The 144,179-nt window shown below is 34.8% G+C and overlaps 4 protein-coding genes across 7 annotated transcripts; all 4 read right to left on the bottom strand.

Annotated features, from left to right (window-relative positions):
- Nucleotides 1-41,901: 41,901 nt before the first annotated feature.
- Nucleotides 41,902-86,057, bottom strand: LOC127801021 (protein DMR6-LIKE OXYGENASE 2-like). 3 transcript variants are annotated; one of them, XM_052335790.1, is made up of 4 exons: nt 85,520-86,055; nt 84,984-85,311; nt 84,704-84,898; nt 41,902-42,624 (listed from the first exon to the last, which is right to left on the bottom strand). In XM_052335790.1, exons 1-4 carry the CDS (start codon nt 85,978-85,980, stop codon nt 42,544-42,546), a joined length of 1,065 nt encoding a protein of 354 aa, XP_052191750.1. In that variant the 5' UTR covers nt 85,981-86,055; the 3' UTR covers nt 41,902-42,543. The 3 variants fall into 3 exon arrangements, with proteins under 3 accessions (XP_052191750.1, XP_052191751.1, XP_052191752.1); XM_052335791.1 differs by lacking the exons at nt 84,704-84,898; nt 84,984-85,311; nt 85,520-86,055 and adding exons at nt 42,904-43,231; nt 43,437-43,963 and having other exon boundaries at nt 41,902-42,819; XM_052335792.1 differs by lacking the exons at nt 41,902-42,624; nt 84,704-84,898 and adding an exon at nt 42,682-42,903 and having other exon boundaries at nt 85,520-86,057.
- On the bottom strand, nt 70,645-72,182 carry LOC127801025 (protein DMR6-LIKE OXYGENASE 2-like). Its single transcript, XM_052335800.1, has 3 exons — nt 71,635-72,182; nt 70,819-71,530; nt 70,645-70,776 (listed from the first exon to the last, which is right to left on the bottom strand). The coding sequence occupies exons 1-2, from the start codon at nt 72,084-72,086 to the stop codon at nt 70,942-70,944; spliced, it is 1,041 nt and encodes a 346-aa protein (XP_052191760.1). The 5' UTR covers nt 72,087-72,182; the 3' UTR covers nt 70,645-70,776; nt 70,819-70,941.
- A 13,124-nt stretch (nt 86,058-99,181) lies between the features above and the next one.
- On the bottom strand, nt 99,182-101,749 carry LOC127801026 (methyl jasmonate esterase 1-like). The gene is made up of 3 exons (XM_052335801.1): nt 101,215-101,749; nt 99,798-99,929; nt 99,182-99,695 (listed from the first exon to the last, which is right to left on the bottom strand). The coding sequence occupies exons 1-3, from the start codon at nt 101,659-101,661 to the stop codon at nt 99,408-99,410; spliced, it is 867 nt and encodes a 288-aa protein (XP_052191761.1). The 5' UTR covers nt 101,662-101,749; the 3' UTR covers nt 99,182-99,407.
- A 3,620-nt stretch (nt 101,750-105,369) lies between these two features.
- On the bottom strand, nt 105,370-141,624 carry LOC127801024 (protein DMR6-LIKE OXYGENASE 2-like). 2 transcript variants are annotated; one of them, XM_052335799.1, is made up of 3 exons: nt 141,060-141,624; nt 140,568-140,960; nt 105,370-105,776 (listed from the first exon to the last, which is right to left on the bottom strand). In XM_052335799.1, exons 1-3 carry the CDS (start codon nt 141,509-141,511, stop codon nt 105,572-105,574), a joined length of 1,050 nt encoding a protein of 349 aa, XP_052191759.1. In that variant the 5' UTR covers nt 141,512-141,624; the 3' UTR covers nt 105,370-105,571. The 2 variants fall into 2 exon arrangements, with proteins under 2 accessions (XP_052191759.1, XP_052191757.1); XM_052335797.1 differs by lacking the exons at nt 140,568-140,960; nt 141,060-141,624 and adding an exon at nt 106,269-106,839 and having other exon boundaries at nt 105,370-106,169.
- Between the last annotated feature and the right edge of the window lie 2,555 nt (nt 141,625-144,179).

Below are 144,179 nucleotides of genomic sequence, written 5' to 3'. Positions count from 1 at the left end.
TATCGGTCATAAAGTCAAAGGTAACAGTAATTAGCTGATTAGTACATTGTATGATCCCTTAACAGAAGTGGAGACTATTACCCAAGTAAGTGTTTGAGCCTAATAACCGTTAATTCTGAGTGAAATAACACTTACTCTAAATATGCTCTCTTGTTTATCTTATCTTTTCAATGGCTTCAAAATATCAATTCGCTTTGAATGTCTAGTATGATAGCGGATGAATTTGACTGGTTTCAAACTATAAATTAGATGACTGAGAAGCATGATAGGGGGATCAATTTCTTTCATTTTGAGCCTATTTTTTTTCTTTAAATCAACCTCTTGTTAGCCCATTTGAGCCATTTGTAGTACAACTTCTTTCGTTACCCTTGTTTAACACATAACCATATGAATTTTATCCAACCTGGTGTGATTTTGGGAATTAGTCTGTTTATCTATTTTCATATTTAAAAAGAAAAAAAAAAGAAAAAAAAAAGAGAAAAAAAAAGAAAAAAAAAAGTGAAAAAAGGGGCAAATTCTCTTAGTTATTCAGCATAACTGTTTTAAAATAAATGCTAAAAAAAAAAAAAAATCCCGACACACCCTTTGCACACTCTACCTTTTCTTTGACAACCCGTATTAACCTTATAGCCCCATTACAACCCAGTCTGGTCTTTTTTTATGCTATAAATCATGTGATCTCAGAATTCGAGTTTGGAGTAGGGAATCGTGTTTAAATTCAGAAGTTACTCGTCTAGAGCATTATTCCAATCATGAAGCTATGTCAATTTCCCTATTCTTTCATGAAAATACGTTCTTTGTATTTGGGATGGCACCGAGTTTTGAACTTGTTCTGCATTTACTCTTATAACGGTGCACCCCCTTGTGTGTACACTTGAGGAATCCTTTTTATTGGAGAGAAAATCCATAGTAAGATTTGAAGTCAAAACTTCGAGGGAGTAAGTCTGTGTGTTGGTTATCCTAATTTCCATTCCTGAGATTGTATGACCTTTAACCAAAAATCTGATTTAGAATGTTAAATTATTTATTTAATTTTATGCATTTCGGTTTCGAATTTGAAATTTTTACATTCATACAGTTATTGTGAATAAAGTTTGGCAGGTGTATAATCTGATTGCTAAGAGACTAGCAATGTTTAAGTTGGGGGGTATGATTAGTGGTTAATTTTATAAAAATTTTGTTATAATTATACCCTTCTTTTGATCTTAAAAATAGTTTAAATTAGATATTAATATATATTTTATGGTTATATGCAAGTTTAAATTGAAAAATGAATGAAATGAAATTTTAAAGTAAAATTTAATAATAATAATAATAATATATAAAATTATATATAATACATATACATCATTATATGCATGCATGTAATATATATATATATATGTGCCATGTGTAATACATATATATAATATATAATTTATTAATAACATTAAATTATTTTTATTTTTTTTTAGGCATGAAGAATTCAAGTCCATGAAGAAATCAAGCCCATGAAGAATTCAAGTCCATGAAGAAATCAAGCCCATGAAAAATTAAAGTCCATGAAGAATTCAAGCCCATGAAGAATTAAGGCTCAATTTGAGCAACCCATGGAAGATATTATTTGGAGAAGGCCCAAGGATTATTTTTAATCCTAATGAAGATTAAAAACCAATTTATAGAAATCTATTTTTATTTTTTATGTGAGAGCTTTATTAGGTGTGTTTTTTAGCTAAAATCCATTTAACTATTAGGTGGATATTATAGCTAAAATCCATTTAACTTTATGAATGCTTTATTAGGTATGTATTTTAGCTAAAATCCATTTAATATTAGGTGTGTATTATAGCTAAAATCCATTTAACTTTAAGTGTGTGAGTGCCCATTAGATATAATTATGACTAGTTGAATAATTGAAATTGTGTGGTTTGTATTGCATCTTGTGGTCTATAAATAGATCACTTGATTGCATTTGTAAGTGTGATTATTATTCTTGAATCAAAGTTTAGTTGTTTCCTTATAATTCTCTCTTTGAGAATTGTTTTTGTTCTTTCCCCTTTTCTTTAGTATTCTCTCTTGTGATCTTACTTCCTTCCTTTCTTCTTTTAAATTCTTATGTCATTTATTATTACTTTATTATTCACCGCCTAAATGGCCGGTTAATTTGTGCCTTTAAATTTCTGCAATTTTAATTCTTGTCATTTAATTATTCACCGCCTAAATGGACGGTTAGTTTATGCTTTTAAATTTCTGCAATTTTAATTCTTGTTATTTAATTATCCACTGCCTAAATGGCCGGTTAGTTTATGCCTTTAAAATTTCTTGTCATTTAAATTCTGTTATTTAAATTACGTCGTTTAAATTCATGTCAATTAACTTTTAAATGGAAATGAGTAGCTAAATCTAATCTTGGGTTAAGGCAAGGACAGTGTCCAACGCCAATGATTCCCAAAGAAAGCTGCGCTTTAAATAAGTAACATTAATTTAAATTTCAGTATGAGTGTATCTTAATTATTGAGAAATCACTAGATTTGGATTGGAGCGTAAGCCTAACTTAGAGCTTTCATGCCATGTATGAGAGTTACTAGAACTGGAAACGCTATCATACCCAAACCCGGATGATTAATTTAGTTGTTTTGTGTATTAATTGCAATTGAATTTATGGTGGTTGCTTAAATTAGAATCCCGCATATCATGTATGGAGATTGCTTAACCTAGAACTATCATCACCTCTAATTGCATTTAATAACAAACCCTCATATCTGAAATTAAATTAATGTTGCTAATCTTTTATGCTAAAATTTGGGAATCAACGGGTTGGCACTGAAATTGTCTTAACTCAAGTACTATCCAATTTTATATTCTCACTTAAAGTATTTATTTCAATTACTGCCTTAATTTATTTCCTAGTATCTGTTGTTTAAAAAACCATAAAAAAACCTTGTTGCCAATTTATCCAAATGCGTGTGTGCTTGTGTGACATTCTTTTTATTTTGCCATAAATAAATCTCTCAGTGGACGACCTGGACTCATTCAGAAAATATAAATTTAAATTTAGACTACAACTGCACTCGTACACTGACGAGTATAAACCTCTCACCTAAACAAAGAAAAAAATATAAAATTTTTATTGTGTTTTGTTTTGTATTTTAATTGCAGGGTGGGAGTGCAGTCACCCATGTATTTAAGTTCTGCTACTTTGAATTCTGAACGTTTTAGGGAATGATGATTTTATGATGAATGTTAAGATATCTGGTTTCGATCATTGCTTCCGCATTCGATGTGTATAAAGATTTTCTTTCGAGAAAAATGAATGGGAATTCTGGGACAGATTCGAGGAATGATTTGATTTAGCTTAGTGTTTGAAAGAAAAAAAAAATTAGTGTCCCAGAATTGTCCCAATTTATAACGCGCCCGGGAAAGCAGGGCGTTTTACATATTACCTTTACTGAGTCTCAAGACTTACTCCTTCATTCTCATTAATCACACAAATGGCTTAGGGTCCGATAAGGGAAAGACAGTGTGTGTTGACGGTCAGCCATATGGGGGTGCGAGTCAAGTGGCTTGTAATTATTTCATTTAATAGTTGTGTCGAATGTCGTATGTACTTGTTAGTTGGACTTTTTCTATATATAATAATGGACACTTTGCGTATGTACTTGATGTATACGTCGTATGTATTTGTTGGCGGTGAAGGTTGGACCCCACCCAAGACGCTCACATTATTTTATTCCTCTATTATTAGGGCATAGTCGGCCCCCAAAATAGGACATCTTGATGTAACCTTGGGTTACAGTGACACTCAGTAGTGGGGCCCGGGCGTTACACTACTATAGCATGGTCGACTTGCCGCCACACATGGAGCCCAAATCTGGCGATGGGATGGCCGGATCTTGCCAGGGTATGACCGGCATGGTCCTAGGAAGATTGAGGAGCAAACAAGGCCTCTGATTAGCCAATGAGTTAGTTGGAATCAATTATAAATAGCTGAGAAATCGACCAAGGCTTTCATGGGATTTTGAGAGTTTAATCCAAGCCTTTAAAGCAAAATCAAGGGAGCTAGATAAGGGGGTTTTGTTGCTTGTGTCAAAAGCATTAATTCTGGAGATTTTGGGCTGATTTGGTGTTGTTTTGAGTGGTATTTGATAGGTTGCCAGAAAATCAAAGCTCGCCAAAGCCGCAAGTTTAATCAGCCAAATAAGAGGTTTTGGCTTGATTTTTCATCAAGAAAGGATGGAGAAATCGAAGAAAAGAAGAAAAACCAGTCGCCGACAGTGAGAAGATACGCTAGAGAAGACGGTCGAAAATTGGCACGTGAGGAACATGCGGACAGGTTCACGTGCAGGCGCATGAGGGCTCATGGGACGAGGTAATTTCTTAAAATTAATTTTAGAATTTTGAGAAAATTATTTTATGAATTATGGTGGAGAAAAATTTAGAAAAAACCTTGAGAAACTATTTATTTTGGTATTATCGCGAGAAAAATAGGAAGAAAATAAGAGAAAATTGTGTGAAAATTATGAAAAAATAGATGTTGATATCCTTTTGAATAAATATGATGTTCAGGAATCGTTGAGCCTCGAGGTTGAGTAATAGTACAATTATTTTAGGCCTGGCACAAAAATAGAGGTTAGCACAAGAATAGATGTGTTCTGAATTATAGTTAAGGTGAGTGTTCCGCCCTATAACTTAGTTTATTGTAAGAGTTTCTACTTCAAACTTGGTTTATTGTGGGTGGTTCGACCCTATACTTGATTTTGTTTCATGCAATAGTTTTGACATGTGAACAGTTGATATCATGTGAATGGTTTATCCAAAATGTTTATTTACGTGTGCATTTAAATATGTATATTGAAATGTTATTTTATGTAATGCATCATTACATGTTGTGATTATAGCATTGGCATGTGTGTTGGAAATGGGTAGTGCTTTTGTGATGCTTTTAAGTGAGAACGTAATCTCTGACGTGATTGTGGTGTGTCGGTTTCCTGCGTTGATATTGACCCTCTTGTAGCGGGAGTGGTAACGATTGTTCTTGAGATGTCGGAGAGATGCGTTGATGTTACTTCTCTTAAGATAAGATTGTGTTATGCCAATGCGTTGATGTGATTATGTTGCCTTTAGAGAAATTGCTCTTTTCCCGTGGTATGGGTTAAGCACTGTATGTTATTCTCTTGGGCGGGGACAAGTCGAGATATGTTAGTTTGTTAATGGTCTTGCATTTATTCTTGAAACTATTTTGTACTCTCACTTAGACGATTCAACATCTAATTTGGATTATGTCCCTAGAATATTCAAATGTTCCAGGTGAAAGTAGCGGCGCCAAGGGGAAAGAGGTTATTGAGATGTAGCCATTATGTATATATTAGATCTTAGTAGGTCTTTTGATAAGGTGCGAGATATTTAGTTGTCATGTATTTTGTTTTGAAGACGTGATGTAAACGATGATATAGTTTCTATGTTATAAATGAAGCGTTATAGTTATGTATCATTTGAGGTTTCGATATTGATTCCGCATTTATTGTAAGCACCCCGGCTCGGATATCCCCAACCCCCAGGAATACCTATATTTATTGACAGGACCCCGAGTATTCGCGGCAAATTGTGGGAGTAAGTACTGCCGAGAAAATGTTGTGTATCTGGTTAAGAATCAGTTGAAAAAAGTCAGACTAAAGGATATTGCTGCTGAATCCTTGATTGAGGATGTGGTATCGTCTCCGTGTCCCTATGTGTTGTAAGTACGTGAAAGGTTTAGGTCACGTTATCGAATATTAGCTTCTCGAGGGTGGCCCCACTCCTATCGTTACCGAATGCACTTAAAGTTAGTTGCAGTTGCATTAAGGTTTGTGTTGCAAATTAGTTAATCATTGAGATTTGATATCTCTGACTTTTGAGTTTGCCTTTAGGTTGATATGTGAGATAGCTTTGGGGAACGGTTGAGTTATGATGTGGTAATAGGAGAACATTGTGGTTGTATGTAATATATGATTGATGACATTCCTTAAGCTAGATAAGGTATTAGCGATTATATCGTGGCCCTAGTGAGGTGATGGATCGGGGAGATGTGCTAGTGTATTAAGTCTAGTAGTAGACTCAGACTTATGAGAATATTGGAAAATGATGATATGGAATGTCCTGAAGGTGATGTTGGGTAATATCACGAGCGGTGTAAGCGTATCCTAAGGACATGGGCTGAACGCGAATTTTGAGGACAAAATTCTATTAAGGAGGGGAGAATTGTAATATCCTCAAATTTTGAAAATAAAAATAATAAAATAAACTAAATTAATTTAAATTAATGGAAATGAGAGGCGGTGCGCGTGTGCTAAGCCAAAAAAAAAAAATGGATATTTTAGCCTTTCATGGAAGCTTCTGGCTATGAAGCAAAGGAGAGAAAGGGAGAGGGCTCGAGAGTGAGCAGAGAGTGAGAGATAGGGTAAGAGAGGGAGATGGAGAGAGAGCTTAATTGAGAGAGAGAGAGAGAGAGAGAGCTCGGAGGCCAGTCGGCCATGGTCGACGAGGAGCAGCAGCGGCTTGAAGAAGCCACCGCCATGGATGACGCGGTGGCGGCGGTAACGCAAGGCGGTAGCAGCGGCGGCGTGCGGCCGTGGGGGGCGGCGCTGGAGGGCGACGGTGGCCGCTGGTTCGGACGAGGAAGAAGACGCAGGGGAGAAGAGGGAAGCAGCGACCGCTGGAAGAAAAGAAGGAGAAAGGAAAAAGAAGAGAAGAAGAAGAAGAAGAAAGAGAAGAAGAAAGGAAAGAAGAAGAGAAGAAGAAGAAGAAGAAGAAGAAGAAGAAAGAGAAGGTGCGCTGGAGCAGTGGGCGCAGAGGAGAAGAAGAAGAAGAAGAAGAAAATAAAAGAAGAGGAAAAAAAATATGAAAAATAAAGGGATTTTGAGATTTTTTGGCAAAGGAAGTGATCGGATACGTGGGTAAAAATTAGTCGAAGCATGTCATGTTTAAATTATAAATTTTACGCGATTAAAATTAATTAATTTGAGTCTCGATTGTATTATTTACTAGGAAATGATTTAATTTGTCTCAGGAGCTTGAGAGAGGTCGGAATCAGCTAGTTTCAGGCAAGTTCCTAATTCTTTCCTCGTATTCTTTAATTCCCGTGAGAAACCCTGTAATTTCTCATATTTTATACCCTCCCTTCGTCTGTTTCGATTCGTTTATTAATTATGGAAATTTGAGTCGTTTGATTTAAATTTAATTTATTAAGCTGGCTTCGAGGATTTTATTAGCGTGATTTAATTTAAAATAAATATGAGACTTGTTGAGATTTTAATTGTGGTGCGCTTACGTGGGATTTTAAACGGCTAAATTAATTATATTACACGGTAGATTTATTTAATTAAAGCCGCGATTTTATTTATTGTCAGCAAACGTTTTACTTCGCAGCGGGTGCGCAAGAAAAGCAAGGAACGGCCGTGTAAAGGCAAGCTCTTAACCTTCTCTTCCTAATCTTTAATTCCCGTGAAAAACCCCGTGACTTCCTGTATTTTATCATCTCCCTTACTCTAATTCAGCACCTAACCTTATTTGTTAAATTATTATTTATTTGTTTTAATTTAAATTGAATCCGAAGCTTCTAGAGTTTTATTTGTTGTGTGCCTACGGGGGTTTGTACTGCCCCCACTCCTTTCGGGAATGATGCTGAACTAGTTTGGGGACTAGGTTCCTAGACGTGAGGGTTTATTTACGATTTTATTGGGTTTACTTACAGTTTTTCTCAGATTTATTTATGGTTCGGTTAGAGCTATCGAGCAGTGCGGCAGGGGTCGGTTGTTGGTGACATTGGGGTAGACTATTGTACGGCCCTAATGTGGACCGTCGGGTGGATACCCCTAGTCATTGGCCATTGACCGGTGCCGGGCATTGCTGACTATCTCTGCCGGTATGTGATTTACTGCATGATTAGATACATTGTATTACTGTTCATGATTTGATATGCACATGGGTACGAGATGCATATTGGGATATCCATTTATTGAGTATGCTTGGACACGAACATTATAGCTTGGTTAGGTTGCATCCAGCGCGGCATATGCATGGTGTGTGGTTTACTATGTGGGCGGAGCATGGCCTGATGCCTGGATGTATGGGCGCCTTGTATCACGTTGATGCTCACTACGCCATTGCATTTCTATGTGCATTGCATGGATACTGGTAGTATTTAGTTCTCGGACGGGAGTACCGTTCCGAGGGAGCCTATGGCTCGGTTGTCGGGAGTACTGACGGATACGGGTGACGGGAGTACCGACCCGGGATTGCGCGCGCAGGTTTGTTGCAGATATTTGTTGCCTTTCAGGGCAGCGGCAGGTTGGTATGGGACTTGGGTGCCATGTGTCTTGTGTGGGCCCCAAGAACCGGTATGTGCTTTTATTATGCTCTACTATTGTATTGTAGCGTCTCATGACTTGTGTGTACCTGGGGGTTTATTTTGGGAAGAGTTTTCTGGTTATGTTCAGCCTACAGCCTTTCTTTCCTTATGCTTGCTGAGTCTCTCGACTCACCTTGCTTTTCATCATTCCAGGTAGTAGTGGCGTGGGCCATGGCAAGGGAGTCAGCGTCTAGCGGTCGAGTCTGTGTGGTGTACAGGCAGTCTTGTCAATCTCTGTCAACTCTGATGGTTGTGTAGGGTCTATTCTTCTATTGTTTGTACTGTGCCAGGTCATTTCTCGAGTCTCGTGTGTGTCGGCACAGGAGTTTGTATTCTTTTACTTATCTTGTGACCGTTGTGTTAGCGGGGTTACCCATAGTGCATGCATGTATTTAACTTCGCTTCCGTTGCTCTCATTTTTAAGTATGCATGCCAGGGTGGTCTTTGTCTCGTGTTTCATTATTTTTCCTTTCCGTAGGCACTCCCGTTCGGGTAGTCCTGGGGGTTGGGGATATCCGGGCGGGGGTGTTTACATTTATGATGATGTTACCTATCTTAATTTAATGATTATTAAGTTTGATATGCTAAGGAGGTAGAACGTGATTGTAGAGAATGATTTATGTAGAGTGTATATTGAAACAAAAAAAAAAAAATATCGAAATCCCTGGTTAACGCACACTTGGGAAAAACAGGGTGTTACATCCTTTTATCCTTTGCAACCCTTTACAACCCATCTCCAAGAAACCCTTGTTGTCGGCCACCATCTCTATCACAATTTCTTCCTTTTGTGGTTGGCGACGATTGGGATGCAAATGATGAAGAAGAAAATTGGTTAAGGCAAAAAGGGTTTCTATGTAGGGGGTGAGGGATTGGTGGAGATGGTCGCTGGCAACGAGGCTGGGTGGGTGGTTGATGTAGAGCAAATCGAGGAAGGTATCCCATGCCAGCTGGACAAACAGAAAAACATGCATTATGCTTGAGCATTAACAGTAGCGGTCGAAATCCCTCAATAGGCGATTGATAGCCAGTGGTTAAGACATATTAGCAGTCGACAAACCACCTATAGTCGGTCGACAACTAGTGCACTTAAGCACAACCGATCGACAAATGGCTTCCAAGACAGTTGAAAAATGAGTGTCTTGTGTCGTCAATCTGCAAATACCATACTACCGATTGAGAGATGGTTTCCCAATGGTTGATCGACAGTAAGGTTGGACAACTAGAGGGGTCTAACTTTAATAATTTTCTTAATTAGTTGTTTCAATATTTCCTTGTTTAAAGCTAATTAAGGTTATTTTCGTGATTTTAAATGCTTGTTTTAGTGATTTAGGGTTTGCCTATAAAAGGGCTGTAAACCACATGAACTTAATTAATTGTTCAGTTGTTTCTTCGATATTCAATACAAGTTTCACATTCTCTTTTGTTCATTGGTGGATTTCAATCACTATAAGAAAAATAAGTTTTAGTTTTAGTGACGGAATTATTCCGTCACTAATTAACGACGGATTAGCGACAGAATAGTCATCTCTAAATTTAGCGACAGGAAACCCGTAACTAAATTTAGCAACCAAATTAGTGACGGAAATTATGTCGCTAAAAATAGAAAAAAAAATTTAAAATTTAAATTTTAGCGACGAGCTAACCCGTTGCTAAAAGAAAAAAAGAAAATTTAAATTTTAAATTTTAGCGACGGGCCGGACTTGTCGCTAAAAAGAAAAAAAAATTAAATTTAAAATTTAAATTTTAGTGAAACAAACCCGTGGCTAAAAAAAAAAAAATTTAAAATAAAAATTTTAGTGATGGGCTATCTCGTCGCTAAAAGAAAAAAAAATTTAAATTTAAAATTTTAGTGATGGGCAAACCCATTGCTAAAAGAAAAAAAATAAAATTTAAATTTTAAATTTTAACGACGGGTAGACGAAGAAGAAAAATAAATTTTAAATTTTAAATTTTAGCGATAAGCAAACCTATCACTAAAAGAAAAAAAAATTTAAATTTTAAATTTTTGTGACAGGACGAACCCATCCCTAAAAGAAAAAAATAAATAAAATTTAAATTTAAAATTTTAGTGACGGGTAACCTGTCACTAAAAAAAAAGAAAATTTAAAATTTAAATTTTAGTGACGGGCTGACCCGTTGCTAAAAAGAAAAAAATAAAATATAAATTTTAAATTTTAGAGACGGACCAACTTGTCGCTAAAAAGAAAAAAAAATACTTAAATTAAAAAAAATCCATAATTTATATTTAATGTGAAATTCATATTTTAATTTCACATTTTAGCAACTAAATTTATATTTTTGACTCAATTTAATCAAATATACTTTATTTTTTTTTTGTAACAATTTTCTTTTTATTATTTTGATTATATCTATGTACTTGTATTTATCTTTAATTTTAATTTTTTTATTACATTTATCTTTGATTACAACAAAGTAAAGGGGTTAAATTGATTAAAAAATAAAGATATAAAAATTTAATTAACTTAAAAATACAAATAAAGAAGTGTAATTTAATAACAAAAAATTTAAGTGACTTCACAAAAAAAGCGTAAAAGTACATAATTGAATAATATGTTCTCTTTTAGTAGATACTCATCTTTTTAATTTATCTCTTCTTTTTATTTTAAATTTATGAATTAACTCATTTAATTTAATTTAATTCAAATAATTTTTTTAATTAATTAATTTAATTCAATTAATTAGTTTAAAAAAATTTAAATTATGAGCTTCCCCACATAGTTTTCATAGTTAAATGTAAAATTTATAAAAATTCCAATTAACTTCAAAATAAGCACAAAATTTTTGGTTGCTAATATAATAATTTATAAACTTCTATTTGAATTAATAATGAACTAAAATTAATAAATATTAAATTTATATTCATTAAATAAGTTTAGATAATTTTGGAGTAAAAATGTAATATTGAAAATTTTAGAAGAAAGTACTATAAATATTTTTTATGCAAATTAATAATTAATCAGGCTTTTAGATCAATTGGTTCACGGGCATTACTTCCTCCTAGGAGGTTGGGGGTTCGATTCAAGGGGCAGATAGCTTAAGGATTATTGCTGGGAAAATAATACCAGCGCGACCACATGGCGAGCAGAGGCGTGACCATGTGGTGAGTAGAGGGAAATCGCCGGCAAAATTCTTACTTTACCGGCGGTTTTAAAATCGTCGGCAAAATATATTTATTTTATTTTCCTTTGCCGGCGGTTTTAAAACCGCTGGCAAAATATATTTATTTTATTCTTCCTTTGCCGGCGATTTTAAAACCGCCGACAAAGGAATGCAACCAAAACAAATAATCAAATACATCAACATCCAACTTTTACTTGCACGTAACCAAAACAAATAATCATAAACAAGAAGAAGAAGAAGAACAAAAAAAGAGTTTGGTACGTAAGTGATTGATTTATTGTGTACAAAACAAATAAAGCCACCTCTCACTTCATTGGTAAGGTACGTAGAGGGTGTCTTGAGATGAATCCATCTCTCACTCATTTCATTCCAATATTGATCCAGGCAAACACAACCTCCTCTTCTCTTTGATTGCCCGCAATGCCCATGGGAATATTGGATATCGACCACTCCCATCCCATCCAACTTAATCAGGAGTTGTGGACCATGCATGCATGCATCATTACTATATCCAAATAGCCCAACTATATATATATCCTGTCATTTCCTTCTCTATTGAAAGGAACTTGACAGTTATAAATCCAAAGGCATACAAAGCTCATGAGGATGAACTCTCCTAAATTTTTCATTTGTGATGTTTTATCCAAGTGAATAATAAATGGCAATCAGGGCGGAATTACTACATATCTTTGAGGGTGGGCAATTGCCTCCTCTCTCCAACTTTTAAAATTATCCTTAATCCTTTGATATTATAAATATAAATTATTATGCCTTCTAACATTTGTCCTCTTAAAATAAAAAAATAGAGGACAATTAAATAGTGTAAAAAAAAAATTAATATACAAAGTTGAGAGTTTTGTCTCCTGACTCAAGATCATAATTAACCCGATCACTAATGACAATAGCACTTAAATTTCAACAAGAACCTAGTAAATTTAGTTAGTCTCTCGTAATGAATGATGACAAATATTGATAGAAGCCTAAATTAATTAGTTGGACAACTATCTTATCTAATCTAGCCAAGCAAAAGATAAGTCCAATGTGGGGAAAATTTATGTTCAACTTAGTTCTAAAGAATATTATCAAAGACTAAAGAATATATCCAAGACTAAAGATAAGTCCAAGGTTGAGAAGAGCAATGAAGAAGATTATCAAAGACTAAAGAATATATCAAAGCATTTTGTAGGGTAAAAAAAGAACAAGAGTGGGAGAGCAAGCGAAAAGGAGCAAAGGTGGAGTCATTGATGAGGTATGCTCAATGTTAGAAAACTGTCAACTAACCAATGACATTAGTTGTACAAAGTGGCTAGTTCCTTAAATTCATATTCAGCACCCCAGTTGTTACTGTTCTACCAAGAAAACTGACTGTGCATGGATTTGCATTGCTGCCTTTTTTTTTTTTTTTTTCCTTCTTTTTTTATGTAGACCCAAAGACAAAACAGAAAATTCCCTGAGCCTAGTGGATTGATCTCCTGCTCTACGTCTTCACATTAGTTCTTACACTTGGGTGATAAATGACAAGAATTTAGCAATGAGCAGCCAATTATTTAATAAATAATGTTTTATACTATACATTTTAAAATGGAATAAAAAAAGAGGAGCATGCTAGAAATAGGAATGGCTTCACCTGTCACGTTTCTATTTCCAACCAACTTGACATCATTATCTTCATTGTTCTATGTAAGAAAACAATTCATTGCTTGTTCTACTCCACTTAAGATGCAGTTCTATTAACATTATCTAATAAATAACAATCATAATTTTAGAGTAACTCTTGAAATATAAACCCAAAGATTGGCAACAACCTGCCAACTGAAGAGTGGTAAAGCACTAATCGATTTATTCCATCCCTTGTCTTCAGAACATCTTTACAAACCTCCAACTTATTTGAAATATCATTTTGCAACAGTATCTCAGCACTTCCTCTCTTTCCCTAACCTTCAACCTATGCTAACAGCTGTAGAGTCAATTAAACTTCATGCAAACAATAAACTTAAAGTGATTAAGAATTCGCTAAAAGAACTCTACCAAATACCTCTATCTTCAAATTTATGTTCCTCGAGTGCATCAGAATCACGCTCGATCACGACCTACAAGAAAACGATCGCGTGCTTCGTAATTCGCTTCTGTTAAGTCAATCGTGTTACCACGGAGAAAAAAGAAATTTCAATCAATGACTTCCAGTTACGCGCGTTAAAACTGAAATTAATTCCTGATCAGTAGCTATTCTCCACTTGTTTGTACAATGGGAAAGCAAAATTAATTCCTGATCAGTAGCTATTCTCAACAAATGGAATATGTTGAGATCATACAATTAAATTAATACTTTTTGATGTTCCTACTTGTAGGGTAAGAAAACCTGTTCCTATATAAATCCTAAAACTCAAACTTAAACTCAATTCACTTTAAATTGATATATAAATCCTATCCTTTATCATATCATGTATTGAAAATTTCAAATATTAATTTACTGGAAGCATCATGAACATCACGAGAACATAATCAATCCCATTGAAATCACTATAACTATCATATCTGCTCAAATTGGCACAATTCCAATATCAAACGGAAATCAGATCTCAGAAAACAAAGATTAAAACGGAAGAGCGTTAATCCAGCACAAATAGCAAATACATTATACAGGATCTATAACCAAATTTATATGGATTTGGATTTACGAACAGATTCAGGGGCTCTGTTCGTCAATCCAAATCAAAGCAGAAGCTTGAGGCTAACCTTTTTTGAGGGCGAAGGCGAGAGCGATTGAGGGCGAGCGAGACCGAGACGAAGAAGGCAGCGGCGAGAGCGAGGTCGAGTGAGCAGGCGAGAGCGACACAGCGAGGCTCGAGCGAGAGTGATTGAGGGCGAGCGAGAGCAAGGCCGAGAAAGACAAAGACGAAGAGGGCGAGAGTGAGCAACGAGGGCGAGGGAGGTAGCAGCGAGAGCGAGGTCGAGTGAGCGAGCAAGAGAGGGTTCTAGGGTTTGCAGGGGGGTTTTGGAAGAGAAGGCTAGGGGATGAGAGGCAGATTTGGGCGGGGGCGCGAGAATGAGGGGGTAATTTTGGCTGTGCCTATTAAATAATATCCCCGGCGGTTTTTAAACCGCCGAGTATGGGCCAACATCACCGGTGGTTCCTAAAACCGCCGGGGATGGGTATGTGTTGTTGCCAAAATACAACAATTAAAATTTGTGATGCGTGGGGTCCACTCGAGCTTGATGTCGGGTGAAGTTAGGTTGCCGTTAGAGATGCTGTCAGGAGGGAGTTTGCTGTTAGGATGCTCGCCACAAGGATTTGTCTCGAGTCTTGCCACTAGCCTTTGCCACTAGCCCTTGCCACAAGCCTTTGCCACAAGCTCTTACCACTAGCCATTGCCACAAGCTCTTACCACTAGCCTTTGCCACAAGCCATTGCCACAAGCTCTTGCCACTAGCCTTTGCCACAAGCTCTTGCCACTAGCCTTTGCCACAAGCCCTTGCCGCAAGCCTTTGTCACAAGCTCTTGCCACAAGCCTTTACCACAAGCCTTTGCCGCTAGCCTTTGCCACAAGCTCTTACAGCTAGCCCTTGCCACAAGCTCTTACCGCAAGCCCTTGCCACAAGCTCTTGCCGCAAGCCCTTGCCACAAGCCTTTGCCGCTAGCCCTTGCCACAAGCCTTTGCCACAAGCCCTTGCCACAAGCCTTTGCCACAAGCCCTGTTAGCACTGAAAGAATAGGTTAGAAGGCTCGCGGGAATCTTCCCCGCGAAGACCCTCCGATGCCAAAGTCAGTCCCCAATGCCAATGACTATTCACCAGAAGCAGTAAATGTGCAATCAAAGTGTAAAGTTTTTCCAGAATCGGGAGTCCTCATTAATGTCCTGTAGCTGGGTATTTATAGGGCACGGATCTCAAGGGTGTCTGGTACCGACACGTGGCGTTTTCTCAGTGGGTTAAAGCCAAAGAAAATAGGAGGGTTGCTACGATGTAGCTGCGGGCAGCTGAGCCTTGCGGCAAGGGCTGCCGCGAGGCAGCTGGGCCTCGCGGCAAGGGCTGCTGCGAGGCAGCTTGTGCCTCGCAGCACATTTGCCGCAAGGCAATTGTGCCTCGCGGTAGAGTGTCGCGAGGTAATTGGGCCTTGCGGCTTCATGCTGCGAGCCTCTCTCTCGCGGCTGCATGCCGCGAGGCCGCTTCTCGCAGGCCACGCGGCCGCGAGCCTCGCGGCTAGCAGCCAATCGGCTGCGCCTCGCGGCATGGTGCCGCGAGGTGGGCCCTTGTGGCTAGACTCGCGGTTCTCTTGCCACGAGTCTTTCACTGGGGGGGGCTGGCCGCAAGCCATTATATATATATATAATATACATTATATTATATATATAATATATATTTTATTATTTTCATTTTTATTTTTCCCTCAAAATTGATGGCACAACAGTATGGAATACCCAGTGGTTGTCACAACCGCCGGGGATTGTGTTAAATCCCCGGCGGTTTATTAAACCGCTGGGAATTTTGGTGTATTCCCGACAATTCTTTAAACCGTCAGGAAAACTTCGCCGGCAATACTCATTTTTCTTGTAGTGAATTCGGACAATTCCGAGACAATAATTTTTTTTTCTTTTAAACACTAAAGCTAAACCACATCATTCCTCGAATCCGTCCCAGAATTCTCATACATTAATCTTGAAAGAGAATCATTATACACATCAAATGCGGAAGCAAAGATTGAAACCTGATATCTTAACATTAATCATAAATAAATTCAACATTCCTCAAAGCGTTCAGAATTCAAAGTAGCAAAACTTAAATACATGGGCTGCACAACATACATTTCACTCTTCATACACTCTCTCTGCTAAGTGCCGTTTCATGCCTCATTTATCCTCGAATCTGCTACAATCTCCACCTGGAACGTTTGAATATTCCATGGAAAAAACCCAAGTTAGATGATGAATCATCTAAGGGTACATAATGTTATATCATGTGTGTATGCAATGTCTTACCTCGTAGGTGTCAACTGCACCCCTCATGCTACCTACCATTTTTGCGGCCCCTTTCTTTCGAAGCCGAGGTGTATGGGTGCACCATTGGTAAAGTAGTGGTTCCAGTTCGTACTCCCTATGGCCTCAAATGCGAGTGATCAATGATATCAAGGTGTATTTATGCATTTCATAGTCATGTCATGTATGCAGTCTACGTGATGGATACATATCAGGGCATGTCAATATGATGAAAACATTTTCGAGGAACATAAATCACTTACAACTCAATCATTTTTCATAAAACTAAATTTAATTGGGGAGTACCACTTACATTCTCAAACTTATCGGGCTATCTCGATATCCGTGCCTTGCCTCGATTTGCGTGCCAATATCAAAATTTACACGAATCTCTTCAACTTCAAGCTCAAAGTATCCTAATCACCATAATTATTTAAATAAACATTAAAACCTATTTTTCTATAATTTCTGGCATTTTCTTTAATTTTCTCTCTATTTCTTCCTATTTTTCCTCAATAAATCCAGATTAAATATTTCTAAAATATTTACTTGAATATTTCACTACGAAAATTCATAAAATAATATTCTGGAATTTCTAGAATTTTCTAGAAAATTTTACTTACATTGACTTAGCATCTTTGACTTCCTCAGTATGCGTGCCCTATCCTTGAAACGTGTGCCCGAGCCGTTTTTCTCGCCAAAATCTCCGAGATATTATCGAAATATAATTTCCTATTTTCTAGAATTTTTTTCCATCATTCCCCCCCCCCCCCCATTTTTTTTTTCTTTTTCTTTCTCTTCTTCCTCCCTTCTTCTTCTTCTTCCCTCACACGCCTGCAACTCCTCTGCCTCATCTCCTTCTTCTCTTTTCTTCTTTTCCTTTTTCTTTTCTTTCTTCTTTCTTTTCTTTCTCTTCTTCTTCTTCTTCTTCTTCTTCTTCCCCACCTTCTTCTTCCCATGCTCTTTCTTCCAGCGGCCGAATCAGCACCGCTCGCGCGCCGCCGCAACTGCCAACGCCTCCGTGCGCTTCCACCACCGGTCGCCTCGGCCTCCCAGACCGCCGCACTAGCTTACCCACCGCCTTGCTCCACTCCGCCGCTGCGAGCCGCCATCGCGACATCTTCCTCGCCTAGCTGCTGCGAGCTCGCAGCCATGGCTGCCGCCACGAGCTTGCGGCCACTCTGGCCGCTTTCAGCCTTGCCGACTGGTCTTGTCCGCGCCACTTGCCTCGCCTTCCGTTGCAGCTGCTTGCTGCGTGTCGGCCATGGTTGCCGAACAGCAGCTTTGCTGCTGCTGCCATGGTCGATTTCGGCCCTCCCTCTCACTCTCTCTCTCTTGCTTTGATGCTTCTCAATGGCCAAACTCCCTGCCTATTTATAGGCAACGTCCACCCTCAACTCCTCTGGCCACTTCTCTTAGCACGAAAATCATGCCGTTTGTAGAAGATTTGCAGAGGCATGGCCATGAAGATTTTGCAAGCTGGCCATCACGCACATCATTTAATATGAAAATCTCCACAAATCCTGCTGCGATATCCTTAAATCCCGCTGCCACAATCTCCCAATTTTCAGCCAAAAATCTCGGCCATTCACAGAAGCTGCCTCTGCCATTCACGCCCATATGCACGTGTATATATATATATATAACTATTTATTATACTTTAAATTAAAAGAAATTATATATTAAACCCCAATTTTATGATAATATCACTTAGGTAATTTTCATATTGCAACCATGCCCTCAAACACTGATTAAACTTGCATTTTAATACCGAAAATCTACAATTAATAACTTAAATTTTACTCAATATAGATGATTTTTGCCCCAATAACCTTACCGGGCTGCCGATTCATCCCAAAACCACTGAAGGGTTGTTTGTTACACAAAATCGAAGCCCCCCTAGGGTTCCATTGATTTTTCGGAAGCCTCCTACAACGATTCGGTTTTACAACCTAAATAGCAGCTGTATTTTAGCTATACCGAAAACTGTTCCCAATTCAATTACTTTCGATACCATAAATCCTATCTCGATACGCTCATCGAGTCCATATAATCTTCCTTAGATAATTTCGCTCTGAGGCATTTCCTGCAGTCAATTCGGTACTAATAACTACTATCAAACCAATTTTTTGATATTCTAAACTTATTAAAATTATGTGGCATCCTCATACGAACATGGGGTATTACATGGCGCGAGTGTGAGGGATGGCTATTTTGCGGCTAAGGCTAAATTCAATGACAGAAATCAATTCCGTCGTTGATTGGCGATGGGCAGCCCCCGTCGCTAAATTTGTCACAAAACTATTTAGCGATGGATTTTTAAAGTTTAGTGATAGAATTTTCTGCATGATTTTTTGTAGTGAATTTTCCATCACTAAATGCAGGATTTTAGGGATCGATTTTTTTGTAGGATTTTTTAAGGTTTAGTGACGGACAATTCTACTTTTGTTCTTATTTTCATTATGCATCAGTGGTGTGGCAGGACAAAAAGAAGTCAATGATGAGGCAATAGAGATGGCCAATGACAAGTACAGACGATGGGGAGAAGTTGTTCAAGTCGCCAGAGAGATAATGAGAGCTAAGGAGACGTCAGAAAGAGAAATGAGACGCAACCAAAGAGAGAAGGGGATATGTCGATAAGAGAAAGTGAGCTGGGGAGATGCCACTGGAAAGAGAAAAAGAGCTAAGAAGACGCTATTGGAAAGAGAGAAAGGGAGAGAGAATTGAGGAGATGCCAGAGAGGAGAAGTCAGAGGAGACATAGCTGAAGAGGTAGAAAGAGTTAAGGAGATACTAAAGAAAAAAATGAAACTGAGGAGACATTGTCAGAGAGAGAAAGAAGAAGGCGAAGAGATAGGAGATGCCAGAGAGAAAATTTTCTTTTAAATTTTTATAGCCTTCTGCCACATGTGATGTGGTGCTCTCTCATTGGCCTAGCAACCAGGTTTTTATGCATGTCACTCTCCCACAAGTACATGTTACTTACGCATCGGATGCCACACTGGCAAAATGTGCAATTAACTAAAAAATGCATAGTTTAGAAGTGAAATCAAAATAACAAAAGGTTCAATTAATCACAAAAAAAAAAAAAAAAAAAGAAGAAGTAAAAGTATAAGGTAAAAAATGTGGGTTTAGCCTATTACAACACCTCTCAATTGCTATACTCACATCTCACACGTCTATTTATAAAGTTATGTTTTATAAATAATTTAATAAAATTATAAATATTATTGATTATTATTTTTTTAAAAAGTGTGAAATATAAATAAGGAGTTATTGTCTCTTAGAAAAAACTAAAGAGTTATGGCGCCAACAATAACCTTATTATATATGCATCTGCTAAAATTTTTATTTTCATTTTTAAACTTGGAGAACTATTTTATCTTTCTATGTTTTTTTGCATTATTTTATTTTTTAAAATTTTTGTTGTGATATAAATAAGAAATATAAAAAAATATATAAATTACATTTTAATTCCATGTGATTTAAGATTTTGTGCGAGACCCCTTGTTAAAAATATTCCAAAGTGTGATTTCGTTTTTGTGGTTAATGACTCTTTCGTTATAAAAAAGCCTCTTAGCAATCTTATTATTAGTAAAGAGATCTTATGTTGTTTGAAAATATCCTTTTAACTTTTTTAATAGGTAACTCAAAAGATACTTTTTAGATTATATAAAATTTCTTTACAAACAACTCAAATAATTGATTTTTTTTTCTGTAAATAAGACTTATATTGAAAGAAACCAGCTCCAAAAGCGTCTAGATCAAAAAAATTAAGGCATATTCCCAACACACAACAATGCCTAGAAACTAACACTAAGCTCAAAAACTGAAAATAGATAACCTATCCAATAATACAAAATACAAAATATAAACCACAAAGATAACCTATCCAATAATACAAAATATAAACCACAAAGATAACCTATCCAATAATAACTTCTCAAGAAGAGCAATGAGCTAATTAATCCTTCAGCATGAGATATAGTGCATAGCCCAAAAAGAGCATCAAGAAAATCTTCAAATCATATCCAGCCATAGCATAATGCTAGATTGGCCACTTGAGGATTGAATAATGTACACAAGTAATAGCTAGGACCGGAGGAATTTACTAGCTTTGGTCACCAAAGTTCACTTTGGTACAGTCAACCCCGTGATACTCACTAACATAAACGCTCAAAGCTAACTCCATAAATTCATATCATCTCCCTTAGATATAATTAGGAATAAAAGCATGAGGAGTTAATGGAGCAACAAACTATAAATCACCAGCTACCTACATCCCCAGTCATAGCTAAGAGTGCGTAACATACTTAGTAGTCTTTTATCGTTTTACTATGAAGATGTACAGGGGTGCCCACTCCAAATTACTAAATAGAATGACTCACCTGAGCAAGGTGATGGTCAACGGGAAATAACTAGAAATGTCAGAAAGCGCGAAGCTGGAGAGATAGGAGAAAATGAATGGTGATCAACTGCTCACATAGCACACTGTACCTGATATGCCAACTGATTTGTCGACTGCTTTGCTCCACGCCAACACCTATTATTCTGCTTACACCACATGAAATACACCATCACTTACAAAACCAAATGGTTAGCAAATTACCATGGACCCTTGCTTGTCCACCAAGCTGCGACCCATAAGACTCTTGTTTCCTATTGTTAACACTCGCTTAGAATAGGAATAGTCAAAGAACAAATAACTATGTCACTTTTAATTCGCTCTGCAAAGAAAACATCTATTTGGAAAAGGAAAATATAGGTTAATATGATCAAGAGTATATAACCGCTCTCTAACGGCTAATCCCAAAATAAAGGAATAAGCAGAAATCCCATACCCCTACCATAGCAAACAATGTCAAGGGGACACGATCTCATTGCCCTAACAGCCCATGCAAAGAAGACCAAACAAAAAATACTCCATCTAAAGCCGGAAGTCTTCTCAACTCATCTCGACACGCAACCCTAGGAGGACAAGACATTTGAAGTTGAATTAAATCCAAGCTAGGTGAAGAAGCTAACACCATCAATAATGATTTCAAAAACACGAGGAGTAGAAATAAGAATGCCCAATTGCAGAGGTAATTGGCAAGAAAATCGATCGATCAAAACCCAAGCAGATGCCATTGATTATACCACAAAAAAACTTGATTTCTATCACAAACCCTCCACCCAAACCTATCTTGCATGACCTGACGGATGGATAACAATTTTCTCCAGAACCAAGGGCATGAATGAGGCATTGACAGAATCCAAAAACATTTATCCCTAATCCTATAATTGAAATTTAAGGTGTAATTTATGAGAAATTATTATATGTACCTAATCTACTATGGACTCACACTACAAGAAATTCAGGATTTAGCGACGGAAATATTCCATCGCTAAATCCAAAAATCTGTCGCTGCAGTCATTGTCGCTATTTTTTTTTGCAAAGGGTCCGTTGCCAATTTAGTGATAGAAAATTTCTATTGCTAAATGTATTTTTTTTAAATTTAGCGATGGAAATTTTCGTCGCTATTTTTTAAAATTTTTTTATAAAAAAATAAAAATTTATTTTAGCAATGGAATATTCCGTCGCTATTTTTTTAATGTAAAATAAAAAAATTAAAATTAAAAAATATTTAGAGACGAAATTGTAATAATTAAAAATTAAAAAAATATTTTCACTTAGTTAGAAAATAAACACTACAATCCTAACAAACATAAAATTATTAAAAAAGAAGATAATTAATTAATATTAAAAATTAATACTTAAATATTTATACTTTAAATATAACTAAAAATATAATAAAATTACAATTCTAACAAACATTTCTAATAATTTACTGAAAACAAATAAAATATTTTAACAAATAAAATAACACAAAATAAAAAGAAACATAAAAAATATATGAACAGCAAACAACACAATAAATAAATTTTTAATAAAATAAAATTAAAAAAAAATATAAAAGAAATAAAAGAATATTTTTAATAATTCACTAAAAAAACACAGTAGAAAACGCTACAAATTTACAAAATTTAACATGAGCAGCAAAAAAGAAAGAAAGAAAAATAAAAAAAAATTAAACAAAAAAAATGAACTAATACTGAAAACACCAAAAATTTACAAAATTTAACATAAGCAGCAAACAAATTTTAAAAATAAAATGTAAAATAAATATTCAAAAAATTAAAAATAAAAAAATAATTTAACCACATAGAACCTTGGTGAGGGCAAGGGGCTGCAAGTGAGAGACACTTGCTAGGCAGCGAGCGAGGGCGAGTCGCGAGCGAGGGCGACAGAGCGAGCAAGTGAGAGATGAGGGCGAGCCGCGAGTGAGAGACGAGGGCGAGCAACTGAGAGGCGAGGGCGAGCCGTGAGCGAGGGCGAGGGCGAGGGCGAGGTAGTGAGAGTGAGAGCGAGGGTATAATACCCCATTTTCGTATGAGGATGCCACGTAATTTCGATGAGTTTAGAATAACGAAAAAATTTACTTGATAGTAGTTATAAGTACCGAATCGACTGCAGGGAATGCCTCAGAGTGAAATTGTCTAAAGAAAATTATATGGTCTCGACGAGCGTTTCCAGATAGGATTTATGGTATCGAAAGAAATCGAATCGGGAATAGTTTTCGGTACAGCTAAACTACAGCTGCTAATTAGGCTGTAAAACCGAATTGTCGTAGGGGACTCCCGAAAAATCAACAGAACCCTAGGGGGGCTCCGATTTTGCTTAATGAGCAACCCTTCAGTGATTTCAGGATGAAACAACTGCCCAATAAGGACACTGGGGCGAAATCGTCCAAATCAAGTAACTTTAAAGTTATTAATTTTGTATTTTCGGTATCGTAATGCTAATTAATTCAGTGTTTGTGGATATTATTACAATTAGAGAATTATTCTAATAAATTTAGGATTAAAAATGAGATTTAAATATATAATTTTTTAATTTATATAATACAATATATAACTATATATATGTATGCAGACGTGCTGTGTGTGCACGTGAGTGATGGCAGCCAGCCATCTCCATACTTCATGCCATTTCTTGCAAATGTTAAAAGGATTTACACGCAATGGTCGCCTTTGGAAATTTTGGAAACCATTGCACGCAATTAGCCACGCCTTGCAATGAGCCACGTCTCTGCAATATTTGGTTAGATTTGCACGCTAAGAGAAATGGGCAGAGGTTGGCGTTGGCTATAAATAGATGAGAGTTTGAGAGGCTTGAGCAGATCAAGCAACAAAGAGTAGCATGAGAGAGTGGAGAATGAAGAGTGAAGAAGAAAAGGCCGAATTCGACCATGGCCGCAAGCTGGCCAAGAGTTCGTGAAACAAAGGCTGAGCTTGAGAGAGATCGAGATCGCGAGAGAGCTGGGATCGTGATGGCTGGCCGGAGAGCATCAAGCGGCTGCCATAGCCGCAAGTCCAAGCTTCCAGCAACCTCGGCCATGGCAGCTGCGGTCGTTGCAGCTGGGTGGCTGCGTGCAGGCCGCCAACGGAGGCGCGGGTAAGCGGCAGCGAGTTCGGCGAGGTGTGGGCAGTGGCCGACGAGGCTGGAGGAGGCTGCAATGGCGGTTGGCAGCGACGGAGGCAGGCAGAGCGACTGCTGGGTGTGTGCCCATGGCAGCAGTCGCGCGCAGGAAGGAGAAGAAAAAATGGAAGAAGAAGAAGAAGAAAAAGAAGAAGAAGAGAAGGAAGAAGAAAGAAAGAAAAGAAGGAAGAAGAAAAGAAGAAGTTGCAGGCGCAGGTAACAGGGGAGGCGGGAGGAAGAAGATGAAGTGGAGGGAAAAGAAAAAAAAAGAAAAAGAAAAAGGAAAGAAAAAGGAAAGAAAAGGAAGAAAAAGAAGAAAAATAGGAAAAAATTAGAAAAAAATCTCAGGAAAATATCAAAAAATAGGATTTGGATATTTATTTATATTTCAGAGATTTTGGGTGAGAAAATAGTTCGGACACGCGTTTCAGGAATATGGCACGCATACCGAGGAAGCCGGAGAAGCTAAGTCAAGGAAAGTAAAATTCTCTAGAAAATTTCAAAATTCAAGAATATTATTTTATGAATTTTCGTAGTGAAATATTTGAGAAAATACTTTAGAAATATTTAATCTGGATTTATTGAGGAAAAATAGGAAGAAATAGAGAACAAATTATAGAAAATGCCAGAAATTATGGAAAAATAGAATTTAATATTTATTTAAATAATTGTGGTGATTAGGATGTTTTGAGGAATAAGTTGAAGTGACTTGTCAAATTTTGAGGTTGACACGCAAATCGAGGAGATGCACGAGGTAAGACACGGATATTGAGGTAGCATGATAAGCTCTAGAAGGTAAGTGATACTCCCCAATTAAATTTAGTTTTATGGAAAATGCTTGGTTGGTAAGTGGTTTATGTTCCTCGAAAATGTTTTCATCATATTGACATGACTTGATATGAATTCATCACGTAGACTGCATACATAACATGACTATGAAATGCATAAATACACGTCAATATCATTGATCACTCGCATTTGAGGCCGTATGGAGTACGAACTGGCACCGCTGCTTTACCAAGGGTGCACCCATACACCTCGGCTTCGACAGAGAGGGCCGCAAAAATGGTAGGTAGTATGAGGGGTGCAGTTGACACCTACGATGAAAGACATTGCATTCATGCACGAAATATGTTTTCTGTACCCTTACTTAGATGATTCATCATCTAATTTGGGTTTTGCCCCCTGAAATATTCAAACGTTCCAGGTGGAGATTATAGCAGATACGAGGATAAATGAGGCATGAAATGACACTTAGCAAAGTGCATGAGAAATGAAATGTATGTAACGTAGGCCCTGTATTTAAGTTTTGTTACTTTAGATTTTGAACGTTTTGAGGAATGTTAAAGATGTAAGAATTTATTTATGATTAATGTTAAGATATCAGGTTTCGATCTTTGCTTCCGCATTTGATGTGTATAATGATTCTCTTTCGAGATTAATAGTTGGGAATTCCGGGACGGATTCGAGGAATGATGTGGTTTAGCTTTAGTGTTTGAAAGAAAAAAATTTATTGTCCCGAAATTGTCCCAATTTATAACGCACCCGGAAAAGCGGGGCGTTACAGTTGGTATCAGAGTTTAAGATTATTGGAAGCCCTAAGTGACTCGGATGTAGTTGATATCGGAGTTAAATCCTATTTGAAGATTAGGGAATAACAATTTGGAGACTTAAGGGTATCCGGTATTGATGGAACCAGTTAGTAGGAACCCCAAGTGGAGGCTTAGGGAAAAGACACAAGGGTTTGTAAGACGAAATCCCTATTTAGGAGATTCAGGGATTGTTGGTTGAAGGCTTAGAGGTTACTGGATTTCAGTGTTGAGTAGTGGAAGTGCATATCTAGGCAAGTTCTGGCTAAGAAAAGACTTGGTATTTAAATGTGTCCACTTGTGACCCGCCTCTCTTTCCTGGGAACTTACCTGGTGTACTATTCACATATAGACACTATTCCAGTATACGATTACTATTCTTGGTGAATAGTAAAAGCCTAATGGAAGCTAGTACAATGACTTAGCTATTAAAGTTAGGATCAGATGATAGGATTCAGGTGTAAGGTTGACTCGATAACCATGATTAGAGATCCGAGAGATTCAGAGACTGTTGATTTGAGGTCATTAGTCGAAATTATTGCGATGAATGATAGGATAGCCGGTAGTTATCAAAAATGATTAAGTCATGGATGATCAGTCTGATATGACATAGCGTAGTTGTTAGGTTAGGATCGAATGATAAGTATTTTGAGAACCATTTAGTGTCTCAGAAGTAAGATGTGTAAGATCAGGGATCCAACGGATTGAGTTAAGCGAGAGACCGAAGGTGGTCAAGTGATGACAGGTGAGTTGCGTCAATTGATGAGGCGGCAGTGGTGTAACCAATGGAACTCACAGAGACGGGACAAAGAACCCTAAGAGTGTCTAGGGTCCAAGTCCCAATGGTCTATGATGCAAGGTGTGACACTAGCTGTGATTGATTGAGGCCGGAGAATTAAACCGAAATGAAATAGATTGAGTATGGACTGAGTGTCCTGTTTAAAGAATTGTACTAGGGTTCGCGGTCATCTTGGGAGTTGGTGACACGACGAACAGTACGAAGCTCAAGGAATAGAATACCGTGATATTTAGTATGACAATGGGATCATGAGATGGTAACCTCGGTTCAAAGTAGAGTTCGGGTACCCAAAAAAAAAAAAAAAGTTGCTTAATAGGTCGTATCAACCCTAAATGAATGATGAGAGACCTAGTCAATAGAGGTTGTGACTACGATTCAGTGTGCTAAGTGGGCTTCAGGATTTGAAAGTTTGTGAGAAGGGACATGTGAATGGGTTGTGACCTGAATCATTATTTGAGGTTTAAGGTATCCTTAGGTAAAGAGTCCCGAGAAGTTTTTGAGGCTTGGTTCTTTGTAAGAAATGATTGGAGCCAATTAACGTGATCTGATCCAGGATCTTCAAAGATGAATCGATTTGTGATTTTCGAGGAATTTCCTCTAAGGGATGAGAATCTAAGGATTTGTGATGAGACTTTAAAGTTTTTCAAAAAAAGATTTGGAAGGTCCTTAGGTAATCTCGTTAAGGAAATAGAGATTGATTTTCTTAAGCTGTGAAAGTCATGATGTAAGGGCCCACTCTCGAATATTCCCGCTAGCATAGGATATTCGAAAGGAGGTCATCACAGAGATGATATAGAAAAACCACAATTAAACAAACAACTCATTTCATTCATTAGCAGCGGAAACCATGCTTAAGTTCAATGACACTTCCAATAGCTCAAGAGTCGGGCTCAACGGCCATACAAAATAGATAAGAGACTCTAATGTTAACTAACAAAATAAGACTCATTTCATCTCAAGTCTCACCAAAATACTAACAGGATCTTCAAGTTAGGACGCGTCCCCGTACACCTCTATCCTCAGGCCTTAGTCCCACTGTACTCACCCCCAATAATAGCTTTCCCTTTACCTGGAATGGCAAAGAAGATCAAGTGAGCCACAAGGCTCAGCAAGTTCTAGGGTAATAAACAATGATCATGAACCAAGAATAAGGTGACACCAAAGAGAGTACTCCAGAACATCACTGATGTATACAAATATCACATTTTAAGACTTGATCAATTCTAAGTTAAATGTATCATGCCACCATGTACTATTATGCAAATGTGCATATAAATGTAATATCAAAATCAAGTCTCATAGGCTCGCGAGCCATAAATCAACACATGCCAAAGTGTATCACATAGACAAAACCTCACAATAAATATGGAGCCAACTTGCCGGGCTATGGCCATCTCGTCCCATGCCAAGTGCTCTAGGGTACCCTTTCTCCCTCCACGCAAAATAATAGGTGCGCAAAACATATATATATGGAACCTGTACATGTATGCATCATGTATGCATTTGCCAACCACATGTATTTAAATTCCTGATTTTGCGATATTCGTGCTGTTAACATCACTTACCCATACTGGGTATTTTCCCCATCATCAGATAAATTCAACATATCTTACTTCATAATGTTTACCACATTCAAGATGTAATTTATGGCACAAAAATGCTTAATGTAATTTACAACACAAGAATACTTCTTTGAGAGATGCTATTTAATATTAAATCTCGATTCACCAGTTGAGGTGTATTATAAATTTAATAACTATTATTACCATCATATGATTGTTGTGATTTCATTTAACCAGTGATAGTATGCATTTACTTGCATTCATGCTCATAGCTCAAATTCATTATTCGACCCCATGCAATCAAATGACCACACCACGTGAAATTGCTGACCAAACATAATCCTGAAATTTTTCTAAGGTAATGGACCAAATAGAACATTTTTTGAAAATGTCTTCATCTTGAAAAACTAACTCCCGGTAATTTGATTACTAGCATTTATTGTTGTAAAAATGATTTTTAATGAATTTTTCAAGAAACGGAAACTATGTATTTCGATGGTGGTAAAATTACAAATTCATGGATTTGTACTAAAACCAAAATTCTAACCTTTTATTTTTATGGATTTTGATTTTTTTGATTTTTTTATTGAATCCAAATGGGGGGGTACTTTCTTATTTACATTTATGTATTAAAGTAAAGGAAAGTAAAATATAAATTAAGGAAAATGCAAACATTTACTTAAGTTAAGGAAAGGTAAATAAATATGGTGAGAGCTGATAGCTCCCATTCAAGGCATATGGGACGAGCTCGGGAACAGCTCGAGGTCTTGAGGTCGCAGCTTACAGAGAGAGCTCAAGAGACCTCGCGGGAAGGACAAGCGAACGAGCTCAGGGTCATGAGGTGAACGAGCTCGCGGTCAAGGGGTTGAGCAAGAGCTCGCTAGACGAGCTTGAGGTCAGGCGCGCGGCAAGAGCTCGCGGCTAAGAGCTGGAATGAGCTTGAGGTCAGGCGCGCGGCAAGAGCTCGCGGCCAAGAGCTTGACAGATGAGCTCGCGATTAAGCGGCCAGGGAGCTTATAGGTGTGAGCTCGCGGCAAAGAGCTGGAACGAGCTCGCGGAAAGAATTGGAACGAGCTCGCTAGAACATCAATGAAGTTGAACGTGTATATATATATAACTGGGTTTGCCGAACAGAACAGAACAGGGGCATTCGAATGACTGTTTAAGCATAATATATTGTGGATTAGCTAGGCAGGGCATGCTTTAATAAGCTTTTCAAATCTCTGGGGGGGGGTATCAGCTCGTTTCGCATATTGAATATAAGTATTCACAAGTGGGTCTCATATATATAGGCGAACAGTTTATATATATTTTCAGTTGAGGCTTTTGCTGTTTGCTCCAAATACCTTAATGAAATCATTTAATGGTGGCTTAGCACTCTACATTCAGCTATGGGTGAGAGCTTCCAAAAGTGATGCAACATGTACATATATAAATGCCTGAACAGGGAGCAACGAGCTAAACAAAAACCCAGCTGTAAGTAAGAAGGAAAGCCATTCACTGAACAAATATTAGGGTGAATCAAACCCCGCTTGAGACATCAAATGGACTTCACAGCAACTAGGAACTTTATAAACAAAATAGACACAGTGGAAAACACTAACAGCGAGGTGACACAATAAGCAACAGTTTGCAAATCAAGGAAACTTGCATTTCAATATAGAATATATCTAAGAGGGAGCTCGCACTGAAAGATAACGTGGTTGCATTGGAATAAAAATGGGTAAGAGAACTTGCCTGTTGAGAATGAAATCAGAGAGAGTTCCACCCGCGCACATGAAGCAAACAGCAGCAGCAAACAGAAGTGATGGAATAGGATGGAAAGGGTGAAGAAGAAGAAGAGCACGGAGATGGACTTAAATAAGCAATGGAACAGTGCATTCAAAAAGAAGGGATACACCTTGCACTGAAATAAGATATTTGTGCACAGAGGCTGCTGGGAAAAAGGAGCGCGCACAGGTCTGCACGCCAGCTCCAGAATTTACTGAAATAACCCTCTTTTCATATTACAAACAAAAAATATCCAGGGGCTTGAGTGACAAATGCTACTTAATTTATTTTCTTTTCCCCATTTTCTTATTACACCATCAAGCCCATTATTTCCAAATAATTTCTCACCATGGGCCTAAGCCCAAATCACATATATCCCATATACATATATTCCAAGCCCACCAGGCTTAATTCTCTACTTGGGTTAGACATCTCATTAACTATTTAATTGAGGCCCTTTCACTTAAATTTCTGATTCCATGCACTATAGAATAAAATTATGTAATCTAAATTATTTCTGTGCCACCAAGGAAATTAACATTAAGCATTAATAAAAATATTTAATCCAACATTCTAATTGCGAAACACTGACGTCAAGTATTAAAACACCTAGACCCACTTTAGGGTCGTTACACATGAATCAGTAAGAATCAGGGTACCATAGGAGACGTAATGTAACACCCGAGATTTTGTTTATTTCCTTTCTCGGTTCAAATATGTAATATCTAAGAATTTTAAATTGTGATATATTTACCAGGGATCTTTAACTTCAGGTATATGATGAAATGAGGCATTTTCAAGGGATTGTGAAATTCATGATTGTGGATTTCAAATAAAACTCCAATATAGCTTTGGATCATTTTGCGTACAAACCTTATTTAAAATAAAGTCTTAAGTCTTCTAAGTCTTTGTTAAGTCTTCCCCAAGTCTTTGATAAGTCTTCTCCAAAGTAAGTCTTCTCCAAGTCTTTGTTAAAGTAAGTCTTCTCCAAGTCTTTGCTAAGTCTTCTCTAAGTCTTTGCTAAGTCTTTTACAAGTATTTTCTAAAGTCTTCTCCAAGTCTTTTTGCTTAGGCTCCAAGATTACTTAACCTCCAAGTTTGGGACACTTGTCACCATTTGGTTGGTAACACATGGAAGTAATGAAGAATCCCAAATAATTAAGGTGACACATGACATGCTATGATTTGATGGAAAATTCTATAAATAGGCTTGAAATCTAACTTCCCAAGCCATCTCAAAATTGTGTGAGCCAAATCCAAGTTACTTTTAGAGCAATTTCAAAGAGAAATAAGATATTGAGTGTGAGGAGGAAGTTCTGTAAAAGAAAGAGAGAAAGTTGGTGAAAAACGAGGGAGAAAACGAAGGAGAGGCAAAGGCTTGACGAAAAGCGAACAGCCGCAAAGATCTGCTGTAGCAGTCATCCAATCGGAAAAGTAAGTCTTATTTCTTTACATAATCATGTAAAGGACTGAAATAAGAGTTCGTAGGTTCAAACGGAAGTCAATTCGGAGTTAAAATGAGAGAGATACGGCAAAAATATGAAGGGATGTCGAATCTGCCCCCAAGGCGTGAAAATAGGTGCCACCTCTTCTTGGGGTGCGTGAGGACGCGTGGAAGCCCCTTTTTCCATGAGATTTCACATATCAACCCCTTAGTTAATTATCTACAATCCCATGTAAGATTCTATGAAGTTTAGTTTACAAAAATACATGTTTTGTTTGCAGAAAAACAAACCCGTTAAGACCGGAAGGCCTTAAAATCTTAATCAACCAAGTTGAGGTAAGTACATTATGAACTATTTATGATGTTTAAGCATGCCCATGAATTATGTTATGTGGTCCCTCATGTTATGTTATGTTCACGCAAGTTTCGGGACTGGAGCTTGGTAGCACTACGCACGAGGGTTCTTACCCCTGCAAGTTGGTGGAACCTCTCGTGCCTCCATATGATATGTTATGTTATGTCATGATTTGTTTAAACACATATGATGGTTCTCTTGTACTTATTGAGACTCGCATGAATCTCACCCCATATTTCCCCTCCCCAGGTGATAACGAATAAGGAGATTGGAGGACGGACGTGGAACGTGGTGGCTCCTTTAAGAAAGAGTTTTATGTAAATCTAAAAGTAGTTTTTCTTTCCTTTATCGAAACAAGTTTCCAAAGTTAAAAACTAGATGTTATGAGAAAGCTTGTTTGAAAGACTATTTTGTGGTTTATGTTATGTTTTATGTCTTGTCAAATATTGATATCTGTATCGCTTCTTTATAAATGAAAACCCCCGTTTCCTTTTATACTAAACTTTAATTTTGTAACCAATTGAAGCCATGAGACGATAAGGGTGTTTCTCTTGGAATTTTCATCTAATATTCTCAAGCAAAATTTTAAACTTCTTATATTCCTGATATTTGAAATATATATATATATGTACCTATACTTCTTATTCTTCAAAAGTATAAGAGTTATTTTTATCACATAAATATGTATATGTGGATACATATCATATTTAAAAAAAAAATGTATTAAGAAATATAACCGCCTGCCCTACGCTTTTATGTTCAGCAAGTTAAGGGTGTCACACGTAAGTACCTACCCACTCCAGTTAATGGGATGGTTACAGATTGATGTCTTTGAAAATCTTTGGCGTGTTTGAGAGAGACAAGTAATTAGTAATAGATCGAAATCTAGTGGAGATCTAGAATTTTTGATTTTGGGAGAATGGAACTCCTGTTGGGCTAAACGGTTAGTCTAGATAACCCTGACGGGCAAATCGGGAGATGTGTAGCTAGATGATCACTAAAGTGATGTAAGCAAGTTATGAAAATAAGGAGTTTGTCAATATGTGGTACGGGCACTTGTGGTCAATAAAAAGCCGTGAGAAAGTTGAGGAAGTGAGAGAAATATCAGAATGTGCTCTCGGAAGATTTATCGGGATTATTTCTTATTTGCCAATAATAGCTTGAGGTTATTAGATGCTTAGCTATAAGTGGCTTGATTGAGGACGTAAATTATCAAATATGTGATAATTAAGAGTTGATATCTTTATCTTAAATTTGATGAATTATAAAACAGCTGCAAAAGGCTATGGTATTTTCTATGATTGATGCACAATCGAGGAGTAAAGTAAACCCTTGCAATATTAAGGTTACTTGTGACACTTTTCATTGTGACGCTTGAGGGTAAATGGTTCCGAGATTTTGATTGGTTGATAATGATGTCACAGATTGATAAACAATAGAGTCGATGAGCAAGTTTAGTGATTGCAAGTTGGTAAGTGAACCTGTGCTACAATTGACTGGAAGTAAAAAAAAATCAATAGTCAAATGCTAGGAAAGAAATTAGGATCGAGCAGGACTAGAGTTAGTTGATGTGAAATGTTATTACTCGAGGATTAGTTCAAGCAAATTTGAGGATCAAATGATTAATCTGATGATATAAAATGTTATCTGAGGATCACTTTGAAAAGTGCGATGAGTTATTTAAGTTATGGGTATATGGATGAATAGGTATTAGTTGGTGACTAAGTAACAAATGAGCAAGCAATGCAAGGATATTAATATTGCTAGATTTGGAAGACATTGTTTGATGTCGGTTGATATTAAAAGTTAAGTTACAGAAAGAAGTTTTGGAGACAAATAGAATCTATTAATAAAATTTCTTGAGAAAATAATTATATGATTAGAAGATGATTGTGGACAATTGATAGAAACTTGAAATTATATCAAGAGATGAATACTTACAAGAATTAGGAAACAATAGAAATCTCGAATAGATTAGCACAAGTAAGGATTAAGCAATGACTAAGTTTGAGATGACCTAAGGTAGGGCATAGCTAGTTTCAGGGATATGTGATGGCGTATGTTTGTGACGTTTTTGGATCCAAGGGTACGTGAAATAGTTTGATATTTCTTTGAGGATCAATTTGATAAAAGTCAAGATCAAGGACTTTTGTGCTAAGGTTGGAAGATTATCAAAGCATGATTAATTAGTTCAAGATAAATGACATCATTGGAAATCAGAATTAGAGGAGTGTCGTGATTAAGGATATCGATTCGATGACTTAGTGAAAAGAAAATTAAAAATTGATGATGTGGATATGAGAGTTGTAGGTTCACTATGATGATGTGAGTATCGACTTAGATAGGAGCTCAAGCGGAGACTTATGGCCCAAGGACTGAGTTATGTGATTAGTGGCTTTGAAAGAGAAATCCGAAAGGAATGTGTGGTTGACAAGTGAATTGTCTAGGGATTGATAAGTGTGGTCAATTCAAGAGTTCTAACTTTGAGGTTTAGAATATGTGGCAAATTTCGAGGACGAAATTTTTGTAAGGAGGGGAGAATATAATACCCCATTTTCGTATGAGGATGTCACGTAATTTCGATGAGTTTAGAATACTGAAAAAATTTGCTTGATAGCAGTTATAAGTATTGAATCGACTGCAGGGAATGCCTCGGAGTGAAATTGTCTAAATAAAATTATATAGTCTCGACGAGCGTTTCGAGATAGAATTTATGGTATCGAAAGAAATCGAATCGGGAACAGTTTTCGATACAACTAAAATACAGCTGCTAATTAGGCTGTAAAATCGAATTGTCGTAGGGGACTCCCGAAAAATCAACGGAACCCTAGGAGGGCTCTGGTTTTGTTTAATGAGCAACCCTTCAGGGATTTCAGGATGAAACAACTGCCTAGCAAGGACACTAGGGCGAAATCGTCTAAATCAAGTAACTTTAAAGTTATTAATTTTATATTTTCGGTATCGTAATGCCAATTAATTCAGTGTTTGTGGATATTATTACAATTAGAGAATTATTCTAATAAATTTAGGATTAAAAATGAGATTTAAATATATAATTTTTTAATTTATATAATACAATATATAATTATATATATATGTATGCAGGCGTGCTGTGTGTGCACGTGAGTGATGGTAGCCAGCGATTTCCATACTTCATGCCATTTCCTGCAAATGTTAGAAGGATTTACACGCAATGACCGCCTCTGGAAATTTTGGAAACCATTGCACGCAATCAGCCATGCCCTGCAATGGGCCACGTCTCTGCAATATTTGGTTAGATTTGCAAGCTAAGAGAAATGGGCAGAGGTTGGCGTTGGCTATAAATAGATGAGAGTTTGAGAGGTTTGAGCAGATCAAGCAACAAAGAGTAGCATGAGAGAGTGGAGAGTGAAGAGTGAAGGAGAAAAGGCCGAATTCGGCCATGGCCGCAAGCTGGCCAAGAGTTCTTGAAATAGAGGCTGAGCTTGAGAGAGATCGAGATCGCAAGAGAGCTGGGATTGTGATGGCTGGCCGGAGAGCATCAAGCGGCTTCCATAGCCGCAAGTCCAAGCTTCCAGCAAGCTTGGCCATGGCAGCCATGGCCGTTGCAGCTGGGTGGTTGCGCGCAGGCCGCCAACGGAGGCACGGGTAAGCGGCAGCGAGTCCGGCGAGGTGTGGGCAGCGGCCGACGAGGCTGGAGGAGGCTGCAATGGCAGCTGGCGGTGACGGAGGCAGGCGGAGCGACTGCTGGGTGTGTGGCCATGGCAGCAGCCGCGCGCAGGAAGGAGAAGAAAAAGGGGAAGAAAAAGAAGAAGAAGAAGAAGAAGAGAAGGAAGAAGAAAAAAAGAAGAAGAAAGAAAGAAAATAAGGAAGAAGAAAAGAAGAAGTTGCAGGCGCAGGTAACAGGGGAGGCAGGAGGAAGAAGATGAAGTGGAGGGAAAAGAAAAAAGAAAAAGAAAAAAAGAAAAAAGGAAAGAAAAAGAAGAAAAATAGGAAAAAATTAGAAAAAATCTCAGGAAAATCTCAAAAAATAGGATTTGGATATTTATTAATATTTCAGAGATTTTGGGTGAGAAAATAGTTCGGACACGCGTTTCAGGAATATGACACGCATACCGAGGAAGCTAGAGAAGCTAAGTCAAGGTAAGTAAAATTCTCTAGAAAATTTTAGAAATTCAAGAATATTATTTTATGAATTTTCGTAGTGAAATATTTGAGAAAATACTTTAGAAATATTTAATCTGGATTTATTGAGGAAAAATAGGAAGAAATAGAGAAAAAATTATAGAAAATGCCAGAAATTATGGAAAAATAGAATTTAATATTTATTTAAATAATTATGGTTATTAGGATGCTTTGAGGAATAAGTTGAAGTGACTTATCAAATTTTGAGGTTGACACGCAAATCGAGGCGATGCACGAGGCAAGACACGGATATCGAGGTAGCCTGATAAGCTCTAGAAGGTAAGTGATACTCCCCAATTAAAGTTAGTTTTATGGAAAATGCTTGGTTAGTAAGTGGTTTATGTTTCTCGAAAATGTTTTCATCATTTTGACATGCCTTGATATGAATTCATCATGTAGACTGCATACTTGACATGACTATGAAATGCATAAACATACGTCGATATCATTGATCACTCGCATTTGAGGCCGTATGGAGTACGAACTGGCACTGCTGCTTTACCAAGGGTGCACCCATACACCTCGGCTTCGAAAGAGAGGGCCGCAAAAATAGTAGGTAGCATAAGGGGTGCAGTTGACACCTACGATGAAAGATATTGCATTCATGCACGAAATATGTTTTCTGTACCCTTACTTAGATAATTCATCATATAACTTGGGCTTTGCCCTTGGAATATTCAAACGTTCTAGGTGGAGATTGTAGCAGATATGAGGATAAATGAGGCATGAAATGGCATTTAGCAGAGTGCATGAGAAATGAAATGTATGTAACGTAGGCCCTGTATTTAAGTTCTGCTACTTTAGATTTTGAACGTTTTGAGGAATGTTGAAGATGTAAGAATTTATTTATGATTAATGTTAAGATATCAGGTTTCGATCTTTGCTTTCGCATTTGATGTGTATAATGATTCTTTTTCGAGATTAATAGTTGAGAATTCCAAGACGGATTCGAGGAATGATGTGGTTTAGCCTTAGTGTTTGAAAGAAAAAAATTTATTGTGTCCCGGAATTGTCCTAATTTATAACGTGCCCGGAATAGCGGGGCATTACAGAGGGAAGGCGAGGCAACAAGCGAGATGAGAGAGTGAGAGCGGGGGAGGATGAGGCAGTAAGCGAGATGAGAGAGCGAGGGCGAGAGATGAGGGTGAGAAAGCTAGGGAGCCAAAGAGGGTTAGAGATTGGGGGAGGGGGAGTTAGGGATTTTTTGGAGAAAGGGGGGATTTAGGAAGAAAGAGGCGAGGAGATTCCCGCCTCTTGAATTTATTTATTTTTTTAATATTTAATAATTACATAAAAATAATATAATTTATAAAAATAATATTAATAATTATTTAAAATATAAAAATAATGTAATTTAAATAAAATTTTATTATTAAATAATTTAAATGAAATCTTATTGTAATTATCTAAAATGTGGTAATAAAATAATTTAAATTATTGTATTTAAAATTAATATTTATTTAAAAATTTAATTATATTATAAATCTAATAATTATAATAAATTAATTTGATATATTGAATTATTTATTAATAGTTTGTTATCTTAAAAAATTAATTTTTTCTATAAATAAAATTTATATTAAACGAAATCTACATAACATCTATAAATTACTAGGGTAAATTTTGAGTTTCATAAAAGAAATTTTAAAAATAAAAATCCAAAACATCTACCGCACTTAGGATTCTCAATTACAGAGTAGAATAATATTAATGGCAGAATCCATCTGATCAACACAATGAGTTTCAGATTATTGAATTTCATCTATAATTCAGAGACAAAATTAGAGAGGACAAATGATAAAGAGATATATTTATTTTTTCTTGATGAACATTAATGTTTTATACATAACACTTATATTAGATAGTGACATATGATACTGTTATCAAGTATAAGACACAATGTCAGCCATATATTATGGTTTTTAAACTTTTTAGCTTAGTGAAAAATTCTCCTATTTATAAAGAGAAAGAGATTGACAAGATACCTTCTAGACTCTTTTTTATATAATGTAATCCTTCAATATTATTTCATTTTTATGATTTCTAAAATTTAAAATAAAGAAAATTTCAATAATATTATGGTTTTTAAACTTTTTATTTATTTTTCAAATATAGTGTTTGTTTACATTTTGTACACATTTAAAAACTATTGCAAATAATTAATTATTATACATTTAATATATTTTTTATTTTATGCACATAAAATATATTAATTGATATAGTTAGAATTTAGCAATATTATGATTTTTAATATTAATATATTTATTTAAATTTTATAAATTAATTTTTTTATATTCATCTCATGGTTAAATGTATATTTAATTTTTTATAAAATTTAAATATTTATATATTTAAATATTCATTCCAAATTTAAATATTTATAAATTAATTGAATAAAAAATAAAAATTAAAAAATTAACTATAGCGATGGATTGAATATTCTATCGCTAAATCAACAACGGATTTGGATAATCCGTCGCTCATTTTTATTTTTTAATTTAAAATAATTTTAAATATAAATTTTTTATTTTAAAGTTAGCGACGAAAATATCTTTCTGTCGTTAAATTTTAATAATAAAAAATTTAAAATTAAGATTTTATTTTAATTATTTAAACTAATATTAAAATTAATTTTTTATTTTAAAATTTTGAGACGGAATTTTTTTTGTGTGACTAAATTTAGTGACAAAAATAAATTTCGTCGTTATATAAAAATCTAATTTTTATTTTTTATTATTATTTAAATTTAGTGATGGAAAATTATTTCCGTCCCTAATTTTAGCAATAGATTATTGTTTTTGTCACTAAAAAATTAATTTTTTATTTTTTGGCGATGGAATTTTTTCCGTCGCTAAAATTCATTACTAATTCTCACAATTTTTTTTTTTTGTAATCCGTCGCAATTCCATCACTTTTCCGTCGCAAAATAGTGAAGGAAATGTTTGTCGCTGAAAATCCGTCACTAAATCTCGGATTTCTTATAGTGTCATGAATGACCCACCCAAATCATGAGTTAACTCAATTTTTATTCTCCTCTTGGAAAATGCCATATGTCCTAATTTTATTCATGATCACCACATGTCTTATTTTATTCATGAGTCTATAGTCTTATGTGGTAAAATAAGTCCATACAAGAATTTCCTGTAATTTACTGTACCAAATTACATGTCTTTGCGTGGTTACAAACTGATTAGTGCATTGAATTCCTTTTTAATATATAACATCCTCTCATTTCATTTATTAGAGTTTTGCTTATATATGATGTTGTTGAGAAGTGAGATTTGAGTTTTCACATATATACCTTAATTTAGGATGGCACGAGCATGATTTTTATTAACTAATTTCATGTGAAATGATGACTGGGGAGGTCTTGGTATTTGACACATACTTCTTGACCTATTGAAGCCCATATCTTCCCTAACCACAGAGAAAAGTGTGATGACACATGACTATTTAATAGTAAGGTTGCAATTGAACTAAGGCAAGTCAGTTTCTAGGCTCAAGCTCAAGCCTTAAAGCTTAGGTCAAGCTCAAGCCTATTTTGTCAAAAGGTTGATTAGCCAAGCTTAACCCCTTGCTAGCGAGCTTGAGCTCAGACTTGTTAGAGAGGGAATGGTGCATGGCAACGGTAAGTAACGGTAGAGAGGAAGGTGTGCAATAGCGGGCGACAGTAATAGACTATGCTTAATAGAGGCAGCAATGAGCGACGATAAGTGAAGATAAGAGATGTACAGTCGCAGTAGATGATGTTTCAGAGGGGGGTGTGTGGCGATGGCAAGCAGTTGTAGAAAGGAAAAGGTGTGTGTGGCGACAAAAGGGCATGGGGGCTGTGTGGGGATAGCAGGCAACGATAGGGTAGCGACTAGCTGTAGAGAAGGTGTGCAACGATAACGGACAATAATAGCTAGCAACAATTCGACTAGAAATAAAGGCTTACAACGGTGGCATCAGTAGGTGGTGAGTATGGGCGTGTTCTCTTCTTCATTTCCTTCCTCTTTAATCATCAATTCACAAATCATAGTTCACAACTTTTTTAGTTTTAGGGTTGTTAATCTCTAAGTCAACTAACTAAATCTAATTTGGTATTTTGTTTTGTTATATATGTATATATTATATTATGTTAAATGATTAAATTAATATATATAACAATTTTAAAGATATTAAGTTTATTAATATTATTATAATAATTTAAAGTTTAATAATTTTATGTTAAATAATATATTTATAAAATTATAAATAAATTTATTAATGTAATCATATATAAACCCGTTTATTCATGAACTATTTTTGAACTTCTAATTGAATATGTTCACGAATCTCTAATTGAACATGTTTACGAGTATTTAATAGATATGTTTGCGAGATTTAACGAGTTGAGTTTTATCGAGAACAAATTCTAACTTGATTGTTTATCTTAACAAATAAATTCGAATGAGTTTTTATGGAGTTGAATATTGAATCGTCGACAAACGAATGATGGATCAATTACTATTTAATAGAAAAAAACACGTGTCACTGACCCACACCTCGCTTTTGCATATGGTAGGGGTATTAATGCCCATCAATATATATAGTTTTAGTCCATTCAAATTGACGAGAAGCATCAGAAAACTTGAATAATGCTATAGGTATGCCGTGGGCTACACCCACGGCTACCGAAACAATTTAAAATAAATTGTCAAATTTCTTTTTTCGTCCTTTCCTTTTGCAAGGCCCTATCCGCCCAAAATCCATCCGCCCAAATCTATCTTCTCTCTCTTTCCTGCTACCCGCCCAAACCCATCTTCTCCATCTTCCTTCTCAATCTTCTTTGTTGCTCTCGCTCTCTCTTTGAAAAACCTCTCTCACGACCAAGCCCATCTTCTCTCTCTCTTGCTCCATCTCTGTTGCCCTCCCTTACTTCCGATCACCATTACCCCAAACCCATCTTTGTCATTGTTGTTTGGTTTTGTGGTTCAATGCCTGAGGGTGATGCACCAACCATGCAACCCACTATTCGTGTCCAACCACCATTGATTGGAAAATCTCCCAGTGTTTGTGTTCTAATTTTAATATCTACATAAAAACTTGTTCATACAAACACATTAATATCTACATAAAAACTTGAGTAGATATTAAGTTGTTCTAAATTTAATATCTACATAAAAACTGTTCATACAAACACATTAATATCTACATAAAACCTTGAGTAGATATTAAGTTGTTCTAACTTTAATATCTACATAAAAACTGTTCATACAATTTTATATAAACACATAAAAACTCAAACACATCACATTTTTATCACTGTTCTCAAACGTCAACCACAAACACATATCTAATAGTTCACTGTAATTACAAAATTCACACTTAATACAAAGACATGTCAACCTCATTCACTGTTCATACAAACACATTAATATCTACATAAAAACTTGTTCTAATTTTATCAGATCGAAGATGAGTTTGGGGCAATGGTGATCGGAAATAGAGGAGAGCAACAGAGATGGAGCGAGAGAGAGAAGATGGGCTTGGCCGTGAGAGAGGTTTTTTAGAGAGAGAGCAAAAGCAATAGAGAAGATGGAGAAGATGGGTTTGGGCGGATAGTAGGAAAGAGAGAGAAGATGGATTTGGGCAGATGGGTTTTGGGAGGGTGGGGCCTTGCAAAAGGAAAGGACGAAAAAAGAAATTTAACAATTTATTTTAAATTGTTTCTGTAGCCGTGGGTGTAGCCCACGGCGTACCTATAGCATTACGCCAGAAAACTTCATGTCATGCACTGTTGTAAATAATTAGAGTCATGCTATTTGTACAGAAGCTTCTTTACAAAAATTTTACAGGTGCGGGAAATTAACCATTTTGCTCCTGTATGAAATTAACTATTTACCCCTGTATAAAGTCTCTCTCTTCCCCCAAACATCTGTAGAACGCCTAACCTCCATCTCTCACAATATCTCTCTTTCCTTCTTTCACTCTCTCATGAATAAACAGCAGTCTGGTTTAAAATCAGTCAAACACAGTTGGATTTCTGGTTTGTTGAGTTTGAGCACAAACAGCAACTCCCCAATGGGTATTGAAGGAAACAAATGTTGTTGGAACAATTGATTTATGATTTTTATATAGCAGTCTTCTCTCTCAGCTGACATTTCTTTTCATATAAATCAACTAATAGTCTCTTAATCTTAGATATATAAAAATCAACTGCAATTTTATTTACAGGAAAAAAACCCATTGAGCAGTAATAAAATTGATTCTTGTATATAGATGATCAATAATTGCTTTTTTAAATGTAGGTTAATAAAAGATGAAGTTAGTGGCAAATGGAGATTGGAGGCAGATTATAGTTTTTGCAAAACAGTAAATTATTTAACTTTCAGTGGTCAGATCATTGGATCTTCACAAGAAACGCTGACGTTTTTCTCTAGGAACGACGATAGACTCTGTCAAGGTGAGGGGTGATAGCACTGATGCAACGGCGAGTCCGCTTTTGGTTTAAATTCGGAGCACAGTAGTTGGTGCCTTCGCCAGTGGAGAACGATGGAGAAAAACTCACATACTTCTTTTACTCTTGCAAATTTCAGGTGGCGCTAACTCTCGCTGTCGGTGAAGGGGTTGTGGAGAAAGCAGCTTGAATGGTGGCTCGGTTGAGAGATGAGGGGTTTGGAAAGAGGGAAGGGTTTCCCTCTTTTCATTTAACCTAATTTATCATCAATATATCGTGATTTTGTTGCTTCAATTTATCATCAATATATCACGATATATCTCATTCTGTAAAACTTCTGTACAAACAGCATTACTCAAATAATTAAGCTCACACACACACACACATAATAATGCACGTACGGATGGATGGTGGATGTCACGATCGATGATGAAATGATTTAGTGAAGATCATTCAAGGCGGATAGGCTGAAATGATAGATCTGGAGGTTATCGACATGGAGCTTCTTGTAATTGCTGAGGTTTCTGGCAGCGATGAACTTTCCCCAGTTGAAATCCCTGTACTTGGAAGGCCTATGCTCATCAACCAACTCTTCCAGGGGCTCAACCACGGTAGTGTGTGCTGGGTTGAAGAAGAAGGGAATCGAGAACCTATCCCTCTCTGAGTTCACCGTCACCCGGTGCTCCACACTCTCGTACCTATCATTGCTCCACACCTGCTCCGATACTTTATTTTATAACACACACCCACACATATATATATAACTTAATTTGAAGTGGATGCAAATTTATTAATTTACCTGAATAAGATCGCCAACGTTGATGATATAAGCATTGGGGGTAGGTTTAACTCGGACCCATTCCCCGTCGGACTTTCGCCGTACTTCAAGGCCTCCGACATCATCCTGAGCAAGAACAGTCAGGCCGTCGGCGTCCTTGTGCCCGCCCACGCCGAGGGCCAGGTCGGGAACGGGGCAGCGCGGATAGTAGTTGAGTCTTAGAAAGCTGGTCTGATCGTCGAAGAAGTTCTTGAGGCGGTTTCCCGGCAGGCCTAAGCTCAGGGAGATCAGTTCCAACAGCTTATAAGCAAGTTTTTCGATTTCTACGACGTACTCTTCCCACACTTCCCTGGTGAAAGAGGGTTCAGGATTTAGGGTTAATGATGTGATTAATTAATAATTAAGTTAAGAAACTTAATTATATATAAATTAGATCTCTTATGCTAATCTCATTCACGGGTCGCAATTAAATTGAATTTTGTATTTTATTTGATACAATTTGATCAGTTACCCATTCGAAAATGCACTGTAGATGGAATTAATTTGAACCTAACCTGAAGTTAGGAGGGTAATTGGGCCATTGATTATGGAGCAACACCACTTCCCTGTCATCAGGCTCGGGAGAGGCCGGAATGATGGTTGGAACTTTCCGGACAAAATCGTAGACCTCCTTCCAGTCCCGGACGTTCTTGGTGTGCTCGCCGTCATGGTATCCCACCGGATTCTTCTCGTCTCTCCTCACCTTGAGCTTCTCGTCCAAGGACTGCGCAAAGAACTTTCTCGACGCCGACTCCATCTTCTCCCGACAGGCCAACGGTACTCCGTGGTTGATGACCTGGAAGAAGCCCCAGGTCTCGCAGGCACGGCCGATCTCGGCGGCAAGGGCGGCGACTGCGGCAGAGTCGGAGGAGTTGATGGCGGAGAGATCGATGAGAGGGATGCCCTCGGCTTCGACGACGGCGGGCTTCGGCCGGTGCTCAAGGGCTTGGATGAATGCAGCATCAACCTCTACCATGGCGGTGAAGGAATCTGGGCAAAGGTAAATGGCGATGCGAAAACTGAAGACGCGCTGACGCTTGTCCCCCAATATAGAAAATTATGGAAGGGTTTAGGTTACGTTGAACCTGTACGATTTTCTAGAAGTCAACAAGTGGTTGAGCTGCCGCCAATATTTTCTTCTCTGTAAATTACACGTGGCAATCTTGCAATAAGAAAATAATAAATTATATTAAAGTAATTGACTACTTTATATTTGTACTTAAAATCTTTGAGTTTAGGCAAAAAGCAAAAGACCCTTAACAATTAAGAAATGATAATAATCTTTTATGAGTTTGCGACTTTAATTAGATTATTTTTTCTCGTTACTAAAATTATTAATATGATAAAATATCTTCATTGCTCTACTTTTATTCTCCACTTCTACCTAACAAACTAATCAAAATTTGACAGTTTGTCAATTTTTTTCTCTTTCTCTAGTCTAACAATAACTAAACCATTATCAAACTAGTAAGAGAAGCCAACAAACAAACTAAAAGAAAAAGTAAGGGAGAGAAAATGTGATAATATTTTTATTATATTAAATTTTTTAACATCTATTAGATAACAGTAGATGAGAAAATGTAGACAGAGTTGTAAAGTGATGAAAATATTTGTCATGTCTCAAATGTCAGGTATCGATATCTTTTTATCAAATCCTAGGGATGCTAAGTTTAGAATAATTCACCTCTCATCTACGCTCTTTCTTTCTTCTTTGATAATGACATTTGGCATCCACTACGTACGTACAGGGGTGTACAAAGTGTCGGTTCGATTACTGAATTTACCAAAATTCACTAATCGATTAAACCAAATCAAGAAATAAAACCAAATTGAACCAACCGATTAATTTGAAAAAAATGAAATCAAATCGTATAAACCGAACTAAGCTGAGCCAATTAAATCGAAGAAATAAAAAAAAATTGAAGAAAATCGAAATAACTGATATATTTGTTATGTGCATATTGTTTGCATTTTTCATATATGTATTGGGTTTCTCATATTGTTGTCATTTAAATGAATTTTAAATCTGTATATATATATCATCTGTGGTTATATTGTATGGGCCAAGATTCATTGGGTCGAGATATGTTATGGGCCAAGCCCAAACCCGTGTGATCCATGCGTGTTATGCCTCGGCCAACTCAGCCCAGCTCAGTTCCCATTGCTGCTACTATATAAGGGCTCTTATGTTGCCATAATTGTCAGGTTGTTTTCATTCACATTCTTGAAACCCTATTTCGGTGCTTGAAGCGAGACATCTTCTCATGAATCCTTTTCTTGATTGATTGATTCTTTGGTTCTATGGTAAGATCATTCGGTAAGGTAAATGTATTGTGTAATTTCTGTTGTTGTTTAATCGCCTGAGGTGTGAAAGATTGGGAAAACTGATAGAACAGATACTCGACTTGATATTGAGATTGGTCGGACAGAACTTGCACTTGCACCTGTTCTTGTATTTTGTATTCTGTTTTCAATTCTGTATTTGCAATATGATTTATTTTTGTTGTGATCTTGCAATTCAATTGTAATCTTGAGATATTAGTGGATTGACTAAAGGCATAGCCTCTACCATGAGTAGGACCTGCTTTTAGGTTTGAGCACGTAACTCATTGTGTTGATATTCTGTGTGTGTGAGCTATGATTGTGGGGTTTCAATTTCTGTTTCTATTTTACTGCACTTACATCTTCGTTAGATTGGTCGATTAAGAGGGTTGCAATAAACCAACAAGTGGTATCAGAGCCCGAGGGATTCAAGATCTGGGCATAATCATTTTCGATTCAAAAGGTAAATACGAATATCGTTTTAGATTTTTATTTGGTAAGAAATTTTGCGTTTGCCCTAAGTTAGCGACCTTAACTGGTTTTGCCCTAATTTTTATTTAATATCTGTCTGTCAGCCCTAACTTTCTCAGATTTGCTATTTGCCCTAATTTTTCTTAAGTTCTTGATCATGATTTAGATCTGAGTGTATTAAATTCATACTTTCATCTCTATACTGCTTTGAGTTCCTGTTTTGTTTGAAAACCTAATTAGGGTTGATTAATTTTTTAGACTCAAATGTCTGTTTTGCCTCGTTTATAAGAATTTAAAATAAGTTTTGCATCTTAATTGATTCTTTCATTCACTATTCCTATTCTGTTATTTGAAATCTTTGTCACGCATTAGTTAGAGTAAATCTCATTATCATCTCACTACAAAAAAATTGATTTTTTGCGACGATTTTTTTGTGGTTGTTCTAAAAATCGCCGCAAAACATGGTATTTTGCGGCGGTTTTGAAATCGTCGCAAAACATGATTTTGGCGACGGTTTTATAAAACCGTCGCAAAATTCAGTAAAACATGTTTTTTTGCGGCGATTTTCAAAAAACCGTCGCTAAATTTAAAAAATAATTAAATAATAAAAAAATTAAATTCTGTTTCGCAGCGGTTTTGAAAATCGCCTCTAAATTACTTAGCTGCGGTTAAAAACTACTGTTAAATGTAAAAAAAATCGCCGCTAAATGCTAATTTTTTTGTAGTGTCTGTGAATTATATTCTATTTTAAGGTTCATAATAAAATGGCCCCAACTAAATATGAACTAGAAAAATTTGATGGTAGTGGTGACTTCTCTCTATGACAAAAGAAAATGAGAGCTATTTTGATTCAAAATCGATGCTTTAAGGTACTAGATAAACTATCTAAAACTAAGAAGGATAAAGTCAAATCCTCACTTGCCCCGAAAAGGCATGGGATTAACGAATTGGCTTATAGCCTTATTATTTTAAATCTATCTGATAAAGTTCTTAGACAAGTAAATAGGGAGAATACTACTTTAAAGGTCTGGACCAAGCTAGAATCCCTTTACATGACAAGATCTTTGACAAGTAAAATTTATTTAAAAGAAAAACTATTTGGTTTTAAAATGAATACCTCTAAATCTCTAGAAGAGAACTTAGATGACTTTAATGTTATCGTAATAAGCCTAGAAAATATTGATGAGAGTATTTCAGAAGAAAACTAAATAGTAATTCTTTTAAATGCTTTGCCTGAATCCTATAGAGATCTAAGGACAGCTATACAACATGGCAGAACCTCTTTATCATTAAAGGATGTAGTGTCAACCCTGAAAAGATTAAGAGATCTTGAGGAGGATAAGAAATATAAGAAAATAAATAATGAAGAAGGCTTAAGTGTAAAGGAAAAGTGGGAACAAAAACCAAAGCCTAAAGGCAAAGATTATTCTAGGGGAAGAAGTAAAATGAGGTTGAATTCTAAATCTAGAGGAACAAGTAGGGGATCCTAAAAAACAAGAGCTTGCTGGTATTGTAAGAAAGAGGGGCACTTAAGAAAAAATTGCTTTAAAAGAAAGAAAGATATGAAAAATGACAATAATAATCAAGAAGTAGCAAATCTATTAGATGTGTATGATAGTGCAGAGGGTTTAATACTCTCTGAACATGCGTCAAGGGATGAGTAAATATTAGATTTAGATTGTAAATTTCACATGATACCTAGGAAAGTTTGGTTGCTTAATTTCCAGAATATTGAGGGTGGAAAAGTCCTTATGGGTAATAACCAATCCTGCAACATAATTGGAATAGGGTCAGTTAAATTTAAGATGTGGGATAAAATGTTTAGGACTTTAGATAATGTGAGATTTGTACCAAACCTTAGGAGAAAATTTATTTCCCTAGGCATGTTAGATTCAAACGGAGGGTCTTATAAGTCTGAAAATAGTATCCTTTGGGGTATGAAATGATCCATGGTAGTTCTTAAATGAATCCTTAAGCAAGAGCTATATGTTTTGCAAGCAGAAACTATCTTTGGGAGCGTTGCAATTTCATCTACAAAAAATGATGACACTACATTATGGCCACTACAAGAAAATCAGTGTTTAGCGATGGAATTTAGTGACGGAACTATTCCGTCGCTAATTTTTTTAAATTTGTTTTTAATTTAGCGACAGAATTTGCGACGGAAAGTCCGTCACTAAATTTAGTGACGGAATCAGCAACTGACAAACCGTCGCTAAAAAAAATAAAAGAAATTAAAAAAAAATTAAATTTAGCGACGGGTGATATACCCGTCGCCCAAAAATAAAAAAAATAAAAAAAATTAAAAAAATTTAAATTTAGCGACGAGTGATATGCCCGTCACTAAAAAGTAAAAGAAAAATTAAAAAAAATTAAATTTAACGATGGGGAGAAACCCGTCGCTAACAAATAAAAGAGAAAAAAATCAAATTAAAATTAAAATTTAGCGACAGGGGTAAACCCATCACTAAAAAATAAAGAAAAATTAAATTTAGCGATAGGTATACCCCGTCGCTAAAATATAATTAAAAAATAAAAAAAAATAAATTTAGCGATGGGGTTAAACCCGTCGCTAAAAAGAAAAGAAAATAAAAAAATAAAAAATAAATAAATTTAGCGCGCTAAAAAATAAAAGAAAATAAAAAAATTAAATTTAGCGACGGGGTATACCCGTCGCTAAAAATAATTACAAAATAAAAAAAACAAATTTAGCAACGGGGTTGAGCCCGTCGCTAAAAAGTAATTAAAAAAATAAAAAAACAAATTTAGCGACGAGGCTGAACCCAACGCTAAAAATAAAAGAAAATAAAAAAAAACAAATTTAGAGTGCTAAAAAATAAAAAAAAATTAAATTTAGCGACGGGGTATACCATCGCTAAAAATAAAAAAATAAAAAAATAAAAAAAACAAATTTAGCGACGGGACTGAGCCTGTCTCTAAAAAGTAATTAAAAAAATAAAAAAAAAATTTAGCGACAGGGCTATACCCGTCGCTAAAAAGAAAAGAAAATAAAATAATAAAAAAAATAAAAAAAACAAATTTAGCATGCTATAAAATAAAAGTAAATAAAAATAAATAAATTTAGCAACGGGGATATACCCGTCGCTAAAAAATAATTAAAAAAATAAAAAAAATTCAAATTTAGTGACGGGGCTGAAATCGTCGGTAAAAATAAAATAAAATAAATTAAAATTAAAATTTAGCGATGGGCCAAACCCGTGGCAAAAAATAAAAAAAATCAAATTAAAATTAAAATTTAGCGACTGGTTAACCCCATAGCTAAAAAATAAAAAAAGTTAAAAATTTAATTAAAAACTTTACATTTAAACATAACATAATTCTTTAATACTAATATAATAATTAATAAAGTTTCCCTTTACTAACATTAATATTAAAAATAATATCATTAAATAAGTTTGAGAAATTTTGTTCTATAAATATAATTTTGAAAATATATGAAAGAGAATACTATATATATATATATTTTATATACATCAATAAACAAGAAGACTTCTAGATTGATATCTTGTGTGGGAAACTTGATCATGAGAGGGTTGGGGGTTCAAATCCAGTAAAGAGTCTGAGATAATAGCTGGGAGTAATATTCTAGCGCTGCCATGTGGCGAGCAAATCTGTTAAAAAGAATCAAAAATATAAATTTAAAATTAAAAAATAGCTACAAGAATGCATCCGTCGCAAAAAAAGAAAAATAATATAAATTTAAAATACAAAACTTTTGCGATGGGAATGCATCTGTCGCAAAACTTTGGTAGTTCGATTCGAAGGTGCAACACTTTTAATTATTACTAAGATTAATATTCCAACGCTGCCACGTATGCGACGCGCTCATGAGGGGAGGGTAGGACTTGGCACGCGTTCAATTTTGGGGCATCTACTGAATTTAGCGAAAGAATTCGTCGCTAAAAAAACAACAAACTTTAGCAATAGAATAGATATGTCGCAAGAAAAAAAGAAAAATAAAATAAAATAACTTGTAATTTCAAAACATAATTTTTACACTTTACAAAATGTGTAAAATTTGAAATTTTTTTATAAAATATGAAATTCAAACTTTAATTTCACATTTTAGTAATTAAATTTATATTGTTGACGCAATAGTACATAAATTTATGTGTACAAAAAAAAATGTAATAGTACATAAATTAAAATTTAAATGTACCCTATATACACATACATTTTTTAAAGATATTTATCTTCATTATTGAGTAATATGTTATCCTTTAGTGAATACCCATTTTTTTAAATGAATAATATGCAAATAAAATAAAAATAATAACCACGATATTTAGATGATACGTACGTTTCACTTGTTTTAAATTTTATCATTGACTATATGATATCATGCTATATAATTCAGCAATTTAGTAATGTTGTTGAAATTAATGTTTAACAAAATATTAGTAAAAATTTAATGTGAAATTTATAAAATATTTAAATTAAATTTAAAATTTATTTTGAAAATACAATATTTCTCAATTGAGATAATTAATATGAGAATTAAACTTCTCGGTGACAATATTTCTCAATTGATTGAACGCTTATAAAATAAATATATAATAATGAATGCAACAATAGTAATCGAAAAATTGTCTCAATTTAAAGCATTAGAGATAAAATATAGGAACTCGTAAGTTAGAACACTTGAACACTTGTAATGAATATTCTCTAACCCCATAATTAATTCATGTTGCAGTATATCTAAGTATTTATAGTTAACAGTTGAACTACTGAAGACAGTTGAACTATATTAAATGTATTTGGAATTAATAATTACTCTTTAGTATTTTATTTCTATTATTTTTTCCTTAATTCTTTATCTTTTATACTTATTTTTTTAATTAATGTGAAGTTGTAAAATCAAATATCTATAAAAGAACTATATTAATTTTATTAGTTAAAAAAATAAATTAATTTTTAAAATTTTATTTTCCACCGACTAACAATCACTCGGCACTAATTCTCCATCTGCGATAGGTGACTGTCCGTCGCAGATGATTGTTGATTTTAGTTTCCTCTCAAAATACTTATCATTTTTAGGTTACAAAATATATGTAATTTTTAATTTAAATTAATTAGTAAAATTATATTTATTTATAACATAAATATTATTAATCATTTAAAAAATAAAAAATACATTTTTATCTCTTCTTCTACAATTAATAATAAATTTACAAATTCTTAAAAAATATTGTATTTATTTTTGGTCATTATTCTTTAAATAATTGTAATTGATTTATTTTTATTAATTTTTCTTCTATCTTGATTGTAAAATATTTTTTTCTTGATTAGTTTAATGTTGTAAAATTAAATAACTATAAATTAATTATATTTTAAAGTATTTTAAAAATATATGTTTATTCTTAAATATATATTAATTTAAAATAATATATAATATATAATAAATATTTTTTAATATATATTTAACATTTAGGCACAGTACACTGCCTGCCAAGTGACCCCCCGACCCCTCCCATTCCCTTCCCTGTCACGTGCCTCCCCTCCCTGCCTGCCAGGTGCCCCCTCTTTCCCTCTCCCTTTAAAGCTCCCTCCTCCCCCTTCCTCTCCGATCCTCACATTTCTTCTCGCACTTTACTCCTAATTTATTTTTCTTTTCTTTTATCTTTTCTCCATTCTTCACTGTCTCACTCTCACTAATAGTGATTTTATTTTAGTGTGATTTATATTCGAAGCTGATCAACATTTGAAGGTATTTTTTATTTTTAGTTGTTAATTATTTAAAATTTAAATTATAATATTAAATGTTTGTTACATAATAGATACTATTTGATTAATTGTTAAGTTATAAATAGTTGTTAATGTTAATATTTCTGTTAATGTTATTAATATTAATATTTCTATTAACTTTTTACATAATATGCATTATTTGATTAATTGTTAAGTTGTAAATAGTTGTTAATGTTATTATTTCTGTTAATGTTGTTAAGGTTAATATTTATTATAATATTAATTAATTGTTATTTATTAATGTTAATATTATTTATAACAAAAATAATACTAACAGATTTATATTTATAACTGAAATAATATTCTATTTACAACAAAAATAATAACAAATCTGTTAGTATTATTTTTGTTATTATTTATAAATTATTATTATGTATTATGTGATTTAATTAAATAAATTAAATTTAAAATAGTATATAATTAAAAATTGAGTGACTGTTGGGGGGAGAGTTTATTATATATTTTGTATTATTATTATTATTATTATTATTATTATTATTATTATTATTATTATTATTATTATGTGATTTAATTAAATAAATTAAATTTAAAATAATATGTAATTACAAATTTAGTGACTGTGTGGAGGGGGGGAGGGGCGATTGTTAGGGGAGGGTTTATTATATATTTTGTATAAATTATTATTATGTATTTTGTGATTTAAATAAATAAATTAAATTTAAAATAATATATAATTCAAAATTTTGTGACTTGGGGGAGGGCGGCTGTTAGGGGGTTAAATTAAAAATAAATTTTTAATATAAAAAATATTATATTAAATAATTAATAAAATGATTAAAAATATGATAAATGAATAAAAATAAGAATTTTATTATAAGAAATTAAATAATTTGTAAGAGTTTTAATAGAGGAAAAATTAGAGTTTCTTCTCCTTGTGCCTTTTATACGTTAGATTTTTTATTATAAGAAAGATGAGAAATGAATAAAAAGAGGTAGATGATATTTTAAATAGATAAAAAAATTGTAAATAAAAAAATATAAGAGTTTTTTGTAATTATTATTTTTAATATAAAAAATAATTATTCAATCTAAAAATAAATATAAATTTTATAAAGATTTTAAACAAATTTAAAAAAATTAAAATTTTTGAGTAAATTTTCGTTTGGAATTTTTTTTTGTTTCTAAGTTAAAACATATTTTTTTTATTTTTAATTTTTTTTGGTGGATGAAACTATTTTTAATTTCATTTTTTTGACACATAGAATGAATAATAAGAATAGGAGTTTTAATTTTTAATAATATATGTATATTAGGTGATTTTGTTTAGTTTTTAAGTTGTTGAAAGTTTAATTAATATTATTTGGACAAATTAGAATTAAAGAAAAATCAAAACATTAAACATTAGAATTAAAATGAAAACATTAAATGAGTGGATTCTTGAATATTTTAATTTAGAATTTATGATGTGATTTAATTTGTAGCTCAAAAATAATTTAATTTGTGATGTGATCATTTAATTCAATGCTCTAGTAACTGGCACGACAAGTACTGGAATCAAACATGAAATATTCCATGTTGATCCCACTATAATTGCAATTGTTTGCATAAAATTCATAAATTAATTTATGTTTGGCATTAGGTGTGGAGTTTTATTTATGTTTGACATATTGATTATGAGGGTTATGAGGTATCAAATTAATTTATCTAATACTCAACATTTTTAAATGCTAATGAATTGCGATGCCAAAAATTAATAGCAAAGTTTGAAGAGTTATATAATTTTCTTACATGTCTCATGTTTTGGGATATATAAGATATATGGGGTTTAATTAATGTTAAATTTAAATTAAAAAATTAATTTTAATTATTAACAAATTATAATTAAATAACAAAATGGGGCCGGCTAGGGGTTTAGGTAGGTGAGTGTTTTAAAAATAAATTATTAATAAATTGTAAATAAAATTTTAATTTTATATTTAGTATTATTTAAAAAAATTTATGTTATTAATATTAATAATATAGTTAAATAATTTTAGTAGGATTAAATAAAATTATTTTTCACAATTGGGGTTTTAAATGTATAATCTTAATAAAATTATATAATAATATATAATTTTAATTAAATTAATAACAATCACAATTAGGGTTTTAAATGTGGTGTGGTCGGGGCTTTGGTTCACGGGTTTAGTTAATTGTAAATTTGGAATAAAATTAAAATTTGTAAAATAATTTATATTAAATTTTTATTAATTTATTAATATTACTATAAATTTGGTTGTTAAATAATTTTTTTAGGCCCAAATCAATATTTTCTTAATTAATTTTGATATTTTGATTTTAATTTTAATTAAAATAATTATTCACAAAAAAAAAAATTGTGTATTAGTATTGTTCTTAAGAATATAGCCTAATTTTCTAACTTTATTTTTTATTAAATCTCTTATTAGAAATTAAAATAATTTAATTTTTTAATTTTATTAATTATATATTATAAATTTAAAATATTAAATATATGTTTTTTAACTTTTTTAATAATAATGGGTGGGTTTCAAGATTTAAACGGGATTTAACTTTAGGTTTAATGAAGACTAATCTTAACAAAATTATACAATAATACATAATTGAAATAAATAAAAACTTGTAGTCTAATCTAATTTAATTGAAAAAATGATTAGTTTAACGATAAATAATATGTTTAAATATAACAGTTGAATGTCTGATAATATAGTTGTCGAGTTAGTTATTTATTTAATACAATTTTAAAATTATAACTACAAATATAATGTTATTAATTATTTGGTTAAACTTTTGTTACTTGGTTTTGTGAATTTTTAGGATAGTTTTTCCGTCATACATATTATTTAATTTAAAATAGAAATTTCGTCGCATCGTAAGTGGATTGATAATAGGTGTAACCCAAGAAAGGGTGGGATTATTAGAGAATTTTATGAGGGTGTCGATGAATTCATTCAATTTGCGTCTACCCAAGAAAGTTTTATAATATTAAAAAGAAAGTTAAAGTGTCATTGTATGAAATGCGAGTGTCTAAGGTTTAAATCAGTCGATGAGGTGAAAAGAGATATTTGTAAACATGGATTCATGAAAGGTTATTATTATTGGATGCATCATGGTGAAGAAGTGTCCGTTGTGCCTCATTCGGTTGTTGAAAATGAATATTATAGAAGAGACAATTTTAGGGATCAGTTTAATTCCTATGAACAGATGGTAATGGATGCAGCTGAGCTATCAAATGCATCATATATAATGCAAGAGACTGGTACTGGAAGTAGTTATCAGACTTACAATGTAGATGAAACACCGAATGAAAATGCGGCTGGGCCATCAAATGCGCCATATATAATGTAAGAGACTGGTACTAAAAGTAGTTATCAGATTTACAATGTAGATGAAGCACCGAATGAAAATGCACAAGCATTTTATGACATGTTATCTACTACACAAACTCTATTGTATCCAAACTGCAAAGTAGAAAGTGAACTTTCTGCTGCAGTTAGGATGTTGAATATAAAGTCTGATTACAACATTCCCGAAGGTGGATATACTGAAATCATGCAGTTTATGCATCAAACAATGCTAACTGGTAATCGAGTGCCAACTGATTTTTATCATACCAAGAAATTGGTTTCGCAGCTTGGCCTCAGTTATCAGAAGATTGATTGTTATTCAAATGGTTGTATGTTGTATTACAAGGATGACGAATCCGGGATGAGTTGAAGTTTTGCAGTCATCCTCGTTTTAAACCTGTAAGAAGTGGGAAAAGAAAATTTAAACAAATTTCTTATAAAAAAATATGGTATTTGCCTCTCATACCAAGACTGCAGAGAATATATGCTTCTAAGCTTACAATTGCGAGCATGAGATGGCATCATGAAAGTCGAAGGAAGCCTGGTGTTTTGTCTCACCGTCTGACGGGGAAGCATGGAAACATTTTGATCAGAAATATCCTAACTTTGCCTCCGATCCTAGAAATGTGAGGCTTGGTCTTTGTGCAGATGGATTCACTCCATATGATAATTTGGGTCGGCCGTATTCTTGTTGGCCGGTTATTGTGACACCATATAACTTGCCTCCTAAATTATGTTTGAAGAGAGAGTTTCTTTTTCTGATTGTTATTATTTCAGGTCCATCAAATCTAAAAAATAAGATAGATGTGTTCTTACAGCCTTTAATTGATGAACTAAAATTGTTTTGGTACGAAGGTGTTCTGACTTATGATATATCAACCAAAAATAATTTTTTCATAAAGGCTACTCTATTGTGGACCGTCAATGATTTTCCTACCTATGGATTGTTATCTGGTTGGATGACATCAGGTAGATTAGCGTGTCCATATTGTATGGAGAAAACTAAAGCATTCAACCTCAAGTATGGTGGAAAGACGTCATTTTTTTATTGTCACAAATAATTTTTGCCTAAGGATCACGCCTTCCGGAGAAATACAAGTGCATTTAGAAAAAACAGAGTCGATAATTCTTCTCCACCACCACGGTTAGCTGGAGATACTGTTTTTCAGAGAGTTTGTAATTTTTCCTCTATCCTCCAGTTACAGAACTGTGCGACGTCTGGGTATGGTGTTGAGCACAATTGGACAAAACGAAGCATTTTCTGAAAATTACCATATTGGAAAGATAATCTGATTCGACATAACTTAGATGTCATGCATATTGAGAAAAATGTTTTTAACAATCTTTTTAATACAGTTATGGATTTGAAAGGCAACACTAAAGATAATACCAAGGCTAAAATGGACCTTAAAGAATATTGTAGGCGTAAAGAACTTGAACTAATAGACCGTGACGGGGGCAAATATTGAAAACCTAAGGCCAAATACACATTCATAAGGGAACAAAAGTTAAGTGTTTTTACGTGGATAAAAGAACTTAAGCTCCCTGATGGATATGCTTCCAGATTAGGTAAGTGCGTTGATATTAGAAACACAAAGTTAGTTGGGTTGAAAAGTCATGATTGCCATGCTCTCATGGAGCGATTACTGCCAACGACATTTGCAGCATTACCAGATCGAATTTGGAATCCGGCACTGAGTTATGCCATTTTTTCAAAGATATTTGCTTAACAATATTGAGGATTGAACACGTAGATGTCATGGAACAAAATATACCCATCATTTTATGAAAATTAGAGCGTGTATTTCCTCTCGGATGGTTTAAACCAATGGAGCATCTCTCAGTGCACTTAGTTTACGAAGCAAAGGTAGGGGGACTAGTATAACACAGATGGATGTATCCGTTTGAAAAGTACATCTGGTATAATTTGAATCGTTAATTTTTAACGATAATAAAATTCTCTTATATTGATGAGATTTTTGAATGATTTAGGTTTCTCAACACTTTAAAGAATAAGGTCCGCAATAAAGCTCGTGTAGAAGAATCCATATGTGAGGCATATTTAATTGAGGAGATGTCCACATTTGGTTCATATTATTTTGCACCAAATGTTCGATCAAGAAGAACGAGAGTCCCTCGAAATGACGATGGGGGAGATTCTTTATATCCATAAATTTCCGTGTTCAATTATCCAGGCCGTGCTGCAGGAGCAATGAAAATCAAGTGGATGGATGGGAAAGAGTTTGAAGCCACCAAATTATATGTCTTGTTGATACTCTAGAGATCGAACCTTATATCGAGTAAGAATTAAAATTTAAATGAAATCGAGAAACATTTTTCTAAATGGTTTCATCATCAAGTATGTTACTTCATATTAGATTATTTTTTAATTAAACTTTAAAAATACATTACGTGATTCAAATATTTTATCAGGTTAATTCGAATACTCAAGTTGTTACAGATCTATTAATTCAGAATATGGAATAGGGACCGACTCCAAAAGTGCGATATTGGCCAATATATTTCGTGAACGGATATAAATTTCATACCGTCAAATGGAGTACTAGTAGATCTACCAAAAATTTTGGTGTTTGCGTGCCTGGGACAGAGGTTGGATCCTCGGAGACCTATTTTTACGATTTTTTTTTAGATATTATTGAATTAGGATATACAGGCCTACCAATCAAAAGGAAAGTTATGTTCAAATGTGAATGGTAAGATCCAAGCCCAAGGGGAACCAAAATTCACGAAAAGTTATTATCGAGGTTCGATCATCAAGAAGGTATAAGAAATATGATTATTTCATTTTTGCTTAATAAGATGAACAAGTGTATTACGCATCGTACCCTAGCACTTGCCGTGATAAACGTGATTGAATGGTTGTTATTAAAACAAAGGCACGACCTACAATAACGGCTCCCGAGGCTAATATGGAAGAACTTTTCCAGGAGGATGAAATACCAAAACTCTCACAAATTGATCAAAATGATGACCTTAGAGGTAGTTTACAAGATTTAGATGGGATAGTCGAGAAAATAGATGTTTTAAATATTATTCAGCAAGAAGAAGATGATGATGATGCAGAGGAAGAATCTATATCAGAAGACGACGAAGAAGAGTTATTGTCTGATGACATAGATAGTGATGAATTTGTAGAAAAAGATTAATATATTTATGAATGCATGTGAATTTAAATATATATATATTGATATAATATTGATCTTTTGTATTTCTTAATGTCTGTGACCTTGTTCGTTTTATCGTATTTTCTTATTTCATGTAATTTAAAAAACAGATGTCAGGGCATTCATCTCTCGAACCAAGCAGGGGTAGAGGTAGTAGGGGTAGAGAAAGACGTCGATCTTAAAGGGACACACCTTCCCCAGATCCTAGTAGTGTTGGTCACAGCCTTCTCCTTCTGTCTTCACACATACTGTTCCATCTACTCTTTTATATCCTCAACCATCGCACCCACATGCTTTCATTCCCATGCCTCAGTTCCAACAACCATTCCCCTCTATGCCATATCCTATGGATTATACTACAGTCCCACCCACATCCCACCCACCTGAGACTGCACCACATTCTGTCCCCTATCCTAGGTCTACTTTTCATCCCATAGGAGGTTCATATCCATACTCATTTATGCCGACACCACATGCACATCCTTCGACATCTTTTCCTGCGCAAAATGTTGACCTAACTCCATCTGAGCCAATTAATACCAACCGAGCTAATCATCGAGTAGAGTTATTCTGCAATTAGAACTGTGATCAGTGAGTATCTTAATTATATTCTTTTTAATTAATTGTTTGTGATTTTTTTACATACAAATGTAATTTCTTAGATGATAAATATTGGTTTTGTAGTTTTTTCCCCAAGGTTGGCCCACCAAGTGTACAATCCAAGATTTGGAAGAGATGGTACGCTAAAGTTTGGCTTCATTGGGATGATGTGCCTGAATTAACACGACGAATGTGGCTAGACGAATTTAGCGTAAGTTTAATTGCAATTCTTAATTATAGAAAGTTTCAATTTAAAATTGTATATATATTTATTCATTTTTAATTTCTTGTAGAAGGAGTTTAAGTGACAACTCAATGAGAGTGATCGTATATGGATAACTTGGAATAAACTTGGTTGGAGAAGTTTTAGAAATAATTTGAACAAAATTAAAGAGGTGTAGATAAGGGGGAATTTGTAATACCCCATGTTTGTATAAGGTTGTCACGTAATTTTAATAAGTTTAGAATATCGAAAAATTGATTTTATCGTAATTTCAAGTACCAAATCAACTGTAGGGAATGTCTCGGAGTGAAATTGTCTAAGAAAAATGATATGGTCTCGATATGCGTCCCGAGTTAGGATTTATGGTATCAAAAGAAATCGGATCAAGAACAGTTTTCGGTACAGCTAAAATACAACTGCTATTTAGGCTGTAAAACTGAATCGTGGTAGGAGACTCCCGAAAAATCAACAGAACCCTAGGGGGGCTCCGGTTTTACGTAATGAGTAACCCTTCAGTGATTTCAGGATGAAACAACTGCCCAATAAGGACACTAGGCCCAAATCGTCCAAATCGAGTAACTTTAAAATTATTAATTTTGCGTTTTCGGTATTATAATGTCAATTAATTCAGTATTTAAGGATATTATTGCAATAAGAAAATTATTCTAATGAATTTATGATAAAATTTGAAGTTTAAATGTATAATTTTTTTATTAATATATATAACATTATATATATATATATTAATATGTATATACGTAGCAGTGCCTATGCAAATCTCCATGCCTTAGATAACTTTAAGCCCATGCCCTTAAACCTTCACTCATGCCCTGCAACACGATACTTCGAGTCATGATCTGCAACATTGGATGGATATTGCACGTAATAGGTGACGTGTGACTACAACCAGGGCCGGCCCTGGGCCAGGGCTACCAGGGCCACAGCCCAGGGCCCATAAGTAAGGGGGCACAATTTTTTTTTTTTTTAAATTTATGTATATATGTGTATAAAAAATTAAAAAAAAATTAACAAAAGAAGTTACCACTTGAACCTGTCAAAAGAAAATTTCATTGCAATTTTTATTTTATTGGTACATGTGATGATTATTTTTACTTTGATTAATTATGGAGGATAAAAGTAGAGGTGTCAATGGTTCGGATTGGTTCGGTTCTATAAGAATCCAGTAACCGAATCATTTTTAAAGATTCCAAAAAAATAAGAACCGTGACCAAATCATTACATATATAAAATCAAGTCAAGACCAATCCGTCACACCGGACCGATTTCGGTTCTATCTAATCAACATTTAACTTCTAAATATTTTCGCAAAATATGAAATTACAAACAAATTTGTTAATTAAAATAAACCTATAACTTCATTAATACTTCAAGTCTTGAAGTAAATGTAGAATAAAATAATTCAGAGACTATCTCATCAAATGAGATTACATCGACCATTTAGTATAGCAATAACGCATAAAATGTTAGAAATAAAAAAGTTCATGAATCTCTCTAGTTTCCTAAGAATTGACACTATTTATGCATATGTATATATATATATACTCAAAAAATTATAATATATATATAAGTATAATATCGATTCCGGTACGGTTCAAACCATGGTTTGAAAAAAAAAAAATTAGTAACCATACTAAATATATTGATTATTAATTTTTTAAAACCAGAACCTAACCATTAAACCATAGAACCAATCCAAAAGGCATGGTTTAGTCTGATTTGGTCCAGTTCATCGGTTTTTGAATATTTTTTGACAACTCTAGATGAAAGAAAGATTGATCAAATTAAGAAATACTTACGGAGATTCGAGAAGAAGTATGTAGATTCAAATATGTTGTTTTCATTTTTTAATGCAATATTTATAATGCAAGGTACTATTTTTCCTTCATTTGGGGTTTTGTCCCATTAAATTTTCCCCAAATAAGGTTTAAATGAGGTTCCAAATTATTTTTTCTTATCTTTTGTAAATTTTTATAATTTTAATAAATTTAATTAATTAATAATTTTTATTTTTTTATTTAATTTGTATAAAAGGGCACAGTTGAAAAAATTTGCCCCGGGCCTTCAAAAACCCAGGACCGGCTCTGACTACAACTTGAGTGTACTATACACTAAGAGGTATGGGCAAACAAGCGTGAGCGGTGGTGAATCGGCTATAACTAGGATAATAATTAGAGGAAGCAACATAAAAAATGAAGAAGGAGCAAATGGCAGTGGCGTGTGAATGGCAGCAAGCAATGGCCAGAAATTGTAAGCAAGAAGGAGAAGCCGAAGGCAGCAAGTGGGGCAACCATGGAAGTGAGCAAATGGTGGCCAAAGGCGGCCACACAGCAGCGACAGCCATGGTAGCCCGCTGCAAGTAGCAGCGACAGGGGCAGCTCGCGAGAGCTGCAGCACGCATAGGAGGCTACTGCAGCAACAGCTCGCAGTGGTGGGCATGGCGCAGGTGACAACAGTGGCACTGGTAGCGGTCGGCAGAGGCGGGCTGTGTGCGTGGCCATGACTGTCTGTGCGCTGGAAAAGAAACAGAGGAAGAAGAGAATGAGGGGAAGAAGAAGAAGAAGAAGAAAAAAGAAAGAAAATAAAGGAGGAAAAAAAAAAGAAGAAGAAGAAGATGGAGTTGCAGGTCGCGCAGGAGGGAGGAGGAAGAAGAAGAAAGAGAGAAAAAAAAAAAAGAAAAGAAAAAAAAAAGAAAAAGAAAAAGATAGAAAAGAAAAGAAAAGGAAAAATAAATGGGAAAATGTCAAAAAAATCTCAAAAAAATTCCAAAAGATAGAAAATTATATTTCAGTAATATCCCGGAGATTTTGACAGGAAAAATTGTCCGGTCATGCTTTTCGAGATCAAGGCACGCATACCGAGGAAGTCAGAGATATTAAGTTAAGATGAGTAAAATTTCCTAAAAGATTCTAGAAATTCAAGAATATTATTTTATGAATTTTCGTAGTGAAATATTTGAAAAAATATTTTAGAAATATTTAAGAAAATATTTTAGAAATATTTAATTTGGATTTATTAAGGAAAAATAGGAAGAAATAGAAAGAAAATTAAAGAAAATACCAGAAATTTATGGAAAAAATAGGTTTTAATGTTTATTTAAATAATATGGTGATTAGGATGCTTTGAAGCTTGAATTGAAGTGGCTTGTGCAAATTTTGAGGAATGCTGAATTTATTTACGATTAATGTTAAGATATCAGGTTTCGATAAAATGTAAATTTTTCACAGAGATTGGTGGGTCAATCCACACAGGTGAATCCATTCTTTTCACAGAGAGCCGAAAAAAGATGGTAATTAGTTTTTTTACTAATTAAATGTAAATTTTTTAAATTTATATAATGATTTATATTATTTTTTATTTATTTCATATATTTGTCATGCAGACAAGGGAATTAGACTGCGATCCCAATGAATTTGAGATTTTTAGGAGAACCCACAGTCGAAAGAATGATCAAGGAGAAGAAATGTGGGTTGATAATAGATTAAAGACCATCGCGGTAATTGTATTTTGTACAATTTAATAAACATTATAATTTAATAATTTTTTTAATTAGTTGACAACGTCAATATTTTAATTTATATAGGAGACGTTTGAGAGATTAAGTGCAGAGGCATCTTCAGCATCAGCCAATGGTAGTGAGTCGTTCTCTCTACCTACAATCGACGAACGTCAGATTTTTTATCAAGTTGTCTCTGGTAGAAACAAGAAGGGTCGTGTCTACGGTCTCAGCTCTCAAGGTAGGCAGTCCTTCCCGGTTGGATCTTATAACAGTTCCAGTGGTTCATATGATTTGTCGATGGAATTAGAACAAATGAAATTAAGGGTCATCCAACTGAACAAGGAGTTACATTCTGCTCAAACCAAGGTCGTCCAGGTGGAAAATCAGCTGCAATCCACCGAGTCTCGGATGAATGCGGAGGTAACAGAGATGAGAAATGAGAATGTGTAACTGCGTCAGTGGCAGCAATAGATGATGGTGTGGCAAGAGCAGATGAATAGACAAATGATAACGTTATAACAACCTGACCCGTCTTATCAGTAATCTGGACGATCGATTCAACCAGGACCAAGTAATCAGTTTTTTGATGATGAGGAACAAAATGATGATGATTGTAATGATGATGATTGTAACTGAATATTTATGAATTAATCAATTTGACTTACAAATTTAGTTTTGTTATGAATTTTGATATGAATTTAGTTTGACTTAATATGAATTTTGATTTTTTTAAAAATAATATATTTTTAATTTATAATAATTAATTAAATTAAATTATTAATGATCATTAATTTCATTTATATATAAATTTTCTTTTAAATAAATATAAAAGATAAAAAAATTCGAATAATAATTAAATATGAATTTTTTTTATAAATATATTTTTATTTATTGTAAAATTTTAAAATTTTATTTTTAATTTATGTTAAAAATTATTATAGAAAATAATTAATTTTTTTATTTTTTTTAATGTTTTAAAATTTTTTATTTATATAAATTATTAATAATTTTAATTTACATTTTAAATAATTTAATTTTTTTATTTTAAAAAAGTCGTTGATTAGCGACGGGTTGTTGACCATCGCTGATCAGCGATGGAATAGTTTTGTGACGGATTCAGCAACGGGGTGGTTGCCCGTCGCTGATTAGCGACGGGAGATAGTCCCGTCGCTGAATCCGTCTCAAAACTATTCTGTCGTTATTTTCTATCGCTAAATTTTATCGACGCCAACTTTAGCGACAGGTTGTCCCCCGTCGCTAAAAAGTTTAGTGACAGATTTTAATATTTTAGCGACGGAAAGTTTCGTCACTAAAACTCTGATTTTTTGTAGTGGGCATAGGAGGCTAGGTCATATAGGAATGAAAGGTTTACAAGAATTAAGTAAACAAGGCATCCTAGATCCTAAAAGGTTAAATGATTTAATTTTCTGTGAGACATGTGTCATGGAAAAGCCTTACAGGTTGTAGTTTGCATCTACAATATATAAGTCTAAGGATGTCCTAGAGTATATTCATTCTGATATTTGGGGATCTCCCCAAGTTCCTAGCTCCTTATCAGGTGTCTAGTATTTATTTTCTCTAATAGATGACTATTTTAGAAAGGTATGGGTTTATTTCCTTAAGCACAAAAATGAAGCATTTGCAAAATTTAAGGAATGAAAGACCTATGTAGAATACCAAACAGGCAAGAAAATAAAGATCTTGAAAACAGATAATGAGATGGAATTCTATAATCATAAATTCACAAATTTTTGCAAACAAGTAGGTATTGCAAGGCATAAAACTTGCAATGAGACAACTCAGCAAAATGGTATTGCTGAGCAAATGAATAAGACAATTCTAAATGAGGTAAGATGTCTATTAAGTGACTCTAACTTACCTAAGAAATTCTGGGCTAAAGCAGTATCAACTGCTTGTTACCAGATAAATAAATCACTTTCCTTTGTCGTAAACTTTAAGACTCCAAAATAGCTATGAAGTGAGAAATTACCGTCATTAGATCACCTTAAACCGTTTAGATGTATTGCATATGTCCATAAGAAAGAAGGGAAGCTAGACCCTAGAGCCAAAAAGGCTGTGTTCTTAGGATACCCTCAAGGGGTAAAATGATATAAGTTATGACTGATTAAAGATAAAAAGCTAGTTATCAGTCGGGATGTAACGACCCGATCGAGCGATAGGAAGGACCGGAACAACTTACTCTGATAGGCCTACACGAACTTCCCAGGGGGGTCACCCATCCCTGGATGACCCCAGGTCAAGCACGCTTAACTTGGGAGTTCTTTGCCAACATTCAGCCCAAAAGGTATCCAGCTGGTGTTGTTTCCTTTCTTACACTATCCTCGATATATACTAACTTCTCTGGGCTCTTGGGGTATTACACGGGATATAATATTCAAAGAGTCAGAATACTATATGCCAGATAAGGTGAAAAATGTTAAGGTAGATCAAATTGAAAGTTTCCAGTTTGAGGTGGAAAGGGATAGCCCTAATGATAGGTCTGTGGAGTCTAACCTAGAAAGCTCTCAACCTTCTAACTCTCATGAAAATGTTGGATCCGAAATAGAAATTGAGGAAAATGAGGGTTCAATTAAATCTCTTTTTGATTTGGATGATTATATCCTATTTAGGGATAAGGTAAGGAGAGAGATAAAACCACCTACAAGGTATGCTCATGCAAATGTTATTGCCTATGCTCTTAACATTAGAGATTCAATTGTGCATAATGAACTTGTTAGTTATCACGAAGCTTGCTCTAGCAAATATAAAACTAATTGGTTAAAGGCAATGAAGGAAGATATAGAATCTCTGGAAAAGAACAATATCTGGATACTTGTAGATAAACCTAAAGACCAAAATGTTATAGGCTGCAAATGGATATACAAATAGAAGCCAGGTATACCTGCCAGTGTGACACCCTGCACCCGAGACCCAAAAGAATTGTGGAATGAGATTGTAAAGAAATTTACATACATATCCCTTCGCTTAAATATATAAATAAGTATTTTCGTCAAAGATAAATATAAACAAGTCCAATTCTTATTAGAAATGACTTGATTCGCTATTAAACACTTCGAAATGACGTCAATTACAACCATGAAATTCGATAAAATAAATTATGAAAAAAAAACTCTTTCACTAATGATGTTTCCCTTAACACTGTCTTTCCCTTGCTAAGGCCCAAGCTATCTGTATAGTTAGTCAGGAGGGGTGAGTCCTAACACTCAACAAAGGTAATATATATAAAATAGAAAATTACAGTTCATAACAAATATTGAAAATAAAACATGAAGTAATGTATGCATGCATGCCTGTCTACCTCATTCATCTCAGACTCTAGGTGGCCCCTTATAATATTCCTATGGACCCTGACATGAGCTCTATTTAGTCCTCATAATTTATAATCTCATGTCTAGACACTTCCCTATTATTACATACAAGTTATGATCATAAAATTTGCACATCAAATATATATTAACCCTTACCAATTGTCTTGACCGAATTCTTCAAGTGTTGAAACCTTGATGCTATATGCTAAAATTCTTCTTATATCCTAGCTTGCCCCACTGTTAGATCTCAACCCCTACTTTAACTTTCTCTTTCCCATGAACTAAACCTCCACAGAAAATGCTCTATTTATAAAGCCCATCCTCCTGAAATCCTAAGATTGTAGTTGATATTTTACCTCCATATTTTTTTCTTTCTTCTCGTCATGTGCTGCCATCATGCGATTGTCAAATCAAATTAAATTTTATACTCATTGCATCCATGCTACGTTCCTTTAGCAGGAGAAGTTGGTAGCCAAGTAATGGCAAATCCAATTAAATTTTATTTTCTGCTATGTTACGCGCCTAGCAAGACAAACTGGCAGCCAAGTTTTCAGCTTCATAAATACATACATGCTTCCATCACTTATCCATCCTATCACATTAAATTTCTCATTTAATGATTGTACCTTGCATTAATAACTTCTTTATTCACGTGGCTCTCATTTATTTGTGGCCATAATTATCTGTAATTAAAATAAATGAAAAAAATAATTTTTTTTAATAGATCTCACATGGCCAGCAGCAACGCCCAGGCCCCCAATAACGCCAAAAACTACACCGTTTTGGCTTCCCAATAGCTGGAAAATAAATCTAGCGAAAACGCCCAGCAACTGCACCTCCCGTGGCTCAAACTCGCGCCCAACACCGAGCTCCCTCGCTTGCGCACCACCTGCTCTAGCAACCTCCTCACTCATAGAGCGTGCATATTTATTTTTAAGGTGTACCCGAGCCCATTTTCCTGAATTTATATTTAATACCCACAACTTCTGAAAATTAACACACCTCAATAACCAATAACTTTTACGCCCCAGATTTCAATAATTACATGACTTTTTCTTTTAAAATCAACAAATTAATATTTCAAAATTTCAATAATTACTCCAAGTACAATGATTATTATTTTTCCACTAAATTATTCAAACCTAAATAACCCCAAGAGATCACAAATTATTTCAAATAGAAAAATCAATAATTACTATCTGCTCCAAAATTACTGGGATGTTACAACTAGGTGTAGAACAAGCCAGATTTAAGGCAAAATAGTAGGTAAGAGTTATTCCCAAAGAGAAGACATAAACTATCATGAAGTGTACTCCATTGTAATGAAACATACCTCAAAAAGACTAGTCTTGGCCCTAGTAGCTTTATATGACTTAGAGCTTGAACAATTAGATGTCAAGACTGTCTTTCTAAATGGAAATCTAGAAGAGAGGATATATATGGATCATATGGCCTTAAGTAGTCTCCAAGACAATGGTATAGGAGGTTTGATGAATTTATGCTCAAAGAAAATTACACAAGGTGTAATTTTGACAATTGTGTTTATTTTAAATAGCTTAAAGGAAAGCTGTTCATATATCTCTTTATATATGTAGATGACATGCTTATAGTATGTAAGGAAAATGGAGAAATAAATAAATTGACTCAAGCCCTTAAATCAGAGTTTGAAATGAAAACTCTAGGCTGCCAAGCGTATTTTTGGAATAGACATTAATAGAGATAGAAAAAGAGATATCTTAACATTGTCCCAATCTGGTTACCTAAAGAAGGTAGTAAATTTATTTGATATGCAAGACTGCAAAGCAGTCTCTACTCTTATTCCCCCGCATTTTAAGCTTCATGCTGTAAAAGATGGTTTACCTAAGGAAGAAGCTGAATATATGAAAAATGTTCCTTACTCTAATGCAATGGGAAACATAAGGTATGCTATGATTTGAACTAGACCTGATATAGCCTATGGGATCAGTCTAGTAAGCAGATTCATAAGCAACCCATCTAAAGAACATTGGACAGCTATTAAATGAATACTTAGGTATCTAAAGGGGTCTTTAGATACGGGTTTAGTGTTCAGTTCTAACATTGAAAATTCCAACTGCATTCAGTGTTATTGTGACTCTAATTTTGCAGTTGATTTAGATAAGAGAAGGTCCTTGTCTGGATATGTTTTCACCATAGGTGAAAATGTGGTAAGCTGGAAATCAAATCTCCAGCATATAGTGGCTTTATCAATCACTGAGGCAGAATATGTTGTCTTAACAGAAGCCATGAAAGAGACAATTGGTTGCAAGGAATAGTTAAAGAATTAGGTCTAGGTGACTAAATCCCTAGGGTATTTTGTGATTCACAAAGTGCCATCCATTTCTCTAAGAACAATGCGTTTCATGAGGGAATCAATCACATAGATGTGCGCCTTCACTTTGTTAGGGATATTATATCTAAATGACAGATTAAGGTGGAAAAGATTTCTACAAAAATCAATCCAACAAGTATGTTAACTAAGTTTATTCCTATAGCTAAATTTGAACAAGTTTTAGTTTGCTCAATTTTCTTCCAACGTAGTTGTGAGAGATTTGCAGAGGTTTCTAGTCCAAAATCCATTATTTAATCCATTCTTGAATTAAGGTGAAATTTGTTAATTAAAGTGATTCAAAATGTATTTTCCATATATTTGTTATGTGCATATTGTTTGCATTTTTCATATATGTATTGGGTTTCTCATATTGTTGTCATTTAAATGAATTTTAAATGTGTATATATATCATCTGTGGTTATATTGTATGGGCCAAGATTCATTTGATTGAGCTACATATGTTATGGGCCAAGCCCAAACCCGTGCGATCCATGCATGTTATGCCTCAGCCAGCTCAGCCTCGCTTGATTCCCGCTGCTGCAGCTTATTTTTGTATTTTGTATTATGCTTTCAGTTCTGTATTTGCAATATGATTTATTTTTTTTGTAATCTTGTAATCTAATTGTAATTTTGAGATATTAGTGAATTGATTAAAGACGAAATTTTTGCCGTGAGTAAAACCTATGTTTGGGTTCGAACACGTTTCACTATGTCGATATTCTATGTGTGTGAGTTGTGATTGTGGGATTTCAATTTCTGTTTCTATTTTATTGCGCTTGCTATTGGTTAAATTGACTGATTAACAGAGTTGCAATAAACCAACAAAGGCCATTGGTGATGAAAATCTGATCAATGATAGATTAATTTTTTCAACAATGCCAAGGAGAAGAGTCAAGAGCTCGACCGACTTAAACGTTATAACTATATGATAAGAAATGCATACTTGATCCATCAAGATTTTAGACTATAAAGAATTATCAGTTGGTAACGAACAAAATTTGATTTGATTATTTTATTAGATAAATATTAATATTTATATAAATTATTTTGTAACATATGAGATAATTATTATTAATTTATTTAATAATTTTTTTTATTAATTATGATGTGAGCAAGATAATTCAGACAAGACCAAGGATCCGTACCTCTTGGAAAAAGGGTGGAAACGTTGAGAGATGGGGCATCAGGGCGGAGACGAACACAGCCACCGAAATTTTGTCGGGAAAATTCTCCACGGCCAGGGAAACGGCGAGTCCGCCGAGGCTATGGCCTACGAGGATGTCCCTTTCGTGGGCGGGAAGAGATTCCATGAAGTCCATGAGCGGCTCGAAGTAGTCGGAAATGGAAGGGATGTCGTCCACCTGCCTCGGATCGATCCCCGAGATCCACAGCGGTGACCCTGTGGCCGAAGGCTGATCGCAGCCGCAGCACGATTTTGAACCAACACCAGGCGCCATGGGAAGCGCCGTGGATGAGCACAAAGTGCTTGCTCGATGATACTGGTTCTGCAATATGGGCTTGGAATTCAGGGGCTTCCACTCTCCCTTGAACAAATGGGCCAAGACCCATTTCTCTTCCAAATGAAAGGTTAAGGGTTATGACCCGACTTCTATTAAAGCTGCCAATAAAAGTGTTTGAACTGTTATTTTAATCCTGAGTCGATACTTATGAAACTAACTCGAACCATCGCCATCACCTTGTACCTCATTGGTAAACACAAAACCCAACACAGATGATTAACTAGCCCGAGGTGAAGCTTCTTATCCATCTTACCGATTTCCTCTGTTTCTCTTCAGAAATTAGTGGCTGAGAGTTCAAATTAAGTGATATATACATTCAACATGAATCCCTCTACTAGTGCTAGTCAGCAGCACGTATGGTAGTTAAATTTTTTATAAAAAAATATATTATTCAATATATATATTATGTATATATATAATATATTAAATAAATAAATAAATATTATATATATATTTTCGATTAGATTATTCACACATTCGATTCAAATTTTAATTTATATTTAATAAAAATCATAAATAGACCACACTAATTGAAATTGTGTTCGATCTTTTTACAAATCAAACTATTATTTAATGAAATAATTTTTAATAGTGTGAACCGATTTGATTTCAGTTTAATTTTTCACAATTTCAATCGCAATTACCATCCCTACGTATTGTCATAATTGAGATGACCTCGCTGGTCATTGATGGATAGATTTTTTTTCGTTAATTTTTAATTTAATATAATTTTTAAAATTGTTTCTGATTAATACCTTAAGATTAATTATAATTATATTTTAATTTACTCTCGCACGTGTCTCTGTTAAGGTTACAAAAATGAATTAATGTATCTTAATGTTGACTCAGACAACCAATTAATTCAAAACTCTAAAATGTCTCTATTTTTTTTTTATCATTTCTTATATATAAAAAAAATCTGAAAACCAGTATTTTGTGAGTGCAGACCAAATTGATTGGGCCTAATTGTAGTTATTGGGCCTATATCAGTTAAAGAAACAGCCCACACGACTTCGAGTCCGTCAACCCAATTCGATTTCTGCAACTTATATAAAACAGTACGGAGTGGGATTTTGGACTCAGATTTTAGAACTTTGAATACATTAACAAGATTTCACAAACACCCATGATGATTAGTATTTGAAGCTAAGCATAAGATATATTTATTCAAACGTAATTAGAATTAGCATTACACCATTACCTGTATACATGTCTAATACTGTGAAACCATTATATATCTATCTATCTATCTATATATATAAATGTGTGTGTGTGTGTATGTTCATACATAGACATAGTACATACTGTGATCTCAACTAGGATCTGCAATGGCTCTGCTTCCATGACAAAGCATTATTCACACACACACACATATTCTTTTGTAACGGCTCAATTTCATGGTTCAAGAAGATCACTCCTGGATCCTGAAATGATCTATTTGGACGTTGTTGACGCCAAGGTTCTTGAAGTTACTGAGCTTCCTGTTGGCAAAGAACGTACCCCAGTTGTAGGGCCTGTACTTCGCGGGGCTTTGCTCCGTCACCAGCTCATTCAATGGTTCCACCATCACACTGTGGCCGGGATTGAAGAAGAACGGAATCGAAAACCTCTCCTTCTCCGAATTCACCATCACTCTGTGCTCCACACTCTCGTACTCGTCGTTGCTCCACACCTGAGTGATGCTTCCCACGTTGATGATGAAAGCCTCGGGGGTCGGCCAGACTCGGACCCATTCGCCGTCGGCCTTGCTCTTCACTTCCAGCCCTCCGACTTCGTCCTGGGCGAGGACGGTCAAGGCACTGCTGTCCTTGTGGCTGCCAACGCCCAGCGCTAGGTGGGGGATTGGGCAAGGCGGGTAGTGGTTCAGCCGGATGAAGCTCGTGTGGTCGTTGAAGAAGCCGCTCAGGCGATTCTCCTGCAAGCCCAGGCTCAGCGAGATGAGTCGGAGTAGCTTGTGGGAGAGTTTCTCCAATTCCCTGGCATATTCTTCAAACGCCTCCCTGCACAGGTCAACAATGGCTGTTCTTCTTAGTCATCAATGGCTGTTCTTGTTATCCCTAATATGTTTTAATTTAATTCATTTTCAAGACAATTTGAACGTTACCTCAACTCGGGAAGATTCTCTGGCCATCTGTTAACCAGCTGGCGGAGCTCTCCGTCGGCGGGATCAAGCGAAGCCGGAATAATAGTAGGGTTCTTGACAGTGAGATCAAGCACCTCCTTCCAGTCGCGGACATTCTTGGTGAGCTCAGTGTCATAGTAACCCTGCGGATTCGCCTCGTCTCTGCTCACCTTCCTCTTCTCCTCCGGCGGCTGTGCGAAGAACCTAGCGGCCGCCGCCTCCAGCTTCCGGCGCGTCTCCAGCGGCACCCCATGGTTGATCACCTGGAAGAACCCCCAGTTCTTGCAGGCGGCCCCAATCTCGTCCACCAGATCTTTCGTGGCGGCGTAACTGCTGCTGTTGAGGTCGATGAGTGGGATGCCTTGGGCTTCAGTGAAGGACAGCTTGGGCCTGTGTTCGGCTGCTTGGATGAAAGCGGGATCCACATCTCCCATGGCTGCTGCAGATTAATCCTAATTAAGCTTGTAATTAAACCCCAGTGTATATGAATGGCGGATTAATTTGTTGGATGGAATGATGAAGCTTATTAGCGGCACAGCTAATATATATATAGAGAGAGAGAGAGGTTTGTGTTCATTGAACCTGGTCGTGTCTTGCTTGTTTAGGGTTTCACAAAAGTGTAAAATCCCCATAATTATCTTTAACAGCCAGTAGTCACAGGAAGTATCAAATTTCGTGTTTAAGTACTCTTTCATTGGGACGCAATTACAGATGTCCCATGCATTGACTGTTCTAACATCCCAAGATAATATGTACTACTTTTGAGTCTTTTTGTTCATAAAAGACGAAAGATTGGAATTTGTTTACAGTTTGGAATTGTAGCCGTTTTATACAGTGTCTTGTGAATATTGACGTTTATACAAAGTTTGTGGTCAAGATGTTTACGTTAACGTAATAGAGATTGAGATAATATTTGTTTCAACAAATATGAATTTAGATGTTATTAGTGTGAATTAGAATATGAAAATTAATTAAACATGTCACATTGAAAACCATTAAATATAATTTGTGAAGATAAGTTTAAGTATTAATTATAAGGTACGAGTCTAGACTGTATAACTTGCAACTCAATCCCAACCGCAATTTTTGTTGTTGATGTTTCATCCATTCACTAAATTTAACTTTGTTTTTATCATTTAGATATAACTTGTGTTAGATGACATCTAGCTCTTTTCATGGTATTAGAATAGGCCACCCATATTTTTGTCACTATACTTTTACTTTTTTTTTTGGTCGTCATTAGGACTTTTCGTTATTTTAATTACAACACTGGGCCATACATTTTTAAGTTACTTGCACACTTCACCAGAATTGAATTAAATCTTCCAATACACAATTGCTGAAATGCTCAAATTATCCCTCTATTTTCTGCAACCCTTTCCAACCCATCTCCAAGAAACCTTTGTTATCGGCCATCATCTCTATCACAATTTCTTCCTTTTGTGGTCGGCAATGATTGGGATTCAAATGATGAAGAAAATGGGTTAGGACAAAAGTTGTACGTAGGGGGTGAGGGATTGGTGGAGATGGTGGCTGGTAATGAGGTTTGGTGGGTGGTTGATGCAGAATAGATCAAGGAAGGCATCCCATGCTAGTTGGAGAAGTGGAAGAGCAGGCGTTATGCCTGAGCATTAGCACTAGCAGTCTATATATAGCCCTCAACAAGCAGTTGATAACCAATGGTTAAGACACACTGGCGATCGACATACCACCTATAGTCGGTCAATAGCCAGTGCACTCAAGCACAACCGATCGACATGCAGATGGCTTCCAAGATGGTCAACAAACGAGCGTCTCGTGTTGTCAATCAACGAACTCCATACTGTCGGTCGACAGATGGCTTCCCAACGATCAACCAACAGTAAGGTTGAACAGCTAGAAGGGTTTGATTTTAATAATTTTCTTGATTATTTGTTTTAATATTTCCTCGTTTAGAGCTAATTAAGGTTATTTTTGTGAGTTTAAATACTTGTTTTAGTGATTTAGGGTTTGCCTATAAAAGGGTTGTTGACCACATGAACTTAATTAATTGTTCAATTCTTCTTTGATATTCAATACAAGTTTCACGTTCGCTTTTGTTCATTGGTGGATTCCAATATTTCTCATGCCTATTCGTGGGTTATGAACATTGCTATTCTAATTTTGTTCTGATTTTCGTTCTGCATCAGTGGTGTGGCAGGACAAGAAACAACCAGCGATGAGGCATGCAGTAGAGGTGGCTAATGACAAGTATAAATGATGGGTATAAGTTGTCCTAGTCGCCAGAGAGATAATGAGAGCCACAACTGATACATCGGAATAGCATCTTGATTCGTTTTGCGTATAAACTAAAAAAGTAGCGCACTCAATCCAGTCTTTGCACGAAAAAAAGGTCTCTAAACGAGACCCTCAAATCTCACTCGTTAAGGCGCTTTCACACTCAAGTCAACCATTGAGACCCACATGCCCGTCTCACACCTGCGCATCGACGTCTTGAGCGACTGAGAGCCTTGATCCAACACCAGGTGCAGTCGCAATCCACAGAAGTCGCTTCAATCGAAGGTCGCATAAGGAGATGTCAGAGAGAGAAATGAAATGCAACTAGAGAGAGATGGGGAGTTGAGGAGATGTCGATAAGAGAAATGCAGCTGAGAAGATGACACTAGAAAGAGAAATATAGCTAAGAAGATGTTACTAGAAAGAGATATAGGGAGAGAAAATTGAGGAGATGCCAGAGAGAAAGAGAGAAGAGATGTCGAAAAAGACATAACCGAAGAGAGATAAAGAGTTGAAGAGATGCTAAAGAAAGAGAGGGAGCTGAGAAGACACTGCTAGAGAGAGAAAGAACAAGTTGAAGAGAAAGGGGACGCCAAAGAGAAAAATTTCTTTTAAATTTTTGTAGCCTTTTGCCACATGTGATGTACTCTCTCTCATTGGCCTAGTAACCAGGTTTTTACTCATGCCACTCTCCCACAACCATATGTTACTTACGCATTGATTGCCACGTTGGCAAGATATGCAATTGAGTCGAAAATGTATAGTTTAAAAGTGCAATCAAAATAACAAAATGTTCAACTGATCACCAAAAGAAAAAAAAAATAGAAAGTGAAAGTATAAGATAAAAAATATAGGTTTGGCCTATTACAACACCTCCCAATTGCTACATTCACATCTCACATGTCTATTTATAAAGTTATTTTTTATAAATAATTAAATAAAATTATGAATATTACTGATTATTATTTTTTTTTAAAAATGTGAAATATAAATAAGGTGTTACTATCTCTTAGAAAAAAAACTATAGAGCTATGATGCCAACAATAACCTTATTATATGGATATGCTAAAATTTTTATTTTCATTTTTAAACCTTGACAACTATTTTATCTTTCTATGTTTTTTTTGCATTATTTTACTTTTTAGAATTTTTGTTGTGATATAAGTAAGAAATATAAAAAATGTATAAATTACATTTTAATTCCATGTGATTTAAGATTTTTGTGCGAGACCCCAAAGGGTGATTTCATTTTGTGGTTAATGACTCTTTCGTTATAAAGAAAAACCCTATTATTCGTAAAGAGATTTTATGTGGTTTGAAAATATCTTTTTAACTTTTTTAATAGGTAACTCAAAAGATACTGCAAGATTATACTTAGGAGTCGTTTATCGTTAAGAGTGCGTAACATACTTAGGAGTCGTTTATCGTTTGACTAAGATGTACATGGGTTTTGCCCGCTTAAAGTTACTGAATAGAATCTGTAATACCCCATGTTTGTATGAGGTTGTTACGTAATTTTGGTAAATTTAGAATATCGAAAAATTGGTTTGATAGCAATTATGAGTATCGAATCGACTGCAGGGAATGCCTCAGAGTGAAATTGTCTAATGAAAATGATACGGCGTTGATAAGCATTTCGAGATAGGATTTATGGTATCGAAAGAAATCGAATTGGGAACAATTTTTAGTACAACTAAAATACAACTGGTATTTAGGTTACAAAATCGAATTGTCATAGAAGACACTCAAGAAATCAACGGAAGCCTGAGGGGGCTCCGATTTTTTGTAATGAGTAACCCTTCAGAGGTTTCAGAATGAAACGATAGCCCAGCGAGGACACTAAGATGAAATCATCATTTTTAACTAAGTTTCAAGTTATTAATTTTGCGTTTTCAGTATTATAACGCAAATTAATTCGATGTTTAAGGGCATATTTGTAATTTAAGAAAATTCCCAAGTAATATTAAGATGAATTATGGGTTTAAAAGTGTAAATTTTTATATAAATTAGTGTAATATATAATTATATATATGTATGCAATGTGTGTGTGTGCACGCAAAGAAAATGGCCATGCCTCTGCAAGTTAGCCCATGCTCTGCAACTCGAAGCCATACCTCTACAAGTTTTGAAGGCTTCGCACGTAACAGGGAATGGCCAGGTAGTGAGGTGAGGTAAAGGATCGCCTATAAATAGAGGGAGAAAGGAAGAGATGAAAGTAAAATGCAATGGAAATGAAAGCTATGATCGAGAGAATGAGAGCAGGGAGTGAGCTTGGCTGGTCGAGAGAATGAGAGCAGCGATGAGGCATGCTGTAGAGGTGGCTAATGACAAGTATAGACGATGGGGAGAAGTTGTCCTAATTGCCAGAGAGAGAATGAGAGCTAAGGAGATGTCAGAGAGAGAAATGAAATGCAATTAGAGAGAGATTGGGAGTTGAGGAGACGTTGATAAGAGAAATGTAACTGAGAAGACGCCACTAGAAAGATAAATAGAGATAAGAAGACGCTACTGGAAAGAGATATAGGGAGAAAAAATTGAGGAAATGCCAAAAAGAGAGAGAGAAGATATGTCGGAAGAGACATAACCGAAGAGAGATAAAGAGTTGAAGAGATGCTAAAGAAAGAGAGGGAGCTGAGAAGACACCGCTAGAGAGAGAAAAAAGAAGTTGAAGAGAGAGGAGAAGCCGGAGAGAAAAATTTCTTCTAAATTTTTACAGCTTTCTGCCACATGTGATGTGGCGCTCTCTCATTGGCCTAGCTAGTAACCAAGTTTTTACTCATGCCACTCTTCCACAACCACATGTTACTTACACATTGATTGCCATGCTGGCAAGATATGTAATTGAGTCAAAAATGCATAGTTTAAAAGTGCAAACAAAATAACAAAAAGTTCAACTAATCACCAAAAAAAAAAAAAAAAAGTGAAAGTATAAGATAAAAAATATATTGCTATATTCACATCTCACATGTCTATTTATAAAGTTATTTTTTATAAATAATTAAATAAAAATATGAATATTACTGATTATTAATTTTTTTAAAAAGTGCGAAATATAAATGTTATGCCGACCAAAATTATCAGAAAAAATAAAAGAAAAAAGGAGGCCATGTGGCAACTTCAAAAGTCGCCACATGGCAGCCCATCAGGCTACCACCTGGTTGCTTCATGCAGCCAGGAGGCAGCATGGAAGCGACCACAGTGGCCACTTCCCTCCCTCCCCCACGCTGCCACGCAATAGCATGGGCTAGGGAAAATTGAGGGGGGCACTTCCCCCCTCCCACGCTGCCACGCAGCAGTGTGGCTAAGGAAAAGCCAGGCTGTCGCGTGGTTGCATCCCCTCCACCCTTGAGAGACATCTCTTGGGGGGTAATTTTGCACCCCTGAGAGACCTCTCTCGGGGGTACTTCACACCCCCAAGGGAGGTCCCTCGGGGTGCCTAACGCGCGTCTCTACGCTCGCACCTGCATACGATTGCGTGAACGCTCGATCACGCACTCTCGCGTCAGTAACCCCGTAAGATTCGGTCAAAACCGTCTCCGAGATGCCCGCCAAGAAAATCGAGTCATTTGACACATGGATGCCCCTCCCATCACTATAAATAGGGGATTTTTTCCTCTCATTCGGTATGCAACCTCTCATTCTCGTACTTACTCTTTGTCTTCAAGCACTTTACTTCTACAAGGGACTGACTTAAGTATCGGAGGGTCCACACGGGGATTCTCACCCGCGTCCCTAACCAATTTTCTTTCCAGTAGGTCATCCATCGCTCTCAACCTAGCCAAGGGACTCACCCATCGCTGCCGTGACCCCCGAGAGATTCATCCATTGCTTTCAAGGGACTCATACATCGCTGTCGAGACTCCCGAGAGACTCATCCATTGCTCTCAAGAGACTCATCCATCGCTGCTGTGACCCCCAAGAGACTCATCCATCACTGTCACTCCACCTCGGGAGACTCACCCATCTCTCCCAATAATTACAAATTGTTTGAACAATTCACATGTCACCCATTACCGGAATGAGTCATCCATCTCCCGAGTGAGTCACCCATCACTCAGATATACCACACGAGAGTCATCCATCGTTCGGATCATCCATGCGAGAGGCATCCATCAGTAATTTCCCTGTTTTTTTTACAAATTTATTGTTGTAATCGTGTAACAACAATAAATAAGGTGTTACTGTCTCTTAGAAAAAAACTAGAGCTATGATGCCAACAATAACCTTATTATATGCATCTGCTAAAATTTTTATTTTCATTTTTAAACCTTGAGAACTATTTTATCTTTCTATGTTTTTTTTGCATTATTTTACTTTTTAGAATTTTTGTTGTGATATAAGTAAGAAATATAAAAAATGTATAAATTACATTTTAATTCCACGTGATTTAAGATTTTTGTGCGAGACCCCTTGTTAAAAATCTTCCCAAAGGGTGATTTCATTTTTGTGGTTTGAAAATATCCTTTTAACTTTTTTAATAGGTAACTCAAAAGATACTTTTAGATTATATAAAATTTCTTTACAAATAACCCAAATAATTTATTTATGTTTTCTGTAAATAAGACTTATATTAAAAAAAACCAGCACCAAAAATGTCTACATCAAAAAAATTAAGGCATATCCCAATGTACAAGAATGCCAAGAAACTAACACTTCTCAAAAATCGGAAATAGATATAGGACCTAATGCAAAATATAAACCACAAAGATAACCTATCCAATAATGACTTCTCAAGAAAGCAATGAGCCAGTTAATCCTTCAGCACGAGATATAGTGCATAGCCCAAAAAGAGCATCAAGAAAATCTTCAAATCATATCCAGCCATATAGCATAATCCTAGATTGGCCACTTGAGGATTGAATAATGTACACAAGTAATAGCTAGGATAGGAGGAATGTACTAGCTTTTGTTATCAAAGTTCATTATGGTGCAGTCAACCCCGTGATATTCACTAGCACAAACGCTCAAGGCCAACTCCATGAATTCGTATCATCTCCCTTAGCTATAATTAGGAATAAAAGCACGAGAAGTTAATGTAGGAACAAACTATAAATCACCGATTACATCCCCAGCCATAGCTAAGAGTGTGTAACATACTTAGGAGTCGTCTATCATTTGACTAAGAAGATTTACAGAGGTTTTGCCTACTCCAAATTACTAAATAGAATGACTCACCTGAACAAGGTGATGGTCAACGAGAAACAACCAGAAATGTCACAAAGCACAACACTGGAGAGATGGGGAAAAGGAATGGTGATCAACCTTGCCCACGCAGGATATTGTACTTGATATGCCAGCTGATTTGTCGACCGCTTTGTTCCTTGCCAACACCTATTATTCTGCTTACACCACATGAAATACACCATTACTTTGCAAAACTAAACGGTTAGCAACTTGCCTTGGACCCTTGCCTATCCACCAAGTTGCGACCCATAAGACTCTTGTTTCCCATCGTTAACACTCGCTTAGAATAGGCATAGTTGACGAACAAATGATTATGTTGCTTTTAATTCACTCTGCAAAGAAAATATATATTTAGAAAAGGCAAATATAAGTTAATACGATCAAGAGTATATAACCGCTAACCCCAAAATAAAGGAATAAGTAGAAATCCCATACCCCTACCATACCAAACGATGTCAAGGGACGCAATCTCGTTGCCCTAACAACCCTGCAAAGCAGACCAAACAAAAAATACTCCATCTAAAGCTGAAAGTCTTCTCAACTCATCTCGATACCCAACCCTAGGAGGACAAGACATCTGAAGTTGAATTAAATCCAAGCTAGCTAGGTGAAGAAGCTGACACCATCAACAATGATTTCAGAAACATGAGCAGAAATAAGAATGCCCAATCGCTAAGGTAATTGGCAAGAAAATCGACCGATCAAAATCCAAGTGGATGCCATTGATCATGCCACAAAAAAAACTCAGTTACTATCACAAACCCTCCACCCAAACCTATCTCGCATGAACCGACGGATGGATAATAATTTTCTCCAGTACCAAGGGTATGAATGAGGCATTGAGAGAATCCAAAAACATTTATCCTTGATCCTGTAATTGAAATTTGAGATGTAATTTATGAGAAATTATTATATGTACCTAATCTACTATGGACTCATGAATAACCCAAATTAATCATGAGTTAACTCTTCTTAATTTTTTATCTCCTCTTGGAAAATGCCATATGTTCTAATTTTATTCATGAGTCACCACATGTCTTGATTTTATTCACGAGTCTATAGTCTTATGTGGTAAAATAAGTCCATACAAGAATTTCTTGTAATTTACCCTACCAAATTACATGTCTTTGCGTGGTTACAAACTGATTAGTGCATTGAATTCCTTTTTAATATATAACATCCTCTCATTTCATTTATTAGAGTTTTGCTTATATATGATGTTGGTGAGAAGTGAGACATGAGTTTTCACCTATATACCTTAATTTAGGATGGCACGAGCATGGTTTTTACTAACTAATTTCATGTGATGTGATGACTTGGGAGGTTTTGGTATTTGACCCATACTTCTTGACCTATTGAAGCCTATATCTCTACTGACCACAGAGAAAAGTGTGATCACACGTGACTATTAATAGTAAGGTTGCAATTGAAGTGAGGCAAGCCAGTTTCTAGGCTCAAGTTTAAGCCTTAAAGCTTAGGTGAAGCTCAAGCTTGTTTTATCAAAAGGTTGATTAGCCAAACTTAACCCTTTGCTAGCGAGCCCGAGATTAGACTCGTTAGAGAGGGAATGGTGCGTGGTGATGGTAAGTAACGGCAGAGAGGGAGAAATGTGTGCTGCAACGGACGACAGTAATGGACTATATATGCTTCAGAGGCAACAGTACTGAGTGACGGTAGGCGAAGACAAAATGTGTACAACTATAATAGGTGACGCTTCAGAAGGGGGCGTGTAAGGCCCCATTTTTCCCAAGCGAGCGTTAACTTGAGATTTCGGAAATTTTTTTTTTTTCTTTTTAACATCATATACACAACACAAGCAGCTTGACATACATACCTTCATTATAGTCATTTCCCGACATTCCCGATCATACCTTCTTAGTATATCAAAATTTAATAATTAATAGACTAAGACAGGGATTATCAATCACATCAGCGGAAGCAAGATCGAAACCTCAATGATATATATAACCGATAATTTCTTTTACAATAACCAAATCGATGTTTCACATGAAAATATCAAAATATTACATTACCTTTGAACATTGCCATTATAGACAAAAACCTATGAAAACTAAACATAGCCGCTACATCTCGATGACATTCTTCCCCTTGGTGCCACTGCTTTCACCTAAAACGTTTGAATATTCCAGGGACATAGTCAAAATTAGATATTGAATCATCTAAGTGAGAGTTCAAAAACATTTTCATGAATATATGCAAAATCATATATAAAACCGACAAGTCCCGACATGCACCAGCTTAAGAGAATCCCACATAGCACTTAACCCTAACCGGGAAAAATGCAATCTTTCTAAAGGCGACACGACCACTTCGGCCCATTGGCAAAACAATCCTGCTTAAGAGGGACAACCTCGACATATGAATCCGGGAATCACCTCATTGTCATTGTTAGGCTTTACGCTCCTACTCAAAAGCATTTCAAAACCCAACGTAACTCTAGCCCCAAGAGTGTCACATCAGCACTATCGCCGAAATCCACGACACCTCGGCCTTAATGATATTGCTCAAAAGAACCTGGGGTGGTGTCCACTCTCAGCCCCGCCACTTGAGCCAACAATCGGGGTGGTGTCCACTCTCAGCCCCTCTACTTGAGTACCGTAGGGTGAAGTCCGTCTTAGTGCCGTCCCAAGTGGGTCACATAGTATTAACCCTTGTCATGCATTCCGAGTGCTGACACTCGAGAGCTACGTCACAGGTTAACAACCCACGTCCCACATGGACAACACAACATGCCAATGCCGAAAATCATAACATGCATAACTTAAAATCAATATTTCGATGTATGCAATTTATCGTACGAAATTCAATGCATGTGTAAATAACCGTTTGGACAAACCATCACAATAAACCAAGTCATAGGGATGAACACTCACAGTAAACTATTCACATGCTACTATAAGTCTTTTCGGGTAGAACCACTCACTTTGGGCTAAATTCAAGATTCCTCGAAATGCGTGCCCGATCGACATCGATTCTCTTGCCAGGCGCTCTATAGTTCAAATTCGAGCCTCAACGATACCCTAGACATCATATGCATTCAAAGGGAATCAATATCTATTTTTCCAATTTTTTCATTATTTTTCTCTAATTTCTTTCTATTTTTCTCTCGATAATTTCAAGTAAATACCTCTTCAAACATTTTTTTCCAAATTTTTCTTCACAAAAATTCATAAAAAAATATTTATAAGCCTATGGAATTTTCTGAAAATTTTCAAGATTTTTCTCCTATTTTCTCAAATTTCCATAATTACTTTTCCTTGAGAAAATTTATTTCTCATTGATTTCCTTCGAATCTGCTTCAAAACAAATCACCAAAACTCATAAAATAAATTTTTTATCCTTCTGGAATTTTCTCATAATTTTATAAAAATCCCTCATATTTTTTTTTCATTTACATTTCCCTTTAAAAATCCAAAATAATTATTTCCTCAAGACATTTCCAGGATAAAAATTCATCAAAATAAACTATTCATTTTCTTTGAATTTATGGATATTTTTTCAAAATTTTATTTCCTTTAATTCTATTTTTTCTTGAATTTTCTATATTTTCAGCATTTAAAAAATATAAAAACACCTCCGGTCATCTTCTTAGGCGACGGCGACCTGCTCCGATGGCTGATCCGACGACACCACCTTTAAGCCCTCCTCAAGTCAATCACAATGCCACTCTCACATGGCTGAAAAACTCATTGGAAATAGCCCAATTTGACGATTTACAGTCCAGTTTCGGCGAAGCTTTGCGTTTTTCGGCGAGTCAAATTGACCTTCGATTTGAACTCCGATTGACATGAAACTTTTCAGATTATTTACCCATAACCTCGCGATCAAAAGCCCTTTATTAGATCATTCGATCGTTCACTCTACAACCCGATTTCATCTTCACTCGATATATATATATATATATATATATGGTTGAATGCAAAAACACCCCTAAACCACTCCAAAAACTCTCAAAATCTCCAGAATCGCTTCTCACAACCTAAGGAAGAAAAGCCCCTTATCAAAACGCTCCAATTCCTTCCCAAACTCTCGATCTAAGTTTATGAACTTTGATGAAAATCTTCAACCGAAACTTGGCTATTTATAGCCAAATCCGAGCCTCTCTCAACCAATCACAAGGGGTAACGTGAGCTAGAGACCCCCCCTTCACGTCCATGCCAGTTCGGCCATGCCTGACGCTAAAATTTTTTGATTTTTTTTTTTAACAATAACATCTTTTATTAAAAAAAATAACTATAATCTAATACACCATTTCTTTTAAATATATAAATTCCAAGGTGCTCCATACCGACAATTCAAATTTCAGCCTGAACTGGAGCTGTATCGAAAATTAACTCCAATCCAATTTCATTTGATACTAAAAATCTTATCTCGGGAGACTTAGTAACGACATGTTATTTTCTTTTGAAATCTCAGTCTCGAGACATTTCCTACAGCTAATTCGATAATTTATTTTATTATTGAACTATTTTTTAATATTTTAAATTCATCTAAATTACATGACGACCTCAAGTAGATATGGGTATTACATGGTAGATATGGGTATTACATGATGTGTGGCGATGGCAAGCAGCTGTAGAAAGGAAACGGTATGTGTGGTGACAAAAGGGCATGGAGGCTGTGTGGGGATAACCTGCAATGATAGTGTAGTGACTAGCTTCAGAGAAGTAGGGAACTAGGAGGTGTGCGACGACAGCGGGCAATAGTAGCTAGCAACAGTTTGACTTTAAATAGAGGCTTGTAGTGGTGGCATCGATAGGCGGTGAGTATGGGCATGTGTTCTCTTCTTTGTTTTCTTTCTCTTCAATCATCAATTCACAAATCATAGTTCACAACTTTTTTAATTTTAGGGTTTTTAATCTCTAAGTTAACTAAACCTAATTTGGTATTTTGTTTTGTTATATATACATATATTATATTATGTTAAATGATTAAATTAATATATATAAAAATTTTAAACCTATTAAGTTTAATGATATTATTATAAAAATTTAAAGTTTAATAATTTTATGTTAAATAATATATTTATAAAATTATAAATAAATTTATTAATGTAATCATATATAAACCGATCTATTCATGAGCTATTCCGGATCTTTTAATTGAATATGTTCACAAATCTCTAATCAAATATGTTCATGAGTATTTAAATATATGTTTTCGAGATTTAACGACTTAAGTTTTATTAAAATTAAATTTTGACTTGATTGTTTATCTTAACGAATAAATTCAAATGAATTTTTGTTGAGCTAAATATTGAATCGCACGCAAGCGGATGAACTACTATTTAATAAAAGAAACATGTGACAACTGACCCACACCTCGCTTCTGCCTTTGGTAGGGGTATTCATGCCCATCAATATATATAGTTTTAGTCCATTCAGATCGACGAGAAGCATCAGAAAACTTCATGTCATGCACTGTTGTAAATAATTAAGCTCAGACACACCCACATATAATAATGCACGTACGGATGGATGGTGGATGTCATGATCGATGATGAAATGATTTAGTGAAGATCATTCGAGGCGGATAGGCTGAAATGATAGATCTGGAGGTTGTCGACATGAAGCTTCTTGTAATTGCTGAGGTTTCTGGCAGCGACGAACTTTCCCCAGTTGAAAGCCCTGTACTTGGGAGGACTATGCTCATCAACCAACTCTTCCAGGGGCTCAACCACGGTGGTGTGTGCTGGGTTGAAGAAGAAGGGAATCGAGAACCTATCCCTCTCTGAGTTCAGCGTCACCCTGTGCTCCACACTCTCGTACCTATCATTGCTCCACACCTGCTCCAATACTTATTTTATAATACACACAGACACACATATATACACAACTTAATTTGAAGTGGATGCAAATTTATTAATTTACCTGAATAATATCCCCAACGTTGATGATATAAGCATTGGGGGTAGGTTTAACTCGGACCCATTCCCCGTCGGACTTTCGCCGTACTTCGAGGCCTCCGACATCATCCTGAGCAAGAACAGTCATCCCGACGGCGTCCTTGTGCCGGCCGACACCGAGGGCCAGGTCGGGAACGGGGCAGCGCGGATAGTAGTTGAGTCGCAGAAAGCTGGTCTGATCGTCGAAGAAGTTCATGAAGCGGTTTCCCGGCAGGCCTAAGCTCAGGGAGATCAGTTCCAACAGCTTATGAGCTAGTTTTTCGATTTCTACAACGTACTCTTCCCACACTTCCCTGGTGTGAAAGAGGGGTTTAGGATTTAGGGTTAATGATGTGATTAATTAATAATAAAGTTAAGAAACTTAATTATATATAAATTAGATCTCTTATGCTAATCTCATTCACGGGTCGCAATTAAACTGAATTTTGTATTTTATTTGATACAATTTGATCAGTTACCCATTCCAAACTGCACTGTAGATGGAATTAATTTGAACCTAACCTGAAGTTAGGAGGGTAATCGGGCCATTGATTACGAAGCAACACCACTTCCCTGTCATCAGGCTCGGGAGAGGCCGGAATGATGGTCGGAACTTTCTGGACAAAATCGTAGACCTCCTTCCAGTCCCGGACGTTCTTGGTGTGCTCGCCGTCATGGTATCCCACCGGATTCTTCTCGTCTCTCCTCACCTTGAGCTTCTCGTCCAAGGACTGCGCAAAGAACTTTCTCGACGCCGACTCCATCTTCTCCCGACAGGCCAACGGTACTCCGTGGTTGATGACCTGGAAGAAGCCCCAGGTCTCGCAGGCACGGCCGATCTCGGCGGCAAGGGCGGCGACTGCGGCAGAGTCGGAGGAGTTGATGGCGGAGAGATCGATGAGAGGGATGCCCTCGGCTTCGACGACGGCGGGCTTCGGCCGGTGCTCAAGGGCTTGGATGAATGCAGCATCAACCTCTACCATGGCGGTGAAGGAATCTGGGCAAATGCAAATGGCGATGCAAAAACTGGAGACGCGCTGACGCTTGTCCCGCAATATAGAAAATTATGGAAGGGTTTAGGTTACGTTGAACCTGGACGGTTTTCTAGAAGTCAACAAGTGGTTGAGATGCCTTCAATATTTTCTTCTCTTTAAATTACACGTGGCAATCTTGCAATCAGAAAATAATAAATTATATTAAATTAATTGACTACTTTATATTTGTTTCACTGATTAGAGTCACTTCTAGAATGTTTATAGACAAATAAGAAAAAAAAAAGAATAAATTATACTTAAAATCTTTGAATTTAGGCAAAAAGACCCTTAATAATTAAAAAATGACAATAATCTTTTATTAGTTTACAACTTTAATTAGATTATTTTTTTCTCGTTACTAAAATTGTTAATGTGATAAAATATCTTCACATTTTTTATTTTTCTTTTATCCTTATATGATAAAATATCTTCATATTTTTCGTTCTTTCTTTTATCCTTCACTTTTTTCTGACAAATTAATAAAAATTTGATAGTTTATCAATTTCTTTTTCTTTCTCTAATCCAACAATAACTAAATTATTGTCGAACTAATGAGTGAAACCAACAAACAAACTAGAAGAAAAGGAGAGAAAGAAAATGTGATAATATTTTTATTATATTAAATTTTTTAACTTCTGTTAGATAGTAGTAGAAGAGACGTGTAGACAAAGTTGCAAAGTATTGGAAATATTTGTCATGTCTTAAATGTGTAGAATACTTTCTTCTTCGATAATGACATTTGGCATCCACTATGTACTAGTTTGCTAAGTTGTAAACTGATAGTTTGCTAAGTTTAGAATAATTCACCTCTCACCTATGTTCTCCGTTTCTTCTTCGATAATGACAATGGGCATCCACTATGTACCACAGTTGTGTAAATTGTCGGTTTGATTTACTTATTGAATTTATGAAAATTTACCAATTAATTAAATCAAATCGAGAAACAAAACCAAATCAAATTGATTGATTAATTCAAAAAAATTGAAATCAAATCATATAAATCGAATTGAGCTGAGCTAATTAAATTGAAGAAAAAAATAAAAAAATTAATAAAAAACACATAAAAGTGAAGAAAATGACATCGTTTTATAAATATCAAAATAACATCGTTTTAAAGTTCGATTAATTCAGCTACTTTGGTTCTTTTAACTAAAAAATCGAAAATCAAACTTTTGAGAAAAATTAATATGATCGAAACAAAAAAAAAATCGAACAAAACCAATAAGTTCAGTCGATTCAATTCAGTTAGTTCAGACAAATCGAACTTTTATTCTCCCCTATTTACCAAAACAAACTACTTTTTCACTTTCTTCCACCTCTATCTTCCTTCATGACCAGTGATCTTGGTTTCATTTCAGCAATGATTTTATAAAACACAACTATGTATTAAAAAAGAAAAAAGCAACTTTAGTAAGACATTAATTGGTAAATTTTAAAGTTATCTACTTTTATAATTATTATTATTTATTTACATTAATTGGTAAACTCATTGGGCTCACAAATCCAGTGAGGTGGCAATCATATGCAACCATATGATTGGTTTAATAAATATTAAATTTTAGATATTAATTTTTAAATGTTAAAATGTAGTAAAACTTACATATGATACCCTAAAGAACTTGGATAATTGCAAGAACTACTATAGATATTTGAGAAAATAGATGATAAACCTATAAAATTTAACCCATTTGAACCCTAAATCTAGGTTTGAAATTGAACTCCACATGTATTTAGCGGTTGTTTTTTTTATATATATTTTTATAAAATAAAATGAGAGAAAATATGAAAAAGATTGAGAAATAAAATGATCATTTTATCCTTTTAAGATTATTATTTTCAAAATTAAGCAAACAAAAAGAAGGAATTAATTAAGAAAAAATTTAATTTCGACGATGCATAGCTTAAGCAAGTAATTCATTCACTATGCAAACATTAAATGGTTGCAATTAGTTGAGTTTGTGGGCGTTCATTTATGAAAAGTAAGAAGTGAAGGGAGGTGAAAGAAAGATAATGCTAGACATGTAATCTAGATGACAATTTCGTTTATAATCCCAAGTTATCGTAATATTTTGACATCAAAATATCGCCATAACTTCAACATTAATTTAAAACAAAAATATTTTGAATACCTGCCCATATCTTTGAATAATCCACATTACTCTTTCTTTCCATCTCCGGCATGTTGTCGATCCTCACTAAGAATGACCACAATCTCTACTTCCCGTTCATCTGCATTGAAGCAAGAACCCACTTGCCTAAAAATCAGACGCCCTCACTGGCTTCATTTCCCATTGTCACCGACAACGATCTCTAACATTTTCAGGCGCTTCTCAATAACAGATAGGACGTACTTCGTTGCCAGTACAACTCCGACGTGCATCCTCAACACCTCCAGTGTGTCATCCACCGTCGGTTTGCGTCTCCTTCTATAGTCGTCGATCCTCATTAGCAACAACATCGGTCCTCTAGCGGTGTCTCTCTTTTTTTTTCTCTCTCTCTCGCAACAAAATTAAAGTTTGTGTTTCTCACACTTTGCCCTTTGATTTTTGCTTTGATCAATTTTTCTCTTGTCTTGAATTTGTTTCCTTCTTTGCTTAATCCGTAATTCATTGTTGTTAATTTTTTCTTTTTGTGATTACATTTGGTGGATGACCAGTATTTGTGCATTATTTTATTTATTTAATTATTATTTTTGTGAATACCGTGCATTGATTAGTTTTTTCACGTACTGATTGAAGCTCTAGTGTTGTGTTTCATTTTGTTTCTTAGTAGTATCAAAGACCTTTCGGATTCTCTACATAAATCATTCAACATATTTGAAATCAAAATAGATGATTGCTAGGAGACTACTAAAAAAATTAACAAGAAGAATTGGGAAATAATTAAGGAGACCAAAAAACATCAGCAAGTTCATGTCTACTGCATGTTACATTATGTGAAATGATGTTCTTGAAATTATGAAATGTTGGTAGATATTTGCTGTAATAAAGTTTTTGCACCTTATCATACTTGTATTGTGAATGTATAGATGTTTTTCATGGAAATTCACCAGCAGTAATGTTTTAGTTAGTTTTTATTTTCGAGTCATGAGAAGCTATGTTTTTGTCCCTTTTTTTGCACTTACCTTCTCATGGCATTACTTGGACCTTTTTTTTTTTTTTTTTTTCTAAAACCCAAATATTTTTGCTGTATAATCCTTAGTGTGTACTATTTTTTCCTTTTAGTTTTCTTTATCTCATTTGGGTTGATGCACGAGATGTTAATGGCTAAATTGTGTGTTATCATGCTTTGGCTTTGCAATAGATTGAAAAATATGAGGGAGGAAACCCTAACCTCATTTTGGTCCTCACCTCATTTTGACCGTCTCCATTTTAGTGTATTAGTAATGTTTTTGACATACTTTATACTATATAAATTTGTAACATTTTTTTACATACTTTATAGCATATAAATTAAAGTATATTGACAATATTAAAACATTTCGGGTACAATATCATTTAACTAAATCATATTTTTCAAATTTTACTATTTTAGTTAATATGACTTCCAATTTGAAAATTGGTGAAGTTTTAATCAACTCTTTTACCTCTCATCAAGGAATCGTGTGTGAATATGGTGTACCTATTTGGTGTTACACATCATGGATTAAGACTAATCTTGAAAGGAAATTCTTGAGATGTTAATTTTAAAAGGTAATTTGTTATCTTATAAATGAAAAAAACTATTAATGTAAATGGAATTGATTATTGGATAATTTAGTAGACAGAATGATGATTGCAAATGATTTCAATAGATCGATGGTGAATGCACACTACATGAGAAAACATTATGTGGAGATTTGTTAGATAAGTTGAAATGTAACATGGCAGAAATAGTTGAAAATGAGATAATACTATAAAAACAAGCGAGGGTTTTTGAGGAAAAAGGCTTAAAGAGAAAAAAAAGATACTAAAGTTTGAGAAAGACCAAAATTGTATAATGGAATAAAACTTTCAATTGAAAATGAATTTTCAAGAGTACAGGATGAAAGAAATTAAGTTTGTTAGGGGTCTAATAGTGTTAGGATTGAGTTATTTTTTTTTTAATTTTATGGATGATAAAAAATGTAGGTAGTAAATTTAGGTATTTGGCTTTAGTGTAATTAGTATATAAACAATTGTTAGGCATGAAAGTACGTTTATTGTTTGTTAATTATTTATTTGTAACTTATTGTTATCATGATAGATAATTATCTTAATCAGTGATAAAATCTATACACAATTTTTGACATTTTGGTACACTTGAAATCAGAATAAGCATTTCCAAACATGTAAAACATGTCATTTTTACAAAACAAATGCAGTTGTACGTACATATAATTGTAGTGAACATCAGAAAGAAAATTAGATGTTTATTATAATGTATCATTAACAAAATTAATACTAGACTATGCATGCAATAGCAGTACTCCCCTTAAGATACAGACCACAAAAACGTTGTAGTGTTACTTTTGCAGCATCTCTTTTTACATATTTCCTTCCTGTAACTTAACAGCTGAATTGTTGGAAGATGAAACAAAAACTCATACTAGCTGAGAACAATCTTATTTGCAAACATCTTCAAAACTCAACTCAAGCTACCATTTGACTGCTTGAGTTGAGAGACACTAGACCTGCACAAGGATTAAAAAAAAAGAGCATATTGAATAACACATTTGCACCATTTAGAAGGGAGTGAAATTTTAGGGACAAGTTTTAAGAACAAACAATGATCTAAAAAGTCTAGTGGGTTGTCATCGGGCTGTCGGTGGGACAGGAACATTGACATAAAGGGCTGAGCCATGCCAAAGGTAGGGACCATAGGCTCTTTGTGAGCAACATTCTAAATTTGATAGTGAGTAACTTGTAGTGAAAGAGATTAGCTATAAATTATGCACGCAAAGTATAGGATATAATCTAAAAGAGATTGAGAAAATTTTAAAAATACAAGTTATATTATTACCCTATTCTTATCCAAATATTTACCATCACTTATTTGAGTAGGAAATTGGTGTAAGCACGTGATATTGTGCATCTTATGAAAAAGCTTGATTGAATGCTTGAGCATCTTGAATAATGTTTTGCCTCGGGGGCCTTATCTTTGTTTGAATTCGAGGATCCCACCTAGACATGAAACAAAAGCAACAACTATTACAATCGGGAATTCGAGCATAACATCTTGCTTTGAGTTAAGTAAAAAATAGATAAAAACATACATTCGCTTTCTTGGTACATGTTTCGAATTGACCCTTCTTGTGAAGCTTCTTAAGGGCTCCTTTTGTCTGTGAGCATCTCGGATCAAATATTTACCCATTTGAAGCTGTTATTGCCTCTCCACAATTAGGGATTTGTTGCGCATTGTGTTGAGCATATATATTACTATCACAGCTCGGCTTTGCATTGAATATACTTAATGCATTCAAGTGAAATTGGATCCACTCTATAATTTCCCATGTTCATTATTTGTCATCTTCTACCTTAGCAAATGCACTACATAGTTCATCATATATTAATAAGCATGGCATACTAATCCAACCATTGTAATTGATCTTGACCCTCATGTAAAATCTGTTGACATCTCTTCTCCATCGCTATAAGATATACCTCTCAGGAATTGATCTAACATCATTTTGGATCAATATTGTGACTGTATGTTTGTAAATTATTCTCCTAAATTCAAACATGTGATAACTATAAACAATATCACATTTCTCTTTCTCAAAAACAATCGAATATTTTTTTTCCTTAATTCTTTCGTTCAATATGATATCTTCTAGTATCTCGTACCTTGTACCCATCACTCTCTCTTTAGTAGACAATTGCACAATTAATGCATCTTTCTTGTGAACTCTTCTTGAAACTCCTTGAAGTTTTAGATTATGTACACTTCCTGAAATTGTTTCTCCATGGCATACTTCGATGTACATAGGACTATCGGAAAAAATGATTTAATATCAGCCTGAAACTCTTTTTCAACTTTACACCTTATTGCGTACTCATATTGTTCAACAAATTGCTTTAATGAGATTTTCGAGTATACATATCCATCAAAGAATGTGTTTACATCTAGGGGTACAAATGAGTCGAGCCGTTTGAGCTTGGCTCGATGTTCGACTCGATAAAATCTCATTGGAGTTCATTCGTTAAGGTAAATGAGATGAGCTTGAACCTAGCTTTGAAGCTCAATTTGTAAACGAGCTGAGCTTGAGCTCAGTAAAATTCGGCTCGTTATCTCACGAGTTGGTTTGAATAAAGGCTTATGAGTTGGCTTGAATAGAGGCTCACGAGTTGGCTTGTAAATATGCTTGTTTACAAATATGTTAATAAAATTATTTATAATTTTATAAGAATATATTTAACATAAAACTATCAAACTTAACTTTATTATAATAATATCATAATAAGAATGTGTTGATAAAAAGATTTGTTGTGATTTAAAAATTAATCAACTAATGTATGAGTTTAATAGAATAATTATCATTTTAATCAGTAAAGAAATGTTTAGTTGAGTAATAACTAATAAATATTGTGCTCTATTGATTTTTTTTTTTAATCAAGTAAAATTTAAATATTTATGTGATTAATCGATTATATACTTGTCTTACTCGAATATATGATGGAATAACATTAATTGAATAACCAAATAGTTAATTGACTAAGTGATACATTACTTAAATAACTTTGTTGTGCTATAATTTTGATTATGTTTGTATTTTAAAAATAACTGGACAAGCAATTTAATTATCTTTTTGTACGGTAAATGATATCATACTTATTATAATTTGTGAAATTATTATTATTTAATTATCATGTCGATGTTATATTTATTTAGATATATTTATTGATTACCATATTGATATTTATTGTTATTGTATATCAATTAATTAGATTTTTTTAAATAAAACTTTGATAAATTACAGCTCGAGCCCAAACTCAAGTTGGGGCTCGCTTGAGCCTGAGCTCAAGCTTGAGTTTGGGTTATACTAATTGAGCTCGAGCTCGAGCCAAGCTTCTAGGCTTGACTCGAACTCAAGCTCGAGCTTGAGCTTGTGATAGAATTTGTCAAGTTGAGTCAAGTTAAACTCGACTTGGCTCATTTGCACCCCTATTCACATCCTTACTGTGCTGCATTGTTGACATCCTTGCTCAAAAATTAGATTTCAAGAAACATAGGATCCGATGACTTCTTTCTCAATAAAGTCCAAAGAACTAATCGTTGTCATGCAGTGCATATTTCTGAATCATTGAATTCTAGTTCTCCTCAAATTCCCCAAGACTTTATGATTCCACTACAAGAAAAACGGAATTTAGTGACGAAAAAATCCGTCGCTAAAAAATCAAAATCTGTCGCTAAAAAATTTAGCGAGGGGCAGCTTCTTATCGCTAAAAATGGCGTCGCTGAATTTCATCGACGGGAAAAATTAGCGACAGAAATTTTCGTAGCTGATTAAAAAATAAAAAATAATTTTTTTTAAAAAAAATAAATATTATTTTAGCGACGGAAATTTTTTCGTCGCTAATACACAATAAAAATTAGAATATTAAAAAAATTAAAATAAATTATAATTAGCAACGAAAACAATTTCGTTGCTAATCAGTGACGGAACTGTTTTTGTTGCTGACTTAAATTTAAATAAAAATTATAGCCCTCTGGAAGGCTGTGCGCGTTGCCTTGCAGTGCCACGTGGCGCCTTGGGATAATTTCTCAATGCACTCATTTCTTCCCCTCCTCAATTTCAATCCCTAGTCGTTCGTGCGCGCGCAACCGTTCGAGTTGCGAGCTTTCTTATCATATACACTGTACATATTAACTATATATTATACTTACTTGTCAGCCATTTTAATTTTATTTTAATTAAATTTTAAATCTTTCAAATTCATAAATTAATACTTAAAAAATAAATATTGTAAATTTTAACTCAACTAATATACCACTTAAATGTTGTAATTAATTTATCTCTTAAATATTTAAGTTTTATTTGATTAAAAATTAGTTTAATACATATTTGTTATTATAAATTTTACAATATCATATCAATTTACATATTTTTGGTTCGTAAATAAAATACATAAAATATGCTTTTAATACATTTTAATATTTATTTAATCTTTGTTTAATACATAATTAATAAATTTTATTTTTTTTAATTTTTTTTTCATTTGTAAGTATTGGTTAAATTTTTTAATTATTAGTTTAATTTTTTTTAATTATTTAACGATTTTATATTTAATTTAAATTTAAGTTTTTATTATTTATTTAATTTTTTAATTAATTAGCGACAGAATATTTTGTCTCTAAATATATTTAATCCGTCGCTAAATATATTTAATTTAATTAAATAAAAAAATATAAAATTTAGGGCTGGGATTAGTTTCCTCGAAAAAAATAAAAATAAATTAAATAAAAAATACAAAATTTAGCGACGAGTTCACACTTGTCACTAAAAAATAAAAAATAAAAAATGTAAAAATCCAAAAATTCAGTGACGGGCCAACCCCCGTCGCTAAAAAATAAAAATAAATTAATTAAAAAATACCAAATTTATCGAAGAGGCAACCTCGATGCTAAAAAATAAAAATAAATAAATAAAAAATATAAAATTTAGCGATGGGGCAAGTCCCGTGGCTAAAAAATAAAAATAAATTAATTAAAAATTATCAAATTTAGCGACGGGGTCACACCCGTAACTAAAAAATAAAATAAATAAAAATCCAAAATTCAGCGACGAGGCAACCCTCGTCACTAAAAAATAAAAATATAAAATATAAAATTTAGCAACGGGGTCACACCCATCGCTAAAAAATAAAAAAAAAATTAGCGATTGGGTAACCCCCGTCGCTAAAAAATAAAAAATAAATTAAATAAAAATGCAAAATTTAGCAACGGGTGACCCCGTCGCTAAAAAATAAAAAATAAATTAAATTTTTTTAATTATTTAGCGATGAACGATTCCATCGCTAATTTCGTCGCTAAATTTAAAAAAAAATAAAAAATTTGGCGACGAAATATTCCATCACAAATCCAAATTTCCGTCTCTAATTAGCGATGGAAAATTTTCGTCACTAAATCCGTCACTAAATTACAAATTTTTTGTAGTGTTCATCCATTGCGTCATGTACGATTGAAAGAATATAAGTCTTACAAGTATGGTTCCCAAATTTTTCAGACAACTTCTTTAATATATGCCACAAGTACCATCTATATTTCGTGTTAGGGAAGACTATCTCGATAGTATTTTGTAAGGCTCTATCTTGATTATTGATTATTCCTACGAGGGCCTGATCCTCCATGCACTCAAGCCATGTTCTAAACAACCACATGAAACTCTTGATGTCCTCGTTGGAAATTATACCACATCAAAGTAGCGTTGACTGTCTGTGGTGATTTACACCAACAAATGGAGCAAACAACATGTCGTACCTATTGGTCAAGTATGTGGTGTCAAATGTGATAATGTCGTCGAATTTCTTGTATGCTTCTCTACACCTATTATTAGCCAAAAAAACATTTTTCAATCGACATTCTTTATTCAAATCCACACTAAAGTAAAAACCTAGACAAATTAAAGGCTTGCATTTTTTAAAAGTAAGCTTGAATAGTAGCAACATTTCATTCCCCAAATCTTAAACTCCTCACCTAATCAATGTAATTCCTGCAATCATTTTTTACAAATGTTAGGTTCTCATATCTATCAGTTTCAATAACAGCTGAGTTATAATTTTTGTGTAATGGAATTCCAGCTATATCATTCACTTCAAGCTATGGCTTCGCATGTTGGCTCAATTGTCTATTGCATCGATATAACCTAGATTTGGTTGGACTTGTTTTATGGTTATGCTCAAGATGGACCATATTTGCTGATGTGACAAAATGAGATAATGTGTCTTAATGTTGACTCGTCAAGCCAATCCATTCAAAACTCTAAAATGAGGTTGTTTGAAACCTAAAATTACGTTTTCTTTAGGTTAGAGACAATAACGCAACGAAAGCACGTTGGATTCTCTAGAGTGGACTGGGTTGCACCCTTGTAGTTGGAAGCATGTTGGCCTCCAAGGCACCATCTTTCAGATCCTTAAATCCATTACTAAAAATTACTTTCGTGTTACTACAAATCTTGTGCTACAATTCAACCTTAGAAGTCTCGGATTCATCAGCTTGGTAGCAAATGTAACAATCCTAGAGGTGAATCTAAGCCAGAACCCTAGCCCCATAGAAATTGTTTGACAATTGTTGTAGCTAGTTCATGTAGCGGCGACAGTCGTGGAAGTTGAGATCATGTCGATACTAGAAAAGGTCGTTGACAGTGATGTTTTTGTAATTGACGTTGGTTTCATAGAACCTGTTTGTTATAACAGTGGGTGAGTAGGTATTAGCCATTTTACTAATGGACTCAACTTTTAGCAATGGTTTGTATATGTACAGAACCTGGATTGGGAGTGGTTGGCGAGTTCTTGTAAAAGGGACAATAAGATTTCTAGTAATGAGCTTGCTTGATGACCGATAAAAGCGCTATATAAGGGTCCTAAATGTTTCCAACTATAGGGGTCTGACCTAGTCCGCTCGAGAAAAGCCGTTGTGCTTGCATCGCATCACTTTTGTCTCTAACCTAAAGAAATTGTGATTTTGGGTTTCAACATCGCCATTTTCAAGTTTTGAATTGGTTGGCATCATAAATCAGCATTACGATATATCAACGTGCCAACTCATTTCGTTACATTACTTGTTGCATATTAGGATACAATTGCGACCAACTTTAAAGTATTGAGTATAAATTGAAGCAATTCTCAAAATAGAATTAAATTAAAAATTGACAAAAAACACTACAAAAAATCAGCGTTTTAGCAACAAAAAATTCTGTTGCTAAAACATCAAAATCAGTCGCTAAATTTTTTAGCGACGGATTTAGTGACGTGTATCTTTCCGTCGCTAAAAATGGCGTCGTTGAAATTTAGCTAACTCGTATTTTTTAGTGACGAAATCAGTGACGATGGTTGTACCCATCGCTAATCAGCAACGAAATTAGTGACGGGGTTGACCCTGTCGCTAGATTTTAATTTTTTTATTAAATTTTATTTATTTATTTTTATTTTTTAATGACGGGCATAAGCCAGTCACTAAATTTTAATTTAATTTAATTTAATTTATTTTTATTTTTTAGTAACCGGGTTGATCTCATCCCTAAATTTCAATTTTTTTTTTTATTTTTTAGCGACAGGTTTGAGCCTGTCACTAAATTTTAATTTTTTATTTAATTTTTTTTTATTTTTTTAGTGACAGGGCTAATTCCGTCGCTAAATTCAACCCCAAAATTCAAAATTCAAATCGCGCCAGGCCCGGCATCCCCTCATGTGTGCCACGCCTCTACTCGGCACGCGGCAGCGCCTTTGCTCGGCACGTGGTAGCGTTGGGATATTACTCCCAACTATTATCTCAAGCTTTCTACAAGATTCAAACCCCAACCTCTCATGACCAAGTTTCGCGCACGAGATAGTCGATCTGGAAGCTTTCTTGTTTATTGATGTACATAAAATATATTTATAGTATTCTCTTTCAAATATTTCAGAATTATATTTATACACCAAAATTTCTCAAACTTATTTAATGATATTAATTTTAATATTAATGTTAGTAAAGGGAAATGAATATTAATTTTAATTTTATTTCGTTATTAATTCAAATAAAACTTTATTGATTATTATATTAGCAGTGAAAAATTATGTTTTTATTTTGATTTTAATTTGTAATATATTTAAAAATTATTAGTTTATTTTTTACTAATATTAATGTTAGTAAAAATTATTATGATATGTTTAAATGTAAAATTTTTAATTTTTTACTTATTTTTTTTATATTTTAGAGACGGGGTTGTCCCATCACTAAATTTTAATTCTTTATTTTTTATTTTTTTTATTTTTTAGCAACGGGTTTGAGCCCCTCGCTAAATTTTAATTTTTTTTATTTTTTAGCAACGGTGTTGATTTCATCTCTAAATTTTAATTTTTTTTTATTTTTTAGCGAATGGGTGTACCCCATAGCTAAATTTTAATTTTTTTTATTTTTTAGCGACGGGATTGACCCTGTTGCTAAAATTTATTTTTTTATTTAAATTTTAATTTTTTTTATTTTTTAGCTACGGGTAGACCTTGTGACTAAATTTGAATTATTTATTTATTTAATTTTTTAGCGACGAGGTTGACCTGTCGTTAAATTTGAATTATTTTATTTAATTTTATTTAAATTTTTTTTAGCCACAAAATTTTCGTCGTTAATTCAATTGTTAAATTAAAAAAATATTTAAAAAAATTAGCGACAGAAATTTCATTGCTATCCGTCGCTAATTAGTGAAGGAATAATTCCATCACTAATTCTGTGGCTAAAATATATTTTTCTTGTAGTAAAATTAAGGATAAATTTGATGATTAGACCTATTTTTTTCCCTTTGAATTTGGGGCAAATTCTTGAACAAGTTTATGGGAGTTACTGAATTTGAACCAGGGTGATATATGTATATATATATATTACTTCACATATATTTTTGAAAAAAAAAAACAGTTAAGAGTAGTTACACTTCATTATTGGCACTTACTTTAAATTCCCAATTTCTTATCATAAAAAAATATCCCTTGAGGGTGGTTCAAGTAGTGGTTTTTCCCTTCCATTATAAATTTAGGGTTGTGGATTTTGACTTTTTCATGCCCTTTGGTGTGGTTATTTTTTTATAATTTCATGTATATAAAAAAAAAATTTCTGGAAATCAATTTTTTGTGAGTGCAGACCAAATTGATTGGGCCTAATTTTAGTTATTGGGCCCATATCAGTTAAAAAAACAACCCACGTGACTTCAAGTCCATCAACCCAATTCCATTTCTGCAACTTATATAAAACCGCAAGGACTGACTTTTTGGACTCAGATCTTAAAACTTTGGATATATTAACAAGATTTCACATACACCCATGATAATTAGTATTTGAAGCGAAGCATAAGATATATTTATTCAAAAATAATTAGCATTACGCCATTACCATTATATATATATATATGTTCATACATAGTACATACTGTTATCTCAACTAGGATCTACAATGGCTCTGCTTCCATGACAAAGCATTATTCACACACACACACACACACACACAACTGGAGCCTGAAATGATGGATTTGGACGTTGTCGACGCCAAGCTTCTTGAAGTTACTGAGCTTCCTGTTGGCATGGAACTTACCCCGAGGCTTTTCATTATGCTTGGATAAAAGAAAGGCATACTTGCCTGCTTTGAAGGATATATATATATATATAGGCATGTTTTAAGGCCAAATATTAAGCGATCAAATCTTAAGGCCATCGCCGATCGAAATCTGATCAACGATAGGTTTTTGCAGCAATGGCGAGGAGAAGAGCCGAGAGCTTGACTGGCTTAGACACCATAACCATGTGATCGGATCCCTTGATCTCTTCAACCTCATCGGGAGGGTTTCTATCGATCATCCACTCTTGAAATTCCTTCTTCGCCACCTCGTCTTTCTCGGAAACGATGAAAACTCTCCTCACCGATCCGTATTTCTCGGCGGTAAAAACCAGCTCCTCCGACATGTTCTCCAGGCCGTACAAGCGCTGCGGCCTCACAAGCACGGTCGCTAGAGCCACATCCTGCAGCAAAGAAGAAAAGCTTTCGTAATTGTGAGGATTCGTTGCCGTTAATTAATGCCATTGAAGCATTATCTATATACATTTGTTAGCATTTCAACCAACCTCAACTCGGCTAAGTTGGTACACTTTCTCTGCCAGATACAATGGCCCAAAAACGAAGCCGGTCGCCGGCCGGTTGGGTCCGTCGCCGTAGATGAACCGGCTGTCTAGCGTAGACTCTCGTCTCTTGAGTGACTGTGATGAAAAAAAAATCAAAGTATCATATATAACTCTCCTCAAATTCAAATTAGATATACATAGGTGTAAGAAAAAAAAGCCCATTTTGAGTAGATTTGTAAGCGATAATATTGTTTGTACAAATAACAACAAATAACTACACGTTATGTTCATGAAACTTGTGTAAATCATATAATATGGTTATGTTCATGAATTGAAGAAGCTAGTGTAAATCACATAATATGATAAGAAACGCATATCTGAATTCATCAAGAGCTTAAGCTGTAAAAGAATTATTGGTTGATGGCAAACAAAATTTGATTTTTCCCCTTTAACTTCAACCATAATGATGAATATAAAATATAACTATAATTGATTTTGTATGTTGGGTAGGAAGATGACTAAACCTCTATTTCTAATGAGTCATACTAATTGTATAGGAAGAGCTTGACAAGTGAATGTACAAGGTGATATATCGCAATATTTTGATATCAAAATATCACGATATATCACGATTTTTGTGCACTCTCTTCTCTTTCTCTCTCATTTCTCTCCTTTTCCTTCATCGTTGCAACCGACCACCCTCCACCGCCTCTCTCATGGCCATTCTTCGCCTCAATCGCCTCGCCTCTTCTCACCGTTGTAACCTTGCTGCTTGGCCTCCTCACCGATGCATCCTCTAGCAATAACCTCGCATCTCGCCACTGTATCAGGGTTGCTGGAAGATGTAGAGGTGAGGAGGCCAGGCAACAATGGCAAGGCTACGAGGTAGTAACAGTAAGGTTGTAATGGTGAGAGTAGGCGAGGCGACTAAGGCAAAGAATGGCAGCAAGAGGGTCGACAACGAATGGTCAGTTGCAATGGTGAGGATGTGGTAGCGGCAACAAGAGGAAGAAGAGAGAAAATAGAGGTTACTGGAGGGGTAAAGAGCAAAATGGTTATTGAGAGAGTAGAGAAAGGGGCAAAATAGTCCTTCAAATCATCTGTAAACTCACCTGTAAAAATCTTATCTATACAAATAATATTATTTATTTATAATAATTATAATCTCAGACTCTTTAAAATTATTTATATCTTTTAAATTAAATAAAATTTTAAAATAATTAATTATTTTATTAAATTATTAAATTATCTTATATGATTAATATCATCCTATCTATATTTAATTTTATTGAATAAATATTAATATTTATATCAATTATCTTGTAATAAGTAGTAAATAATTACTACTAATTTATTTAATAAAAAAATTTCTATTAATTATTGATCAAGATAATTCTCACAAGATCAAGGATCCGGGTACCTCTTGCAAAAGGGTGGAAATGTTGAGAGTTGGGCCAGGCATCATGGCGGTGACGAACACAGCTAGAGAAATTTTGTGGGGAAAATTCTCCATGGCCATGGAAACAGCGAGTCCGCCGAGGCTATGGCCGACGAGGATGACCCTTTCGTGGGCGGGAAGAGATTCCATGAAGTCCACGAGCGGCTTGACGTAGTCGGAAATGGAAGGGATGTCGTCCAGCTGCCTCGAATCGATCCCGGAAGCTGCGAGATCCAAAGCCGTGACCCTGTGACCGAAGGCTGATCGCAGCCGCGGCACGATCTTGAACCAACACCAGGCGCCATGGGAAGCTCCGTGGATGAGCACAAATTTAAAGTGCTTGCTCGATGGAGCTGGTTCTGCAATATGGGCGAGGAAGACGACGATGATCAGATGATTAACTAGCCCCGTGTGAAGCTTCTTATCCATCTTACCGATTTCTTTTGCTTCTGTTGAGAAATTAGTGGTTTGAGAGCTCAAATTAAGTGATATAAATATTTTGTTAGGGATACAGAAAGTATGGATGCATACGTAATACAAAAATAACTTGCTTGATACAAGAAAGTAGTTCTAACCAGCTACGATACAAGAAACATATACTATATACTTGACCACTATTATAACAGCTGATATTCACGGTAATAAGAGTTTATAATTAAATGAACAACAACAGAGGTTATCAGACTAAAACAGCAAATCAGAGAAGATGGTTGAACAGCACTGCTCCCAGCTGGAACGACAAGGAATCATGAACAAACTTCTGGATCGTAGAAGAGGCAGGAACAGAAGTAGGTCGAGTCGCGCTTTGCACTGTCCTGAAGACAGTTAGTGCCCTGCACCGGTGGCAAGCAGACTACGGCGACTGTCTCAGCAGGATGAAATGACCTCTCTGGTGAACGATAGCCACTAACAACCGGAGCTAGCAGAACTCAAGACGGGCTCACTCTCAGTGATGAAAAACTTGAGAATACCAAACTCTTCCAAAGCTCAAAGAAAAGAACTCGATATGAGAGATAAAACTTGAGAAGAGATAACAATGTGAGAACTTGTGAGAGCTTGTGAAGAATGGAAAACTTCACACCAATATATATAGGCACCCACCAAACTTGGAGACCAAGCCAATCAAGAAGTGCTTGGAGACCAAGTATTTCTAGAAAAACTTGGGGGCCAAGTTGTTCTAGAACATCTTGGGGACCAAGCAAGAAATAAGAATAAAATTAAAAATAAAACCACACACACACAATCCAACAATCCCCCACATGAGTGTGTGTGCACTAAAATCATACAAAACGACATGGATTCACTGAGAGCAAATAGACAAGTTATGCATCAACAAGGTGTCTTTTGGACTTGAACCTTCCTTAGTGAATGTCTATCGAATTTACCGAAGAAATAGTGAGAATAGCTCTTGAACTATCCTTTTGAAGGTAAATCGAGACAATAGACATCACACACAACATGTCTTAACCAAGGTTGTTAAAATCGGGATTTTAAGTGGGATCGACAAATGGTCCATAAAATCGTATCGTAAAATCGAATCGTAAAATCGTAAGATTTTAGAGATAATTAAAAATACCCTTTAATTTTTGTAAATATATGTTTATAATAACATAATTTTGTAGAAAATGAATTAATATCATTTAATAACCTAATTATTCCTTATTATAATTCAAAAGATGATATTTCCAAAATATAGCTCAAAAACTAGCAGGTTGGTATAGGCAATTTAGAGGTAAAATATAGCTTAAAATTCTTTAGAGGATGCTTCCAACGTCTTCCATTAGATTTAGATTGCAATTTTTTCTTGATTTAACATTGATTAAATCAAGTAATATCCCGATTTGGAGTTGGGTGGTCCATTAATTAATTACTTGTTTGTCTTGATTTACTTATGCAATCAATGTTAAATCAAGTAAAAATTATAATTTAAATCAAGTAAATTGGAACTTATGCAATTAATGTTAGATGCTATGTGACATTGGAACTTATGCAATCAATGTTAAATCAAGTTCCAATTTAGAGGCAAAATATAACAATTCATTGCATAAGTTCCAATGTCAGATGCTATGTGACATTGAGACGTTGGAAGCATCCTCTAAATTACAACTTAAATCAATGGAGGTCTTTGAATCGTAAAATCGTTTGGGGATCTCTGAAGCGTAAAATCGTAAAATCGTACATGTAAAATCGAGATTTTATAGGATTTTATCCCAAATTGGATTTTACATGGGATTTGAATCGTTTGGGGGTCTTCGAATCGTAAAATCGTACGCATAAAATCGGGATTTTAACAACAATGGTCTTAACCCACTGAGTTCTATACGATTGTGTCCATTTTGGTCCTAGACAGCATCCTGGATTTCATGAGAGCTCTAGAGAACCCAAGCCATTGAATAGTTCTCATAGAAGCGACCCCACTTCTACTCTCATATAGGGAAGCATTGACTAAGAGTACCCTGACACTACTCCTCTTATATCAAGATATCAACCTTCCCTTTAACATCGACAGGGCACACTCTTCAATTTCTGAGACATGGGGAGAAACTAAAAGTTTCATAGTGTGTCAACTATGACTTATTCCAGCCAGTTAGCCAATTTAACCTAGATCTTGGGATCTCCAGTCAACTAGGTTTGGTTACCATCGAAAAAGTCATTTAAAAGGCTTTAACCCCATTCCCTTCGATGTAAATTTGACTTGCTCACGAGTCACTCCTTTCGTCAAAGGATCAGCTAGATTTTCTTTCGATTTTACATAATCAATGGAAATTATTCCATTTGTGAGAAACTCTCTGACAGTGTTATGCCTGCGCCTAATGTGTCTTGACTTTCCATTGTAGACACTGTTCTTAGCCTTCATTGAGGCAGCTAAGTTGTCCTCAGATTGTTAGGGATACAGAGAGTATGGATGCGTACGTAATACAAAAATAACTTGCTTGATACAAGAAAGTAGTTCTAACCGGCTACGATACAAGAAACATATACTATATACTTGACCACTATTATAACAGCTGATATTCACGGTAATAAGAGTTTATAATTAAATGAACAACAACAGAGGTTATCAGACTAAAACAGCAAATCAGAGAAGATGGTTGAACAACACTGCTCCCAGTTGGAACAACAAGGAATCAGGAACAAACTTCTGGATCGTAGAAGAGGCAGGAACAGAAGTAGGTCGAGTCGCGCTTTGCGCTGTCCTGAAGACAGTTAGTGCCCTGCACCGGCGACAAGCAGACTACGGCGACTGTCTCAGCAGGATGAAACGACCTCTCCGGTGAACGACAGTCACGAACAATTAGAGGTAGCAGAACTCAAGACGGGCTCACTCTCAGTGATGAAAAACTTGAGAATACCAAACTCTTCCAAAGCTCAAAGAAAAGAACTCGATATGAGAGATAAAACTTGAGAAGAGATAACAATATGAGAACTTGTGAGAGCTTGTGAAGAATGGAAAACTTCACACCAATATATATAGGCACCCACCAAACTTGGAGACCAAGTCAATCAAGAAGTGCTTGGAGACCAAGTATTTCTAGAAGAACTTGGGGTCAAGTTGTTCTAGAACATCTTGGGGACCAAGCAAGAAATAAGAATAAAATTAAAAATAAAACCCCACACACATAATCTAACATATTCAACTTCAACATGAAGCCCTGCTACTAGTGCTAATCAGGAGCACGTATGGCCATAATTGAGATGACCATCGCTGGTCATTTGACGGATAGATTTTTGAATTTTTCGTTAATTTTTAATTTAATTTAATTTATAACTAATACTGTAATTATATCTTAATTTACTCTGACATACGCCTTTATTGACGTAATAAAATGAGCTAAAATATCTTAATGATGAGTCATAAGGCAATCAATTCAAAAACTCTTAAACGTCCCTCTTTAGTGTGATTATTTTTTTAATAATTTTTTATATATAAAAAAATTTGAAAATAGTATTTTGTGAGTGCAGACCAAATTGATTGGGCCAATTTTAGTTAATGGGCCTGTATCAGTTAAAGAAACAGTCCACACGACTTCAAGTCCATCAACCCAACTTATAGAAAACAGAAAGAACTGGGGTTTTGGACTCAGATTTTAAAACATTGGATACATTAACAAGATTTCACATACACCCATGATGATTAGTATTTGAAGCTAAGCATAAGATATATTTATTGAAACATAATTAGCATTATGCCATTACCATTATCTATATATATATATATAATTATGTTCATACATAGTACATACTGTGGTCTCAACTAGGATCTGCAATGGTTCTGCTTCCATGACAAAGCATTATTCACACACACACATATTCTTTTGTAACGGTTGAATTTCATGGTTCAAGAAGATGACTCCTGGAGCCTGAAATGATGGATTTGGACGTTGTCGACACCAAGGTTCTTGAAGTTACTGAGCTTCCTGTTGGTAAGGAACCTACCCCAGTTGTAGGGCCTGTACTTCGCGGGGCTTTGCTCCGTCACCAGCTCCTTCAATGGTTCCACCATCACACTGTGGTCGGGATTGAAGAAGAACGGAATCGAAAACCTCTCCTTCTCCGAATTCACCATCACTCTGTGCTCCACACTCTCGTACTCCTCGTTGCTCCACACCTGAATGATGTCGCCCACGTTGATGATGAAAGCCTCGGGGGTCGGCCGGACTCGGACCCATTCGCCGTCGGCCTTCCGCTTCACTTCCAGCCCTCCGACTTCGTCCTGGGCGAGGACGGTCAAGGCCCCGCCGTCCTTGTGGCGGCCGACGCCCAGCGCCAGGTGGGGGATTGGGCAAGGTGGGTAGTGGTTCAGCCGGATGAAGCTCGTGTGGTCGTTGAAGAAGCCGCTCAGGCGATTCTCCTGCAAGCCCAGGCTCAGGGAGATGAGTCGGAGTAGCTTGTGGGACAGTTTCTCCATTTCGCCAGCATATTCTTCAAATGCCTCCCTGGTCACCAACGGCTGTTCTTGTTAGTCATCAATGGCTATTCTTGTCATCACTAATATATTTTAAATTAATTCATTTTCAAGACAATTTGAACGTTACCTCAACTCGGGAAGATTCTCCGGCCATCTGTTAACCAGCTGGCGGAGCTCTCCGTCGGCGGGATCAAGCGAAGCAGGAAGAATAGTAGGGTTCTTGACAGTGAGATCAAGCACCTCCTTCCAGTCGCGGACATTCTTGGTGAGCTCAGTGTCATAGTAACCCTGCGGATTCGCCTCGTCTCTCCTCACCTTCCTCTTCTCCTCCGGCGGCTGTGCGAAGAACCTCCTCGCCGCCGCTTCCAGCTTCCGGCGCGTCTCCGGCGGCACCCCATGGTTGATCACCTGGAAGAATCCCCAGTTCTTGCAGGCGGCCCCAATCTCCGCCACCAGATCTTCCGTGGCGGCGTTACTGCTGCTGTTGAGGTCGATAAGTGGGATGCCTTGGGCTTCAGTGAAGGACAGATTGGGCCTGTGTTCGGCTGGTTGGATGAAAGCCGGATCCACCTCTCCCATGGCTGCTGCAGATTAATTAATCCTAATTAAGCTTTGTAATTAAACCCCAATGTATATGAATGGCGGATTAATTTGTTGGATGAAATGATGAAGCTTAATTATTAGCGGCAGTGGGGATTGGGGACGACTAATATATATATATATATATATATATGGGTTGATTTGGGTTCATTGAACCTGGACATGTTTAAGGTTTCGTGACAATATTCTTGTGGTTCCTGTCATCCACCACATCGGATTTTATTTGTTTGTTTTCATTTATAAGGAATATTTGTTAAACTAATTAACAAAAAGTGTAAAATCCCCATAATTATCTTTAACAGCCAGTAGTCATAGGAAGTATCAAATTTTGTGTTTAACTCTTTCATTGGGACGCAATTGCAGATGTCAGCTCATACATACATATATATTCTCCTATGTCCCATCGAGTGTTCTAAAATCCCAAGAACAATGATGATCTTAACATAATTATCTACTCTCTTTTTTTTATCTTGAAATTATCGTTTTTGTGTATTTTTTCATTATTCGTGTCTTCAATTTCGAAAAAAAAATAAATCATAAATAGAAATTTTATCTCACTGCGCAAGCCAAAAAATCGAACCCACGATTTATTGATGTAAATCCTAACTTATCATGCACCAACCAATTGATTTGTCTCCTAAGAACTATTTTTTGTCTTTATTCGTAAAAGATGAAAGATTGAAATTTGTTTACACTTTGGAATTGTAGCCGTTTTATATATAGTCTTGTTGTATTACCTTGATGTTTATACAAATTTTGTGACTTAAGTTTCATTCAGGGTGTTTAATATTTAGGAAACATAGCTATTGTATTTATCCCAATTCAATTTTGCTTGTAACTCAATGATGGGTAATTTTTGTTTTTATACTTTTATGTTTTTTTATGATTATTTAATTTTTTTATTATTTTAATTATAAGACTGAACTATATATTTTTAAATTAATTATACAACTTATCAGAATTGAGTTAGAGCATCTCCAAAGAGAGTTGTTATTTTTGGGTATTAAATTATCAATTTGCAACCTTGAATAGTGTTATGACACTTCTGAATTATACATCTGCTCTAATAGCAAGTTGTAAATAGGGGTGTTATTTTAAAATTTTAATATTTTTATTAAAAAAATATAATTAAAATTTAAAATCTCAAATTTAAATTTCAAATTTTGACTATGGAAATTCAAATTTAAAAATTTAACCATCGAAATTAAAATTTCAAAATTTAACCACCAAAATAAAAATTCAATAATTTCAAATTCATTTATAAATATAATCATTTTTCTCATGTTTTCATCCATCTATATTACATTCTCTCTATATAAAATCATTTATCATCTTATATTTTCATTCATCCATCTATATGAATCATTATCCTAATATTTTAGGAAGAATCCTCAATATTGAGGAAGAATGTAATACCCCATATCTGTGTGAGGTTACCGCGTAATTTGGATAAGTTTAAAATACTGAAAAGTATGTTTAATAGTAAAATAAATCGCCGAATCGACTGGAGAGGGTACCCCGGGGCTTAGATATATACAAGAAATGATATATTAAATTATAGTTATTTTTTTTTATAAAAGTTATTATAGTTATCATATCAAAAAAAAAAATCAAAAATTGCAGCGTGAGGCATGGTCGCCACACCTATCGCCGTTATTGTCAAATCAGTGACCAGGGCATGGCCGAGCCTGGCATGGACGTGAGGGGAGGGTCTCTAGCTCACGTTACCCCTTGTGATTGGTTGAGAAAAGCTCAAATTTGGCTATAAATAGCCAAGTTTTGGTTGAGATTTTCATCAAAGTTCATAAACTTAGATCGAGAGTTTGGAAATGAATTTGAGCGTTTTGATAAGGGGCTTTTGTTTCCTAGGTTGTGAGAAGCAATTCTGGAGATTTTGAGAGTTTTTGGAGTGGTATAGGGGTGTTTTCGCATTCGGCCGTATATATATATATACATACATATTGAGTAAAGGTTGAAATCTGCTTGTAGAGTGAACGATCAAAGGATCTAATAAAGGGCTTTTGGTCGCGAGGCTATGGGCAACTAATTTGGAAAGTTTCGTATCAATCGGAGTTCGAATCGAAGGTCAATTTAGTTCGCCGAAATTTAGTAGCGGACGACTAAGGCGGGTTGTTTTCGGCCAAAATCGAAAGGCTTCTGATGGTTTTTTCCAACCAAGAGGGGTACCATTGGGATCGAATAAGGGAGAGGAGTAGCCTGATGTCGTCGCTTCAATTTTCTGGTGTGCCGTCGCAGGAGAAAATGACCGGAGGTATTTTCTGTATTTTTTTAAATGCTAAAAATATAGAAAATTTGAGAAAAAAATAGAATTAAAGGAATTAAAATTCTTGAAAAATATTTAGAAATTCAAGGAAAAGGAATAGTTTATTTTGATGAATTTTTATCTTGGAAATTTCTTGAGGAGATAATTATTTTTGATTTTTGAAAGGAAATGTAAATGGAAAATAAATATGAGGGATTTTTAGAAAATTATGAGAAAATTCCAGAAGAATAAGGAACTTATTTTATGAGTTTTGGTGATTTTTCTTGGAGGATATTCGAAGGAAATTAAGGATAAATAAATTTTTCTCAAGGAAAAGTAATTATGGAAATTTGAGAAAATAGGAGAAAATATGGAAAATTTACAGAAAATTCCAGAGGCTTATAAATATTGTTTTATTAATTCTTGTGGAGAAAAATTTGGAAAAAATACTTAAGAGGTATTTATTTGGAATTATCGAGAGAAAATTAGGAAGAAATTAGAGAAAATTTATGAGAAAATTGAGAAAATAGATATTGATTTTCCTTTGAATACGTATGATATCTAGGGTATCGTTGAGGCTCGAATTTGAACTATAGAGCACCTAGTACAAGAATCGAGGTCGGGCACGCATTTTAAGGAATTTGGAACTTAGCCCAAGGTGAGTGGTTCTATCAAAAAACTTGTTTGTGGCATATGAATGGTTTACTGTGAGTGTTCATCCCCATGACTAGGTTTATTGCGATGGTTGTCCAAACGATTATTTATACATGTATTAAATTTCGTACGGTAAATTGCATACATTGAAATGTTGATTTTATTTCATGCATGTTATGATTTTCGGTATTGGCATGTTATGTGTTGTCCATGTGGGACATAGGTTGTGAACCTGTGACGTAGTCTTGAGTGACAGCACTCAGGATGCGCACTGGGAATTAATGCTATGTGACCCACTTGGGACGGGGTTGAGACGAACTTCACCCTACGGTACTCAAATGGCGGGGCTGAGAGTGGACACCACCTCGGTTGTTGGCTTAAGTGGCGGGGCTGAGAGTGGACACCACCCTAGGTTCCTTTGAGCAATAGCATTGATACTGAGGTGTCGTTGATTCTGGGGATAGTGCTGATGTGATACTCTTAGGGTTAGGATTGCGTTGGGTTTTGGAATGCTTTCGAGTATGAACGTAATGCCTAACAATGATAATGGGGTGATTCCCGGGTTCATATGTCAAGGTTGTCCCTCTTAAGCAGGATTGTGGTTGCCAATGGGTCGATGTGGTCGTATCGCCTTAGAGAGATTGCATTTACCCTAGTTAGAGCTAAGTGCTATGTGAGATTCTCTTAGGCTGGGTCATGTCGGAATTTGTTGATTTTATATATGATTTTGCATATATTCATGAAAATATTTTTGAACTCTCACTTAGATGATTCAGCATCTAATTTGGACTATGTCCCTAAAATATTCAAACGTTCCAGGTGAAAGTAGTGGCGCCAAGAAAAAGAATGTCATCGAGATGTAGCTGTTATGTTTAATTTTCGTAGGTTTTTGTCTATGATTACGATGTTCAGAGGTTATGTAATATTTTGATATTTTCATGTGAAACATCGATTTGGTTATTTAATTATAAAAGAAATTTGTCGGTTATATATCATCGAGGTTTCGATCTTGCTTCCGCTGATGTGATTGATAATACATGTCTTAGTATATTAATTTTTAAATTTTGATATGCTGAGAAGATATAATTAGGATTGTCGGGAAATGATTATGATGAGGGTATGTATATCGAGAGACTTAGGTTGTGTGTATGATGTTGAAAAAAAAAATATATTCCCGAAATCTCGAGGTAATGCACGTTCCGGGAAGATGGGGCATTACAAAGAAGATGATGATCAATTAGATATGTTGTATGCTGTAGCCAGAAGATCAGAAGGGTTTAGTCATGGACAGCTAAGAAGGCATCGTGGTTTCGTTCCAGGCCATAGAGCAATTAATCCTGGTAGAGTTGAAGGCCACGAAAGACTCTACCACGACTATTTTGCTACCATTTGTGTATATGAAGGTTTTTTTCGAATGAGGTTCTGAATGAGTCGTCATCTTTTTGTCCGAATTGCAAATGAGATTGAATAACATGATCCATACTTCATCCAAACAACAGTTAACGTTAGAGTTCTTGGTTTTTCATCCCTTCAGAAAATAATAACTATTTATAGAATTCTTGCTTACGGAACACCAGTAGATTCTATGGATGAATACATCAGAATTGAAAAAAGCATTGTCATACATAGTCCAAGAAGATTTTTGAAAGTTATTATTGCAGTGTTTGGCAACCATTACTTGAGGCCACCAAATAATAGGGATATTACTCAATTGCTACAGACAGGGGAACAACGTGGCTTTCCCAACATGTTAGAGAGTATTGATTGCATGCATTGGAAGTGGAAAAATTCTCCGACCGCATGGAAAGGTATGTATACTGGTCATTGTCATGAATCAACAATCATTTTGGAAGCCGTGGCTTCTCGATATCTTTGGATATGGCATGCATTCTTTGGGCTTCCTAATTCGTTGAATGAAATAAATGTTCTAGATAGGTCCCATGTTTTTGCATTATTAGCAAATGGTTATGCTCTTCTAGTAAACTATACAATTAATGATCATGAGTGTAATATCCCAAATTTTTTAAAGAGTTCAAGAGTAATTTTAATTTGGCCTATAGGTGAAATTATCAAAAGATTAGAGGCTTAAGTATAATTTCTTACAGTTATAAGTACCGAATCAACTGCAAGGAATGTCCCAAAGCATAGATGTCTAAGAAAAATAATATGGTCTCTATGAGCGTTCTGAGATAGGATTTATGGTATTAAAAGAAATCGGAATCAATACAGTTTTTGGTACAACTTCGATTCAGGCTAAAAAATCGAATCATCGGGGGGATTTCTGGAAAGTCAACGGAATCCTAAGAGGGCTCTGGTTTTGCATAAGGATCAACCCTGAAGAGGTTTCGGGACGAAACAATGGTCTCGTGAAGGTACAGGGACAAAATCATCCTTATCAAGTAAGTCTTGAGTTATTAATTTTACATTTTCTGTATCGCAATGCAAATTAATTTGATGTTTAAGGGTGTAATTACAATTAGAGAATTGCACAAGTGAAATAGAGACAAATTGAGATTTAAATGTGTAATTTTTCTATTATTAATATAATATATAGTGTTATATATAAATATATATATGGTTGTGCACGCGTATGTGTGAGGGCATTTTCATGGCTAACATTTGCGCAAGGTTGAAGGGATTTGGGGCGAGATTTGAGGAGAGCAATCCGCAATAATTGATGGCCAAGGCTGGATTGGGGGTCGAGTTTGCAATAGTGAAGTTGCAATTAAAATCAGATTTTTCTTCTCTCATTTGAAGCCATTACTGAGAGAGTAGAGAGTGAGAAGTAGAGAGAGAGAGCTTATGCGAGATAGAGAGGAGATGCTCGCAAGTGACCGTTTGGGGAAGACCGGTGGCGACCGCAACAGTGGTTGTTTCTAGCGGCCGAAGTTGGCCATGGAAGACGTAAGAAGCTATTGTGTGTGGATAGCAGCGATGGTGGAGGCGTGCGGTGGAGCGGTCGACGGCTGGGATGACAGCTGTTGGCTGCACTCTCACCCTGCAATTAGAACATAATAAGAACAAATCATAATAAAACTTTTATATTTTTTTTATTTTAGTGAGAAGTTTATACTCGCCAGTGTACGAGTGCAGTTGTAGTCCAAATTTAAATTTATATTTTCTGGATGAATCCAGGTCGTCCACTGAGAGATTTATTTATGGCAAAAGAAAAAGAATGTCACACACACGCACACGCATTTGGACAAATTGGCAACAAGGTTTTTTTATGAGTTTTTTTAGACAACAGATACTAGAAAATAAAGTAAGGCGGAAATTGAAATAAACATTAAACGTAAAAATATGAATTTGGATAGTGCTTGAGTTAAGACAATTTCAGTACCAACCCGTTGATTCCCAAATTTTAGCATAAAAAATTAGCAACATTAATTTAATTTCAGATATGAGGGTTTGTTATTAAATGCAATTAGAGATGATGATAGTTCTAGGTTAAGCAATCCCCATACATGATATGCGAGATTCTAATTTAAGTAACCACCATAAATCCAATTGCAATTAATACACAAAACAACTAAATTAATCATCTGGGTTTAGGTATGATAGCGTTTCCAGTTCTAGTAACTCTCATACATGGCATGAAAGCTCTAAGTTAGGCTTACGCTCCAATCCAAATCTAGTGATTTTTTAATAATTAATACACACTCATACTGAAATTTAAATTAATGTTACTTATTTAAAGCGCAGCTTTCTTTGGGAATCATTGGCGTTGGACACTGTCCTTGCCTTAACCCAAAATTAGATTTAACTACTCATTTTTATTTGAAAGTTAATTGACAGAAATTTAAATGATGTAATTTAAATAACAGAATTTAAATGACAAGAAATTTAAAGGCATAAACTAACCAGCCATTTAGGCGGTGGATAATTAAATGACAAGAATTAAAATTGCAGAAATTTAAAGGCATAAACTAACCGGCCATTTAGGCGGTGAATAATTAAATGACAAGAATTAAAATTGCAGAAATTTAAAGGCACAAATTAACCGGCCATTTAGGCGGTGAATAATAAAGTAATAATAAATGACATAAGAATTTAAAAGAAGAAAGAAAAAAAGTAAGATTATAAGAGAAAGTACTAAAAAAAATGAGAAAGAACAAGAACAATTCTCAAAGAGAGAATTATAAGGAAACAACTAAACTTTTATTCAAGAATAATAATTACACTTACAAATGCAATCAAGTGATCTATTTATAGGCCACAAGATGCAATACAAACCACACAATTTCAATTATTCAACTAGACATAATTATATCTAATGGGCACTCACACACTTAAAGTTAAATGGATTTTAGTTATAATACACACCTAATATTAAATGGATTTTAGCTAAAATACATACCAAATAAAGCACTCATAAAGTTAAATGGATTTTAGCTATAATATCCATCTAATAGTTAAATGGATTTTAGCTAAAAAAACACACCTAATAAAGCTCTCACATAAAAAATAAAAATAGATTTCTATAAATTGGTTTTTAATCTTTATTAGGATTAAAAATAATCCTTGGGCCTTCTCCAAATAATATCTTCCATGGGTTGCTCAAATTGGGCCTTAATTCTTCATGGGCTTGAATTCTTCATGGACTTTAATTTTTCATGGGCTTGATTTCTTCATAGGTTTGATTTCTTCATGGATTTGAATTCTTCATGGACTTGATTTCTTCATGGATTTGAATTCTTCATGGACTTTAAGTCTTCATGGGCTTGAATTCTTCATGCCTAAAAAAAAATAAAAATAATTTAATGTTATTAATAAATTATATATTATATATATGTATTACACATGGCACATATATATATTAGATTATATTATATATATATTACATGCATGCATATAATGATGTATATGTATTATATATAATTTTATATATTATTATTATTTACTTTAGAACTTCATTTCATTCATCTTTCAATTTAAATTTGCATATAACCATAAAATATATATTAATATCTAATTTAAACCATTTTTAAGATCAAAAGAAGGGTATAATTATAACAAATTTTTTATAAAATTAACCACTAATCATACCCCCCAACTTAAACATTGCTAGTCCCTTAGCAATCAGACTATACACATGCCAAGCTTTAATAACTGTATGAATGTAAAAATTTCAAATTCAAAACCGAAATGCATAAAATTGAATAAATAATTTAGCATTCTAAATCAGATTTTTGGTTAAAGGTCATATAATCTCAGGAATGGAAATTAGGATAACCAACACACAGACTTACTCTCTCGAAGTTTTGACTTCAATTCTTACTATGGATTTTCTCTCTAATAAAAAGGATTCCTCAGGTGTACACACAAGGGGGTGCACCGTTATAAGAGTAAATGCAGAACAAGTTCAAAACTCGGTGCCATCCCAAATACAAGGAACGTATTTTCATGAAAGAACAAGGAAATTGACATAGCTTCATGATTAGAATAATGCTCTAGATGAGTAACTTCTGAATTTAAACATGATTCCCTACTCCAAACTCGAATTCTGAGATCACATGATTTATAGCATCAACAGGGACCAGACTGGGTTGTAATGGGGCTATAAGGTTAATACGGGTTGTCAAAGAAAATGTAAAGTGTGCAAAGGGTGTATCGGGATTTTTTTTTTTTTTTAGCATTTATTTTGAAACAGTTATGCTGAATAGCTAAGAGAATTTGCCCCCCCCTTTTTTTTTTTTCTTTTTCTTCTTCTTTTTTTTCTCTTTTTTTTTTCTTTTTCTCTTTAAATATGAAAATAGAAAGACAGATTAATTCCCAAAATCACACCAGGTTGGATAAAATTCATATGGTTATGGGTTAACCGAGAGTAACGAAAGAAATTGTACTACAAATGGCTCAAATGGGATAGCAAGGGAGGTTAATTTAAAGAAAGAAAAAGGTTTAATAGGCTCAAACTGAAAGAAATTGATCCCCCTATCATGCTTCTCAGTCATCTAAGTCGAAGTTTGAAAATAGTCAAATTCATCCGCTATCATACTAGACATTCAAAGCGAATTGATATTTTGAAGCCATTGAAAAGATAAGATAAACAAGAGAGCATATTTAGAGTAAGTGTTATTTCACTCAGAATTAATGGTTATTAGGCTCAAACACTTACTTGGGTAATAGTCTCCACTTCTGTTGAGGGATCATACAATGTACTAATCAGCTAATTACTGTTACCTTTGACTTTATGACCGATAACCAATTTTTAAATTTTGAATCCCCGATGAATGCAAATTACTTATTCTAATGCACATACGTTTTCAAATAAGAAATCAATGCATCCATGTTTCGTATTGCAAACTTAACCGGCTATCAGTGCATAACTTCAAAACTTTAGGAATAGCATTATTTAAAACACAATTTTTTTTTTTTAATAAGAGCAGATAAAGATAATCAATTCACACAAGACAACAAACTAGCAATAGCAAACTCACAGTTAAATATGAACCAAATAATTCATAACTAAACCTTACACCCCCAACTTGAATTGCAGTAATAAATTAGGGTTGTTAAGAATACCAGTAACTCCACAAGTCCATAGATTTGCTGTGAACTGCTAAAACTTAAACAACAAATGAGCACACCATATATATATATATATTTATATTTTCACACCAAAATAAAAATTTCATGCAAATCATAAGATAAGCAAAATGCGTCTCAAGAGTACAAAAAGTACTCCTTACTCAGCCACCTTATCAAAGACTTTGCTAACAACATTCCACAGTTTTGTTTTTTTTTTTTTTTAAAGAACACAACCAAGAAAAATCCTGCAAGGTGTACAATAACTAGATGCGTCTCAAGAGTACAAAAAGTACTCCTTACTCAGCCATCTTAATAAAGAGCATTTCTCACAGTGATAAATCTAAATTAATCGGACCCCTTTGGCGCTTGTTACTAATTGCCTTAGACCAGTCTATCCGAGGCTCATGAGGATCGTACTGTGGAACATAAGCATGTAATTTCTCTAGCAGCTTATCAATGGTGGATGCAGAAATGAGAATCTTTCTTGCTGAACGAGAAATGAACTGTTGGTCCACAGCCTGATCAAGAAAAGAGAGTAACCCATCGAAAAAATGGTTAACATTTAAAAGTCCAATGGGTTTGGTATGGAGATTACTCTTGGCCCAGGAGATTATACAAAAGATTTCTTCAAGTGTTCCAAAACCTCCTGGTAAAGCAATGAAAGCATCTGACTGATAAATCTTACAAGCCATGCGCTCAGACATAGAAGTCGTTTCTATAAGTTGACCGCGTGTAATCCCGGAAATATGTGGTTCAGCTAAAGGGATTGGCATTACACCTACCACAGATGAATTTCCAAGATGTACAGTGTAATACCCCGAGAGCCCAGAGAAGTTAATATATATCGAGGATAGTGTAAGAAATGAAACAACACCAGCTGGATACCTTTTGGGCTGAATGTTGGCAAAGAACTCCCAAGTTAAGCGTGCTTAACCTGGGGTAATCCAGGGATGGGTGACCCTCCTGGGAAGTTTGTGTAGGTCCATCAGGGTAAGTTGTTCCGGTCCTTCCTATCGCTCGATCGGGATGTTACAAATGGTATCAGAGCCGACCCCCGAGCCTCTGAGCGCGGTGGTGGGGCAAACCTCAGCGAGGAGGTTGAGTCTCGAGGGGGGCGTGAGGCCCCTATGGGGGGTGCATGTAGGCACCTTAGGCGAATCCCACATCGGCCATGCAAGGGGGGAGAGATCTGGGACCGGTTGTAAGGTCGCATGACGAGGACGTCATGTGCTTAAGGGGGGGAGAATGTAATACCCTGAGAGCCCAGAGAAGTTAATATATATCGAGGATAGTGTAAGAAAGAAAACAACACCAGCTGGATACCTTTTGGGCTGAATGTTGGCAAAGAACTCCCAAGTTAAGCGTGCTTAACCTGGGGTAATCCAGGGATGGGTGACCCCCCTGGGAAGTTCGTGTAGGTCCATCAGGGTAAGTTGTTCCGGTCCTTCCTATCGCTCGATCGGGATGTTACATACAGCTTGTGAAACATAACCATTCAATCCACGACTTCGCCCTCCATATACCAAATTAATTTTTTTCTCTCCTAATTTTTTACCAAGTTCGCTCGTTGCAAGTGAGTAACAAATATCGCTCCCAAGTTGAGAGTCACAAAGTACACATATGGTATTGATTCGACGAACTAACTGGCCTTCCATGTTTGTTCCTTTTGTATGTCCTGAAAATAAGTTTGGCGATCAAAAGTAGCTATACAACAATTCAACAAGAAATAAATACAAACAAAAATCATGCGTATGTATAAGTAGTTGTGATTGTGGCTCACATCTTCCTCTGGTTTTACGTCCAGAAATGGGTTAAACACTTTCTATGAAGCGGGGATAAGCTTCCCATCCAATTTTCTTATAGATTGGCAAACAGGGTCGTTTTTAGTCAGATTCCCAAGACTATAGCGTTGGTGGTCACTTCTGAACTGGGTCCATAAAGCAAGAAGTTCTCTTTGCACTATTCCACATGGATGCGTCTCAAGAGTCAATCGGATATCATCCAAAGACTCCTTACTCAGTCCATCCTTTATGAAACTAATTTTATCTTCTCGATTTATGGACGTAAACCTCACAGATTGTGGCACAATTTTTTTTTTTTTTTTTAATAAGAGCAGATAAAGATAATCAATTCACACAAGACTACAAACTAGGAATAGCAAACTCACAGTTAAATATGAACCAGATAATTCATAACTAAACCTTACACCCCCCAACTTGAATTGCAGTAATAAATTAGGGTTGTTAGGAATACCTGTAACTCCACAAGTTCATTTTGCTGTGAACTGCTAAAACTTAAACAACAAATGAGCACACCATATATATATATATTTATATTTTCATACCAAAATAAAAATTGATGCAAGTCATAAGATAAAAAAATGCGTCTCAAGAGTACAAAAAGTACTCCTTACTCAGCCATCTTATCAAAGACTTTGCTAACAACATTCCACAGTTTTTTTTTTTTTTTTTTTTTTTTTTTTTAAAGAACACAATCAAGAAAAATTCTGCGAGTTGTACAATAACTAGATGCGTCTCAAGAGTACAAAAAGTACTCCTTACTCAGCCATCTTAATAAAGAGCATTTCTCACAGTGATAAATCTAAATTAATCGGACCCCTTTGGCGCTTGTTACTAATTGCCTTAGACCAGTCTATCCGAGGCTCATAAGGATCGTACTGTGGAACATAAGCATGTAATTTCTCTAGCAGCTTATCAATGGTGGATGCAGAAATGAGAATCTTTCTTGCTGAACGAGAAATGAACTGTTGGTCCACAGCCTGATCAAGAAAAGAGAGTAACCCATCGAAAAAATGGTTAACATTTAAAAGTCCAATAGGTTTGGTATGGAGATTACTCTTGGCCCAGGAGATTATACAAAAGATTTCTTCAAGTGTTCCAAAACCTCCCGGTAAAGCAATGAAGGCATCTGACTGATAAATCTTACAAGCCATGCGCTCAGACATAGAAGTCGTTTCTATAAGTTGACCACGTGTAATCCCAGAAATATGTGGTTCAGCTAAAGGGATTGGCATTATACCTACCACAGATGAATTTCCAAGATGTACAGCTTGTGAAACATAACCATTCAATCCACGACTTCCCCCTCCATATACCAAATTAATTTTTTTCTCTCCTAATTTTTTACCAAGTTCGCTCGCTGCAAGTGCGTAACAAATATCGCTCCCAAGTTGAGAGCCACAAAGTACACATATGGTATTGATTCGACGAACTAACTGGCCTTCCATGTTTGTTCCTTTTGTATGTCCTGAAAAGAAGTTTGGCGATCAAAAGTAGCTATACAACAATTCAACAAGAAATAAATACAAACAAAAATCATGCGTATGTATAAGTAGTTGTGATTGTGGCTCACATCTTCCTCTGGTTTTACGTCCAGAAACGGCTTAAACACTTTCTATGAAGCGGGGATAAGCTTCCCATCCAATTTTCTTATAGATTGGCAAACAGGGTCGTTTTTAGTCAGATTCCCAAGACTATAGCGTTGGTGGTCACTTCTGAACTGGGTCCATAAAGCAAGAAGTTCTCTTTGCACTATTCCACATGGATGCGTCTCAAGAGTCAATCGGATATCATCCAAAGACTCCTTACTCAGTCCATCCTTTATGAAACTAATTTTATCTTCTCGATTTATGGACGTAAACCCCACAGATTTGCATCGTGTGTTACAGGTCCATCGAGCACATTTGTAACAACCATTCACTCTTTTCGCTCTTCTTTTCTTCGCAAAACTACTCTTCCCTAAGCTTGGAAAATACTTAAAACTAGGTGAAGTTTCACCAGCTAATCGAACTTTTGCTTCGATCAGCCAACGAATATCTTCAGGGATGTTATTAAGCATCAACAACCTAAGTCTTTCACACCTAGCAACATAAATTTTTTTCAAATCATTCTGCGGGAGAGATGGATAGTACTTGTGAATTTTTGAGAGATAAAGATCCATTTTTTTTTTTTTAAAAAAAAAAAAATTATACTAAGAAGAAAGTAAAGAACTATAAACTTTACAAAAGGGATGAGAGTACCTGATCGGAGAATAACACAAAGGAGAGAAGATTGAGCTCAAGAGGGGTGACTTGCCTCATACAGATATGGAGTCTCTTATAGAGCAATGGGCATCACTATTCTACACTCGACTCGAGGCATGCCATAATTGCACCGTCAGACTTGACGTCGTTTAGCGTCTCATTTTTCAACATTTGGCAGTGTGCCTTTTTTTTTTTTCAACGCTCGGCGCCTCTGTTTTCAACATTTGGCAGTGTGCCTTCTTTCTTTATAGGGCAGTGTGATTGCACTGCCCAAGAAAAGATGGCTACCACCAGCGTCAATTCTGTCTCTCTCAATTCAATTTTTTTTTAATTAATTTTGTTTTAATTTTGTTTTTTTTTTAGGTAAAATTTTGTAAACACCTTACCCCCCAACTTAAATTACGTATTGTCCTCAATTGGCAATAAAAGGATAGAAGATAGGCATACCTGGCGGTCTTCAATACATAAACTCGTATGGAGAAATTTTATTTAGACTGCACATAGAGAAACACTAGTTAAGTAATGAAGAAAAGGAACAACTTATATGTATATATATATATAAAATTATTTTATTATATTTTTATTTATTTATTTATTTTTTTTTAAGAATTTTTTTTTTCTTTTCTTCCAATTAAGGATCAAATGAGTGGTTGCCCACCTAATCGTATAATATCTCCCATTCACTACACCACTTTTAAAGTTATTTTCAAAATTATATAAATTGATTTTTCTCATGAATGCACATATATATTTTGAAAATATATCGTCCGGAGGTGTTGGTTTTATTATATCCGCGTATGGCACATTAATTTGCACAAACATCTCACACGTGTTTGGTTTAATTTGATCCTCAATAATATCGACTAACCTAAAAGATAGAAATTGAGGGGTAAATGTGGATAAACTTATGATTTTTTCACATTTTGGCTCTCGAATTTTATCCTCTTCTTCCTCCCAGGTTTCTTCTTTTCTTACATCATTTTGGTCTTTTTCTTCCTCCAAGGCTTCATTGACATCTACATCACTGTGATCAACCACTCTCTCTTCTTGCACCAAAGGGTGTACTGTCCTAGGGGCATCAAGTTTCTCAATTATTTCTCCATTCCTTAAGACAGTCACTCCTATGTCCTGCTCCTGACTTTCACTTTTGATGATGGGTTTTATTAATGGGATTTGGAGTGAGTTGGGATGGACAGGCTCTGACATGCTCAAATTCTGTGTTAGCTGTGTCAATTGGTTCCTAATGTCCTCTCTAACTCTAATGGTATGTTCTTGACATTTGGACATTTGTGTAAAAATTTCCATTTGGCCTTGCATAAATAGATTGAAGGTATCTTCTAATGAACTCCCATGAGGGGGTTGATATGCATCGAATGTAGACCCTTCATTAGTTTGAAATGATTGAGGCTGGGAAAGGAAGTGCTCATGTGGTTGGGCTACAAAATCATTTTCCCATGAGAAATTTGGATGAAAGTGTGAATTAAGGTGATATGCATCAAAGTCCGAATGGTAGTTTTCCTCATGGTTCTGGTAAGACATTCTCTCATAGTTGTGTGTGTGTGTGTAACTGGATTGACCATACAATACCTCCTTAAAAGCAGGTATTATAGGGCAGTCATCTGTTAAATGAGCTGAAGTCTCACACACAGCACACCAAACATCAATTTCATGGTAAGTGGGTAACAAATGGGTAGTGTCTGATTGCAAATCAAAAGTGGTTTGCCTAAGAGGGTATAGATAATCCTTAAGAGGTCTAGACAAATCAGATTCAAAATGATAATTTTCATCATGATAAGTATCTTGTGCAGACAGATTGTAGTAATTTTGAGACATGAGTGTAAAGTTGACAATCCAATTGCAGGTAAAGACTCAGAATGATATGAAAATACTGTTTCAAAATTCTACCTGATCTCAGTCTCATATACAATGCACAAACAAAAATAAAGTAAAAGAGAAATAGAGTTACCGATTTTATCAAGAGATGCTTATTCTTTTTTTTTTTTTTTTTTTCTTTTTGTTTTTGCCTTAATCTCCCCGGCAACGGCGCCAAAATTTGGCTGCACTCTCACCCTGCAATTAAAACACAATAAAAACAAATCATAATAAAACTTTTATATTTTTTTTATTTTAGTGAGAGGTTTATACTCGCCAGTGTACGAGTGCAGTTGTAGTCCAAATTTATATTTATATTTTCTGGATGAATCCAGGTCGTCCACTGAGAGATTTATTTATGGCAAAAGAAAAAGAATGTCACACACACGCACACGCATTTGGACAAATTGACAACAAAATTTTTTATGGTTTTGTTTTTAGACAACAGATACTAGAAAATAAAGTAAGGCAAAAATTGAAATAAACATTAAACGTAAAAATATGAATTTGGATAGTGCTTGAGTTAAGACAATTTCAGTACCAACCCGTTGATTCCCAAATTTTAGCATAAAAGATTAGCAACATTAATTAATTTCAGATATGAGGATTTGTTATTAAATGCAATTAGAGATGATGATAGTTCTAGGTTAAGCAATCCCCATACATGATATGCGGGATTCTAATTTAAGCAACTACCATAAATTCAATTACAATTAATATACAAAACAACTAAATTAATCATCTGGATTTGGGTATGATAGCGTTTCCAGTTCTAGTAACTCTCATACATGGCATGAAAGCTCTAAGTTAGGCTTAAGCTCCAATCCAAACCTAGTGATTTTTTAATAATTAATACACACTCATACTGAAATTTAAATTAATGTTACTTATTTAAAGCGCAGCTTTCTTTGGGAATCATTGGCGTTGGACACTATCCTTGCCTTAACCCAAGATTAGATTTAACTACTCATTTTTATTTGAAAGTTAATTGACATAAATTTAAATGACGTAATTTAAATAACAGAATTTAAATGACAAGAAATTTAAAGGCATAAACTAACCGGCCATTTAGGCGGTGGATAATTAAATGACAAGAATTAAAATTGCAGAAATTTAAAGGCACAAATTAACCGGCCATTTAGGCGGTGAATAATAAAGTAATAATAAATGACATAAGAATTTAAAAGAAGAAAGAAAAAAGTAAGATTATAAGAGAAAGTACTAAAGAAAATGAGAAAGAACAAGAACAATTCTCAAAGAGAGAATTATAAGGAAACAACTAAACTTTTATTCAAGAATAATAATCACACTTACAAATGCAATCAAGTGAGCTATTTATAGGCCACAAGATGCAATACAAACCACACAATTTCAATTATTCAATTAGACATAATTATATCTAATGGGCACTCACACACTTACAGTTAAATGGATTTTAGCTATAATACACACCTAATATTAAATGGATTTTAGCTAAAATACATACCTAATAAAGCACTCATAAAGTTAAATGGATTTTAGCTATAATATCCACCTAATAGTTAAATGGATTTTAGCTAAAAAACACACCTAATAAATCTCTCACATAAGAAATAAAAATAGATTTCTATAAATTGGTTTTTAATCTTCATTAGGATTAAAAATAATCCTTGGGCCTTCTCCAAATAATATTTTCCATGGGTTGCTCAAATTGGGCCTTAATTCTTCATGGGCTTGAATTCTTCATGGACTTTAATTTTTCATGGGTTTGATTTCTTCATGGATTTGAATTCTTCATGGACTTGATTTCTTCATGGACTTTAAGTCTTCATGGGCTTGAATTATTCATGCCTAAAAAAAATAAAAATAATTTAATGTTATTAATAAATTATATATTATATATATGTATTACACATGGCACATATATATTAGATTATATTATATATATATTACATGCATGCATATAATGATATATATGTATTATATATAATTTTATATATTATTATTATTTACTTTAGAACTTCATTTCATTCATCTTTCAATTTAAATTTACATATAACCATAAAATATATATTAATATCTAATTTAAACCATATTTAAGATCGAAAGAAGGGTATAATTATAACAAAATTTTTACAAAATTAACCACTAATCAAAGCCCTACTAGTTCTAGTCAACAGCACGAAAGGCTCATAATTGAGATTACCATCGCTGGTCTTTGATTGATATATTTTTGTTCTTTGAATTTGGTGCAGATTTTTGAACAAGTTTAAGGAAGTTATTGAATATCAACTAGGGGAAAATTTTAGATTTAATATACATATGCATAAATTATTTTAAAACAAAAAATAATACATCGTATCTTATCTAAATATTTGATTTATCTTGAATTTTTCATCAATTTATAATTTAATTATATTTTGAGAATTGCTTGATCAATTTATGGCAAATACTTTAAGATTAGTTATAATTATATCTTAATTTGCTCAAGCAAGTGCCTATACTAATGTGACAAAATGAGATAATGTGTCTTAATGTTGACTCATGAAGCCAACCCATTTGAAACTCTAAGATGGTGCCGTTTGAAACCCAAAATCGTGTTTTCTTTAAGTTAGTGACAAAGCGACGCAATGAAAGCATGCTAGTTTCTTTAGGGTGGATTTTGTTAGACCTTTGCAGTTAGAAGGATGTTGGCCCCCAAGGCACCATTTCTTAGCTCCCCAAATCTACTACTAGAAATCATCTACAATTCAACCCTAGAAGTCTTGAATTCATCAGCCTGGTATCGAATGTAATAACCTGAGAGGTGAATCTGAGCCAGAACCCTAACCCCACAAAAGTTGTTTCATAGTTGTTGTAGCTAGTTCATGTAGTAGCAACAGTTGTCGGAGTTAAGATTGTGTCGATACTGGAAGAGACAATAGGCGATAATGTTTTTAACGCTGATGGTGGTCTCATAGAACCTGTTTGTTACAACAATGGGTGAAGAGGTATTAACCCTTTTACCAATTGACTCAATTGTTGAAAAATTGGTATTTTGATTTATTGAGAAAATAGTTTTTGAAAAATATATTTTCAATAAATTTGGTTTATTGATGATTTCCAAATCATTTTAATTTTCTCTTATATCTGAAAATATCATACTCATGTATCTCTTCAAAATAGTCGAGTATACATTTGTAATAGTTGAGTATGATATAAAGCTTGTGAAAAAATCTTTATTAAAAATGGCTAAGTATGGAAAAGCTTTTTTGATATATCAATCGAGTATATGAATTGCTCTAATCGACTATCATAAGTTTTGACTCGAGTATATTATGCAAAAGCTCTATTATCTTAAAGTTAAATCAAGTATGATACTTTTGAAATCGAGTAAGGATATTTCATCACTCGAGTTAGTTTTCTAAAAACTCAAGTATCTCTAAAGTTATAAAATCTGAGCATCTTTCTACTCAAGTAAAGCTTATTTTTCAATCGACTAATGTTTTTATAAATTGAGTAAATATATGTGATATGCTAATATTTCCTACATACTTTATATATCATTCTTACTTAATATTATGCTTAATTCTCATGTTTTTATATGTTTTTATATTAATTTTAGATAATTTATCATTTTGACAGAACTTAAAAGAAAAGTGAGAAAAAAAAATAAAAATTATGAATTTTCGCTACTTAAGGGTTTGATTAAAAATAAAAACAGCACCAATTAAAATTTCAAAAAATTCTAAAAAATAATATATTTGAAAGCTCTATATGCTTACTTTTCTACGCTTCAAACGATGTTTAAATTCCAATTTTCTACAAAAAATTATAACTATTAAAGTGACAAAAAGTCAAAACTGTCAAAAATTCGACATTACCTATGAATGTTTCATTCCATTTTCTCCAAGTTGGGTTGATTTGTAGATGAATTAATGGGCATTTTTAAGGGTTATTAGAGCTATCTATTTCATGAAGAATTAGGCCCAAATGGACCAAAGAAGCCTAGCCCAAAAGTCGAATAAAATTAAGCTTATATATTACAAAAATCTCTAAATTGTAATTCTTGATATTTTGAGAGATTATTTTATATTTTTCCTTGAGTGTGGGACGTAAAATTTTGAATAGGCATGACTAGCATGAAATATGGAGAGGCAAACATGTAGAAGGAAATTATGAAGTAAAACATAGAGAGGGGAAGTAGGGATGTAAGGTATGGTTTGATCCATGTTTTAAAGAGGAAATTAAGGAAAAGAAGAAAGTGATGAGTACAGAAAGAGAAGGGGCTGAAAAATTGAAAAGTTGGAAGTGAGAGAGCTTGAAGGATTGGAGAATTGGAGCATTCTTGATGGAGAATTTCTTGTATTTTCTTTAAAAATTGGTGACAAAATTTTTAGAAAAGAAAATTTTGCACATCAAAAGAGTTTTTATTTTCTTCTTCCATTTTCTTTAAATTCTATATTTATGTTCATTTGTTTTATTATAGATTTTATCATTTGTAATATGAAGTAAACTCTATAATTAAGGGTGTTTTGATGTAACTTAAATATGATAATTTGATTTTCATTGATTCATTTATTTTATTCATGCAAGTGTTTATTATTGTGTTTAATGCTATCAAATACTTGGTCAATATTTGATTGATATGTTCATATAGATTTAGACCGGAAGCAAAAATCTATAACTTGATGTAAAAAATAAACACCATAGGAATATAATTAGAATGGAAGTAAAAACTTGACTTGTGTGGTTAATTATCTTTGCATGAATAATTAAATTTGGATTGTAAACCATTTAAATCAAATTAGATTATTTAGGTTAAATTGAAATACCCTATTGCTCTCCAATACTTGAACTTTTTCATATTTATTTTCTATGTTATTATTTAATTTTATTTTCTTAAATTAATTAATTCATCATTTAATCAATTATTTAAATAACATTTAAGTTAATATAATTTTGGTAATTATAAATCGATCCTTGTGGGAACGATATTCTTACTCACTACTTTATTACTTGTACGATCCATACACTTACCAAAAATCGGTATCAATATGTATTAGTCAAGTGAAGATAGATTGGTCTTTGGCTAAGTCTCTGGATCTAAAAGCAATTGAGTAACCAATGTTGGTACTCGAGTGAAATTATATGTTAGTCGAGTGATTTTAGCCCTGTAATCAAGTGAATAATGTGAAATCTCTATGGTTTTTAATTAAGACGGTCGAGTAATGACTTGGTCATACTCAAGTGAGATTGTCACATAATCGATTACACTATATAGCCAATCGAGTAAGCTCATATATTACTCTAGTAACTCTATACGATATTCAAGTATCAATTATCAGATTTCAGAAATTATAGTCATTACTCAAAAGAAAAAAATGACTATTCTTTTACCATTTGAGGTTTATCTCTTTATTTTAAGAAGTCTCATAACAAGATGATAAATATACTTATACATTATGTGAAAAATGTTTTATCTTAATATCATGCATACTTGTCTTTTCAAATTTGATTGTTATCAGTCAAATCAAAAAAAGTTGTGAGTATGTGCAGGTATTGAGGCAAAACCTTGGTCTCAAAGCCTTTATAAAAAGCCAAGTGTTGCAATAGATCACACTGTTGATGTTCAAGTAATGTAGAACCGATCTAAACCAAGACACAACAAAGCTTATTTTTTTTCGGGCCAAAGTTTACTGCTTTGAGTGATAATCCTTCATGCTAATCTTCTTTGACTTCAAGTTCTTCTCTGGTCAAGTTTTATGAAGATTTTTTTAAACCAGAAATTAGAAACAAAAGAGTTGAGTGTTTCATTTATTCATAACTTGTAACTCTCTTTGTTCAAGAGAATGTTTGCATTCATTGTATTATCTCATATTTTTCTTTTGAGAAATCCTTTCACAATAGTTAAGAAACTTGTAAAAGCTTATGCCTCATTCTTAAAAGGTAGTGGTTGTGGTTGAGCTTAGTTTGAAAAAAAGTAAACTGTTGAGGTTATAGCTACTCCTGTAAAAGCTAAATTTCCTACTTAGCCATCAAAAAGTAGAGGTTTTAGTTGAACTTGTAAAACTATGTATTGGTTGTAGTTGATCCCTAAAAGCTAAAATTACTTAGTGGATGAAGTTGAACCCTACCAAGAACCTTTAAGACTGAGCCCCTAGCACCACTTAGAACCTTCAGGATTGAATGCTCAGTCCTGAAGGTTAGTGGGGTCCAACAAATATCAAAATAGGGTGCAGGTTCAAGTCTCATCCGATGCGTTGGAAGGGAAGACTGTTGGTCCATAGCCATAGCCCCAGCGGCTTTAGGGATATAGAGTTACACCTACTAATAGCTATAGTTTTTGGCACGGTGATAAGCACTCAGTCCTAAAAGTTTTTGGTAGGGTCCAACACCGATTAGGACCACCACATCTTGAGGTGGATTTAGTCTCAGTACAGAAGTCATTTTTGTACTCCATCCTTACATCGAACAACAAATATTCATTTATTTATGTATTCATGTGATGAATATGCGTGTTGCTTAAATACTCAAACTATGTATGATGTGTATATTATATTCCGTTATGTGCATCTGATACACGATAAAAAAAAATTATTTTTTCCCGTACCACCATACTAGTGATTCCTTTCAGTGGTATTAGAGCATCACCTTAGTATTTAATAAATATATGCAGTTGTATATGTCAAATATAGCATTAAACAACTTAAATAGTGTGGGGTCTTGTTTCTGCATTTTCGATGAGTCAACTTTCTATCTTGGAAGAGTTGACTCTTGGGGAATTCAAAAGTCAACTCTTAAGCACTAGAAAGTCAACTCTTACTAGTTTCAGTAGCCAGACAACATATTCTAATTGCTTTAAAATTTATGGTTATGTGAGAATTAACATTGGACATTAACACGAGAATTTAAACATGTTTGTTTGTGGAGGGAATCACTAGTACGGCGGTATAGGTAAAAATAAAATTTTATCAAATACACGCAGCAGAATATAACATACAGGCCATATATAGCTTGGGTATTTAAGCAATACGCATATTTAACAATTGAATATATAAATAAATTTCATACTTGTTGTTCGATATAAGGTTAGCGTATAGAAACTATTTCTGTACTGAGATCGTGTCTACCTCACGTTGTGGTGGTTCTAGTCTATCCACACCTAGTATGCAGTAAGTTACCATTTCAGTCACCTCTTCCTGTGCTAGACACAAAGGATTTATGTATCATCGATGCTCGTGTCTCAAAATTAAACACGAAACAATTACACGTATAATTTTCATGATTTTTCAAAAGAAGCAGAAAGAAAAATAAGAAGAAGAAAAGAGCAGCGTAGGTAAGAAAGAAGAGAGAAAGGGGCAGAGGCTTTGCCCCTTTATTTATTTCTTTTTTCCTTCTGCCAAAACCAAATCTAATAAAATTTCATGCCCGCAGCCCTCCCCCACCTCTATTAATTTCTTTACAATCATCCAAAGGTAACTATGCAATTTTACTATGCATTATGCACTGTGCAATTTCGGTCGTTAACTCTTACTGTGCAATCAATAATTGATTTCACACTATGCACTATACACTATAAATTATTACTATACACTATGCATTTCAATTATGCACTATCCATTATTGGTAGGGGGCCAATGGTCAACTTTTGACCAATCAATTCCAAAGACATTTAGGGCACACAATATCAATACCAAATGCAACACTATATGGTGTGTGACTTTCTAGGTTCACTGCCCGCTAGCAATCAGATAACACTGAAATCCTTTTCAGTATCGGTCAACCCCTTGACCCATCACCGGAACTTCTCCAAATCCCGACGACATTTCGAGAGTTCTTAAATAACACCTAGCAGTGGTTCAAGACAGTATAGGTGGTAGTGAAATCTCACTTCAAGTGAAGCTATTACAGTTAACGATTACTGTATGCTATAATGCTTCCATCACCTAACGTTCCGACTGAGCGAGAGTCATCGAGTGACAAATTCACAAACTTGATAACTATGTGTCAGACCTCATTAATGTGACTAGATGACATCTCAGAAAACACATTTCTTGACTTTCAATCTGCCCGGCTAAGGATTGTCCCGTTGCATTAATAATAGATCACATAGAACGTTCATCCCATCAAATACCAAGCGACGAATCCTATTCTCAACACTTATCTCCATATATTAGCAATACGAAACCACATAGATGAACGTTCTCGCCTCTCAATTGGATGATTTGGCTCATTAGTAAATCTCGCACACCAATACACAAAACAACTATACTGGTTAAGTATAAGGATCAACACACCATTGTAACCTGATGACATGACAATTATCCACCATGCTATGTGGTCAGTCATTGGTGTCATATTCGATTGATCGTTCCCAAGAACCATCCACAAGTTTACTAGTGACATTCATGTCATATGGCACGTGACACACTATCCTCCTATTAGTATCGCCATACCGAACAAGGTAGTAACCTTTATGCTAGTCCATACTCGATTAATCGGAGTCCCTATCCAAAGAATCTAAGGACTAGGAATAGTTTAAGGGGGCGTTTTGTATAGGAGAAATTTTTAGATTGCTCGGAATGTTAGGTTGGAATTTACATTCCCATATTTGGTATAATTTTTTTTAAAAAGAATCCTGGGAAAATAACATTCCCAAGATTGATTTTTAATCAACTTTCCCACAAAAATATTTTCATGGGAAAGGTTGGGAATCTTGGATTCCTACAGATTAGGGAAAGTTTTTAACAAATAAAAAGATTAAAACACCATTTACCCTCTTACCCTCTTATACAAACATATATATTATGTATATACACACACACACATACATAATGTGTAAAACAAAATGATATTTTTTGACTTCCTAAAGAGATTGTGGGTCCCAATATTTTAAATACTAGAAGTAATTTATCATTTTTAAACAAAAAATCAAATAAGGGTAATTTTGAAAAAATGACACGGATTTCTAGGAATGTTGCATTTAAACTAAATATAGAAATATAAGATTTTCATAAAAAAAATACCCAACATTCTTGAGAATATTTAAAACTAACCAATATAGAATTGCATAAATCCTAGAAATCAAAGATTCTTAAGAGCATTCTCAAGAATCATGAATCCCAAAAATCTAAAAACTTCTCATATACCAAACACCCAATAAGATATTTTGTTACCAAAGAATGTTGTCACACAATCTTAACACCTTGAGAATAAGATTCTCACATAGAAAATCTAGGGACTCATTAACATAATTGATTTGAGAAAATATAAATGAAGAAAACTTTGTTTTTTATAAATTTATAAAAAAATACAATTAATACATTAAAACGAACCCGCTAGATGTCATCCAAATCTAGCATCATGGTACACAACACTAACATTTTGGATGTCGGATTATATTATTTGACATATGCAAGATAAATGTTTTCAAAATTATTTTGAAACAACAGCAGTGGATGTATGTATGGGATGAGCATGGCCTTGTTGTGAATGAATAAATGTTACAGGGTTTCGTTTGATTTTATTTAATATATAATAATTTATTCATTCGAGAATGGACTGAGGCATAAGCCTCAAATAGCTTTTTTAGTCTTTCTTTTACAAATGTTGTAAATTGAAGACGACATCAAGGAGTTGACACTACAAGAAAAATGTATTACAGTGATAGAATTTAGTGACAGAATTTTCATTGCTAATTTTTTTAAATATTTTTTAAATTTAGCGACAGAATTAGCGACGAAAATCCCGTCGCTAAAAATAAAAATATTAAATAAAAAAAAACTAAAATTTAGTGATGAGCTAAACCCCTCGCTAAAAAATAAAAAAAATTAAACAAAAAAATTAAAATTTAGCGAAGAGCTCAACTCGTCACTAAAAAATAAAAAAAAATAAAATTTAGTTTAGCAACAAGCACAACCAAGTCGTTAAAATATAAATATAAATAAATAAAAAAAATTAAAATTTAGTGACGGGGCCAATCCCATCACTAAAAATTAAATAAAAATTAAAATTTAGATAAAAAGAATTTAAATAAAATTAAATAAAAATAATAAAATAAAAAAATTAAATTAAGCGATGGGTTGGGCCCGTTGCTAAAAAATAAAAAAAATTAAAATTTAGCGACGGGCAAAACCTCGTCGCTAAAAAATTGAAAAAAATAAATTAATTAATTAAATTTTAGCGACGAGCTCAACCCTGTCACAAAAAAATAAAAAAAATTAAAAAAAATAATTAAAATTTAGTGACAGAGTCGACCCCGTCACTAAAAAGTAAAAAAAATTAAATAAAAAAGTTAAAATTTAGGAACGGGTAAAACCCCATTGCTAAAAAATTAAAAATAAATAAATAAATAATTTAAATTTAGTGACGGGGTCAAACTGTCGCTAAAAAATAAAAAAATAATAAATATAATTAAATAAAAAAAATTAAAATTTAACGACGGGTGCTCCCGTGGCTAAAAAATAAAATAAATAAATCAAAATATAGCGACGAGGTCACCCCGTCGCTAATAAATAAAAAAAATTAAATAAAAAATTAAAACTTTTACATTTAAACATATCATAATAATTTTTACTAACATCAATGTTAGTAAAAATTAAACTAATAATTTTTAAATATATTACAAATTAAAATCAAAATAAAAACAGAATTTTTCACTGCTAATATAATAATTAATAAAGTTTTATTTGAATTAATAATGAAATAAAATTAAAATTAATATTCATTTCCCTTTACATTAATATTATTAAATAAGTTGAGAAATTTTAGTGTATAAATATAATTCTGAAATATTTGGAAGACAATACTATAAATATATTTTATATATAACAATAAACAAGAAGGCTTTTAGATTGGCTGGCTCGCGCGCGAAACTTGGTCATGAGAGGTTGGGGGTTCAAATCCGATAGAAAGCTTGAGAATAATAGCTGGGGGAGTAATATCCCAGTGTTGCCACATGGCGCACATGAGGGGTGGTCGGGGCCTGGCACCCGTGTTGAATTTTGAATTTTGGGGTTGAATTTAGTAACGGAATCACGTTGTTAAAAAATAAAAAAATTAAAATTTAGCGACGGGGTTAGCCCTATGCTAAAAAATAAAAGAAAAATTAAATAAAAAAATTAAAATTTAGCGACGGGCTCAAACCCGTCGCTAAAAAATAAAAAAATTAATTAAAAAAAATAAAATTTAGCGACTGGTCAACCCCGTCGCTAATTAGCGACGGGTACAACTCCTGTTGCTGATTCCGTCACTAAAAAATACCCGTCGCTAAATTTCAACGACTCCCTTTTTAGCGACAGAAAGGTACCTGTCACTAAATCCGTCACTAAAAAATTTAGCGACAGATTTTGATGTTTTAGCGACGGAATTTGTTGTTACTAAAACGCTGTTTTTTTGTAGTGTGAGCACAACTAAAGCGATGAAACAATAGTCCATCAAGGAGTTGATGTGTAATATGGTTTAAACTCTAGAGGCTAGAGTTTATTATGTATGCAAGTCCATAGTCATCATATTTAATTTATTATTCATTTTATTATGTAATGGTTGTGTGATAGAATGAATGATGGAATCTGATGAGACCTTAAAAAAGGAATCCTAAAAATCTTTCCATAAAAATTTATATTAGATCTAAATGGTAAATCTGATTTATCATGGCTTTCCACTATCGTAAAGGTTCATCAATTTGATTGGGTGTATCCAAGTAACTAAAATGTAAGAGTGCATTTTATGAAAGATTTTTTAATTTCTCCTGTTAACCATGAAATATGACAGTGTTCAATGGATTTCACCTAACCAAGTAACTAAAATGTGAGGGAGGGTGATGTTCAACTCATTGCACTTAGCCAGACAATGGGTGGAATCTAACTAGTCCATTAGGCCAAATAACTAAAATGTGAGTTTTATGATGGGTTATAAATCAAATGTCGAGTTTCACATATGATGTGGTGACGAGTGTTTCTTACTTAATTATGAGACTATTTCAAGTAACTAAAATGTGAGAGGTATTCTTATAAAAGAGAATTTGACCATCTGCTATTGGATCCTGTATAAGGATCAGGTTTTTTGCTTAGGAAGTGCAGGATTCGAAAAATTTAGTAGGAGTACCCATTTAATAAAAAATCCTTAATTAAATAAAATTTTACAATGATACAATCTAATATATATTTATTTATTTTTTGCTGGAAGGTTTAAATTCGTTAACTCGTATTCTAGAAACCAATAGGCTTACTGGCCCAATTTTTTCTGACTGGTTTTGAAGTTTAAAAATTATGCTCAATATGCAAATGATAGATGGTACTTTATCTTATATACCACTTACTGAAATTCCTCAAACTGCGACTTAGGAGGAAATTATCACTTGGGAGATTTTGAAAGAACATGACATGAGAGCCAGTAACTATATTCTCACATCGATGTCCAATGATTTGCAGCATCAACTTGAGCACTTCATGAGTGTTGCGAGTATGATACAACATCTCAAGGACCTCTTTGGCGAGCATAGTTAGACAACTCAATATGAGATATTAAATAAGTTATTTCGGGTCTGGATACTTGAGGGGTTAGATGTCAAAGATGATGCCATCAGCATGATCAATATGATTGGTTAACTGGATGCCTTGGAATATCCAATGAACACTCAATTTCGGATTGATCTTATTTTGCAATCATTGTTGGATTATTTCACCTCATTTATTACTTATTTCTATATAAATAAGATCAAGTGTTCTCTCCCTAAGTTATTAAACATGTTAATAATCGCCCAATCACAGAAGAAATAAGGGTTAGAGAATGAGTTCTTTATGTTGCCTCGTCTTCTTCCCAGAAAAAGCCAAAATCAAGGAAGAGGAAGAGAAATGCTCTCTAAGGTAACAAGGGTGGATGTCTTGTAGAGACAAAGGGTAAGAGAGGTTCATGTGAAGGGTAATTGTTATTTTTTCTATCAAAAGGGGCACTGGAAGAGAAACTGCCCAGACTATCTGAGGAGCTTTAAGGGAAAGCGCTTGGAGGGTCAAGGTATTTTTTATTCTATGTGTGTTATTGAGATTGATCTTTTGATTAGCTGATACTCTACTTCTTGGATTGTGGATTTTTGGTGCTACATTTCATATCTATTTATTTGCGCAGGATCTCAGTTGAAGTAGGGCACTTGGAAAGCATAAAGTGATTTTGAGGGTTGGCCATGGAGCAAACGTTGTTGCATTAGCCACATAGACTACTTTTGTATGTTTACCTTTTGTGCATGTACTGGTTTTATGACTGTTTACATATATCGAATGTGATTCAAAATGTTGTTTCAATTCCACAACTTGTAAGTCACGATTATATATTTTTTTTACATGCAATGAATATTTGATTATGTTTGATAATGTGTGTGTCAGCAAAGCTGTGATAATAAACAGTCTATACTTCCTAAAAATACATGTGTGTGAATATAGTCAGCAAATTATCACTAGACCTAATACCATATTAAAAAAGAAGCATTTTTTGGGTAATCACATTAATCTCAAACAATTGTGGCACCTTAGGTTGGGTCATATCAGTGGGAGTAGACTTATGAAGTTGGATCATCGTGGTCTTATATGTGATTTATGTGCTGAACCAAACCAACTTGTGAGTCATGTATTCTTAGAAAAATGACTAAGTCTCTTTTTGTTAGACAAAGGGAAAGGCCTACAGAATTGTTAGGATTGATACATTTCAATGTATGTGGACCCATAAATGTTATGGATCAGAGTGATTATGTCTACTTTGTAATTTTTACAAATGATTTGTCACAGTTAGTTGATCCTAGAACCTATGAAGAAGCGATATCTGATATCGATGTCTCGAAGTGGCAGATAGCCACTGAATCAGAAATGGAGTCCGTGTGCTCTAACCAGGTCTGGGTCTTAGTAGATTCACCTGAGAGAATTGTTCACATCGGGTGTAAATAGATCTTCAAGAGAAAGATCAGTGCTGATAAGCAAATTTCTACCTACAAAACTCGGTTGGTGGTAAAGGGTTATCGTTAGTGTCAAGGCATTAACTATGATAAAACTTTCTCACTTATTGTGATGCCCCATTCCCACTTACGGGTGCCACTCGTGAACAATTACTCAAATTATCCACATGCCCGGCCTTTGGTGAAAGACGGACCATGTTTCAAGACGAAACGTCCTAGGTGGGAACTAGGCTCGTCCTTCCCTTCCCTGAACCCCAGGATTCACTAGCAGGATTGGGCTTAACCACACCGCACTTGGTTAAAAGGAAAATCTCATTAAGATGCCCAATTGTCATTTTCTCATTTATATTTAATTCTTTTTCCATCCAAGAATTTCACCGGGCTCCAAAAATCCACCATTTCAATCCATACATTGATTGATTACCAATTTTAGAGGAAAAACTCAACAATTTCAATTTTTCAAAATTCGGCATTTATCTCCAAAAATGCCCGAAAAATCCCTTTATTTTGAAAATTCCTCCAAGGCCCAAAATCGATTAAGAAATGCCCCAAAAAATCAAATTTTTGAAAGAAAATGGTTAACGAGGCCTATTGGCGCGCCCAGGGCCAGCGCGAGGCCCCGCGGTGCGCTTGCTGCGGGCCGCGCGCCCCCACGTGTCCCAGCGCCTACTGCTGCCGGCTGTGGCCCCTTGCAGGCCACGCGAGGGCCCCGGCAGCTGCCTGCTGCCTCCACTACTTTTTCTTTCTTTTTTTTTTTTTTTTTTCTCTTCTTGGGCCTTCTAAACCCAAAATTTCCAAATTTCTCCTTCCAAAATTTAGCTCCCCAAAGCATCACATTTTCAACAAAAACCATCTTATTTAACCCCTTTGATGCTTCCTACAACTCATGCCAAATGAGAAATTTACATCCATACTTAGGTCTCTTCAAGCCATAAGCCAATATCTCATTTTAAAATAAAATCAAAACACTCCAATAATATAAAATACACACATGATCTTAGGCTTTAACAAGCCATTACCAACCCAATACATTACATTACATAAATCAAAAGCAACAAAATAGGCTACCCTAAGCCATACAATACACTTGAATCTTCATTTCCATGCTTCCACAAGCCATTCCACCTTGTCTTGATTTTTCCCATGCTTCCACAACCTATATGTGAAGGTGAAAACCTCATGAGCTATTAAACTCAATAAGGGTGCAATGCAAAATAAATATGAACATAACAAGATTATATGATGCCAAATGCATGCAAGTGTGACTAGGTCTCTTTGCCCTCACAACCCACCAAGGTTAGAGACATCAACTCACCATTTCAACCATGTTCCCAAACTACCCTATGACCATAAGTCTCATGAACATAAAAGAACATGCCAAATGCAACATATACATTTATGAACCATACTTACTACACATTGCAAGGCCACCCTCCCATGGGGCCATCCCTTACCTCTTTTCTTCTCTTTGAAGCTTGAAATCATCTTCTCAAGAGAGCTTCCATCATCATCTTCTCCCATCTAAGCTGGCATTCCAACAAGAACTCACTTTACATACAAGAATTCTAAATAAAGAGAAGAAGTATGAAACATACCTTGATTTCTTCTTCATTTCTTCTCCATTCTTCCATTTCTTCTTCATTTCTTTCATCTTATCCCTTTCTTTCTTTCTTTCTTTCCTCCTTTGAGAGATTTTCCCTAAGTCTTGGTATCCCAAAACTCAAGAGCACATCCTAGCCCTTGATCTTTCTTTTTGAGGCTCCATCTCAACCCTTGGAAGAAAACACAATCCATGTCATGGTCTCTTTAATTCTCAACCATTGGATTATTTTCCCTTTTCAAGACTTAATCTCCACCATTAAAAGAAAATACACTTTTAATATATTGGCAATCTATCCCATTTCCTCTCTTTAAATCCCCACCCTTAGATTTATTCTCTTTCTCAATAATACATCTCACCCATTAGATCTCTTGAATTTTTCATTTATTTCTCATTTACTTAAATGAGACTATTTTCATAACCATCACACTTAAGAGATATAATTAATTTCTTTCCTATTTAATTTAATGGAACCATTTTCCACCATTAATGCATGACTAATTTATTTTCTTTTAAATTTTTCTTTTAATCCAACACCATCATACTTCACATTAAATGCTTGAAAGACCAAAATCATTTCTTTTTGCATTTAATTAAATCACCCCATTTATACTTGAACATGACTTTGCCAAGTGTCACCTTTTAAACCCATACTTGACTCCCAAGTTCTCATCTCATTCATCCATGTGGCATTACCACATTTATCTACCAAATTTAGGGAAATTCAATTATTTCTCATATACTTGAATATTCTCCATTTTCCCTATTTTCCACAATTAAATTCCTTTATGGAATCAGTCCAAATTACCAAAAATACCCCTTTCATGAATTATTAATCTCATATCTTCACATAAATACAAAATTGGAATTTAATTCACTTACTCACCTAATTCCACATAGGAATTATTTCTAATTTACCAAAATACCATTTATTGGACTTCACTATCCAAATTACCAAAATGTCCCTCTCATAGGGCACCAATATTCTCAAGGATCTAACACCTTCTCAAGGGCATTTTTGGAAGTTCTCCTACTTCCTTTCTCATTCTCATAACACTAGGATTACTGAGTGTTACACTTGTCGCAATGCTTAAGTCCATCATAACGATGTTAACTATCGCCGCTTATTATGACTATAAGATCTAGCAGATGGATGTCAAGACAACTTTTCTTAATGATTTTTTATGACTATGAGATCGTGTTAATATTGGAAGAGACCATAGACGATGATGTTTTTGTCGCTGACGGGGGTCTCATAGAACTGTTTGTTATAACAGTGGGTGAGAAGGTATTAACCCTTTTTATCAATAGACTCAACTTTTAGCAATGATTTGTACATGTACAAAACCTAGATTGGGAGGAGTGGTTAGCGAGTTCTTGGGAAAAAAAAAAAGGATAAGATTTCTGGTAATGAGCTTGCTTGATGATTGATGAAAGCGCTATATAAGGGTTCGACATGCTTCCAATTGTAGGGGTTTAACCTAGTCCACCTGAGAAAGCCATTGTGCTTCCATCGCATCGCTTTGTTTATAACCTAAAGAAATTGGGATTTTAGGTTTCAAACAATGCCATTTTCGAGTCTTGAATGGGTTGGTATGATAAATCAGCATGAAGATACATCAGAATGCCAACTACCTCGCTACGTTAGTTGTGGCACATGGCAGAGCATATTAGGATATAATTGCAACCAAATTTAAAATATTAGGTATAAATTGAAACAATACTCAAAATATGATTAAATTAAAAATAAACAAAAAAAATAGAATAAATCAGGTGATTAGATCTATTTTTTTCCTTTGAATTTGGTGCAAGTTTTTGAACAAGTTTATGGAAGTTATTGAATTTCAACCAAGACAAAATTTTAGTTTTATTATATATAAATATATATATATATTACCCATATATATATATTTTTTAAAAAAAGAGTTGGTAGCGACACTTCATTGTTGACACTTGATTAAATTCAAAATCTAATTTATAGGGGATGAGGTTGAATCCCAATTTTTTATCATCAAAAAATATCCCTTGGGGTGGTTCAAGTAGTGGTTTTGCCCTTCCATTATAAATTTAACGTTATGGATTTTAACTTTTTCATGCCCTTTAGTGTGATTATTATTTTTTTTATAATTTCTTAAATATAAAAAAAATCTAAAAATCAATATTTTGTGAGTACAAACCAAATTAATTGGGCCTAATTTTAATTATTGGGTCGCAGCCCAGTAAAGAAACAGCCCACGCGACTTCAAGTTCATCAACCCAATTCGATTTCTGCAACTTATATAAAACAATAAGGACTGGGGTTTTGGACTCAGATTTTAGAACTTTGGATACATCAACTAGATTTCACATACACCCATGATGATTAGTGTTTGAAGCTAAGCATAAGATATATTTATTAAAACATAATTAGCATTACGCCATTACCTGTATACATGTCTAACATTGTCTAACCATTATCTAATATATATAAACATGTTCATACATAGTACATACTCTGATCTCAACTAGCAACTTGGATCTGCATTGGCTGCTGCTTCCATGACAAAGCATTATTCACACACACACATATTCTTTTGTACAGAACCGAACGCGGGCATGTGGGGGAGGGGTAGGGCCCATGTCCGTTCTTTTCTTTTTTCTTTTTTTTAATTTCTCACCATCACGAGCGCCCCCATGCCCCGTTCTGACTCTGCCACAAATGTATGTTGTCTGGCGTGGCCACCGTAACAATTTCGTTCTTTTGTAACGGTTCAATTCATGGTTCAAGATGACTCCTGGAGCCTGAAATCATCGATTTGGATGTTTTCGACGCCAAGATTCTTGAAGTTACTGAGCTTCCTGTTGGCAAAGAACTTACCCCAGTTGTAGGGCCTGTACTTCGCGGGGCTTTGCTCCGTCACAAGCTCTTTCAATGGCTCCACCATCACACTGTGGTCGGGATTGAAGAAGAAAGGAATCGAAAACCTCTCCTTCTCCGAATTCACCATCACTCTGTGCTCCACACTCTCGTACTCGTCGTTGCTCCACACCTGAGTGATGCTGCCCACGTTGATGATGAAAGCCTCGGGGGTCGGCCGGACTCGGACCCACTCGCCGTCGGCCTTGCGCTTTACTTCCAGCCCTCCGACTTCGTCCTGGGCGAGGACGGTCAAGGCCCCGCCGTCCTTGTGGCGGCCGAGGCCCAGCGCCAGGTGGGGGATTGGGCAAGGCGGGTAGTGGTTCAGCCGGATGTAGGTCGTGTGGTCGTTGAAGAAGCCGCTCAGGCGATTCTCCTGCAAGCCCAGGCTAAGTGAGATGAGGCGGAGTAGCTTGTGGGACAGTTTCTCCATTTCCCTGGCATATTCTTCAAACGCCTCCCTGGTCACCAATGGCTGTTCTTGTTAGTCATCGATGGCTTTCTTGTTATCCCTAATATGTTTTAAATTAAATTCATTTTCAAGACAATTTGAACGTTACCTCAACTCGGGAAGATTCTCCGGCCATCTGTTAACCAGCTGGCGGAGCTCTCCGTCGGCGGGATCAAGCGAAGCCGGAAGAATAGTAGGGTTCCTGACAGTGAGATCAAGCACCTCCTTCCAGTCGCGGACATTCTTGGTGAGCCCAGTGTCATGGTAACCCTGCGGATTCGCCTCATCTCTCATCACCTTCCTCTTCTCCTCCGGCGGCTGTGCGAAGAACCTCCTCGCCGCCGCCTCCAGCTTCCGGCGCGTCGCCGGCGGCACCCCATGGTTGATCACCTGGAAGAACCCCCAGTTCTTGCAGGCGGCCCCAATCTCCGCCACCAGATCTTCCGTGGCGGCGTAACTGCTGCTGTTGAGATCGAGGAGTGGGATGCCTTGGGCTTCAGTGAAGGACAGCTTGGGCCTGTGTTCGGCTGGTTGGATGAAAGCCGGATCAACCTCTCCCATGGCTGCTGCAGATTAATTAATCCTAATTAAGCTTTGTAATTAAACCCCAATGTATATGAATGGCAGATTAATTTGTTGGATGAAATGATGAAGCTTAATTATTAGCGGCAGTGGGTACTGGGGACGGCTATATATATATATGTATATATGGGGGTTGATTTGGGTTCATTGAACCTGGACGTGTCTTGCCTATTCTTGTGGTTCCTGTCATCCACCACATCGGACTTCATTTTTTGTAAGGAATATTTGTTAAACATCATGAATTATCCACTAATTAATAAAAAGTGTAAAATCCCCATAATTATCTTTAACTGCCAGTAGTCACAGGAAGTATCAAATTTATGTCCCATCGACGGTTCTAAAATCCGAAGAACAATGATTATCTTATGTTTAAATTAAAATAAGGGAGAAATTCATATTTGACTTAATTCAAAGGTATAATATCGTTTATGTACTTTTCATTAAAAAAAATATTTTTAACTATTCAAACAAACTAATTATACCTTATAGTCACTTTTATACAAGATACCAAAAATACCCTTAATGAGATTTTAAAATAGAAAACCCACATTATCCTTAGTCTCTTTTATCAAAATATCCTTGTCTCTTTCATATAATTTTTTTTCTCTCTCATCTTCCAACATTCACGTTACTCTCTTTCTTTTCATTATCAAACTATCAAAACTCAGTAATTCTTCATACATTCAATCTTTTTATTTGTTGGGTCATTCAATCTTTTTCATCAATCGCAGCGACCTTACTGAAGTCCCATTCAACAAGTTTTTTTCTCTCCAACAAACAATTTCACTCAATCTCAAGATATCAATTTGATTTGTATTTGTTTTATTTTTTAAGATAATTTTTGTGTTCACATTGTTTATTAATGTTGTGTAGAATTATTGTGATTGTGAATAGAACATATTTTGATAGATATCATTCTAAATCTGTACTAATTTGGGTGACAAAAAAAATTTTGGAACTGCACATCCTTATCGAGTTTTGTGAGCCACAAAGCCCGATCGAGCTTTGTGACCCACAAAGTCCCCCATCGGGCCTTGTGGTTCACGAAGCCCGATCGGGCTTTGTCCCATCGGGCTTTGTGGCCCACAAAGTCTCCATCGAGTCTTGTGGCCCACAAAGCCCAAAAATAATTTTTTTCAATTTTTTCTGACTTTTTCTTCAAATTAGTGTGTTCCATTAATAGTAAAATGATATCTTTTTACGTTTATTGGGTTAATTGAATGTATATATCACAACAAAAGTCATTATCTTTCACTTTGTATGAGAATGTCCATCCACTATGAATACAACCAATACATGATCAATTATTCTAGTTAATATTGGACAAAACAAATATAATGCTACGATAATAAACTTACTTAAGAATAAAAGTGTAATTTCTTAACAATAATTTATATTTTCAGATTATTATTGGGCAACTTAAAAAAAATCCTATTGCAAAAAAAAAAAAAAAGGACTTTATGGCCCACAAAGTCTCCCATCGAGTTTTGTGACCCACAAAGTCCCCCGTCGGGCCTTGTGGTTCACGAAGCCCGATCGGGTTTTGTCCTATCGAGCTTTGTGGCCCGATAGGGGACTTTATGGTCCACAAAGCCCGAAATGAATTTTTTTTCATTCTCTTGAATTTTTCTTCAAATTAGTGTGTTCTGTTAGCACTAAAATGATGTCTTTTTATGTTATTGGGTTAATTGAATGTATATATCCCAACAAACATTATTATCTTTCACTTTGTGTGAGAATGTCCATCCACTATCAACACAACCAATGCATGATCAATTATTCTAGCTAATATTGGACAAAACAAATATAATGCTACGATAATAAACTTACTCAAGAATAAAAGTGTAATTTCTTAACAATAATTTATTTTTTGAGACTACTAGTGGGCAACTTAAAAAAATCTCATTGAAAAAAAAAAATCGGGTTTTGTGGCCCACAAAGTCTCTCATCGGGCTTTGTGACCCACAAAGTCCCCCATCGGGCCTTGTGGTCCACGAAGCCCGATCGGGCTTTGTCCCATCGGGCTTTGTGGCCCACAAATCTCGAAAATAATTTTTTTAAATTTTATTGATTTTTTTTTTCAAATTAGTGTGTTCCATTAGCATTAAAATGATGTTTTTTTACGTTTATTGGGTTAATTGAATGTATATATCACAACAAATATTATTATCTTTCACTTCGTGTGAGAATGTCCATTAACTATTGTAACACTCGAGAATAATTTTGAGGATAAAAATGATATTTGATAAAGGGCATAATTGGAATTTTGGGAAAAATAAGACTATAGGGCACACTAACACAGCTTTGGACAACCGAATTAATCAGAGGGAGTACCTCGGACCCTAGATAGCCAAGGAAAATGGTATAGTATCGACGAGCAATTAAAACTATGATTTTTAGTGATAAAAGAAATGAGATCGGGAACAGTTTTCGGTACAGCAAAAATACAGCTGCCAATTAGGTCGTATTACCGAATTGCTGTAAACGACGTCCAAAAAGTCAACGGAGAGTGTCAAGGACTAGTATTGGATGTATAGAACAACCCTTAAGTAGTTTCAGGTTGAATCGAGTAGATTTAAGGTCAAATAAATCAATCGGGCCTAAGTATAATTTTCTAAAAATGCCCAAGGGAGGTCAAAACGGTAAA

The sequence above is a fragment of the Diospyros lotus genome, chromosome 5 (assembly GCF_014633365.1).
Source record: "Diospyros lotus cultivar Yz01 chromosome 5, ASM1463336v1, whole genome shotgun sequence".
Taxonomy (NCBI): Eukaryota; Viridiplantae; Streptophyta; class Magnoliopsida; order Ericales; family Ebenaceae; genus Diospyros; species Diospyros lotus.
Note: the sequence above shows the minus strand (reverse complement) of the source record. Positions and strands in the feature narration are given on the sequence as shown.

Coding starts and splice junctions, on each gene's coding strand:
- LOC127801025 (XM_052335800.1), bottom strand. CDS start 72,086: ATGGGAGATGTGGATCCCGCTTTCATCCAAGCAGCCGAACACAGGCCC. Junction 71,531..71,634: donor GAGAATCTTCCCGAGTTGAG/GTAACGTTCAAA, acceptor TGACCTGTGCAG/GGAGGCGTTTGAAGAATATG.
- LOC127801026 (XM_052335801.1), bottom strand. CDS start 101,661: ATGGATAAGAAGCTTCACACGGGGCTAGTTAATCATCTGATCATCGTC. Junction 99,930..101,214: donor TTTCCACCCTTTTGCAAGAG/GTACCCGGATCC, acceptor TTTTCATCACAG/TCACTCAAGAGACGAGAGTC. Junction 99,696..99,797: donor ACCAACTTAGCCGAGTTGAG/GTTGGTTGAAAT, acceptor TCTTTGCTGCAG/GATGTGGCTCTAGCGACCGT.
- LOC127801024 (XM_052335799.1), bottom strand. CDS start 141,511: ATGGGAGAGGTTGATCCGGCTTTCATCCAACCAGCCGAACACAGGCCC. Junction 140,961..141,059: donor GAGAATCTTCCCGAGTTGAG/GTAACGTTCAAA, acceptor ATTGGTGACCAG/GGAGGCGTTTGAAGAATATG. Junction 105,777..140,567: donor GTGAATTCGGAGAAGGAGAG/GTTTTCGATTCC, acceptor GGAGAAGGAGAG/GTTTTCGATTCCGTTCTTCT.
- LOC127801021 (XM_052335790.1), bottom strand. CDS start 85,980: ATGGTAGAGGTTGATGCTGCATTCATCCAAGCCCTTGAGCACCGGCCG. Junction 85,312..85,519: donor GATTACCCTCCTAACTTCAG/GTTAGGTTCAAA, acceptor CTTTCACACCAG/GGAAGTGTGGGAAGAGTACG. Junction 42,625..84,703: donor AGTTCGTCGCTGCCAGAAAC/CTCAGCAATTAC, acceptor GCTGCCAGAAAC/CTCAGCAATTACAAGAAGCT.